General features: G+C 37.0%; 3 protein-coding genes, 2 long non-coding RNA genes and 1 pseudogene across 11 annotated transcripts; 3 read left to right on the top strand and 3 right to left on the bottom strand.

Moving 5' to 3' along the window:
• Positions 1–38,175: 38,175 nt before the first annotated feature.
• Positions 38,176–43,328, bottom strand: LOC122137907 (pentraxin fusion protein-like). 2 transcript variants are annotated; one of them, XM_042726964.1, is made up of 8 exons: positions 43,235–43,324; positions 42,853–42,888; positions 42,403–42,661; positions 40,690–40,829; positions 39,307–39,586; positions 39,075–39,214; positions 38,611–38,687; positions 38,176–38,539 (listed from the first exon to the last, which is right to left on the bottom strand). In XM_042726964.1, the coding sequence occupies exons 1-7, from the start codon at positions 43,275–43,277 to the stop codon at positions 38,641–38,643; spliced, it is 945 nt and encodes a 314-aa protein (XP_042582898.1). In that variant the 5' UTR covers positions 43,278–43,324; the 3' UTR covers positions 38,176–38,539; positions 38,611–38,640. The 2 variants fall into 2 exon arrangements, with proteins under 2 accessions (XP_042582898.1, XP_042582897.1); XM_042726963.1 differs by lacking the exons at positions 38,176–38,539; positions 38,611–38,687 and having other exon boundaries at positions 38,968–39,214; positions 43,235–43,328.
• Positions 43,329–65,172: 21,844 nt separating this feature from the next.
• Positions 65,173–69,878, bottom strand: LOC122137906 (annotated as a pseudogene).
• Positions 69,879–74,397: 4,519 nt separating this feature from the next.
• Positions 74,398–84,350, bottom strand: LOC109056334. Of its 2 annotated transcripts, XM_042726960.1 has the most exons (4): positions 84,286–84,347; positions 84,046–84,105; positions 77,045–78,575; positions 74,398–74,792 (listed from the first exon to the last, which is right to left on the bottom strand). In XM_042726960.1, exons 2-4 carry the CDS (start codon positions 84,054–84,056, stop codon positions 74,595–74,597), a joined length of 1,740 nt encoding a protein of 579 aa, XP_042582894.1. In that variant the 5' UTR covers positions 84,057–84,105; positions 84,286–84,347; the 3' UTR covers positions 74,398–74,594. The 2 variants fall into 2 exon arrangements, with proteins under 2 accessions (XP_042582894.1, XP_042582895.1); XM_042726961.1 differs by lacking the exon at positions 74,398–74,792 and having other exon boundaries at positions 76,978–78,575; positions 84,286–84,350.
• Positions 84,351–94,445: 10,095 nt separating this feature from the next.
• Positions 94,446–102,344, top strand: LOC122137910. The gene is made up of 3 exons (XR_006155125.1): positions 94,446–94,649; positions 102,082–102,123; positions 102,304–102,344. It is a non-coding gene; the product is annotated as an uncharacterized LOC122137910 (long non-coding RNA).
• Positions 102,345–108,561: 6,217 nt separating this feature from the next.
• On the top strand, positions 108,562–109,550 carry LOC122137914. The gene is made up of 3 exons (XR_006155132.1): positions 108,562–108,655; positions 109,339–109,404; positions 109,488–109,550. It is a non-coding gene; the product is annotated as an uncharacterized LOC122137914 (long non-coding RNA).
• A 55-nt stretch (positions 109,551–109,605) lies between these two features.
• On the top strand, positions 109,606–125,910 carry LOC109056328. 5 transcript variants are annotated; one of them, XM_042726956.1, is made up of 25 exons: positions 109,606–109,699; positions 110,422–110,466; positions 110,553–110,634; positions 110,707–110,751; positions 111,336–111,392; positions 111,665–111,733; positions 112,759–112,821; positions 112,904–112,972; positions 113,085–113,132; positions 114,059–114,118; positions 114,195–114,254; positions 114,329–114,385; positions 114,470–114,517; positions 114,615–114,710; positions 114,790–114,840; positions 115,566–115,616; positions 115,853–115,906; positions 115,986–116,084; positions 116,164–116,217; positions 116,295–116,381; positions 116,982–117,068; positions 117,207–117,246; positions 117,332–117,386; positions 118,342–118,675; positions 123,947–125,910. In XM_042726956.1, exons 3-25 carry the CDS (start codon positions 110,554–110,556, stop codon positions 124,358–124,360), a joined length of 2,079 nt encoding a protein of 692 aa, XP_042582890.1. In that variant the 5' UTR covers positions 109,606–109,699; positions 110,422–110,466; position 110,553; the 3' UTR covers positions 124,361–125,910. The 5 variants fall into 5 exon arrangements, with proteins under 5 accessions (XP_042582890.1, XP_042582891.1, XP_042582889.1 ...); XM_042726957.1 differs by having other exon boundaries at positions 110,704–110,751; positions 112,907–112,972; XM_042726955.1 differs by having other exon boundaries at positions 110,704–110,751.
• Positions 125,911–144,179: the final 18,269 nt, after the last annotated feature.

Here is a 144,179-nt window from a genome sequence, read left to right as displayed (position 1 = left end):
GATCTGATAATTTCTAATTAAACCTGCATTATCAATTGTGACTGACCTGCACATCAAATGCAGAATGATTGGAAAATAGCTGAACTACAGATTTTAAATCTCTCTTTCTGTTCATTTATTTCTCTGATTGACCTAACTGAAACCTTAGGTCTGCATTAATGCTTTGCTATTAAAACAATTAATGCAGGCAATTTTATGATGGTAATTATGAAATTGTGTATTTCTGTGTTTAATTATGTGCCATATGTTTAATTATGAATACCACTGGTAAAAATATCGGTTATATTGATTTTGCTACTTCCCTTTTATTCATCCAGGCCAAATACTTAGTGGTAATAAACAATTTGGCTTTCAAATGAGAACTGTTTACTGAATATTTGACTCTTAAAAATGGAGACCTTATTTACCACTCGCACTTTTGACATGATTGTTCTTTTGTGTATTTTTGTTTATTTTAGAACCCCTTTTATCATTCTACAACATCACCAAAGTCATCAGTGTACAGTTATTGCATGTTCATTCAGAAGTTGTTTATATGTCTTGATAGAAGGACACTTTCAACTCATGCTTGATCAACTCAACGGACCTGATACATCAAGTAATCCTACAGACTGAGTATCACCACAGAGAGTACAGGTGGAAACACAACTGACCAAAAAGACTGCAGCGACACAGGACGCCTACGCTCAAGGGACTGGGCATGTCATTGATGTGCTTAATGTTGTTCTTTTTCAGATGACCCCTCTGCTCCTGCATGCATCAACTAGTGATGCCCACTCTGCAAAGACTTTGGCAGAAATGAACATCATAAGGAAATCGTTTAATTATGGCCCTTGTCAAGCGCTCAGAGTCTGCTCCAAGGGACCAGGTAAGGACTAAAAGGAGTGGAATTATTTCCTTATGAAATGATTTCCTTGTGAACCATTAAACTCAGGAAGTCACACAAAACAGATGCCATGCCGCACGCAAAACCATAAAACAATAAAACTGATCTGGAGAAGAAAATCTTCAAAGAGAGCAAACAACACATATCTCCTTGCTCATTTACGACCCCCTTCCTCCCTCTCCTCTCCCCTCACTGCCTCTGACTCTCACTCTTCTCCCCTAAGAGCAAGAATATCCATATGCAGTGTTATATCTTGTGAATATGTTGTTTTTTTCCACTTCATGTTTGGTGTCATTTTAAAGCTCTTTGTGCGATTGGTAAAATGGTCTCAATTCCACAGTAGTCACTTGTATTATGAGAAATATTGAAAACTTTTGTAGAATTGTGTTCTGCTGAGGAAGGGGTGTGTCCCCTTTAGGGGTCTGTGAGAATGTTTTTCTATCTCCAGCCAGGTGCAAACCTAGGGTCATGAGAACCTAACAAACCAAAAGGTATTTTATGTTTTTACAACTGATTTGAAGACTTCTTTGTTTTTCTTATTTTGGGTTTGTAAGGGAAGTGACAAACAATACAGGGCGATTCTGTAGCCAGAAAGCCCATTGTATGGAGTGTCCACACACGCTATACAATGTATTTTCATGAAGCAGGTATGCATTCTTTACTCTTATATTTATCTTTGAGAATTTGATGTCTTGTATTGATTTGATATCTTTGAATTGACTATGTAATTGGCATAATACATATTTACCTGACTGATAATAAATTGTTATATTTGACTCATTTTGATCTCTTTTGAAATCATTTTTCAAGTAGATTAATGTGTAGTGGTATTGCCGCAAATCTGAGTTTAATTAATTAATGGCAAAATGGATGTTTGGAAATGTAAACTGATATTTCCTACTGACACACTACAGCAAAAGATAGAAATAACTGACTTAAAACCATTTTTTTGTAAGCGAATAAAGTCATTATTTGTTTTCTTCGCTTACAAAAAGTGTTCCCGTCACTTTGTATAACCTTGATTGCACGTCTGATGGCAGATGGAGTATACTGACGAAAAATTTCATACCTTTTCTGGACCTTGACACTGTTATTTACTTGGCAGTCTTTGGGACAGTCTCAAGCCTTCAGGTTTTCATCCAAAATATCTTAAATTGTGTTCCGAAGACAAACTGAGGTTTACATTTTGTAATGACACGGGGGTACGTGATTAATGGCATTTTTCATTCTTGGGTGAACTGACCCTTTAATGACAAAATGCACAAATCCAGTATACTGACACGTCACCGGATTTGCAGCTAAATGTTTCTCCTGACTCCAAACAATAGCGACTGTTGAATTTTAAGATGACTGTCTGTATTTGACCATTCAAGTGAGGCGAGGCTTTCTGTGTCTATTGTGCTTCACTCATTTCATCACCATGCGCATCCTTCTATTTATTCCTCATTCATGCCCATTTCTTTATCAACGTGTCAATAATTTTAAGTAGTAATGTGCTATAAGGATATATATTGCACTTCATATCATCACCACGACATGGTCATATATCGCCCAGCCGCAGCTACTGCAGTCACGCCATCTGAAAAATTTGTTGCACGTCTACATGGCGTTGCATGGTAGTGATGGCCATGAAGCTTCAAAACTCAAAGAGTGGGTTGGAGCAAGTATCAAATTGAAACCACATTAAATTAATTGATAATAATAGGCTAATTAAAAACACATTATACAGGTACTTCTTATTTAATGGTATTTTAATTGTTTAATTGTATTAAATGTATTTAACTTTCAACAAAACATTTGCATTGGGTTTGTAAAATGCTTTTGTAAAATGTTTTATGCATGTTTTGGCCTGAGACACTTGGGGCTCTATCATACACCCGGCACAGTGTGGTGCCAGGCGTGACGCAAGTGTTTTTTGCTAGTTTCAGCCCGACGCAGTTATCATTTTCACGTCCTGCACCACGTTGTTTAAATACTGTAGCAAATGCATTTGCGCCCATTTGTGCGCTCATGAGCGTGCTGGTCTGAAAATGAGAAGTTTTCAACATCACCATTTTCACACAACTAAAATAAACCAACCAAAATACAAACTGCAAAAATCCAAATAAAACCTGGTCTAAAGTAAATGACACAGTATTTTTTATTTTATTTTAAATTTTTTGTTATTTTAAGAGTGCGTTAGTATAGGCAGGTCCACGGCACCCGTACACTCTGCTTATTACACACACAGGGATGCACAGCAGCACACAAGCATGCTGAATATTAAAATTAAAGTATTACAGTGTAAAAGATTATTATTGTGTAGGATACATAAATATAAAAATGCCTACATGTCATAATGGATAGTAATTGCATGTATCAGAATTAGGCTACATATTTGCGCGTGCACAAGCAGCTCCATTTCCTCTCTGGAGACTATACTGTTTTTACACTTGCAAATTCCACTGTGTAAATAGCATATCAGCCATGGCACGTGCGCAACTGGCTCTTAAAGGGAATGGGTCATGAGACTCTGATTGGTTTATTGCACTTATGTCCAAAACACGCCCATTACTCATTAAGAAAATAGGGACAACCCTTTTAGACCATGCATTTTTTTAGACCACGCTTAAACCCGTTTTTCCCGATGTCAAACTAGCAAAAGTGGATTTGGACACGCCCTAAGTGCTCCAGCGCCGTGTACTTTAGACCAGTGGTTTTCAAATCGGTCCTGCAAGCACCCGTAGCACCTCACATTTTGTATGTATCCCTATATCTGACACACCAATTTCAGGTCTTGCGGTTTCTACTAATGAGCTGATGAGTTGAATCAGGTGTGAAACTGTGAAAAGCTGGAAGGGTAGAGTCTGGAAAGGGTTTTGCATAAAAAAGTGGGCTTCACTGAGCGCAGATACACACACACACACTGCAAACACACACACACACACACACACACACACACACACACACACACACACACACACACACACACACACAGGTGAAATGGATAGTGAGAGTGCAGCAGTTACAGCGGTTCTGAGTAGGGTCGTCCCGTATTTAAAGGTAAAATGATGCGTCCCGTATCAAATCAATACGGGACGCGATTTGTCCCGTATTTTACAAATGCCAACATATAGTTGAATAAACAAAAAAGTATATTGCACTGTTTATAATACGAATAGCAATTATAATGACATCAATTTCATACGAGGTTCCAGAACGCGTGCCGTTAAAGCCCTTTCATGCGCCAAACCAGCACGGTTTAAAACATCTAGAGCTCACTCACATCCGCTCTTTGAACACAAGACTCTCCAGACGTAGGGATGAATAGGAAAGTTATCAGTGTGTCTATCCTGTAACTAATGATGAACATGCAGTTTGCAGAGAAGCATTTCAGTTGCTCACGTTGGACTGTCTGACTTAAAGGGATAGTTCACCCAAAAATGAAAAAAAAAAAGAAGAAGCTGTTTGGTTACCCACATTCTTCAAAGTATCTTCTTTTGTGTTCAACAGAAGAAAGAACTTTAAGCAGGTTTAGAACAGCCTGGGTAAATTATGATTTATATAATTTTTATTTTTGGGTGAACCATACATTTAAAGTGACATACACAACTGTGCTTTAAGGTATAGGCCTATTGTTTTATTAAAATTGGGATAGTCTGTTAATATAATATTCCATACATTATCAGAGCATGGTAGACATAATTATTATATTTTTAGACATTATTAGACAGATAAATTAATAGATTCTAATTAATGTTAGACCCTATTTATTAATTTAGCATTTATATTAATCATAAATATATACAAAATGTCATATACATTTTTTTACAAATTGCTATTTAGTATTTAGATAAAAATGGGACGAATAAATGTAGCCCTAATTTGAGCAAATGAATAATTAATAAAAAATGTATCCCATGCAGGTAGCAGATCCACAAAACTCAAAAAAAAAAAACAAAAAAAAAAAAAAAAAAATAAAAAATAAAAAAAAAAAAAATAACAATATTAATATGTCCTGTAGGAAATTTGAAGAATAAGAATGCTTGAGCATTATTTTTAATTTTTTTATTTATTTATTTGTTTTAATTTTTTTTTTTTTTTTTTGGCGGGGGGGGGGGGGGGGGTGGGGTCGTGAATGGGTGTCCCTTATTTTGCCTCTCTGAAGGTGGCAACCCTAGTTCTGAGAGCTGTCTGGAAGTGGAGGACGTCTCCCCACCAGAATCCCCTGAATCGCACTGTGATCATACTGACAGTGCAGGTCCAGCACCTTATCAGTTTGAACCTTTAGAGTAGACCGTCTCAGGTTACGAATGTAACCATGGTTCCCTGAGTAGGGAACGAGACACTGCGTCCTCTAGGGGTCGCTATGGGGAACACCTCGTCGTGACCCGTGTCTGAAGCATACAAAATGAAAAAACACCAACGAGTTGGCCGGCGACAGCCTCTGACGTCACTACCGGTGCGACTATAAAAAACAGGCACCGGGAAACACGTCTTTCATCTTCTTCGTCTGAAGCTTGCGTCCGAAGCATGGCAGGGAGCTAGAGGACGCAGTGTCTCGTTCCCTACTCAGGGAACCATGGTTACATTCGTAACCTGAGACGTTCCCTTTCAAGGGAACTTCGAACTGCTACCTCTAGGGGTCGCTATGGGGAACAGTATACCCACGCCGCCATGCTGAAGGGAGTGCAAGCCAGAATCATGGCGAACACTAAGTACCAACTCTACCATTTAAATGGGAGTTGCCCCCGGGACGTTTAGACGGCTGTCTGTGACAATACCCCTTACGGCCAAAGGCCTAAGCTACATACCCAACTTAATTGTTAGGGCCTCGGCCCGGTGGTAGCGATAAAGGCTTGGAATCAGAAAGATTCCTTTAAAGGGATACAGCTAGGAACCTAGCATTTTATACTAAGTCTAGCCTGTCACACAGGGGCTACAGCTTGCTTCCGCAAAAGCTTGCTGAAGGAGCTGTCTCAACAGATCTCCAGTAGCAACACCCTGTTTAGATAGGTATCCGAGGATACATGGGTGGAGTGGCGCCCAAGATGAACGGGGCTTTTACCAGCTCAAGAAAGGGCACGAAGCAACCGCGCGAAGCCCTCACCATATAGGATTTTAGAAAGAACGCAGAGTACTAGCGTGCGAACTGACCACAGTGTGGATTTCAGAAAGTGTGCAAAGACGTCACGTGCACACTTACCATTGCATGGATTTTCAAATACTGTTCTAAGGAAGGGCTCTCGTGGCACTCTGATAGAGCAGCTCATAGATGGAATGGTGCATCTCAAAAAATTATGTTTGAGAGTCATCAACTCGATCTGTGGAAATACTGCTGGAGCGCTCTGGGAAAAACAGTGAACTCAGTCTCATATGAGAGGAGAACTCCTGAATACAGAGAAGCACGCTCATAGGCGACCCTTCTTGGAAAAGGGGAGCGCTGCTAAACTACCACGAGAATCGCCCGAATAGCCCTTCATGTTGAGGGAAGCGATGCTTGAGGTGTATAAACAAATACACACTGGCTGAATGGAGCCCAAGGAACCAAGGTCTAATCATCTCAAGAAAGGGAACGAGGCGGAGCGCGTAACCCTTACCATACAGGATTTCAGAAAGTGCGCAGAGTCTTGCGTGCACACTTACCAATACGTGGATTTTTTAGAAAGTGCGCAAAGTGTTCACGTGCACACTGACCACCATGTGGCTTTCAGAAAGTACACAGAGCTTAGCGTGTGTACCTAAAGGTTCCTAAGCATCGCAGAGGCACTGAACCGCACGGGAGAGCCAAGCTCGAATTTTATAAACCTCTAGCGAGGGGAGCATCACCTGAGGCAGCATATACAAGAAGACTTCTGTAACTGCCACCTTCACTTCCCGCTGGATGCGACAGCACCTAAGCGGCCAGGAGACCCCTCAGGGTGACCTGGCCGGACATCCATGAAATTCCCTGCAGTGCTGTGTCAGGCCTGATGATCAAGGAGGCTCCCGCAGAAACCTGTGATCTCAGCCACCTAATACCAGAACATGAAGCCGGATAGCTGGTGCTGACGAGTGTTTAGTAAACACTGTAACTGAGCACTGCAAAGGAAACTCACAGAGCTTATTAGTAGACACATAACCACCAGCAATTTACACATAAGTATATACAGAAAGGGTTATTTTTATACTCCCACCCTCCTGCGCTGGAAGCCCCGCTCAAGGGGCGCCTCCTTTTAGTCCGGACCATCAGTAAGGTGGTTGCTATGAACATAGAACCAGCCAAAAACATTATAGGTCCAGCATAGGAGACTGTTATGCGTTAGAAGTTTCCACCTAACCTCGATCAGGTGGAGAGCTGGTGGTTACAGGGGAATTAGGAAGGGGAGGATAAAAGCAGAAGTTAAAAAATCCCTAAAGGGAACGAGTAGATACCTCAGTATCACTCTGACTCAGACGAGAACGCTGCCTCGTCTGGATCACATCCCTTAGGTTCTGCTTACCCCCTTGTGACCCACAATTCCTCTTAACCCTGCCCGCAGGTGGGGGAGGAGCGTGAGTCGCGACACTAGCCTTCTGTGCCCGTCTTTGATCCTCAGATCGAGACAGGCCAGGACCCCTATGTTGTTCGGGCTCAGACCTGGACCTTCGTGGAACGAAGGATCTGAAAGCAGCGGAGTGCGCCTTCGTCTCCCCGAAACTTCTCAATCACCGTCTCAACGGAAATACCGAAAAGTTCAGAAGGCGAAACCTGAGCATCGAGAAGAAAGCCTTTTCTTTCTTCCCGATGTCTGACAGGTTCATCCACAGATGTCTCTCCGCCACCACCATGGCTGCCATAGTCCTGCGCTTGGCAGAGGCGGCCTGCTTGGTAGCCCGGAGAGAGGCCTGTGGTGCGGCGCAGCTCGACTACCTGATCAGGAAAAAGGCCTTCGCCTCTATCCAGGTCTTTCAGCAGATCAGTCTGATATGCTTGAAGCATTTATTTTGTAATAAAGCCACAGCCTGACCTGCTGCTGCGTATGCCTTGCCATTTAAGCCAGATGCATTGCTTGAAGGGGCTTAGATAGCAAGGAGGGAGATTAAGAGAGGATGTCTCCCCCGCAGAATGAAAGCTCTTTCTGCAGGGGGCATCCTCTCATAGCCGTTTTCCCGCGCATCGCCTCGATGTCGGCAAAACTCTTATGCTGAAACCGATGGATGCGAGAAGAAAACGGCCTCTTTCATTTCCTTTCGATCTCTGTATGGAGATCAGGCAGAAATGGAAGGCTCACCTGAGCTGGAGGGCTATGGTCGGAAAGATAACGCTCATCGAGGTGCGATCCATAAACTCCAACAGCTCTACATACGCAGGGCAGGAGAACTGAGAAGGCTCAGCCTCAGCTTCTTCACCATCCTCAAATATCCCCTGCTTTTCCTGGGTAAAAACCCAGCAGAGCACTAACCTCAGTATCAGAAAGTGTTAAAGATATAACATCATCCTCCCGAGGCTCTCTCGTCCGCCGCCATTATGAGCGCGAAAGGGAAAGTCCCTCTTTAAACCATTCAGACAGATCTACCTGAAATTCTCACGAGCTCATTCTCCTCCGTGCCTCAGCAACGGCGGGTCCTGAACCGCGGGAAGCAGATGGCTGCCTTTTTTTCGGAAAGAGAGACGAACGAGAGCGAAGCTTTTTTCTTGAAAAAACGCTCGCAATGCACGCAGATTGCCTCCTCAAAGACATCGCGTGCGTGCTCTTTACCCAAACAAATCACGTAAAGATCGTGTGTGTCATCAGGTGTCAAATAACGCCGACACGGATGCATACATTGTCTAAACGCTTGCTAGTAGTCGCCATGATAGACAGAGAAAAGAGCGCTCTTACCGGTTCTTTCAGATGCACGCTTCAAACAAAACAGTCAGTGAAGACGAAGAAGATGAAAGACGTGTTTCCCGGTGCCTGTTTTATAGTCGCACCGGTAGTGACGTCAGAGGCTGTCGCCGGCCAACTCGTTGGTGTTTTTTCATTTGTATGCTTCAGACACGGGTCACGACGAGGTGTTCCCCATAGCGACCCCTAGAGGACGCAGTTCGAAGTTCCCTTGAAAGGGAACCTCACATACTTACAGGAGAAAGTGAAAACTAAACTTTTGAAGTGCATATCGAAGTCGTCTCGCACTGGTAAGTTTTTGTATTTCCAATATTTCTAAAAAGTACAACATGTATTTAACAAATGTATGTACGTTTATCTTGCATGTAAATGCTGGAATAGTACATAAAAACATAATGTAATTTTAGCGGAAACTAAATCTTCCGTTGCAAAGTATTATAAAAATGCTTATCATGTTGTAATTTTATAACAGGTGTTTGTGTGGTAACTGCTCCAGACTCAGTCCCTGGGAGAATGTACAGGTCCTTCTCAAAAAATTAGCATATTGTGATAAAAGTTCATTATTTTCCATAATGTAATGATAAAAATTAAACTTTCATATATTTTAGATTTATTGCACACCAACTGAAATATTTCAGGTCTTTTATTGTTTTAAATACTGATGATTTTGGCATACAGCTCATGAAAACCCAAAATTCCTATCTCAAAAAATTAGCATATCATGAAAAGGTTCTCTAAACGAGCTATTAACCTAATCATCTGAATCAACTAATTAACTCTAAACACCTGCAAAAGATTCCTGAGGCTTTTAAAAACTCCCAGCCTGGTTCATTACTCAAAACCGCAATCACGGGTAAGACTGCTGACCTGACTGCTGTCCAGAAGGCCATCATTGACACCCTCAAGCGAGAGGGTAAGACACAGAAAGAAATTTCTGAACGAATAGGCTGTTCCCAGAGTGCTGTATCAAGGCACCTCAGTGGGAAGTCTGTGGGAAGGAAAAAAGTGTGGCAAAAAACGCTGCACAACGAGAAGAGGTGACCGGACCCTGAGGAAGATTGTGGAGAAGGACCGATTCCAGACCTTGGGGGACCTGCGGAAGCAGTGGACTGAGTCTGGAGTAGAAACATCCAGAGCCACCGTGCACAGGCGTGTGCTTTTGAACCAGAAACAGCGGCAGAAGCGCCTGACCTGGGCTACAGAGAAGCAGCACTGGACTGTTGCTCAGTGGTCCAAAGTCCTTTTTTCGGATGAAAGCAAATTTTGCATGTCATTCGGAAATCAAGGTGCCAGAGTCTGGAGGAAGACTGGGGAGAAGGAAATGCCAAAATGCCTGAAGTCCAGTGTCAAGTACCCACAGTCAGTGATGGTCTGGGGTGCCATGTCAGCTGCTGGTGTTGGTCCACTGTGTTTTATCAAGGGCAGGGTCAATGCAGCTAGCTATCAGGAGATTTTGGAGCACTTCATGCTTCCATCTGCTGAAAAGCTTTATGGAGATGAAGATTTCGTTTTCAGCACGACCTGGCACCTGCTCACAGTGCCAAAACCACTGGTAAATGGTTTACTGACCATGGTATTACTGTGCTCAATTGGCCTGCCAACTCTCCTGACCTGAACCCCATAGAGAATCTGTGGGATATTGTGAAGAGAAAGTTGAGAGACGCAAGACCCAACACTCTGGATGAGCTTAAGGCCGCTATCGAAGCATCCTGGGCCTCCATAACACCTCAGCAGTGCCACAGGCTGATTGCCTCCATGCCACGCCGCATTGAAGCAGTCATTTCTGCAAAAGGATTCCCGACCAAGTATTAAGTGCATAACTGAACATAATTATTTGAAGGTTGACTTTTTTGTATTAAAAACACTTTTCTTTTTTTGGTCGGATGAAATATGCTAATTTTTTGAGATAGGAATTTTGGGTTTTCATGAGCTGTATGCCAAAATCATCAGTATTAAAACAATAAAATACCTGAAATATATTTCAGTTGGTGTGCAATGAATCTAAAATATATGAAAGTTTAATTTTTATCATTACATTATGGAAAATAATGAACTTTTATCACAATATGCTAATTTTTTGAGAAGGACCTGTATGTATGTATATTTTTGGGTGAACTAACCCTTTAAGTCAAGTTGACTCTGCTCTCCGCTGCGGCTGTCTGTCATCCTCCATTCATCACTCAAACTGCGTGTCGCATTCGGTTACTACTGTCAAAACGATGAAACTCTCTTCAAGAGAGCACAATAACTGAGATTTAAATCTGTTAAAAGAAAAAGTTGAATAAACTATCGTAAACTATGCATATCTCTTTCCTTGTGCTTTGTACTTTTCTATGTGGAGCGCTGCACGCTGTGACTCAGTGTTGCTTCAACAGCATTATTCTGCGCACAGGATGCGCATAAGTGCTTTGTGCTGCTATGGAGCTTTTCGCATTATATAACTTTTTCACAATGAAAGATCTTTAATAGCTGATCTATGAAAGATGATCCTATCTATCGTATGTTGCTGCCTTCATTACTGTACATTACTTCATTGCTATACATTTAAAATAAATGTCTTTTAATTTTATAGTAGGCCTATATATTTATATATAAATATATTTACTTGTTTTCATTAGTGTTTTACGACAATACAAAAAGCAATGTAAAACATTTTACCAGATTTAGTCCTACATTTATTTGTTTTTATTAGTTCACCACTAAATAATGTTTTAGTAATGAATAATAAATAATATTTTAGTAATGATCAGACCAAAATGGTATTAAGAAATAAAACATTCATTATTATTGTAATTAAAGTCAGGTGTGTGCAGGAAGGGCAGAACATACGATTTAAAATTGGTTTTGGATGCTGTTAACCTCACATATTAGCTACATGAGTACGTTTCATATCACTATATGTCCTCTTCATTTTTTTTTTGATTCAGAAAACTGCAAAACTACACGTAATGCTGTAGTCATTTATTAATGTAGAAAGCAGAGATAAAGAAAGGTGGGTGTGTGGAGTGTAAATACAAGGTCCACCCAGTTGGAGGAAGGATCAAGGTACATAAGTGAAATGAAAACAATGAAAAATGTGCAATATTAGTATTGCTCAGAAAACAGTAATTTGGGGGATCAGTAACTGTGGTGTAACGTCATTTCACTTCACTTACTCTGGCAAAAAAAAAAAAAAATTAAAAATAATTAAATAAAAAATTAATTAATGCAAAACACAAATGCAAATGATTTTGTATCTCCAACAGGGATGGGCCCAACAATTGCTGCACTGTGAAAATGTGCAGAAAAGGGGGCATATTAAATATATTTCTGTCAAAGGAAAATTTGTATTACAGATTTTTAAAATTAAGACAACAAAATTGGCCCACTTAGTGAAACCATTCACTCATAAACCTAATCTTTAGTTTTGAGAAATGGAGCTCCAATTTCAAAAGCTGTGTTTTATCATATTTACTGATTTTCTAATAATTTATTTAAGTATTAAGAGATAGAGACAACACTTACAGCGGATTATTGTTGCAGTTATTGTCCAGGCTGTTGCCGATACGGATCTGAATACCCTCAATCCTCTTTTCACAACAGTCTCCACGATTAGTGATGCTAACCCCGGTTACTAGGGTTGCCACCTTCAGAGAGGCAAAATAAGGGACACCCATTCACGACCCCCCCCCCCCCCCCAAAAGAAAGAAAAGAAAAATGTAAATAAAAAATAATGCTCAAGCATTCTTATTCTTCAAACTTCCAACAGAACATATTAATATTGTTATTTTAAATTTGATTATTTATAATTATTAATTATTATTAGTCTTTTTTTCTTGACAGTTCTGCAGCTGCTACCTACATGGGATACATTTTTTATTATTATTATTCATTTGCTCAAATTAGGTCTACATTTATTCGTCCCATTTTTATCTAAATACTAAATAGTAATTTGTAAAAAATGTATATGACATTTTGTATATATTTATGATTAATATAAATGCTAAATTAATAAATAGGTTCTAACATTAATTAGAATCTATTAATTTATCTGTGTAATAATGTCTAAAAATATAATAATTATGTCTACCATGCTCTGATAATGTATGGAATATTATATTAACAGACTATCCCGATTTTAATAAAACAATAGGCCTATACCTTGAAGCACAGATGTGTCTGTCACTTTAAATGTATGGTTCACCCAAAAATAAAAATTATATAAATCAGAATTTACCCAGGCTGTTCTAAACCTGCTTAAAGTTCTTTCTTCTGTTGAACACAAAAGAAGATACTTTGAAGAATGTGGGTAACCAAACAGCTTTTTTTTTTTTTCATTTTTCAGTATTATAAACAGTGCAATATACTTTTTTGTTACTTTTTTGACGAGTGGCAACCCTATATACAGACTTAACAGTATTTCATGCAGTACATGTTGATGTCATAATTCCATCTTGATGGAGGCCAATGCAAGCAGGAGCAGAAATTTCAATGAAAGAAACTTTAGCTCGACTGAGTGCAAGGGCTCAAATGGGCCCTGCTGTAGTGTTTTAAAGGGGTCCTATTATTCTCTTTTACAAGGTCTTGATTTTGTTTTGGGGGTGTACTAGAACATGCTCTTATACTAGGTTTTTTGAAAAACACATAATTTTTCACATATTTTACATTATTACAACACCTCTCTCCCCAGTCTGGCATGAACGGCTGGAATAGTTCCTGTATCAAATGAAGGCTGGCCTTCTGTAATACGAAGTGATTGGTTAGCTGGGCCATTCTGTGTTGTGATTGGCAGCACTTAGTGCCTGTTCGGGAAATGTCATTCCAACAAAAGCCTCCTCACAGTTTACTAGCCATAATGATTTCAGAAGAGTTCAGAATAAATCAAATATAACATCTTATTATCAGTCAGGTAAAATTATATCATGCCAATTACATTATGAAACAATTAGAAGCCAATTTAGAAAGGATAGTGCAATTGTGAATCACATGGTAACCGCATGGCAACCCTGCTCCTGCACATAGACACTGCAGCCATATGGGGAATGCCCAAGCGATCCACACAGGAGACAAACAAATGTAATATAGTCACACACACAATATAATCACACATGTAACAGTTATCCTAATTTAAGACACATGGTCTAAAATGCATAGCAAAGCACTCAGGTGTTTTAGAGAATAAACTTAACTAGCCAATGTGCACATGTAGTAGCACAAACAACTATAGAGGGTGCTCTATGGGCACAATGTGTTTAACACAATTAAATTTTTGAATCATACCTGACAGCAGAGAGACACACAGCAGCAAGAGTACTGGTGCAGAGCTCCAGAGACTCTCACCCACTACATGGGGGTTTTTCTGACTACAGATTCCCAAAGTAATATTTTTGTCACTTCTCTTATATACTCAGACCAGAAACAAAGAAATATTCAAATCAGTTTTAAAAACATAAAGACCTCTTGGTTTGTTAGGTTCTCGTGGCCCCAGGGTCACACCTGGCTTGGAGATAGATAGACACACCCCTTCCTCAGCAGAACACAATTCTACAAAATTTTCAATATTTCTTATAATACAAGTGACTACTGTGAAATTGAGACCATTTTACCAATCGCACAAAGACCTTTAAAATGATACCAAACATGAATGGGGAAGAAACAACATATTCACAAGATATAACATGGCATATGGATATTCTTGCTTTTGGGGGAGAACAGTGAGAGTCAGAGGCAGGGAGGGGAGAGGAGAGGGAGGGTCGTAAATGAGCAAGGAGATAGGTGTTGTTTACTCTCCTTAAAGGGTTAGTTCAGCCAAAAATGAAAATTATGTCATTAATGACTCACCCTCATGTCGGTCCAAACCCGTAAGACCTCCGTAGATTTAGTCCGAGAGCTTTCTGTCCCTCCATTGAAAATGTATGTACGGTATACTGTCCACGTCCAGAAAGGTAATAAAAACATCATCAAAGTAGTCCATGTGACATCAGAGGGTCCGTTGGAATTTATAGAAGCATCGAAAATACATTTCGGTCCAAAAATAACAAAAATTACTACTTTATTCTGCTTTTTCTTCTCTTCCGGGTCTGTTGTGAGCGCGTTCACAACACTGTAGTGACGCCGCTGACGTATGACACTGCTGACGTGTTTTCTTTGTTATTGGGCGCGGCAGAGAACATGTCAGCAGCGTCGTACGTCAACAGTCACAACAGTCGCGTTCACAACAGACCCAGAAGAGAAGACAATGATGAATAAAGTCGTATTTTTTGTTATTTTTGGACCAAAATGTATTTTCAATGCTTCAATAAATCCTAACGGACCCTCTGATGTCACATGGACTACTTTGATGATGTTTTTATTACGTTTCTGGACGTGGACAGTATACCGTACATACATTTTCAATGGAGGGACAGAAAGCTCTCGGACTAAATCTAAAATATCTTAAACTGTGTTCCGAAGATGAACGGAGGTCTTACGGGTTTGGAACGACATGAGGGTGAGTCATTAATGACAGAATTTTAATATTTGGGTGAACTAACCCTTTAACCCTCTGGAGTCTAAGGGTATTTTTGGGGCCTGGAGAAGTTTTGTCATGCCCTGACATTTGTGCTTTTTTTCAGTTTCTTTTCATTATCTAAATGGCTAAAGTCTAATCTCACTGTAATCAGCACAAACTGGGCTATAATAATATATGAGCAGCATGTATGTACATGATTGTGTTTTTGAGAAAAAAAAATGTTATGCGTGGTTAGTGAAAAACTAAAAATGTTAAATCACTTGAATAAGGCAATAAAACACATACAGAACATTGGTTCCCGGGACTTTTGAGAAATGGAGCTTGTAGCCTAGATTTTCTCTTTCTAAATGATGTGAAAATGATCTTGTTTACTCACTCACAGAAAACAATATATTGATTTAAATTTTCTAAGACACTTTTTGTTGGTAAAAGTCATATGCGATTAGGCGTCAACTATCATGAATTCACACCTGAGAAGACAAAGGCCTGCATAATGAGCTGCATAATGAGCCATTCAGTCAGCTGTGTCACTGAGAGGGATGAGTTACAAGAAAGAATGTGAGAACAAAATAAATGTATATAATTTTATCTTTGTAGTTTATTTAGAATATATTTAATTATCCCACAAAATAATTTAATATTCACTTGCGAGTGCAGATAAACAGTTTATTAGGAACAATCAAAGCTGACTTTCAAACTGAATTTTTTGCATCATTACTCTAGTCACACAATCCTTCAGAAATCCTTTTAACAATCTTATTTTCTACAAAAAAAATTATTGTTATTATTATCATTATTATTATTGTTATTATTAATAATGTTGAAAAGAGCTAAGAATATTTTTTTCAGTTTTTTTAGGGGGGATAAATTGAAAGAACAGCATTGTTTATTACATTTATTACAGTTACATTTATTGGTACATTTATATTATTTACATCAAGCTTTTGAATGGTATAGTAGTGTATATTGCTATTGAAACTTCATAATATTTCACTTGATTATACATTTAGTCAGGTATTATAGTTTGGAAAAATTCTTTGGAAAAAGTCTAACTAGTAAAATGTTTACACGTTATGTGAAAACTAGTACAAGTATATAAATAAATAAGAGACTTACTCATGTTTATGATCTCTGCTGGATAAAGTGCTCTCATTCTTTTTTTCTGAGGAAATCCAAATCTCAAATCCTCAACCACATCACATCTTTTTGGGGTGAATTATGTCTTATTCCTGTCATCGCGAAGCAAACAGTAAAATAAAAAAAAACTTGAAGAACAATCTTGCTGCGTTGTCTTTTGTTGTGTGGGCGTATTCAAGCTGCGCGCTTCAGTGAAACATTAGAATCTCAAAAGCGTGTTCAGCGCGGGGGCGTGGTCGCATTATAAGATAATGAAGGGAGACGTGAAAAACGGACATCGCGTTGTTTTCATATGGATTACTTTATCACAGAATATTTGTTTTCGGGAGCACTTGTTTAGTTTAAAAGTAGACATGCCAGGCTCTCTATAGATATCTCTCTCATGTCTCTGTGTAGAGTATTCACTGAGTTACAGTTCATTTTAATGACGCATTTGTAAATGAAGATCAGCGCAGACAAAGGTTCAAAAAATCACTCCTTGTGTGTTATCTTTATTTTATAAGTGCACAAAGTTTTGTTGTTATTATGTCTGTATACAAAAAAAAGTAGACCCTTTACAGATTCGATTGATGTATTGCTCTTATCTGTACGATCAAAACTGAAAGTGTAATTTAAGTTATTTTCGGGGTTATCAGTAGAAAATACCCCAAAACGCGTATACGCGTTAATCGACTTCAGAGGGTTAAACGAATCCAACTCCATACCGAGAAAAAGACCCTCTGCATCGGGGAGAGTTTGCTCTTTTCCCAGTTGACCCCGAAGACCCAACAGACTGAGGTGCCGGAGCACCAGGTCCCTGAGCTCGCACAACCCAATCATCAAAATAGTTGAGGATGCGAACACCCTGCTCTGAGGGGAACAAGAACCACCTCCGTGACTTTCATGAAGACACGGGGGGACAGGGACAGCCTGAAGGGGAAAAGCAGCCACTCAACTGAGACCGCCCTGCTCTCGGTTACTGAAGCCCTGGGACTGGCAAGAGCAGCTTCCAAATCCTCAGTACTCATCTTGCTGGATCTGTCTGCTGCCTTTGACACAGTTAATCACCAGATTCTACTGTCCACCCTCAGAAAGATGGGCATCTCTGGAACCGCACTCCTGTGGTTCCAGTCCTACCTCTTAGATATATCCTTTAGGGTGTCTTGGAGGAGTGGAGTTTCTAAGTCACAACTTCTTGCTACTGGGGTTCCTCAAGGCTCAGTACTTGGACCACTTCTCTTCTCCATCTACATGACATCATTAGGATCTGTCATTCAGAAGCATAGCTTTTCCTATCACTGCTATGCTGATGACACTCTACTTCTCATTCCAACCAGATGATCCGACGGTAGCTGCTCACATTGCAACCTGTCTGAGTGACATTTTAAGCTGGATGAATGACCATCACCTTCAGCTCAACCTTACTAAGACAGAACTGCTGATGGTTCCAGCTAACCCATCGTTAAATCAAAACTACTCTATACAGCTGGGTTTGTTAACCATAACTCCTTCCAGGACAGCCAGAAACCTATGAGTTGTGATGGATCATCAGTTACACTTCACAGATCATATTGCTACAACGACCCGGTCCTGCAGATTTGCCTTATACAACATTAGGAAGATTAGACCCTTCCTTTCAGAGTAAGCCACCCAACTTCTTGTCCAAGCTCTTGTTCTCTTCAGACTGGACTATTGTAATGCTCTCCTGGTGGGCCTTCCTGCATGTACTATCAAGCCTCTACAAATAATCCAGAATGCAGCAGCGAGGGTTGTCTTCAATGAGCCAAAAAAAGCTCACGTTCCTCCTCTCCTCATCAGATTACACTGGCTACCAGTAGACGCTCGCATCAAATTCAAGGTACTGATGCTTGCCTACAAGACGACCACTGGTACGGCACCAATATACCTAAACTCACTAGTTCAAACTTATGCGCCCTATAGAAGCTTGCATTCTGCAAGTGAAAGTCGCCTTGTGGTGCCATCCCAATGAGGTTCAAAAATCACTCTCATGGACCTTTTCCTGGACTGTGCCGGGCTGGTGGAATGACCTCCCAATCTCAATTTGAACATCCGAGTCTTTACTCATTTTCAAAAAACATCTAAAGACTCTTTTCTTGTCTATCCTATTCTTGAAAAAAAAAAAAAAAAAAAAAAAAAAACTTGCTACGAGTTCTGTGCTACACTAACTGAGACTTGTCATGGCACTTGTATACTGTTGTTGTTCTCTCATTGGTCTGATTGCTTCTGTTGTTCTCATTTGTAAGTTGCCTTGGATAAAAGTGTCTGCTAAATGATTAAATGTAAATGTAAATGTAAGGGCAGGACGATGTACTGATATGCCTGTCCTTCGAACACAAACCGCAGAAAAGGTCTGTGGTGCGGACCCTCTTGCAGATCATTCAGTGCCTTGGCTTGGTGCACCTGCAGTAACGCCGTAGCATATAAGGCGGAAGCATCTTCTCCACAGGCCATATAAGCATCGCTGGACAGGCCAGACAAGTACCTACAGACCTGGGAGGGGAGGCACGGTTCGCCCTGCTGGGTGGAGGTGGTATTAGGACACAACTGCATTGCAACTGACCGCTTCCCAGGGGGGACCCCCGTATACCCCCTTGTTGCACCACTGTCGAGGATGGTGAGGGAGGGGGAACCATCAGGCTGGTTTCTGGCAGAAAAACGTGCCATCCACAACCTGGTGAGCTCCTCATGCACTTCTGGGAAGAAAGACAACAAGGCATGGTGCTGAGAACCAGTGCGAGCCACCCCGAGAAACCAATCGTCCAACCTTGAAGGCTCGGGTGTGGTGATTTTTTCCACTCGAGCCCTACCTTCTTGGCGGCCCGGGAAAGTATAACTGTCATCTCTGGATCTGATTCAGGCATTGCCACCACCCCGGAAGGCGGCAGCTCATCCGAGTGTTCCTCAGAGAGCTCTCCCTCCAATGTAGCGATTGACATCCGATCGTCGGGAGGAGCACCAAAGGATACCGCTGGTACCTGAGGGTTGGTTCCCTGAGGGGTTTACCACTGCTGTGATCCTCAAAACCACCCATGCCACTGCCGGAAATAGTTCTGGTTATGACTAAAAGTGTTCAAGGTAGTTTTAATAATAAAATGCATAACTTGAACTCACTGTAAGTCACTGGATGAAAGTGTGTGCCAGATGCATTATTGTGTTCATATGTGAATCAGATGACATTTCACCAGAAGAAGAAGTTCTCTCACAGTGAATAAATCAATTTGCACTGGCTGGGACATGTCTCCTTTTGGTATACAATTTCTGCTCTCATTAAAAAAATATTATATAATTGTGTTGGTATATGAATTGCGCTTTAACACCTTCCACAACACTAACGACGTGTAAAATTGATCTTGTGTAATAAGATGTGTCTGCATTCACATTCTTGATCTTTTGACCTTTATGGTACACGTATCATGCAGGTTTAAAATTAAATGAGAGTAAATTAACTCCCATTTGTGGGTGAACTGTCCCTTTAAGATGTCCTAATTTTTCACTTGTAGAAATGTGCACTTACATAGAACATACATGTAGATGATCAGCCATAAAAAGTTATATAAACACAGCAAAATATATTTCTATTTTTATCTCTAATCATAGTACAGTGTGATCTTTATGAAAATGTACTGTGTGTAGGCAACATTTGTAACATCTTTCGTGATTTGCAATTTTATCTATAAATTATAATTTTCAGAATGACATTACAAGTGTTAAATGTGTCCGCATATAAAGTCCTCAGAATAACAATTGAAATATACATAATTATACATAAACATATACACATTAGAGACACAACTGTAATGTAATGTTAACCACTAAGAGCTAACTTGTTTGTTTCAATATCTGAGAGAAGTGTCACATTTCAAACCGTTTTAGGATCTTTGACAAAAACCCACTGAAAGAAAACATGGTGTCCAAAGAGAAAATGGTGTCAAGACCCAATGACTTAATATGCATTAATTCCATTAGAAGCTCTTTCAGAATTCTTGGAGGAATGAAAACAAAGTGTTCTGCAAGAAATAATTTAAGTTTTTCAGACAAACTCACATTTCCTCCTCAGATTTCAGCTCTCTTCAACTTCATTACAGCATCTTGAATATTCATCTGGAGTAGATCTACAACCACACACTTCATTTGGAACTAAGTGGTGAGTAAAGTACTACCTTCTGCTCTTGGTTCTTGACTTGATAATTTAATGTAAGTCAGAATCTGTGTCAGATGTGACTTACAGGAATCTATTGCTTTGTAAGCCTTTTCAAGGTCAGCCAATGCTTAAGCAATATATCCAGTGTCTTTCTTTCTAAAAGTGGCCAGTGCGCTATTGTGGAGAGGAATAATCTCTCCAGATGCACCACCCTCCAAAGCTTTGGTGTACATCTTAATGCTCTCAGTAAGGCGTCCCTTCTAACAGAAGGGCCTGTCAGAGCACTTATCATTTCCTCATGAGTTTCAGAACTGTGATTCCCTTTCAAGGGAAATTCGAACTGCGTCCTCTAGGGGTCGCTATGGGGAACACCTCGTCGTGACCCATGTCTGAAGCATACATTGAAAAAACACCAATGAGTTGGCCGGCGACAGCCTCTGACGTCACTACCGGCGCGACTATAAACAGGCACTGGGAGAACACATCATTCTCTTCTTCGTCTTCAAAACTGACTGTTTTGTTTGAAGCGTGCATCTGAAAGAACCGGTAAGAGCGCTCTTTCTCTGTCTATCATGGCAACTACTAGCAAGCGTTTAGACAATGTGTGCATCCATGTCGGCGTTATTTGACACCCGATGATACACACGATCTTTGCGTCATTTGTTTGGGTAAAGAGCACACATGCGATGTCTTTGAGGAGGCAATCTGTGTGCATTGTGAGTGTTTTTTCAAGGAAAAAGCTCGGCTCTCGTTTGTCTCTCTTTCCGAGAAAAAAAAGGCATCCATCTGCTTCCCACGGTTCAGGACCCAGGAAAAGCAGGAGATATTTGAGGATGGTGAAGAAGCTGAGGCTGAGCCTTCTCAATTCTCCTGCCCTGCGTATGTAGAGCTGTTGGAGGTTATGGATCGCGCCACGGCAAGGTTGGACTTGCCATGAATGTATGCTAACAAGGTGACGCCGTGAGGCCGCCTCGATAAGCGTTATCTTTCCGACCATAGCCCTCCAGCTCAGGAGAGACTTCTATTTCTGCCTGATCTCCATACAGAGATCAAAAGGAAATGAAAGAGGCCGTTTTCTTCTCGCATCCATCGGTTTCGGCATAAGAATTTTGCTGACATTGAGGCGATGCGCGAAAAATGCTATGAGAGGATGCCCCCTGTAGAAAGAGCTTTCTTTCTGCAGGGGGGGGACATCCTCTCTTAATCTCCCTCCTTGCCATCTAAGCCCCTTCAAGAAATACATCTCGATTTAATGGCAAGGCATACGCAGCAGCAGGTCAGGCTGTGGCTTTATTACACACGATGGTGGTGCTTCAAGCATATCAGACTGATCTGCTAAGAGACCTGGATAGAGGCGAAGGCCTTTTTCCTGATCAGGTAGCCGAACTGCGCCGCACCACAGATCTCTCTCCAGGCTACCAAGCAGGCTGCCTCTGCCATGCGCAGGACTATGGCGGCCATGGTGGTAGCGGAGAGACTTCTGTGGATGAACCTGGCAGACATCAGGAAGAAAGAAAAGGCTTTCTTCTCGATGCTCAGGTTTCGCCTTCTGAACTTTTCGGTATTTCCGTTGAGATGGTAATCGAGAAGACAAGGGAGACGAAGGCGCACTCCGCTGCTTTCAGATCCTTCGTTCCAGGAAGGTCCAGGTCTGAGCCCGAACAACATAGGGGTCCTGGCCTGTCTCGATCTGAGGATAACAGATGGGCACAGAAGGCTAGTGTTGCGACTCGCGCTCCTCCCTCACCTGCGTGCAGGGGTAAGAGGAATTGTGGGTCACAAGGAGGTAAGCAGAACCTAAGGGATGTGATCCAGATGAGGCAGCGTTCTCGTCTGAATCAGAGTGATACTGAGGTATCTACTCGTTCCCTTTAGGGATTTTTAACTTCTAGTGTTCTGCGTTCTTTCTAAACAACAAACATATCTTCTGCCTCATTTACTCTTTCACAAACCTTTAGGTCTGTCCCTCGACCTGCTAGATTAGTTGCAATGATGACGTCCCCTGCTTGGACTGTTGAATCTGTTATTTTAGCGTTATCCATGTTGTTATTCGCATAACGTTTTAGTTTGTCTAATGAAATGGTGTTTGCAAGGGCTCTGTAAAATATTTCTGCATGTTTGATTGTTTCACAGATGGCGAGAGCTGCTTGTGGAGCTCGATAGTCTGTGGGGGACACTTGATCCTGAACAACATTACAGATGGTTCTGATCCACTCGTCCTCTTCAGGTCTTACCAAACCCTCCAGCTCATAAAATTTCCTTCATCTAAATAAGGGGATCTTACAGGTCTCAATGCCATTGTAGAGCTTCTTCAGCATGTCAAGCTCTGTTTGGTCATCCAGAGTTCCCGTGATCCCATAGATCTTGTTTGAGTATCTCTTAAATAAACCCACATTAGACATGAAGTTTGTTATTAGACTCATGTTGGATAATTTAGTTTAGTGTTTCATCTCCAGAAACTGTTGAAGTCCTTCCCCCTATTTCATGTCGTTCTGCGCAACACCAGAGCTTTCATAATCAATAGGATAGACTCCATCTCCATGAAGGACATATTCATGGCCCAGAGTCATTTTGGTGGCTAGAAGAGCATTTTTGGTGGTTTGTACTTTTTCATTTATAAGGTCTTGAAAGGCCCGGGATACGAGATTCATTGTGTTCCTTTGATTCAGACTGGCAAACACTTTTTGATAATTTTACCCAGTGACTTAACTAGAGAGCAGAGGTGGGTATAACGAGTTACATTTACTTCGTTACATTTACTTGAGTACATTTTTTGGGTAACTTATACTTTTGGAGTATATTTAAAGATGGGTAATTTTACTCTTAATTAAGTAAATTTTTTGGGGAAAATCTGTACCTTTACTTCGTTACTGTGGGTGACGCTCCTCTCGTTACTTTATCTTAATGCAATAAAAATTATAAATGCTTAAGTGTATTCCAAACGGCAGTGTATTCTACTTTTCTCTGGGCAATGAGAAATGCCCATGTGCGAATGATTCATTCTTTTGAGTCAATTCTGTTCAAAGGCTTAATCAAACCAGTTGGCAATCCAGTGAATTGGTTTGTGAATCAATTTGAATGATTCGTTCAGTTCCCTGCCATGCGTGCTGAGCCGTCTGAAGCTGTTCTCATTTAGAGTTGTAACCGAAAGTTTACGAACATCAAAAGCGTTGAAGACATGCCTTTGGATCTGCACTGAATTGAAAGCAAATCTGCAGAGGCTATTGTTTGCTAGCGATGAAGATCTTTATTAGATGAACACTGCGTGTGCTGTCTATAGGTCGACAGGTATAAATTAGGCTACACTTGATTACAGTACACGATACCACTAAGACATTAGTTTGTTGTACATGTAACTTATAACAGAGGGGAGCCAAGTTGAATGCAGCTTCCAAAAAACAAAAAATAGCCGATTAATATTTTCTATATTTGATACAGTCACACCAGCGTGAGAACGTTCAGCGAGTCATATCATCAGCTGCTAAATTCAGATCTGCGTTCACTGACTAGCGCTGAGCCAGAGAAAGACGCATTTTACAGCACTGCGCATTATAACCAATCACACAAGATTCTGTTGAGCTTGTGAATGCAATGGCCAATCAAAGGCGTCCGATGAGTCATCGCTAAAATGCTGGTGCTTCCTTCACTCGCTCGCTGACTGAATACCTCTTTCTGGCAAATTCTCTCGTCAGAAACAACAAAGTACAGATGTGTGTATGAATCTGTAAATAAGATATTGATTTCACAGTGTTAACAGTTTCAGTGATCTTAAGTAAGTAAACAGACAAGTTTTTATGCATAGTTAATAGATTACTTTATTAGGCTATTTTGACCATCGCATATTGTCTAACATAATCTATGAAGGTGAGAATCAAGATCTTTTATGATATAGTTCATGCATCTGGGAATGTTTCTAATAAAAATGAAAAAATAATGCTTAATAATAATTTGCCAATATGCTGTTGTAGCTGCTGTCTGTCACATGACAACCCCCCCCCCCCCCCCCCCACACACACACACACACACACTCGTGTCCCCTCAAAAATAATGAGTGCATGACTCCCCTGCTTATACATTAAACAAAATATTATTTTTACATTAAATAAGCTGTCACGGAGTATGAAATAAATACCCTCCAAATCCACATTAGTGTAACGCTTGCTTGAGCGTTTGTGGGTGTTTTCGGGGCTTTAACTGAATGTTTAGAGGAATAAAACCCTTGAATACTGACGAGCTCTTTTTCCCAACTTTATTCTCTATTCACCTACTCCTCTCCTTTTTTCCTCTTCCACCTTTTGCCCCCATCAGAATAAAAGTCCTCATCACAACAGGGACTTTAACATGGGGCATTTCTAACACAAAAATAAAACTGTTGAATTTTTAACTCTTACACTACTTCCCCCTTATGAAAAGAAACATCCTCGTTTCCTGAAAAACCACAACAAAATCATATATTTGTAACAACGTAAGCTTTCCAGACCTTTGTAAATCCAACACAAAACACATTCAGGTACAAAAAAAAAGGGTTATGTTTCTAACCTCACTTGACATTCTTCCACTGTGTTTTCTACCATACCCTTCAAAATGCCATGAATGTATTAGCAAATGGGAAGGAGAAAAACACTATAGAGATAAATAAAGACATTATAATTCCCTATAACGTATTGGAGGATGCACAGAACGTCCTGACCTTGTTGTCATGCCCTCTGCTGGTTTTTTACCAGAGATTTCTACTGGCAATTTAGCTCTAGACCCCTCAGACAGTTCATTCTGAACAGAAGGTAATGTACCATCCCTCTCTTGCACATGTTGAATGGGTCTTACAGACTTGGGCAATGATGAATCTTGAAGAACATAAGGTCTGGACCCTGATAGCGCTGTAAGCGGAGTGCGTCCCACTTTGAGGGGATATCAGAACTGGACGTGGTTCAGGGGACCCACACAGAGCGGTAAGGTTTTAGCCGATTATAGTGAATCACTTTAGGCTTTGACCTAGGATCAAGCAGATCTAACACTTTATATGTAACTCCAATGTCACCTGTGGATGAATCCAATCTGCTCAAGACCCTATATGGTCCAGTCCATTTTGGAGAGAGTTTGTGTCTTGACATAGCTGGAAGATCAACCCATACGAGATCATCAGGCTGATAAGCTGTATGGCGGATATGGCGGTCATAGTAATGCTTTTGCTGTGCTCCAGCTGACTGGATTTGTCTGCAACAGTGGTGAAAGCAGAACGTAATCGGCCAAGCATAGAATGCGCATATTCATTTGGGGTTCCTGGGGTAGCTCTAGAAGGTGCTATGGGAACACCCAGAAGAAAATCAGCAGGAAGGCGAGCTTCTCGGCCATGTGCCAAGAAAAAGGGTGTATGTTTGGTCGATGAATGAACACTTGTATTGTAAGCAAATTCAACCTGTTTTAAGTGGTCATCCCCATTCTCCCCCTTTGGTATACAGGTACTTTGTAAGCTGATCTTTTATAGATCTATTGGCACGTTTCCACCATACTGTCCGACATAGCATGATATGGGGATGTCCTTGTTTTATGAATCCCAAGTAGGGAGCACAATTCTTTCACCAAGTCAGAGTCAAACTGCCGCCCTTGGTCAGTATGCAAACTCTGGGGCACGCCATGCTGGCCCACATAATCTTCGAACAAACACTTAGCGATGGTTGTTGCACGTTGATCAGCAACTGCATAGAGATTGAGATATTTTGTAAAGTAGTCCATTACAGCAAGAACATAACGGTTCCCTTTTTGAGTAACAGACAACTCCGTTAGATCAGCAGCAATTTTCTCAAAAGGCATGCTTACAATTATGTTTTGCATTGGTGCCTGCTGATGAGGCGTTGGCGGTCTCCTTGATTCACAGGCTTGACATTGAGCACACCATTGTGTAATGTCCTTAGAACATGTGGGGCCAAAAACATCTCACCAGAGCACGCTGCAATGTCTTCTGTGCGCTGAAAATGTCCAGAAAGTGAGTGACCATGCAAATTCTCAAACACTACTGGCTGCAGCGCAGGGGGAACTACAAACTGCAAGATCTGATCACCTGGTTGGGGTCTAACTTTACGGCAAAGAACAGAATCCACAAAACTAAGCCTTGGGAACTCTTTCCAGAAATACCTCAGCTCGCTAGCAGTTCCTTTCAGAGTTGCATATGTAGGTCTCTTCTTACTTGATACCCATTCAGCGACAGGACAGGATCAGCTGTCTGAGCCTGCTGTATATCTTCACTACCCATACCCAGGCATGCAACGCTGGAACAGGTAGGGAAAGCAGAATTTGAAGGTTCAAACCCAGAACATTTATCAGAAGAAGCAGGCTGCACAGGAGTAGAATATGGTTCGGTGACCTCAGTCTGCATTGAAGTGGTCACTAAATGGACAGACTTGATCTCAGAATTATTAGCAATCTCTCTTTGTCAGGTCTACGAGACATGGCATCTGCGTTGGCATGTTTATGACCATGCCGGTACTCAATAGTCCAGTCATAGAGTTCAATCTCTAGAGCCCACCTTGCTCTGCGACCCGTTGGATCACCATCCAAAACCATTCGCCTAAGACTAAGCAAAGGCTTATGATCTGTGATGATCCGAAAAGAGTGCCCCATGAGGTACTGACAGAAATGGCGAATGGACCAAACGATAGCCCACAACTCCCTGTCATAGGTGGACCATCGTTTCTCTGTAGACGTCAAAACATGACTACCATAAGCAATGACCCTTTCTTTGTTGTCAGCATTCAACTGAGATAGAACACACCCAATGGCTGTGTTAGAAGCATCTGTGAAGAGTAAAAACTCTTTTGAAAAGTCTGGGTAAGAAAGAATTGGAGCGTTGGTCAGTGCATGTCGCAGGGAATTGAAAGCTTTCTGTTCTGTCTCAGTCCAAACAAACAACTTCCCTTTCTGAGTTAGAGCATGCAGTGGCTCTGAAATTTGAGCAAAGGAGTGAATGAAACGCCTGTAATATGAGCACAAACCTAAGAAGGCTCGAACTTTTGTAGGACTTCCTGGAATGGGCCAACCCTTGACCGTCAGAATATTTTTCCCATCTGGCTGAAGACCCGCAGATGATACCACATGGCCCAAAAATGTCACTTGTGGTTGAGCAAAAGAGCATTTAGCAGGTTTTAGCTTCAGGTTTGCTGCCTTTAAACGCTGGAAAACCTCTCTCAAGTGCTGTATATGCTCACTGAAACTCTTGCTATAGACAATAATATCGTCTAAATATACAAGACATGTTTTCCAGGACAGGCCATGCAGCACTAACTGCATCAAGTGTTGAAAAGTGGGTGGAGCATTGACAAAGCCCATCGGCATCACTGTAAACTGATACAAAGAGCGACCCGTGGTGAAAGCTGTTTTTTGGTTTATCTGCCTCATGAAGCTGCACTTGCCAATATCCGGATGAAAGATCCATAGTACTGAATATAGATGAACGTCTTAGTGCATCCAAGGTGTCATCCATTCTAGGCAATGGATGGGCATCCTTAATGGTGACAGAATTAAGGCCCCTATAATCTACGCAAAAGCCAGCCAGGTGCCATCTTTTTTCCGGACCATAATGATAGGCGCAGCCCAAGGGCTATGACTGGCTTCCACAATGCCTTTTGCCACCATGTCATCCACATGTGCCTGAATCACCTCCTGCATCTGAGGTGAAGTGCGATATGCACGTTTCTGTATGGGAATTGCATTGTTAGTATTGATTTTGTGCGTGACTATGTTTGTTCTACCAAAGTCTGTAGGGTTCTTACTGAAGACATCACAAAACTCATATAACAGTGAATGCAGTTCTTTCACCTGAGAATCAGAGAGAGCCCCCCCTTTTGAACTTCATATTGAAGAGGTGATACCTGTGTAGAAGGGGTAGACACATTACATACAACATCAGAGTGCTCAACAACATCATCTGAGCTTATTGGAGTGAACTCCCCCAGTTGCATACCTGGTTGCAGTTCAAAAGGGCTGTTAGTTAGATTTATGAGCCGCACTACAGTTTGACCGTTTTCAGCCCTTGTAAGGCTTCGTGCAACTGCAATACCATCCAACTTAAATAGATATGGCTCAAACAACCCACAGTATCCATTGGCTAAACCTGCATGAACAGCAGAGGGGATAGGTTGTGCTATACAGTGCATCTCACATTGGGCCGGAATGGTAGTTGTCACAGTAATTTGAGCTGTACAATGTACAGGGGTAAGTTGAGATTTGCTTAACAGTGGTAAAGTTTGGTCATATAGGCAACACATACTTTTACCCACATTCAAGACCACTTGGTGCTTCTGGAGAAAATCCCAACCAAGTATGATACCCTGATTCACATTTCTGATGGCGTGCATGTCATGCTGTAATGTCAATGTACCTAATCTGAGGTTAACAGTCACAGTTCCCAGAGTATCTACATTCTGACCAGTTACAGATTTTGACAGAATGAATGTACTCTTTAGTGGTCTTTTACACAAATAAGGGATTGCCATACCGGTAGTTTCATTAATGAATGAAATACTAGACCCAGTGTCTATCATGATGTGCATGTCAGTACCTTCAACAATACCACTGATGTGTGCTGTACTAGTGTCTGTCATGTCCGCAACAGGAAAACATCCATTCTCTGGATGTCTGGTGTCTGTCATCTGCTCGGTGTCACTTGGGGCTGGTGATGAAATAGCTGATGTGTGCCCCGCCGCATCAGCTAACGGAAGTTTCCCTGACGATAGGTGCGACGATCCAGGTAGACATCACATGAACCACTCTGATGATCCAGGCTGTGCTGCTGAGGTCTGTAATGATGGTCCTGGTAGTCGTCAAAGGTGACACGCCTGTGATGAGGGCTTTGACTGCGTCGCTGTAATGACGAGTTGTTGGAAGCCATGGTGTCACAACGTTGTCCCTGTCTGTAATCCACGTAGTGGTCAGTGCTGGCTGCAGTGGAGTATTTTGGAGAATAGTAATCCTCGAACCTCTCCCTGCGATGCGGTGATAAGTCCACTCTGTCATTATGCTGGTATGTGTCGTCCTGTTGTCTGTAAAGGTCTCTGCGACGGCTGGGAGATCTTCTGTAGATGCCAGGTGATGGAGGACGTGTCTCAGGATGTTTGGTTGATAACCGATCATACGATGCACTCCATTCCGTGGCATATCTTGTTGGACTAACATGCCTCGTTGAACTATGACGATGTGGTGATGGGGTTTGATGAGATCGGCTGCGATGATCATGCAGCTGAAGTTTCAATGCTGAGACATCCTTACTTAAATCCTTGACCGTGTTTGTAAGATCAACAACGGCTTGCTTAAAAAAAAGAGTGTCAGAGTCAGAAATAACATTCACTGTCTGTGCTATCGAATTCTCTCTTACTGTAGATGAAACTGGCTGTACTAATTTGACTGCTGTACGTGCCCGTTCAGCTTGAGTAGCGACTTGGAAGGCGTCTTTGAACGTTTTCACTCCCCTCTCATGGCACTTGATCTGGAGTTCTTGATCTAAACCCGCCAGAAATCGTGATAGTTTCGTGTATTCAAATGCATTCTGTTCGAAATCAGGAAAAGCTTCTTTGACCAGTCTACATATGTCTGCTGCATACACTTCCATTGGTTCATTAGGCAATTTATGGCGTGAATTTGGAAATGTTTGAAACGATGCTATGACATCCTTCTGGCCAAACGCCTCTTGTAATTCTTTTTTCGCTGCTTTAAACGAGTGCTGAATTTCAGATGGAAAATTGTCCCAAACAATGAACAGTTCAGGTGGCAGTCTAGTTGGCAACTCTGCTGCTAACACTGCATCCAAATCAACACCGCTATCTTTATAGCGAGCCTCTTGAATCACCTCATAACGACGAGCCCACAGCTGAAAGGACTCAGTGCCGTCGTTGCGAAATGGCGGCGGTAAAGGAATGTCTTTTGGGGAAGTTTGTGCACGGCGCGGCCGCGAGGTATGAGCACTGTTCTCCAGCGGCGCTTGGGCTTCCTCGTTTGACATCTCTTTAGTTTATTAATGGCACACCGAACTTTACGGAGTCCCGCTGGTATCACACAGATGTCCACACCGTGCTCGTGCAAGGCGCCGGCGAAAAACAAAGCATATATAAAAAAAGAAACTCGAATATCCGACGAAACCACCGCTGCCACCAGTGTAACGCTTGCTTGAGCATTTGTGGGTGTTTTCGGGGCTTTAACTGAATGTTTAGAGAAATAAAACCCTTGAATACTGACGAGCTCTTTTTCCCAACTTTATTCTCTATTCACCTACTCCTCTCCTTTTTTCCTCTTCCGCCTTTTGCCCCCATCAGAATAAAAGTCCTCATCACAACAGGAACTTTAACATGGGGCATTTCTAACACAAAAATAAAACTGTTGAATTTTTAACTCTTACATTAGCTCTGTTCCAGGAGGAATGCCTTTGCCTAGACACAATTAATATTGATATTTCCACAATATTTACGCTTGCAGAAATATACATTTTACATTTGCAGAACAGACAGAAGAAGATGTGTCAATGTGCATTTGGCTCATGATGTTCAGATGTTCGGTAACTTAGGCGTCATGTGAGGAGTTTTCACTCTTCTCAGTGTCAAAAGTTTATATCTAAATAAAAATAGACTATAGATATTCAGTATATGATCCAGAGTAACTAGTAACTAACTACCTGAGTAGTTTTTTTATCCGATATTTTTTACTCTTACTGAAGTAACTATTCAGACTAGTACTTTTACTTTTACTTGAGTACCATTTTTGTGTACTCTACCCACCTCTGCTAGAGAGTCCTTCTCATAGTACACTATCTGTACCTGTGGGACTGATCTCATTCAGTTTCTGTAAATTCCCATTAGGCCCTTCCTGGTAAAGTTTAAAGAAATACTCAGGAAATTTTCTCTCAAACATGTTTAGAAATGCCTCTGTTTGGGCAGCACTTGCATTATCTAGTTGTTTTGCTTCATCTACAGCATTCTGCACAAGACTCAGTTGATCAATGTTTTTATTTTCAGTAATGATTTCAGACAGAACCCGAGAGAATAGCTGAATGGGTCCTAAAATCTCTCCAGGCTGGTTTATGACAAACCAGATCTTTGCCAATATTCCATTAAGAGATTCCATCAGCGGAACCTCAGTGCTCAAGTAGACCACTTCAAGACCATTGTCCAACATTAGTGAGTCCACCTCATCCACTATAACACACTGAAACTCTCTCTTAGGTCTCATTTTTCTTCTGTGGAAGCGCGGTGTCAGAAAGTCGTACCATAGACCACCTGACAGTCATAGCACTTCCTCAGCTCATTATCTTTTGATTTATTTCTGTTGACGTCAACAGTGATATTTAACCATGATTTCATTACAGTAAAAGTACAGTAACCATGTTACTGTAATCCACAAGATTGCCATAACTGCTGCTGCCATTCTGCAGAAGTTGGGTCCGAGCTGCGAGGAACGCTGGTGAGGGCTCCCTCATCGAAGAGAGACCTCCGGGAGCGAAGCATCCGCAACGAGAGGTGCTGCACACTCACCATGCTTTGCTCCCAAGCAAACAACGTAAAGATTGTGTGTTCTGAATGACTGAAGCTGCCAACGCACATGCTTTTAAGCTTCCTGGTCACTACTTCACCCCGTCCATGACATCTCGGCCATCCATTGGACTGATTACACATGTGATTCAGAGCGTGGTCACGCTGAATGCGTTCCCAAAGTGTATCGACACAGCTCGAGTTCCTGAAGGGGAACTTTTGGTGTCTGTCGTATTTTGTAAGGTTTTTACTAATATGACACTTTACTTAAACAGAGATTTTAGAGCACTCTTTTTTTAAAAGTCACACAAAAAAAGCAGTGTAGTGTGCCTCGCGTTTTCAGACCTAAGAAACGCATTTGGTCTTATCAGGACCTAACCGATTTATGATTTCTTAGTAGGGATGTAACGATTCACGATTTTGATTTCACTATTCGATTTTCACATGATTTTTTTTTTTTAACAAAATGAGATTGAAGACATTATACAATACATACATTAAACTGATTTGGGGGAAAAAAGTAAAACAAGAATCAAAAAGAAGTTTAACAGTGGCTAGTTTAAGATGAAATAAAAACACTCTCAAACACTCAAAGCCTTTAAAGGTGGAACATTCTCACAAAAAGGATAGCGTTCTTTTAGCACGGGTTCAACAACACAGCTGTGACCCAAAACACATACAAACTCAAGTAAACCAGGAACAAGACATTGGTGATGCCACTGCAAAGATAATATCCACCCTACAATCAATGCAAAAAAACAAACAAACAAAAAAACAATTAACATACAATAATCTTCTAAAAAAATCATGATTGTCACGGTATGCTGGTTAGGACAAAAACTCCAATCAACATGGAAAAAAACACGTTTATTGCATGTTGTCACATCACGTGTAGTTAGGACATGGTGTTAGGCCTGCCTCAGTCATGCAGACTTGAAGGGCCCAATCATATACCCAGTGCAATGCAGCGCCAAGCGCGACGCAAGTGTTTTTGCTAGTTTCAGTTATCATTTTGCACCCCTGCACCATGTTCTTTAAATAGCAAATGCATTTGTGCCTGTATTTGCTGGTCTGAGAGCAGAATCAAAGAACAGCAGACAAATTTACCACCTCACATTTTATTTTTTATTTTTCTTCTGTTCAGAAATATTGTTTTATGTCGTGTTTGTTATCATCATCATTGCACACAGCTCATATCAAAATATATCATCCATCCAAGATCTTGTTAAGATGTATTTGTGATTTAAGCACTTTATTCTTACACTTCTATCATTTCTTACATTCCTACAATTTCACATTTCTACCTCATTTAAGACTTCTGCCTTGTTATATTTATTGTGCTCGTCATGTTTATTGCTCGTTATATTTAATGTGCTCTTTTTTTCTAATTCTTGTTGTCATGAACACGTGTGTATACTTTTTGTATACTTGTTTTGTCAGTGTCTTTGCACCTTGGTCCATCAGAAACAACATTTCATTATTCTGTATACTGTGTATGTGGAAGAATGACAGTTGAACTGAGTTGAGTTGATTTGTCACACAATTGCATTGCATGCACATTTCTCTTCTTAACTCATAAGCCTTACCTGTTTACATGGTTACATTATAAATACTTAGTTTAGTGAAAACATAAAACCGGCATAATTTTCATTATGACTTTCATTGCTTTTAAAAAACATCATTAATTGAACCTGATTCGAATGAAAAAACAGTCAGTGGCAACACTTTTCTTCATCTGCTCTGAAGTCTCAGCTATAGGTGAGTCAAATGACTGTTTATAACAGGTGACTGTGAATCATTCTCATTTTTATTGTGATACAGTGAAGTCTAAATGTGAATTTCCAAAGAACAGAATCTCAAAGATGTACAAAAAAAGGCACTGAATTTATCTTAAAGGCAACAAATGTGTTTGTGATGAATGTTCACACCCACCTTTCTTCAAGCCAATAAAGATCAGTTCAGTGAGCATCTCAGACACTTTCTGATTTTCAGCTCAGACTCACAGAAGCTCAAGAACGGCACAAAGTTAATCTGCATACAGTACAAATGCAGTTTAATATGAAAATCCTTAAGTTCATATACTGAAGGATCTGCTATTTCATTTCATTCTTCATGTCACGCTAAGCTTTCTTTTTAAGTAAAAGCTTTAGTTAGAGTTAGTGATAAAATAGTTGTCTTTCATTTGACCTAAGCAGAAATCATGTTTGAGTCATTATATGCTACATTGCAGCGAATGCTGATTTCAAACAAACTGTTTGCATGAGAAGAAACACTTCATACAGTTTCACACATTTTATGCTTTTAATGCAGCACAAAATATCTGACCAGAGCGAAGTGAGATGTGAAAAATAAAATAAAATAAAATAAAATAAAATAAACTTGGATTGCAATTTATTTTATTTTTTTCATAAACTAAACAGGTAATTGGACACTCTTCAGTGACTTTGTTATAATGAATTTAGAATATAGCTTACTGGATCTGAATAATGACGTGGTAAACGTATGTTTTGTTATTTTGACAATAATGTGCAACTTTTGCTGAACATACTTGTTGTTCAAAAGCTTCAATCTGTTCTTTATCAAATTTGAGTTAGATCATCTTTATGGTTGTGGTGATCAAAACCATTTAAAACATTAATTAAAGTTCAAAAATTAAAAACTTCACAAATTAAGTTAAATAAATGTTAAAATAATTCTAAATATATTTGATGTTTCATCAACATGAAGCCTGTTCAGTCTTTAACAAAACTGGCTCAGAACATAATTAAATCAAGCCTTACAAACATGTCCTTGTAAAATGTCAGTGAATATGGATCATGATCACAGAGTTCAACATTTCAAATATGTTGCATGCTAATAAAAAGTTATAAAGATGATGGTTAATCTCCTCAAAGTCTTTGGGGAAAAATAAAATAATAATAATAAACAGAATGCACTGAGCAAACAAGCTTTGCATGGTGACATTGGTGTGTTTGGCCACAGAACTGTTGCTTAAGTTACAGCTGGTGTCCATAGCTTATTAAATATTTCAGTGATCTGTGCAGCTCTAATCATCTGTCCTTCATATGATTTCAGGAAAACAAAGGAGGTTTTCCTCGTGCTCCTCATGACTCTGGTGTTCACTGATGGATGGGAGGATATCAGGCTCAGCCGTGACCGATGGGTTCATTTTAACTCGGCACCCTGCCGGAGCATATGATATATTTGAGCACAACCACATTCTCCCAATTGTTTTTGACACAAACAATAAACAGGCTTGGACGGATTATCTAAGTGAAACGGGTTTTTATTGTTAAAAAGGATTACGGTAAAAAAAAAACAAATAAATAAATAAATAAAATAAAATAAAAACTCCCCGGAAATAATCCCAGAATCAGAATCAGAATCAGAAAGAGCTTTATTGCCAAGTATGCTTGCACATACAAGGAATTTGTTTTAGTGACATAAGCTTCCAGTACACAAAAGACAACAAAACAAAGCAAAAAAAACAAAAAATAAAAACACTACACACATAAAAAACTTTAAAAAAAATATTTATATAAATAATTGTGAAATTGGATTGAGTAAGATGCAGGGATGTACTAGGATGAAGGGGTAACAAATAAATATAAGGATATTGCACATTTTTATTGTATAAGTGGGGAACATTTAACTGTTTCATGAGGTAGATTGCCTGGGGGAAGAAACTGTTCTTGTGCCTGACTGTCCTGGTATTTGCGGCTCTGAAGCGCCGGCCAGATGGCAAGAGTTCAAAGATGGGGTAACTTGGGTGTGAGGGATCCAGAGTGATTTTCTGAGCCCTTTTCCTCACTCTGGATGTGTACAGTTCTTGAAGGGTGGGCAGGGGAGTACCAATAATCCTTTCGGCAGTCCGAACCGTTCTCTGTAGTCTTCTGATGTCTGATTTTGTAGCTGAACCAAACCAGACAGTTATTGAAGTGCACAGGACAGACTCAATGACGGCTGAGTAGAACTGTTTCAGCAGCTCCTGTTACTCTCAGTAAAAGCTTTCTTTGCAGAGCACAGTTTAGTTTTATAAAATGATCAAATGTATAGCTTGACTTTAATGTAAGTGTTTTTTTTTTTTTTTTTTTTTTTTTTATATAAAAGCATGCGCCAAATTCATGAATGTTTCTGTTCTTTGTGCAAACTCATTTTGATTGTCTTTGATTTGAGACACCCCAGCTGAATAAGGGGGAATGAATGAATTGATAGTATCACAATATTACCCTGTTAAATGATTACAATAAGAATTGCAAACACTATCTCTATTACAATGTTCCCAAAATATACAAATATAAAAATTAGGTATTGTCTGATTATGCACTAATTTCTGTAATTTTCACAAATCTAGACACTGCATAAAATTAGGTTAAAAAAAACTTTTCATTTTTCTGACAGGAGTGAAAGTTTTTACAGAGGGCATTTTAAATATCTATTTGTGTCACTTCATATCAGAAAACACTGATATCAGGAAAGCAAAAAACAAACAAAAAAACAAAAACTTTCACCATGTTTTTAGGAATAAAATCAGTGTAACTGACATATGAACAAACCCCTCTTTACAATTCTTCAGAAAACGGATGAAAATAAAGCTGTAAAGTCTGGTGTATGTAAGTGCTGCCGAAGTAGAGAAACAAACTCAAAGCCTTTAAAGATATTTATTGAAGTAGAAATCTACAGAACAAATAAAGTGCAATAAAATAAACAGTTAAATGCACTGTAAATAATAATAATTAACAATAATAATAATCATCAAAATGTATTGTAAAAAATGGCAACTGTGGTTGCCAGAATATTACCATTAAAAACATGGTAGCAACATTTTAGGTTTTAAAGATTTAACAAATTTTAATAATAATAATAATAATAATAATAATAATAATAAAAATAATGTTAATATACCAACCTAAGCCCATCACAAGCAGATTTCCCATAAACTGAGAAAGGAAATATTAGTATACAAGGTGCACAATGTCATTCACACAAATATTAGACACCATCATGGAAACACATGAAACTAAAACAATGTAATAAACATGTATTTAATCATGCAACATCCAACCCTAACGAACATTACTGATCAGAAAAAAAAAAATAAATAAATAAGCAGAAACAGTTATTTCAATGAAAAACATCAGATGCTAAATATAACAGGGAATTCGGGGAATGTAAATTATATGTTCATTTTCACTTCCAAAAACTTTTATTTAATCATAAAATTTTCATCATATATAGTAAAGGAACTTACCGTAACCAATTAATAGGTTTTTTTACTGCAGCATTTTGACAGTTTTTTTTTTTTAACTGTTAAAATCTTTATTAATTTTTACAGCGTCTGTATTTTAGATGTTTTCTTTCCACTAGTCTGAAACAATGCTTCATGAAAAGCCTGTTTTTGCCTGTAGTGTCTTGCCTTAAGGTATAATATAATTCTGACAAATAGTAACTCTTTCAGACACTTATGTTCTGTTTAATGTGTTTATTTTACTCCTTCTGTGAATGCAAGATCTGAGCTTGTAAGACTGATAATGACATTTTGAGACATCACTGTTCTAACCAAACAAAGCTGCAAACTGTTCAACCACCTGAACCAGAATGTATGCAGATAAATATAATTGTTAAAACACTATATATATACACACACACACACACACACACACACACACACACATATTATTATTATTATTATTATTATTATTATCTTGTCTAGTTGAATATCATATAACTTAAAATGTAATGCAATTGGTAACTTATGAGTTAAAGTAATGGATAAAACATGTTGACTGATCATATATTTTACATTGTACCATGTAATATTTTATCATGATAAAACTTTTCTTAAACTTGCTTGTTTGTCATAACATCAGTAAAGATGCTGCTGCTGACATCTGGTGGTAAGAAACATTAAATTTAATATTATCATTCCATATATTATCATTCCAAACAACATTATATGTGAATTAATAGATAGAAATGTCATAACTTAGCTGTCCTCTGACACTTTATACAGTTACATGAGGCTGCGCCTTTTTATATTGTGATTTGTGTTGTTTTTTTTTTTAATACTAATGACTTTATAATAGTTGAAAAATAAGAAAATTTAATGAAGTAAATTGAAAGAGTAAACTGCAGTAAAAAAAAAAAAAAAAAAAAAAAAAAAAAAAACACTTGAAAAAATATAATGATGTTAACTGAAATAAAACTTAAAAACATTAAAATCTAAAAAAAATTACATTAATATAAGTATTGCATAAAACATTAATAAAAAAATTTAAATAAATAAGTTTCACTTAAATAGCATTGCCCCCACATTGTCAATTACTTGCACTTTATACAATACAAATGGCTTCAAAGCAGCAATCAGGAATCATTGGTTTCAGTTTTCACAGACAACTTTATTGTGATCAACATTGAGGGATGGAGAAAATTCCAGCATTTAAAAGAAGAACATTAAAGCTCTGAAGAGAGTGTAGGTTCCCCCAACATCATCATCATCTCTTTATTCATGTCAGAAATCCCTCGTTCCGCCAGAGCAGACTGAAGCTGAAATGAGTAGATCTTTTAAAACTGCTATCAATGTTCAAATTTCAGATTTCTGTATGTTGCCCTCTCACCTGTCACAGGAGCTGGAGGTTCAGACAGACTCAAACTTCAGTTTCATCTTCACAAGAGTCTTCTTGAGAAAATGGATCTAAAAGTACACACAAGTGTGAACATACATAGAAGGGAAAAGCAAATGCTAAATGCTAATTATAAAAACATAACATGCATCGAGTCTACAATATCTGCACAGTTTGTTGCTTTGAATCCATCTGTCACTTAAGATTAAATAGATGCAGTGAGAGTTTGTGTAGGGATCCTCAAAATCATGAACAAAACTACACAAAGTAAAACAAACAAAGATACCTAGATGACATTAAATACAGGTTTACCCGCAATAGTCAAACACAAATGTGTTTTATGCAGTAAATTATTGAAAGCTGAGACCATGCAACTAAACTTAAACAGACAAATTGTAACTATTGTGAAGCCATTATTAGTTTCCTAAAAAGCACTAAATCTGCTTGTTTGATCACACCTTCTCCATAGACCTTCACCTCACACAGAGTAAGATACTTTGAATCTCCAGGAAGGAACAGATTCACGTATCGACCCTCCATATTGTTACATGTGTAGGTGGAGGAAACACCAGCCGGAATGCTAGAAATCACAGCACATCTAAAGATAGACGGAGAAAACATCATTCAGTCTTCTAGTCTTTCTTCATAGGGATTATTTATGGATATTAAACCACTGAAAGAGAGTCTCACATGGGATTGTTGTTGCCGTTGTTCTCCAAAGAGTTTCCGATGCGAATCTCCGTTCCGTTTATTCGTTCTGGACAGCAGTCTAGTCTGTTTGTGATGACAACACTACTTACTCTGTAAATATAACGCAGATCCACTCTCCACCATGGGTTAGTCTGAATATCGGTTGAGGAACACGATGATGATGGTTGTATGAAACCTGGACTGAAGTCAATGGCCTGTTCAGCAAACCAGAGTTTATAGGTTGACGACTGTGTGGTGAATTTTCCTGTTGCCAAATTACCTGGAAGATGTCATAGTGTCAAGAAATGGTTTTGGTCAGCTTATTTTATTCACTTAGAATGTTTTTGAGGAGGTTTTTTTAGGAATGCATTTCTATCAGATCTGTCTGAGCTCGTCTAGTCTTGACAAAGTCATTTTTAAGGAAAAAGTTTTCACATGGCGGCTATATCTGTAGCGCCTCCAAACAGATATTCCCGACCAGTTGTGTCATGCATTTATTGTTTATGAGGGGGCATTAGTCGGGGGGGTGGGATTTGTCATGTGACACACAACAAGCTTTATGATTGAAACAGCTTCACAAACAGTCTACTTACACAGTAGGCTACACTGTTAAAAAGTCCCGTAAAAAATTAGTAAATGAATGGCAGCTATCGTTGCCAAACAAAAACCTTAAAATTAAAGTAAAATATCATAACTGAAACAAGGAAAAAATTGTAAAATATATATTTTTTTCTGTAAAACCTTTAATGAAAATTTTTGCACTTTATTTCAATTAAGATATTTTATTTTTATTTTACAGTTTTTGTTTGGTTACCATAGCTGCCAGTCATGTACCATTTGTTACCATTTATCTTTTTTTTTTTTTTTTTACAGCATACATTTCTGTGTTGCAAACATTAAATAATAACAAAAGTATTGAGAAATTCCAGTGGGTGACGACCAGTGACTGTTAAATTGTATTTGATGTCTGAATCATTCCTTCAAGAGATTTGTTCAAAAACTCTGGACGAAACAAGACTTCATTCATTTATTTCAAATGTTTTTTTTTTGTTTTTTTTTTCTTCATAGGCCTAATGAACTCATTAAAAGTAATATATATAGATAGATAGATAGATAGATAGATAGATAGATATATGTAGACTCATTTATAACATTTTAGACATATACAACATTAAATAAAACATTTTGTCAGAAACTCAAGTAAATTAGTCTAAATATTTTGTTTGGTTGTCTAATGTTTTAACCGTGACAAAACCGTGATCTATAGTCTAAAAATAAATTATCCAGAATAATAGCTTAAAATATAGGCTAATATAATTATCTGACATCTAACTAATACTGTTTATAATATTAAAATGTAGTTCTGCATTGCACCAACCGCACCAACAACATAGACTCCCACTTCACAGAGAGTAAGAATCTTTGAAGCTCCAGGAATATTCACAGTAACATAACGTCCCTTCATCCCACGACACGAGTAACTGTAGGTAGGTCCTGCTGGAATAGAAGAAACTACAGCACATCTGGAGAAAGACAAAAGAGTGAGTTCCTGTGATTGTTGCTCATTATAAGTATGAATCTTCACTTCACTGAATGTATTTAATATGAATAACTCTTTCTTTTACAACACAGTGTATATTTTATAATATGATACTTCCTCTAACTTATGTAACAAATGTTTTACACTTTTTTTATTATTTATTATTGTTATCATTATTATTAAGCAGCTAAGCAAATGTGCAATTATTTGTCATGACAGTGAAGTGTTTATTTTCAATACAAATATATAAAACACCTTGTTTTGTCTGACATCTGGACATTGTCATATTGTGTTTTATCATAAAATAGCGTAATCTAATCTAATCTAATCTAATCTAATCTAATCTAATCTAATTAATGTAAAATAACTGTTGCAGTGCTGCAAAACTTACATTTTTTGATCAATTTTAAATACATTTCTGATTAACTATTAAAACGTATTTATAGGGTATATGGCTGTTAGCAGCACACAAAAATACAAAACTTCTATTCAAATTCTGAAAGGATTATATTTAGCCTAGAAAGTGAACAAATAGCTCTTGCTTTAAAAATGCCTCACAAACTTCCTTTATAATCAAACCTCTACATCATGTTACAGTTAGAGGATTCACAAGTGTACAGAGAGAAAATAAAAATAAATAAAAATCTGGCGTTTAGAGGCGAGTGAAGGCAATGGCCAATCACAGGTGTTCAGGAAATCAACAGATGTCTGTGATTGGCTACATTGCTCAGCGCTTCCAAAACACATTGTAAATAGAATATTTTGGTGATTTCCAGAGCACAAACACAGATGTGACATATTAGAAAGATATAACATAAAATCATCCACCGATCATTGCCATGCCAAATAAAAAATAAAATAAAATAAAGTAAAGTAAAGTAAAGTAAAGTAAAGTAAAGTAAAGTAAAGTAAAGTAAAGTAAAGTAAAGTAAAGTAAAATAAAATAAAATAAAATAAAATAATAAATAAATAAATAAATAAAGAAAAATAAAGAAATAAAAATAAAAATGTACCTGTTCTTTGAATAGGAGTTCACAGTCTTTATTGAATGTGATAATATATATATATATATATATATATATATATATATATATATATATATATATATATATATATATATATATATATATATATATTATATAATATATATATTATTATTATTATATCACATTCAATATATTTAAATAAAAAAGAAAGCTGTGTACCATGAAACAATAGTGCGAAAGTCTTTGGTATTGCAATAAACATAGTACAACCAACAAACAAATGACTCTTATGATCTGCTTCTTTTTAGTTGAAAACACACAAGCCTAGTCTGATTCAGGAACAAATAAGTTGTATAAGTCATCTTAATGAATTATTTAAAAAGACGAGAGCGACCAGTTAGAATCAGTAAGACAAATCCTTAGCTGAACTGAATCGGCATCTGATTCACTCAATGAACTGCAAATACCACTAGTAAGATAGTCTAAACACCTGTAGCACACACACATATGTATGTATGAAGATACCAACTGCCCAGAATCTGTATATAAGACTATATCAGAAACACTCACACTGGGTTGCTGAAGAGATCTGAAGAATTGTTTCCAATCCGAATCTCTGCCCCGTTAATCCTGTCGCTACAGCAGTCAGGTCTGTTAGTGATGGTCACTCTGTTCACGCTGTACGTCTTCATCAGGTCCAGCTTCCACCACGGGTCACTCTGTTCATCTGTATGAGTGCAGGTGGACCCCAACCCATCCAGAGCATTTTGAGCAAACCAGTGTCTATATGTTGTTGACTGATCAGCTGTTCTCCATGCTGCTACATTCACTGTAATACATTCAAGAGAAAACCTTATTTACAATCACAATTATTACAATCATGTATAACCCTGCTTGGATATTTAAGTTCACAGGTTTCCATCATGTGTCTGAAAATATTTCACAGCAGCACAAGCTCAAAAAAAAAAAAAAAAACTGTCATAAAAAAAAATTTAATTGTGTTTAATTCACAAATCTCACCTTCTCTTACTGTCTTCGTCTGAACTGAGAAAAACCCTTGAAATGAGAAACACAGAATGGTACTCAGTATTTAGCAACTTAAATGGATTGTTCTTATTAGCATAAACCTATACTTTGTTGGATTTATTCTTTAAAAATATTTCTATTTACAGTAGGTAAAAATGAGTATAATCTCTAAAATCATGTATGTGTCTTATATAATTAAGCTTCTCCAGTTAAGTTATTTTGTTTTAGGGTGTTTACATAACGTTAATCAAGAACAACAGATTCTATTATAATTTAGGTTCCTCTGTGTTTCTTAAGTGTTTCTCTGTCTGAAAGATGAAGATGAAAACAGACTGTAGGTAACTAACATATGAGACAGATTGTATGTTTTACTTACCCAGTAAAAACAACAGACTCTTGTAGAAAACTCTCATGTTCATTTCAGGTGGTTCGTGATTCTATCTGCTTTTTTTTTTTGAGGAGGTTTGAATAAATGTTGTTCCTGGGGGAAATATATTAGTTCAAGCAACGTCAGAGTCACATGATTAGTTCTCCTCCCACTTTTCTCTCTGTCTGGAACTGGAAAAATATTTGTTTACACACACACACACACACACACACACACACACACACACACACACACACACACACACACAAATAAATAATTCTAAGTATTTTCTTAAACATTTTTAGCAACAAAACAAGTGATCACATTTTCACTGAAAATAATGATAATTTGTAACTACAGTTTAGAGGTTAACGATATCAAAATGTCAATGCTATTCAGTGAAACACTAATAATCATTTTAAATGAATGGGAACTGAAGCTGTCAAGCTCCAAATGAATAAATGAATAATAAAATAAAAAATTAAAATTAAAAAAAAAAAATACAAAAAAATAAGGGTGCCACAAAAGTGGTTTATATGACAGTTTTCCCAACCTTTATCTGGCATACTGCATGTTGTTTCCATCTTGTGTGTTGCACTTGCCATTTTTAAATTTGTCATTTCTCTCCCATCTTACAGACTTCTCGATTTCAACACACATTTGCATTTTGTTATTTTATGCATGAAGGCTGCATGTCAAAACTCCCTGAAAGCACACAAACACCATCTGGTCCGACATGATGAGAGGATCTGTCTCTAGAAGACACAAAGCTATCTTTAAATTGTGAATATTCGCATTAGGAGTTCATGTAGCAATGTAGTAAAGCTTTGCCACTTCATGCAATTTGCATTTGTACTACTGCTGTTCACTTCTTAGACTGTCATTGTTTTTTTTTTCTTATTCACAGCATGTTTTCTTTAAGTCATTTGCTTAAAACATGTTTCAAAAAACATGAATGGAAATGGAGATGGAAATGTTGCCAAATGGTTTATTTAGAAGAGCACAAACATGTGAGGAAGCACACTATGCATCCGTATGGGCATCTTGGGGTTTTAAAGTAACCAGGCCATCATTATGTCTTTTACATTTTTCATTTTCCAACTTCACCTACATTAATCTGCTATAAATCTTACTTATTTGCTGACAAATGTCTGCTTAGCATTGTTAGATCACGCCTTCATACCAGATAATTAATCCCATCACAAAATATCAGTTTTGTCTGGTAACAACATCAAAGTAGTCTAATACCCAAACCTGTTAACAGTCTAGTACCCAACATACCCCAAACTGTATTAACAGTCTTCTATCAGACAATAAGTTGACAGAGGAAATCTCAGCAAACAGTGTTTCTGTGCCCTAGTATTTACTCAAGTTGTCTGACAGGTTTATCAGTTTGAAAAAAGAATTTTCAATTAGAGTGCACCATTCAAAATCAAATCAGATGTGCATACAAATTCCATTATGAATTGATCTGAAGAAAAAATCCCTTAAAGTTTGACCAAAATTACATCACCGTGTCATTCTAGCCATGGATAAATCATTGAATACACATCACGATTTGACCATACCTTTGAGCATGACAATTATATTTTTTATGACAAATAAATGACTTAAAAAACACCCCTGTATGATAAAAACTAAAGCAAAAAATTCAAAACAGTTAGTGTCTGACTAACTTAGTATATTTCTAGTCATGTATCTCTGCTCTGAAGACATCTAAACTTCAATAATAATAAAATAACTGATAACTCTTTTGTATCTCATGATGCCTCTTTCCACAAAGAGTCTCAGTAGCCAGTTCTCGATGTGCCATCTCGGTAGTCCGCTCTTGAAGTGTCTCAGTAGCCTGTTCTGTTCTTCCAGAAGAACCATCTTAAGTTTGAAGATTGCGAAGTTCTGTCTCTTTAAAGTTCTCTGAAGTTTCATTTGCCCATGCTGTTTACACAAACTGTTCCCTCTATGATAACGCTCAAACCTCTCAATGATAAACTGTTTATTTTAGCACAAATTTACGTCAGTTTCAAATGACGATTGTCATCGTGACGACATACAGCCAAGTATGGTGACCCATACTCAGAATTTGTGCTCTGCAATTAACCCATCCAAAGTGCACACACAGCAGTGAACATATAAACACACACACACACACACACACACACACACACCGTGAACACACACCCGGAGCAGTGGGTATCATTTATGCTGCGGCGCCCAGGGAGCAGTTGGGGGTTCAGTGCCTTGCTCAAGGGCACCTCAGTCGTGGTATTGCCGGCCAGAGACTCAAACCCACAACCTTAGGGTTAGGAGTCAAACTCTCTAACCATTGGTACTATGAAAATTCAATGAAGTCCACAGACTTCCTGACATACATGACCATTTACGTGTATTCCCGCCATCAGAATCAGTAGTGTCAGACATTGCCCATCTGGAAATTATGTCTTAAACCAGTATTTAGCAACTAAGACAGCAGCACCAATAGATTGTGAAATACACCTCTGTGTATCTGTGTGACCAAAAAAGGAGGGAAGGTTCGGAGTCTATAATCCATCTGAAAATTTTGAGTCAGTCAAATCCATAGATTTGCATCTTGGCTTTATCTGTCAGCTTTGAGTGATGTGTTTCAGTGCGCAGATGACATGCTTCAGCTGTGAAGATTTCTGCCATTCAACCACAGATGCCTGGTCAGCAAGGGTTCATCCATCTCACCTTTTAGTGAGGAAACCACTTTTATGCCAACCTGCTCCAAAATCCTGCACAACACCAAAGGCATTTGATGTCAGCTGTTATGCCATTTGCCAACTCACATTTAGAGCAACCAAATTAACTGAGAGCAAGACTTTTAGTCTATAGTTACTGCTTGACCTGCCTTGCATTCCCTATTGTTCACAAATGATGAACAGCACAGGAAAATCTAATTAGAATTCAGAGTTCCAAATTGTCTAAATGTTCTCTACCCTTAAAAAATAAATAAATAATAATAATAATAAATCTTCATTAGCTCTGTACAGTCGTAGTATGGGTTGAGGTAAGTTATTTTGACTTTTCCATTCTTGGGTTGACATTGTTAAATCACACCTTCATACCAGATAATTAATCCCTACAGAAAATATCAGTTTTGTCTGGTAACAACATCAAAGTAGTCTAACTGACGGAGGAAAAATCCAGTGAAGAGTAGAAGCAGCAGACAAAGTGATGATAAAAGAAGCAGAGTTTATTGAATAATCTTAGTTGTGTATGTTTTAATGCTCAGACTTCATCTGACCAGCACAAATTCAACAAGTTCTGTTACACCAAAACTGATCCACAACAATCCCATAGTGTGGGTTGAGGTGAATAATGCCCCATAGTCAAAGTTATTTTGACTTTTCCATTCTTGGGTTGACATAGATGTCATGTAACCAATGCAAAATCTCTACTGCTGTATCTGATATATTTAGTGCAAATGCTACCCGTATCAAATCCTTGAAAACTATTCCAGCCTCAGTAGTTCTGTCACTGAGCCCTGAACCTAATAAATTAAAGAAAAGTCTTCAACACTGCAGCTCATCTGTATAACTTTTAATTCAACTACACCTGTCGTTACATCCTCAAAAAGAATCTCAGCTCTTGAATAGTTCCAGAATTCAGATGTGTCCTGTTATCTCACAGTAGCTAAATGTGGCTAATACACCATTAAGGTGTTGAATCAAAATCTTCCAAAAAAATGTTTGCAAACACTGGTGAAATAGCGGTTACATCGTTAAAATCCCAAAACAGCTAGTAGCATTGATCGAAGGCCATTAGCAATGTCAATTACTAAAAACCATTGATGTCCTAGAAATCTATCAAAAATTACTAGTTTCACATGTCATTGAACATTGTCAAAACAAAACAAAAAAAAAAACACTCTTTCTCAGATTCTGAGAAAAGATGATAATTTTCCACTCAGCTGTTGTTTCTCAAAATAATAAAAGAAAGGGTGCAAGATTTCAACTCCCCTAAATTAATAACAGATATTATTATAAATAAAATATAAATACAGCATAATTACTCCCAGTTTTCTTGGAAGTTTTAGACCGCAATTAAGAGTCGCATTGGCTTTAAGGCTAGCACTCTCTGCTCATGCTACATCTTTAGCAGTTATCATAATAATTTAACAGTGAAATTAGTGCTGATATTGCATCTAAACTTGTAAACAAGATGAGTTTCAGTAAAACATATTCCTTCTGAGTTATTTACCCTAGTGTTAGTGATGATCTTTTCACACAAATACAAACATTATCATGCTTTTTTAAAAACTCATTCCCAAAGTGAAAAACCCTTCCAAAATTCCTAACTATTTCGCTACTTCATCCCCTACTCTGACCACGATAAACCAGACAATTAGAACTCAGAGGTCCTACTTTCAACTGATTAACCAACAACTTTGTCTTTCTTTGCCTACATTCTCTTTACCTTCACAGCACATACTTTAGCCTTCTGTTTCAACTGACAAATATATTTAAAAACTAAAAAAAGTTTAACATTTTTAATCCCTTACAGATTTTCTGTTGTCATTAGATTAAAATGAGAACACTTTCTGCACTGCTTATATTTACCAACTATTAACCAAGTTTTATTAACTGCTTCTGCTTACTGATCTTAAAATGCTCTTCCAGATGTTGTCAGTTAATTATTTCATCTATCTTAACTTCTGACCACTCCATAGCTGTAGAAATGATATCATCTGACCCAGTAGCTTACCCTGCAAACAAGCCCGTGGTGGCCATTTACTGACCTATTTAGGGCTAGCCTAAGGGCCCCCCATGGGCTGCCAGCACAGGGCCTCTGAGACTTTGCTCACTGGCAAAATGTTGGCACTTTAGCACTGGCGCTGCATGGGCAGCCTTCACTTAGCCCCCAGGAAGCCCTAACCATGCCCACACAGGGCCCATACTATTAATATACAACAATAAATCTGTTTCTATAAATACTTTTCAGCTAATATAATATAAGTCTTTGGGAAAAACCGTTATTATAAATCTGAAATGGATGTAGTAACACATAACTAATGTCTGTATTGTCAAAAATGTACAGTATGCAAAGGGACTTTAAATCAATAGATTTATTAAATACACAATAGAAAACATTCAATTGAGGTTAATACAGCTAATTTAACACTCTAAAAGGGACTACATATACATATACAAATATAAAAATAAAAAATACTAAATTATTACTTTGACCTCTGCTGAAAATGTTTTGATGTGCTAAAGTATTCATTGGCGAAGCTCAATTTTCCCCCGAGGTCTCTCAACTAGTCAGCAGACAATGATAGCACTACTTTCGTCCACCCGATCTGTCTCTTGAATTCCAGAAATGCACCTTTATCTCAATCTCAACTTCAGAATCAGGTGGACTTGGCTGAAAGGAGCATTTCAATGAAACTCTGAAAAGCAAATAGGCCTATATCAGGGATCCTCTTTCCTGCAGAGTTTAGCTCCAACTTTGATTGAACTCACCCACCTGTGATTTTCTAATGACCTTGAAGACACTAATTAGCATGCTCAGGTGTGTTTGATTAGGGTTAGAGCTAAACTGCATAGTGTATCTTGCAAGCCAGAATGAATAAATGAAGAATAAATAAATGAATAAACAAATCTAAAAGAAAGAAAGTAAAACAACATAAATGTATTGTTGTTGAAGCAAAACATACACAGGCTACATTTGAAGATCCTTAGATCCCTTTTCTTGTCCCTATGCACTTGGTTGTGCAGTTCATTTGACTAGGCCTTCTTTTGCCTATACAAATAAAGTCGCATCTTTTTTTTTTCTGTTGAAAGAAGCTCAGAAAATGGCAGTTGATGGAGATAAATGAAAATCAGTGTGTTACTTTATAATTAATTATGAAATGTACAACCAATTTCTGAGTGAAAATTACACATTTTTCAGAGAAGGTTGGCAGGAGTTAACATGTTGCTTCTGCATCAAATTTTTTTATGCAAAGAAAAAAAAAAGAAGAAAAAAACTTTTAAAATATTGTTAATCTATTGCAGGGGTGGCGAACTCCTGTCCTGGAGAGCCGCAGCCCTGCAGAGTTCAGCTCCAACCCTAATTAAGGCCATGTCCACACGTGTACAGGTATTTTTTTTTTAAGTTTTTCCTTCTTCCATTTTTTAAAAAATCTCTGTCCACATGAAAACACAAAAGCAGGCCAAGAAGCACTGTCAAGAGCATGCCAAACCAACAGGTGGTGATATAATCTCAACCGTAAAGCAATGTTGGCCAATCAGAAGCCTGAAAAAGTTTCCAGTAGGCGGAGATAACAGTGCTGTCTCCAACGTCCAACGTCCAACGTCTACTCGATAACACTTACCTCACCCTGGCAGGCGTTTTCAAAAATGTTCGGTTTCAGTGACCTGGTGCTTCGTTTGCGTGTGGACGAATAGCCAAACCCGCGTAGAAAAAGCTGTGGTTTTAAAAATAACCGTGTTAATGGTTTGATTTCAAAGTGTGTTTGATTAGGGTTGAAGCAAAACTCTGCAGGGCTGTGACTCTCCAGGACCGATGTTCACCACCCCTGATCTACTGCATCACATTTAAAGTGGTTTGAATATTCACGTAAAGTAATTTATATCAGACAAATTGGTGACCCAACACATTGCTAAACTGATTAATCACTTAAAAATGAACTTTGAACTTTTGTGGTTTTGTTAATGATTTTTGAGCATGAGGAAATGTCAAACAACCTGGTAATGTTGTGTCTATGTAATTTTACTTCTATTGAAGGTCGTGTTTGCTTGTTTATTTCGTTCTTAATGCCAATCCAACATCTATGGCTATATTCATGGCGAGAACAAGTTAATCCATACACAAGTCTTAAGACACACTTCCGGGGACAATTTAGAATGTTCTATTAACCTAACCTGCATGTCTTTGGTTGGAAACTGGAACACCTGGCATAAACCCCTGCTGACACAGGGAGAACATGCAAACTCCACACAGAAAGGCCTCCTGTCCTTGCCGGGCCTTGAACCGGGGACCTTCTTGCTGTGAGACAACAGTGCTAACCACCAAACCACTGTGCTGCCCACAGAGTGTCGTAAATTTACTGAAAAATACCACACATGCATTTCCTGAAAGCACCATAATTAGTATAGTTCCCTATCTGTCGGTCACTATGAGCTATGTCTTGCCAGCATAAGGGTTCTTACTTGGGAGCCCCAGTTACCTCTGAGTTTAAGAGACAAGGGCGATGGAATTGGTGAGTGGAATTTGCATGCTGAGCCATTCCCCTGTACATATCAATCAATCAATCAATCAAACAATCAATCAATCAATCAAACTTTAATTCTATAGCCCTTTACAGCAGCCACAAGGTGTCCAAAGTGCTTCACATCAGATACAAATAACACATCATTCAAAACACAATATTCGAATAAAAGTAAAGGAAAAGAAAACAGAATTATAAAACATAAAACACAGCTATCAAATGCCAATTTAAACAAATAAGTTTTAAGTTTGGCTTTAAAAAGTACAACGTTTGTTTCAGTATGCATGTCAGGGGGGAGCTTGTTCCAAAGCTTAGGGCCAGCAACAGCAAAGGCCCTATCACCCCACTGTTTATGCTTCGACTTTGGGACCTGTAAAGTGCGTTGATCAGAAGACCGCAACCGCCGATTTTGTCCACCCAGAGTTAAAAGCTCAGACAGGTACTCAGGTGCTAGCCCTTTCAGAGCTTTAAAAACAAACAATAAAATCTTAAAATCAATCCTAAAAAGGAAACCAGTGGAGAGTAGCTAGAACCGGAGTAATGTGTGCTCTTCTAGGTGTACTGGTTAAAAAGCGAGCAGCAGCATTTTGTACAAGTTGCAAACGGGAAAGAGATGTTTGACTCAGACCAACATAAAGAGCATTGCAATAATCAAGCCTTGAACTAATAAAGGCATGTAAAGCTTTTTCCAAATCGTACCTTGTAAGAAAAGGCTTAACTTTACTCAACAGACAAAGTTGGAAGAAGCTGCATTTTTACCACATTGCTAATCTGTGTATCAAATTTCATGCCGCAATCGAAAGTCACACCCAAATTCCTGACAGTTTGTTTGGCATACAGAGTCCAAGCTCCCAAACTTAAATTTGAATTTACTGACATGCATCTTGTATTGAAGACAATGCATTCAGTTTTATCTTCGTTTAAAGTAAGGAAATTACGAGAAAGCCACAGCTTAATTTGATTAATGCAATTTTGCAAGCTGTTTAATGCGACACTGTCATTTGATTTTAAAGGCAGGTAAATCTGCAGATCATCTGCATAACAATGAAATGACAGATTATGCTTGTTGATTATAGCCCCTAGTGGCAACATAAATAAAGAAAACAGGGTGGGGCCCAGAATTTAACCTTGGGGCACTCCGCAATAGAGGTGAGCAGACGATGATGAGCAATCTCCCATTGTAACAGCGAAACTCCTATTTGTTAAATATGACCTGAACCATTTAAGTGCAGAGCCTTGAATGCCTACACAGTGCTCAAGACGTGCAAGAAGAATTGAATGGTCCACTGTATCAAATGCTGCCGTTCAATCCAGGAGCACTAATACAGTAGGATCCCCTCTTGTGTTGTCACTTAACCAGGGGTCCAGTTTAGGTTTAATAGACTTAAGCCGGTAAGGGGCAACTGTGTCTAGAATTTCTACAGTTTCTGAATAGAAAGCAGAGAGAATGTTGTCTGAGGACAATGAAAGAACTGATGGTTCATCAGTGCCGTAGATCGAAGAAATATAATCCAATTTGCCTATAGTTAAAAGGGTCAGGCGATCATACACCAGCAGCGGTGACACATTTTGAGAGATTAGTAATAAAAACAAAAAAAATCAGCAAAAATCTCAGCAGAGACAAGCGGTTAGCCACACAGAACTGCGCCATCTTGAAGCCCCCCCCCCCCCCCCCCCCCCAAAAAAAAACAAAAACCCTAAGGTGTACCCTCATGTTCTGTCCTGGTTCCTTTCTTCCTGGAGATGCATAAGGAGGTGACAAAATCATGGAAAGCCCTAATCACTAGTCACTAGTCGTCCCCATCTATCCTCACTACCCTTGATGGCGGGGTGGCTAGAGGGTACGTTGACGTTCACCAGCTGCACTTGCACCCCCAAACGTGGCCATCTGGAGGAATCGTCCGTGCCTTCCATCCAAAGTTTGTAAGCTGATGGCAGCTCTGGCTGCCCTGAATGCCATGGCTATCCTACAAGTCCACCAAGCCAAGGCACTAAAACAAATGCATTAAGGTGTAAGGGAAACAGGTCAATTTAGCTCAAAGGGAATCATTCAAGATTTAAAAGGGAATTTGGACAGAATTACTGTTTTACGGCTGATCACTGAAACGTCCAGCGATTCTTTGAATGAGCTGTATAACATCAACTCGGCAATGGGTACTAATATTCAAAGTATAGTGAAAACACTATTAATTTGCACAGTAACAAGATCAGCAGTTTAAGACATTAACTTGTGAGCACCAAACTTTATTGGATAAATCTTAGACACATAAACTAATCTAACACATGAACATACACATTCACACAAAATGTTGCAGAAAAAGAGAAAGTGAGGAAAGAATGAAACAGAATGAAAATGTGAAATCCCAAGTTTATAGCAATACGTGAAATTACATCGACATGAACAACCATCAATCACCTAATTAACTCTCGCATTGAGTTCCTCCATTGAGCTCAGCTCAGAATCTGGAGGTAAGTTACTTGTGTTGCCTGTGTAAAAGGGGTTCCCTTTGTTGTCTTCAAAAAGGGGGTTTCCCGAGGTTGCTGATTGGCTGGAAGTTCAGTAGTCGTTGAAGTGACGTCTTGGGAAGCCCGTGGTTGGGCGTTGGCTCGGCTGAAGTTGCTGAGTTGTTGGCTGGTTGAAGTTTTAGACGGCACTCAAGGTCAGACTCAGAGACACTGCGTTAAACTGGGTACCCCAAATTGTGCCCTGACCAATTATACCTTGGGGTGTTGCAATGTTTCTCTGCCCAATACATAAATCAAATGTTATCTTATCAGTCACATGCTCCGAATTTTCCTGCTCTTGCAAAGTATAATTTTGGACATAATTTCTATAACAAGAATATGATACATTTGACAAACTATTGATTGATAGAAACGTTTAAAGCATACATTTTCACACTCATACATACCCAACATGATAGTTTATAATCCTATAAACTATTCAATAGTTATTCAAAGTACACACATACATAATACGGAGTTATGCATGGAAATTATTAGTTGCTCATAAGTCCTTTAAGTGTCATTTAGGTGCATACATGGAAAGGCAGTCTCTGTGCCATTCTGAACGTAAGGACATGTTCTGTGAAGACCAGAGAGGTTAAAAAGTCTCCTGAGGAATCTCAGTCTGTTTCTTTTCTTCTAGGTTGGGTGAAACCACCCAACACAGTTTCTACTAATGATTTTCCTCATGTGATGGTCATGATATACTGTGTTTTTGACTATTAATTTTACTTACTTGCCCCAAAAATCTCCTTTCTGCATTGGAATTGTTAATAAGTGTTCTTTTGTTTAATGTTGAAAGCTGTTTTGTGAAAGAATTGCTTGGTTAGGCTTGCTTCAGACTGGCTGGTTGGAGGATTTAATTTATGAAAATCCTGTGTCTTAGGCTTCATCCTTGGAATTCACCTCCTCATGTTTCAACCATGTTCTGATCGAATCTTAAATTGTCTGATTCGGGTCTGATACCCTACAAAGGATAGTACTGACCCAATGTTGATGCAGGAGCTGCACACGGGGACTGACTTCGCTCTCCGGGCAACAAAAGTCACAACATGGTTCCTCAGGCAGGCAATGTAGACCTTGTTGGTCCAAGAGCCCCATCTCTGGCTTAGCCTAGTCGAGATGAGAAACTTTGACAAAGTATGCTTTCTTGACGCTCCCATCTCCCTGGCTAGCCTGTGTGCTGACACTGTTGAGGACTTTGTACAGAAGCAGACTGAGGCCATTCAACAACATCTTGCCCCGATATGATCCTCCATCCGCTGAAGGCTGGTCAACAATCACCTTGGGCATCCTCTTTGTCCCGCTACTGGAACTGGGCATCAGGAACCTCAATAATCTAGCTCATCATGGGTCAATCGCGAGAACAGCTGTTCAATAACAGGGACCTTTTGATTCAGAACCTCAGCCAGTGGAATTTTCGGGTCAACTGGGAAAAGAGCAAGCTCTCCTCCATGCAGATAATCTCTTTTCTCTGAACTGCATGAGTTCCTTTGAAGGCAAGATGGTGGTACCACTGAAATAATTTCAGAGGCTCCTGGGACATATGGAATCCGCAGCCCCTGTCGCACCTCTCGGATTGCTCCATATGGGACAACTTCAGCAATAGTTACACAGCCGAGTCTCGAAATGGGCATTGTGTCACCACACATGCTACATGCAATTGGCAGGCAGCCTCAGAATCCTGGACAGGGGTTCAACTGCTTTGGCACATCCACTACCTGAAGTCACTGGCAGTGCTTTTAGTTCTGTGGCGGTTTCACATGGACAACACTGTGGCTGTTTCTTACATCAACCATCAGGGAGGTCTATAATCACGCACAGTCTATAATCTCAACTCACCCACCATCTCCTCCACTGGAATTAGACACTGCTCAAATCAATGTGCGTTGTGGGCTATAGCCAAGGCTAGGCAAACATGGATATAATCTGAATAGCTATGATAGGCAACACCTGACTTCCGGTAGAACAAACACTGGCTTGTTTGACTGACGCTGTTCTCCAGTATACATTTTTGAGTTCTGGTCTTTGATCTTTTGAGTTTGATTTTCTGAGTTTTATTTTGTCTCATTTGGTTTATTTTGTTCTAACACCACAACTTACAAATGGGGTGTTGCGATATACCGGTATTGACGATAACCATGATATTCAAAACAACAATTATCAATATTGTGTTAATTTAGTGTGTGACGATATATCGCAATATTTAAAATGAACAGTTCTCTTATGATAACACCACATGTAAATACTCCAGCGCCAACTAACTGGTAACTAACTGCGTAACTGGTTGAGCTCCCAGGTGGCAGTATTGTGCCTTAACGTTGACACCTGTCACACAAGAAGAAGATGTAGTGCTACTCTGAAGCCCTGTTCCAAATGGCACACTCCGGACTTGAGGACTTCCTCAGAGTCCACACTTTGGTGACATCATGTAGTGCAGACCTATAGGGCCCTTGGCGCGAGTCCACGAGGGCACATTGAGAGGTATTTTTGGGACAGACTCGAATGTCACGCCGGAAATAACGGTCTGGTTGTTTTTTGACAGGAGCTGCAGGTTCTGGGAATATGCTGCCTACAGTATGTTCCATTTGAACTAAGATTACAATTTTAACACATAATAAACGTGCGTGAGTTTCAAATGAATTTACAGGTTTAAATATAAATACTAGGTTTACATATGACTCAGTAAAGCACTGACATTCGGTTCTATTTATTTAATGAATCATAATGTGCTTGTATTATTCAACTCTCTATTATTATGTTTGAGATATTAACCACTGGTCGATGACCATAATGTTTGTATAAACTGTAGGTAACAACTGCTAAAATGTACACCTAGGCCTAGACCTAGTAATGATACCTGAACTTAAATATTTTCTTCTCAGGCATGTCATCAATTGATCTTGAGCGAAATCTCCTCCCATACGTTGTCTGATTGGCATTTCGCAAGGATTCCTGGGTAGTTAAAGTGTGTGAAGTCTGCATCTATGCAGGGTACAAAGGGGGTGCTGCTGAGCACACTTCAGAGCATTAAAATGCTGAATGGGACGTTCTACAGTCTCGTAGACTCGGCGAGCACGCGCAATTTAAGTCCACGAGACCGAAAGTCCACATGAAGTGTGCCATTTGGGACAGGGCCTGAAGAGAGCCGTGTTTGTCAGAGTAAGTTGACATTATTATACTAGTCATAGTATGGGAAACGTTATATTAACCTGTTAACAGCGGTTTTCTGTGCTCATATATTTAAGTAAAGGGTGATTATTTTAATAAGTACCGCATTTTCTTTACTCGTCTTGTTTTTGTGTTTGCAATCAATACGGCTTGTGAATAGTAACACTTTATTTCTTTGTTCAAATCTATTAACAGTTACACGATTAAAACTGATATTTGCCTTATACAACATTAGGAAGATTAGACCCTTCCTGTCAGAGCAAGCCACCCAACTTCTTGTCCAAGCTTTTGTTCTCTCCAGACTGGACTATTGTAATGCTCTCCTGGCGGGCCTTCCTGCATGTACTATCAAGCCTCTGCAACTGATCCAGAATGCAGCAGCGAGGGTTGTCTTCAATGAGCCAAAAACAGCTCACGTGACTCCTCTCCTCATCAGGTTACACTGGCTACCAGTAGCCGCTCGCATCAAATTCAAGGTACTGATGCTTGCCTACAAGACGACCACTGGCACGGCACCAACATACCTAAGCTCATTAGTTCAATCTTATGCACCCTCCAGAAGTTTGCGCTCTGCAAGTGAACGACACCTTGTGGTGCCATCCCAAAGAGGTTCAAAATCACTCACACAGACCTTTTTCTGGACGGTGCCCAGCTGGTGGAATGACCTCCCGATCTCAATTCGAACAGCTGAGTCTTTACTCATTTTCATAAAACATCTAAAGACTCATCTTTTTCACCTGCACTTAACCAACTAATACTAGTACTTACCTTTTCTTTTCTTGTCTATCATATTCTTAAAAAAAAAAAAAAAAAAAAACCCTGGCTACGTGTTCTATACTAGACTATCTGAGACTTGTCATAGCACTTGTATACCGTTGTTGTTCTCTTGTTGATCTGATTGCTTCTATTGTTCTCATTTGTAAGTCACTTTGGATAAAAGCATCTGCTAAATGATTAAATGTAAATGTGATATTGAAAAACTGTGTGACCACATTGCTACATTAAACTCTGTAAAATGTTTTGCAGTGCCATGCACTTAATGCCTCATCTGCGGTCATTCTTTAATAAGGTTATTTAGTTAACATTAGTTAATAACATTAGTTAACGTCAGGGCCGCTGCTGGCCAAATGGGTTCCCTAAGCAGGATTGTATTGTTGTGCCCCCCTTCCTCAAATATGATGAAAAAACAAACAAACAAAAAAAAACCTCCTATGGGGGGAAAATAGAACTTTAATAAAATAATAAAAAAGTAAATAAATAAATGAATAAATTGTATTATTTACAAATTACAATTGTAGCTCTTGACATTTACCTATGGCTATAACTTTATTATGACTCTAATTGATTTTATGGTCTCATGCATTCAGAAATCATGCAAAAGAAAATTAAGTAGTTTTACTATGATAAAACCATGGTTTATTTTTGTACGGGTTGTGATGTCCACATGTTTTTTGTTGAAGAAATTATAAAGGCTGTGTCATCATAACAAAAAGTTGGCCAAAAATGAAATATTAAGTGAATATTTGAATTAAATGTTTGGTCAATAGCCTAAACAAGGATTTGATTGTCCTGTAAGTGTAACAGCAGCAATGACCCTTTGGCTCCCTTTGCAGGCATTTGTAGCTAATAACATGTTATGCACATAAATTGTTTATTTTGTATTAGCCTACATTATGTATTTTAACAGTGTTATTAACCAATCAATATTGACTCATTGTTTATTATATAATGCATTTTAAGTCATTTTAAAGGCTATTGGTGGCTTAGGTCTGTTTTTATAACAACAACAACAACAACAAAAATATTACAGTATATTAATACTTCTTTGTAAATTATTATTTGAAGTAACAAAACCATGATTAATTTTAACCATGGTTAAATACCATGGGTACAAATACGATGATTTTTGGTGTTATTCTTGTTAAAACCATGGCTAATTTTCTTAAGGGAACCTGGAAAGTCAGAGAGAATATTAGATGCGTTGGTGGTGGTGAAATTATTTCCATCATTAAAACTCGTTTTTAACGTCAACAGGAAAAAAAATTAAAATAAAATAAATAAATAAAACACACACACACACACACACACACACACACACACACACACACACACACATACAGTATATATATATATACTGTTTTCTGCTATGATAATTGAATGTGCCTGAATGTGCATTGTAGCTGACACCTAAATTAAATGATTTACAATTTATTTTAATATATATAAAAATGTATAAGGTGTGCATTGAAGCTGACACCTAAATGAACACATTACAGTTGTTTTTATGACTGTAAATCTTTCTCCTCAAATGCTATTGACGTTAGAAAAGTGTATACCAATATCGCATGTAACTTTAGAGACGGTCAAGCCAAGTTTATGCCGGTAATTTTTGTGTATTTTTTATTTTTTTTTACTTCCATTTTCTTTTCTCTGCGCCAGATTGCTGGTGTCTTTTAACCGGGCATAGATGTCCATCCATCAATTATGAATATTCTGGCGCAAAAATGAGGGGCGAGCGGTCGCGGTCGCGATCGCGGATGGGGGAATGGCGCGTTTTTGTTTTTTTTTTGTTTTTTTTGAGCAACTGGGATGATGCCCCCTAGGAGTTGGTGCCCTACACAGACTGCATACTCTGCGTATAGGGAGCGGCGGTACTGGTTAACGTATATAAATAACATAAATAATAATGAACAATATTTCCACAGCATTTATTAATCTTAGTTCATGTTAATTTCAGCATTTACTTAAGCATTATTAAAATCACAAGTTGTGTTTGTAAACATTAATGCACTCTGAACTAACATATACAATGAACAACTCTTTTTATTAACATTAACAAAGATTAATAAATTGTGTAATAAATGTATTGTTCATTGTTCATTCATGTTAGTTAATACATTAATGTTCACAAATGACATCTTATTGTAAAGTGTTACTATTAGATTCAAGAGATTCAAGATTTAATTTGTCACATACAAGTTATATGGCATACAACAAGCAGTGAAATGTAGGTCTGGCATACTCTTTTTAGACTGTGCAAAAAAAATAAGAGAGAATTAAATACAAATAATGAAATATAAAAAAAATAGTAAGAAGAAAAAAATAAAATATACACAATATATTAGACTACTACATAGATGATCAGAGATGCTACACAGAAACTGCTACTCAAATGGTGTGCAGAGATGTGAAAAATGTACAGTGAGGGTGAGTTGCATAGCTAGGTTATCTCGAAAAAGTGCAGTGTGCAAAGAGTTATTGGGTAACCCTACACTACCAGAGTCTCTAAAGTGCAGTATGTTTAATGTCCATATTTAGTAGTCTGATAGCGTGAGAGAAGAAACTCCTTCTGAGCCTCTCCGTTTTTGCCATCAAACTGTGGAAGCTTCTGCCTGACTGTAGCAGATTAAACAGTGGGTTTCTAGGGTGGGTGGAGTCTTTGAGGATCTTAACAGCCCTAAATTTACATCTCCTGGTGTGGATGTCTTGCAGAGAGGGGAGAGATGTTCTGGAGATGCGCTCAGCTCAGTGCACTACTCTTTCCAGCTGGACCCTGGCACAGTTTATTGAATGTTTTGCAGTTTTGTGGATCTCTCTTTACAGTTGAGGAGGTCACTACTCCAAGGTGTCCAGCTCCTTTCCGTTCTGTGGTCCCTGTACCTGAGCTTCATCACAAGAAGGCCTCCAGCCCAGCGCCACTGCACAAGATGGCTGCAAGCCCAGCGCCACTGCACAAGATGGCCGCCATGTCTGAGTCCCCGGCCAAGATGGCCGCCACACCTGAGTCCTCCACAGATGCGGAGCTTGGGCCAGGACTGGCTGTCACAGAGACTATTCCCCTGACCTCAGTGCTTCTGTTTATGACAGTTGCCATTCTGAGTGTGTGGGCTGCACACTGTGCTCCAGAGACCTTTCCTGTCCACGAGTCTGCTCCTGAGGCCTCTTCTTAGTGAATCCACTCCAGTGCCTCCAGAGGTGGCGGCGTCCACTACAGAACCTCCAGAGGTGGTGGCTTCCACTGCAGAACCTCCTGAGGTGGTGGCACCCACATTTGAACTCTCTGCCTGTCCTGTCACGGCCAAGGAGGCCGTCCATGAACTCTCATTCTGTCCTGTCATGGCTATGGGGGGCATTTGTGAAACTTCATCCTGCCTTGTCACGGCTATGGAGGCCGTCTGTGAACTCTTGTCCTGTCCTGTCATGGCTATGGAAGCCATATATGAACTCTCTGATTTTCCCGTCACGGCCAGGGAGGCTGTTTTCAAACTCTTTGCCTGCTCTGATACACTGAATGAGCATTATGAACTTGTTGTCCCATCCAACCTCCCTCTCCCTCCTCCTCCTCTACCTGTCATGCTGTTTGTTCTGCTTTTGTCTGTCTGTCCCTCAGGTCATCCTTTGAGGGTGGTGAACGGTCAGGATTCGCCTCAGGACAGCCAGCCTCCAGCTGCACCAAGATTGGAGGATCCCAGATCTCCGTCTCCGGCCATCGAGATCTGGGCTCCACTTCGGTCTATCGACCCTTTGGTGTTGCCTTGGCTCAGAGCTCCCTCTTCTCCATTGTGGCCCATCAGTCCACTGGCTCTGCCAGGCTTCCTCGTTCCTCCGGCTCCACCTTGGTCATTCGTCATCCTGCCCTCGCCTCAGGACTACAATCCTCTGGCTTCGCCTCATCTCTCCATCCCTGCGGCTCTGTTGGGCTCCTCTCTCCCTCCAGCTCCACCTTGGTCACTCTGGCTCCACTGCGGCCTTCTGGAACCCCACCTTTGCTTCGGTCACCAGAGTCGTCGGTAATCACTGATTATTTCTTTGCCTGTTAATGTGTTAATCTGTCTAGGGTCTGTCTTGCCTTGCCTACGTATTTTGACTTTGGATTGCTTATTGAATTTCTTTTTTTTTTTTTTTTTTTTTTTTTTTTTTTTGCGTGTTCTTGGATTATACCTGTTTGCCCCTGTTTTGACACATGCCTGTTTATTACCACATTTTTGTCTATTAAAAGCTTGCAGATGGATCCAAATGTTTAACGTCTCAATCAGCACGTTACACATTTGGTCTTCCTTTCACCAGCTGCATACTAAAACACGTAATGACAATGGGAACGTAAACTTTGAAAATCTTAGCCACTGTTTTTAGAAACTCATGCAAATGTAGATTTTTACCTGTTGATGCCTCTTTTAGTTTTGAGGCACAACTACTAAAAATGTATCTAAATGGCCCCCTACTCTGTGTGTTGGTGTATAGACCTCCTAAAGTCAATACGACCTTTTATTCCTTAGCTTTCTGAGTTTCTGTCTAACCAATTGACTCGTTGTGACAGGCTGTTGGTCTTCAGGGATTTCAACATTCATCTCTGCTGTCCATCTAAGCCTATAGTTAAAAACTTTGAGCCTTTTTGACTCACACAGTTTTGTCTCCAGCCCTACACATAACATAGAGCATACATTGGATCTTGTTTTGCATGTGGTTTCTTTGTACATATCTGTGAAATATTTGATGCTGGCATTCCTGATCATTACCCTGCAGTGTTTGAACATGTCATTTCATATGATCAGCCCATCCTTTCTCGGCCTGTACATTACTCTTGTCAAGTCAAGACATTACTCTTGTGCCTTTCAAGCAAATACTGCTCTTGAATTTTGGGAGTCTTATTCAATTATTAATTGAAATTTTCAACTCTGCCTGTTGTACTGCTTTGAATACAGTTTGCACCACTTAAGTGCAAGAAGAGTAAGGTCAGTTTTAGTCCTCAACCTTGGTTAAATGCATCCACTCACACTCTCAGACAAGAGTGCAGGAGGGCTGAGGTGGGAAAATGATGGGCTACAGGTTTCCTACCAAATTTTGAAAAGCTTTACTGCCTATCAAAATTCCATTAGTGAGGCAAAATCCAAATATTTCTGAAACTTGATTGCAAAAAATGCCAATAGATCTAGTGGTACTACCACTTGTACTAACACAATATGGTGTTATCAAGCTCTTTTTTGGCTTAACAATGAGTTTTGAAAAGTCCCAGAAAGAAGTGAGGTGTTTACCACTTCTAATAGATCTGTTTCTAAACAGTGAAACACAGTTTTGTGGGAAGTGTGTCAATGCAGCAGGCTGACAGGTGTACTATTTCTTCAAAAAGTTTGCCATCAAATTCTTCAAAAACTAACATAGTAACTTATTTCTGAAATGGTCTTCAAATCTGTCTGACCTCAGCATAACATGATGATCTCCTTTCTAATATTAATGATCTTCTCAGAAAAGAAGGAAGCAAACTCATTCCATTTGCAGTCAGAGCATTTCACTGGGAATCCGACATGGGTGGTTTGTTAATCTCTCAACATTATCAAAAAGAGTATGAGTGTTGCTTAAGTTACTGTTTGAGAAGCAGCTCTGTCTAGCTGAGCCTAGTTCCACATTGAAAGCATGAAGTCTGTCTTTTTTAGATGCTTTCTCATTGTGAATTTCAAGTTTCGTCTTCCGCCACATCTGCTCATCTAGATAATGTTGTTGCTGTACACATACATGGAGCATGACAGACAAATATTTTTTTTTATTTTTTTTTTTACTTAGATGCAATGTAACTGTTAGTGTTACGACAAACATTACATTGTTTTGTGTGTTCATAAACAATTTAAAAATTAAAAGGTGTAATTTCATGAGACTTTGAAATTGCAGAATAGAAACTAGCTGAAATATATTTCTTGCAATGAAAACCCCTGAGAATATGTCCTCAAGAAACTGGTGTACCGACACAGTAAACCTCAATGATTTTTCAGCAGTCTTTTACATCGTTTCATCTGTACTAAATTCATTCATTGCCCAGTCATGAAAATTTTTGCCAGACCAGCTTTAAGATAATTCAAAGCGTCTTTATTTACTTCTTCAGCTTCAGCATTTCTCCTCATTTCCTCCAGCTCCCTGACCCATTCTTCTTTCCCAGTCTCCCTCACTTTAGGGATGAAGTCCAGATGCTAGGCAGAGTCTGGTTTTAATGCGATCTGGGACAGATTCTTGATGTTTTTGTAAGCATCAGTCGGAAGAATTGACTTCTGTTTCTCAATGTCCTGCAGATCTTTGTCAACATAATCCATTACAACCGAAAACCTTTTGGTTTGTTCTTCGGCTTTTTCATATACCTTTTTTTTTATAGAATCATATTCCATTGTTGTGCTTGAGGTTCTGATGATGTATTTCTTGTTTTCTTTGACGTGTTTGCTGTGGTAACACTTCCCTGTGAGTAGCCATCTTTCATGACTTCACGTTTGCCGGGATTTGAACTCCACCAGCAAACTCATGACAGTTTTCCTCACAGACGGTGCATGACGTCGCCTTCCTGTGCTTCCATGACTTGCTGTCAATGGGCACCTTCTCCTTGACAGTCTTTTTTACCGTAATTCTGAAGTTTGAATGCCTATCAATCTTTTCCCTGTTTTGTCTTATTGCCTCCTGAATCTGAAGTTTTTCAGACTTCTTTGACTCTTTCTCTTGAACTCGCAGCTGTAAGTTGCTGATGGATGCTTCAAAACGAATGTGCTCAATCAGGACATCTGAAGTCAGCTCTAAACTTCTTCTGCTCATTTTATTAAGAGACTGAAGTAATTGTTTCATCTCTTCCATGCTGTCTTCCCAGGCAACTCTTTGAGCACAAATGTGATGTTCTCTAGTGTGACGATCATCAGCCTGATGGTTGTTGAATAAGAAATAATCAGGTTCGCTACCTTTGTCTCGTCTGCAGTGAATTTTAGCATTTTTGATGGCCCCAAGTTCATTTTTGGGTGGATCAAAATTTGTTGAGGGAAGTGCGTGGCCTCAGAATTTAAAGGTGAATGTCACAACATAACAGGGCCAGTCATATTTCATTAAAATTGTTTTGTTGCTGAAATACAAAGTGTCCTGACAGTATAGGGATTGTTTATGTTGTGAAGGGTGTAGTGCTGTGATACAGATGTGATCAGTGAAGCAGTTAGCCAGGTTTTATTGTAATTTTCATGAGCAAAGACCACACCACAACCAAATATGTAAATGAATAGTTTATTGTTCAGAATGTTAAGGATGTTCCTAATAGGTCAGTTTGCTTCTTTAAAGGGTGAAGATGAGAGTATCTGAGGAGTGGATAGTCATCTCCGGAATACAGGAGTGGATAGAAGGATTGAATGTAGAGGAGTCGTAGCGAGTTCTGAGAATAGTAGGATGCCAGAGAATGCTAATGAGGACATGAAGTCTAAAGTTTGATCAGTCTCAGAATTTGAATAGCATGATCATATGAGAGTATGCAGAGGCTTAGTAGGTTAGTGGTTAATGGAAGGTGTTTGGTGGTTTGGCATAGGTTCTTGTTTTGTAAGCCTTTAACAAGCTTGGATGTGGAACTTCATTCCATTGTTGCATGTATTTAGCCTATAGAAACTTCATACAAGAAGTTTATTCCTGATAAGTAGGCTTGGAAAGAGCACGGTCAGATATTTTAAGGAATTAGTGTAAGAAATTAAGGAAAGGAACTGATAGAGGGAATGGTGAGCTTGGAAATTGGTGTTTTTTTTTTTTTTTAATGTGAGCCAAAATCATCACATTTAAAAGAACCAAAGACTTAAACTACTTTAGTCTGTGTGCATTGAATTTATTTAATACACACGTTTCACAATTTGAGTTGAATTACTGAAATAAATTAACTTTTCCACGACATTCTAATTTATTGAGATGCACCTGTAGCTATTGAGAATTATTATGAAACAAGAGAGCCGTATTGCTGTAAAACCGCTGAAGGCAGGGTGGAAGGATGGATGTTAGGATGTTTTTGTGTGGGGGAAGGGGTTATTGAGGATGAGAGGGTATTGGTGGAGGGAGGAGGTAGAGTGAGGGAGGGAAAAAGGGAGGGAGAGAGTGAGATAGGGAGGTATAGAGAGGGGGGAGAATAAGAAGCTATTGAATAGTAGTATATTTTAATTTAATGCCAGGCCAGCATCTTACGATATTTTCATGGCAAACAATTAAAATACGAGTATAACAAATACAAAAAAAAAAGGATGTTTGTGAGTGGGGTGTGTTGCAAGATGACAGGGATGGAGGAAGGGGGAGAATGAATAGACGATTTGGAAATAGAATTGGAGGTTGAAGGAGACCGGCTGGCCTGCGTGAGGTAAGGTCCCAAGGGACACTGAATGGGCATCTGGAATTTAGAAGTAGCTATAGATAATTATTAGAAAACATGGAGCCGTATTGCTGATTGTTTGTTGTTTATTTACTTATTAAGCCATTCCAGCATATGTGGCTATATTTCATGGCGAGAACCAGTTAATACATAAATCAATCCATACACAAGTCTGTTAATCATACGAGTCAAGGGGGAACAATTTATAATGTTCAATTTAACCAGCCTGTGTGTCTTTGGGCTGTGAGCCCTATTGTTGTAATCAGTGGAAGGGAAGGGTATAGGAATGGATGTTGGGATGAAAGGATATTTGTGAGTGGAGATTTATGAGCAAACTGTGAGCATAGAGAAGAGAAGAATTTTGGGAAAGATCAGATTGAGCGAGTGCAGGTGGAATTACGTCTTGCCTGCCGCTAGGGGGAGCTGCTGTCTGATGCTGTGAAGGAGATTTTTTTTTGTGCCGTCACGTATGATGGAGAATGACTCCCTAGGAGTTGCCGGAAGTGCTGAGGGCTCAAAGTCTGTCATGAAAGAAGTTTTATTGATACTGAATATAGTTGGAATAATTGTTTGTTATCTGCATGACTGAATTGGATACCTTGGATTTAAGTGCTTGTTGAAGGCAATCCATGGTTCAGTTGTCCTCAGTTCTGGATTCTGAAAGACATGCAATGGGAGCGCTGAGGAAGCACCGGAGAAGTGGCTCACGAGGAAAGAGAGGATTTAATTTCTGCTTCCACCACGCAAACGATGATGGCGATCCCGGCCCGTGGAGCCCAGGAACAGCTCAGAGTCCTCCCAAGACGAGCCTAGGAGTGGACGCTCATGGCCCAGAATGTGCGCAACCAAAACGCAAATGCTCGGAAAACGACTGCAATTGGGACGATGAGAGGTGATCCTCAAATGATGCCATTGACATTGAATCTAACAGAACGCCGTCCAGGCGAGTCCATCTGTCGTTCGAGAGAAAGAGTGCACAAACAGTGCAGTATGAGGCGGCCCAATATATGAAGGATTCGGGAAGTGAGGTGATTGGTAGAGGCGTGGCCTCGCTCCCGAACCTCAGTTAACTCGTTAACTCCCTTAAAAGCTGTTTTGTGTATTGTGAATAAAACATGGCTATTAACCAATCAGCATCAAGGAACAAAACTTTGCGTTTCATGAATTTAAACAAACCCTCAGTGTTTCGTCTACAGTGGAAATAATTTTCATTTAAATTCTATAATGCATGAAACATTTTCATTTAATACAGTACATTTTATCATTTAAGCAAACTCATTTGAATGATTAATCATTGAAGCATTTGGCATAACTAGAGTCTGTCTGTGTCCTTTAATTAGTTTACAGTAATTTAATTGATAATTATACAGCTTCCACCCGAAAACAGGATCATACATTGGGTTCCTCTGTTACTTCATTAAGCATTCTCACAATCTGTAGTATTTCTGTAATTGTTCATGTCAGTTTGCATTTCGAGAGCGTAAACAGGTAAATCAAGGACTTTTTTATTTTTATTTTATTGCCATAAGCGTGTAACACAGTATCCCACAGCATTAAAAATAATACTCATTTGTGTAATAGTACAAAATATCTGCTTTCAAAATTTGATGGTGCAATTTCGTAGTATACATTTAGAATACAAGTATAATTTTATTTATTTTTTTAACCTTCAAATTACAAAAATGAAAATAGCTGAAATTTGTTTTGTGTAATTTAGGGATTGAAAAGCAACCTCTGGTTTATAGAAGGTCTGGATTCATTCATTTCCCAGTCAGAAAAAGTTTGTCAAACCAGCTTTAAGATAACTCAGAGCATCTTTATTCACTTCTTCAGCTTCAGCGTTTCTCCTCATTCCTCCAGCTCTCGGGCCCACTTTTCTTTCCCAGCCTCCCTCACTCTGGGGATGAAGAAATCGAGATGCTGAAGAGTGAAGGCAGAGTCTGGTTTTAAATGCGATCTGAGACAGATTCTTGATGGTCTGGTAAGCTTCGCACAGAAGAATTGACTTATGGTCCTCAATCACTTTGAGATCTTTCTCATGATGTTGCATTAGAATTAAAAATGTTTTGGTTTGTTCTTGGGATGTTTCATATTCCTTTTTTATGGAATCAAATTCCAACTGCATGCTGGAGTTTCTGATGACGTATTTCTTGTTTTCTTTGACGTGTTTGCTGTGGTGACACTTCCCTGTGCATACGGTGCAGAATCCATTTTTCATGACTTCACATTTGCTGGGATTTGAAGTCCACCAGCAGTCAAACTCATGACAGTTTTCCTCACAGACGGTGCAGGTCGTCGCCTTCCTGTGCTTCCATGACTTGCTCTCTATGGGCACCTTCATTTTGTCTACCTTTTTTAATTTAATAGTAAAGTTTATACTTTGCTCAACATTTTCCTTGTTTTGCATCATTGCCTCCTGAATCTGAAGTTTTTCAGCCTTTTTTAGCTCCTTTTCTTGAACTCGCAGCTGTAAGTTGCTGATGGATGCTTCTAATCGAATGCGCTCAATAAGGACATCTGAAGTCAGCTCTAAACTTCTTCTTTTCATTTCATTCAGAGATTGAAGGAAATACTTCATGGCATCTACACTGTCTTCCCAGGCATCTCTTTGAGCACGAACATGACGTTCCTTAGTGTGACGTTCTTCAGCCTGTCGATTGTTGAATAAGAAATAAACAGGTTCGCCATTTTTGTCTCGTCTGCAGGGGATTTTAGCTTTTTTAATGGCGCTGATGGCATTTTTGGGTGGCAGACCATCAGAGTGTGTGACTAAAAACACAATGTTGTCCACAATGTCTTTTCCGAACAAAGACAGAATTGAACTGATAATATAATGCTGTCTGTCTGAGAGACGATTCTTAGATGCTTGAGTCACAAAGCAGACGGCGTCGACTTCACGAACTCCGTCTTTGCTCTGAAACAGAGTGGCTAAATTCTCAGCGACTTCCAGATCTTTGTCCAGTCCTCTAGTGTCTCCGTAGCCTGGAGTATCAATGATGGTGAGAGACATGGGACTCTTTACAGGAAAGACCTCATACACAGTGATTTCAGAGGTTTGTGATTCTGATTGATCTCCTGCTGCTTCTTCTGTGATTTCATACCATATTTCATCCTCAAACTTCACATTCAGTAAGTAGTTGACCATAGTGTTGATGATGGTGGTCTTACCAACACCGGTCTCTCCCACTAGCAGAATGATTTTGTTTGGTTTGCTGGCATCTATTTTCCTATAAGTCCATTTTCTAACTTTTCCATATTCATCAAGAACTTTTCTCTGTGTGTGTAGACGGAATCGTTTTGGAGATCCTCTTTGAAGCAGAGATAGTCTGCGTGGTGGCAGCTTCGGCTTTCTGTAAGATGAAATTAGAGGCAAATATTTATCAACAGTGTTTGTGAACAAGAAATTAAGTCTAAATACCCAATAACAATTTTGTGATTATTTAAAATGTAAACATTTAATTCATAGTTCTTGAGCGAGAACATAATATTCTAATTACTAGAAGCAATGTTTTAAACCAAGAAGTCCCTCCAAATATACCCTTACCAAAAAGTAGTATACTTCAAGTTTATTTTATTAAGTATACTTAAGTAAAGTTCAAGTATATTTTTGACTTTTTGTAAGTATAAGTCAAGTATACTTAATTGTCATTATAAGTATATATCTTAGAAGTACATAAAGCCCATTTCTGAGAAGTACATAAAAAGTAAACTAAAAGTATACTTTCCTATTTTTTAGTTTAAAACAAGTATACTAATAGCACACTTGAATAAACTTCTTTTTTCGTAAGGGTAGTCAGTATGTAAAAGCTCAACATATACCTCCAGCCAGATCAGCCTTAATACAACAATCTCTTTTTTGCTTAAAAACACAATTACTCAAATAATCCGTAAGAACATTCTCTTACTGTCTATTGGGACCTTCATTCATGCTGCTGCTGCGCTGACAGCGGTTGCTGGGTAAATCCATTGTTGCTGGGGTTAAAATGTTAGTCTATCCTAAAATTAAAAATATGATTAAAATTTACTTTCTCTTTCATTGTTCCAAACCTGTATGACACAAAAGAAGGTATTTTAAAGAACTCTGGAAAATAACCAAATAACACTTTACCTCATTGACAATCATTGTATAGACATTTTTTTCCCCTAATTCTGAGGTTCTTTATCTACTTATAAAACTAGTTTCCCTTCTTAGTCTATGTTGTGTAGTAGTCCACATGTTGCCTAATTCTTTGATTAAAGATTCGGTTAGCAAAATTCAATCTGCGTTACAAGTGAATCCAGGAAGTAAATTAGTCACACGATAGAAACATTTATACTGTTGCTGATTTTGTCTATTGAGTTGAATATGTGTTCCTAAACTATGTTTTCAAACTTTTTTTTTTTTTTTTGTAAGAGAGCATGCATTTATAATAGCATATACTTACACCATCAGAGACCATATTGTTGTGGAGTTCTCACAGCAAAGCTCTTGAGTCATTTGTGAAATATCACGACAATAATAGAAACATCTTTCCTGCTCTGTTTTTCCAGTAATACCAGTTCAGTCTGTCACGTGATTAAAGAGAAAATGCAGGTTGTTTTTATTTATCTAATTCTGAAAAAAAAAAATGAAATAAAATAAAATAAAATCTCTTGAAACCACACAAATTTAGTAGCTGCTAAATTGCCTAATTCAACAATTGGGCTTTTCTTCATTATAACTCAATGAACATGCATGACCATACCTGAAGAGGAAAACTTTTAAATAATATTCCCTCTGCACTTCCCTCTGTGGACTTCCACACGCATGCGCACGCATCAACATGCCCATTTCTCAATTCCAAGAACGCAAAGTTAGGACTTACTATGGTAATTCTGCAAATGCAACAGCATCGTATACTTGATAACGTCAGTCAGCTCGCCTTTCCGGTTATCCTCACTGTATATATGAGACGAAATATAATAGGTTCAAACGCCACTGCCTCTTTTCATTTAATTTAAACATATTATTAGCTGCAATAAATGTAGTTCAGGGAATGGGACAATCCTGTGATCGGTAACATTTCAACTATTTTATTTATTTAATTATTATTATTATTTTTTTTCAACTACATATGATTAATTTTCTAAATAGGCTCAATATGAAGTTACGGTGCCGGTGTAGTGCCGAAATTTGCACCCTGCCAGATTATGCACCCCCTGGTATTGGTAGGTTTAGGAGTAGGTGTGGGGAGGGGTTGGGATTAGGCAATCAGGTAGTGACTTCAACGAGGGGATGCAGAATCTGGCAGGGGTGAAGAATTCGGCACAACACCGGTTTGGAGTTATACGGTGATTGCCTTTGTTTTACTGTCCATTAAGTCTGCCGCATTTTAATTATGGTGTACAAACAAATTAGATAGATCGCGATCTACCAAACAGCTCCATATAACAAAGCACTGTACAGACTAGATACCTTGGCAGCAATACGTAATCGTGAATAACCTTTAAAGAATTTTTTTTTTTTTTTTAATTAATTATTCTTTTTGTAAGGCAGATTATTCACCAGGCTGTCACTTCTAGTTGGATGCGTGTGGACTTGAATGCCATAGCTAGCACAATCAATCATAAAATCAGTAGCCTATTAACAGTTCGCAGTTAAATCCATATCCTTTTCTTGTCACCCGATAAAATCAATCCATAGCGATGAACGTCATCGTAGATGTTTAATCCACAAGCATTCAGAACATTATTCCCACTTGGCATTCACATCAATCCAGTTCTTTAAGGTTAGGCTATTTCATACAAATCAATATAACAGCAATTACTGTATGCTGTCTAGCATTCTTTTACATTATTGAGCATAGCAAATAAATTGGCATCCACTCATGTTTAACTTTTAATCTGCTTGTTACAATATATATATATATATATATATATATATATATATATATATATATATATATATATATATATATATATATATATATATATATATAATTTTCAATACTAAAACATCTAATTGTTAAATTTCCAGTGTCCTACCTATAATTAATTTGTCTGGAAAAGTAAAAAACTTTAAAGTAATTTTTTCTCAGTTTCACACTCTTGCGAGTTAAGGTCTTTTGCCTTCCTAGGGCAGAGTAGTACATGCAGTACACAATGGTAACGACAGAAACGTCAACGCAACAGAAACTCTTTCAAATGTCAAATATAACTGGACATTAATCATTAATAGATGTTTCACTTTACTCAAAAACACAAAGTAGCACTTAATTTCAATATTTACTCTCCATATCCAGCCATATGCAAAGCTTGCTTGGAACTAACAATCACTGCTAAAATAAAACAGCAAAATTGAGCTAATTCTCTTATATAAATAGGAAGCCTTATTTCCTTTTTTTTTTTCTTTTCCTCAGTTTAATCAGTTCCTCAATTAAAGCCTTAAAACTGCTAAGTTTTCCTAAAAAAAAAAAAAAAAATATATATATATACATATATATATATATATATACATATATATATATATATATATATATATATATATATATATATATATATATATATATTAGGAAAACATAATCTCTTTTTTTTTTATTAGTGAAAAGTTCTGAATATTTTCTATACAACACTGAACCACAATTTCTTTGATAAAATATACACTATATTTAATTATCACCTTAATTTTTAAAATGCAAATTACAAGACCCATGGTTCAGCTTACTGAAATGTATCCGCATTCATGGAATCTTTTAATCTGTGTTTTAACCACAAAACGATGTCAGTGAAGCAGCTTGAAAATGTGAAGTAAATGTGTCTCGTAAAAATACTATTGTAATTTATAGTAGATACTGTAGTGTTTTTGAACCATACTATAGTAAAGTACTTGAATTAATTTGTTGTGGTAATTCTATAGTTGCTGTGGTAATATATCAACTATAGTAATATAAACAATTTCCTTTACCCAATACTGTACTACGTTTTCTACAACTATATTATACTATAATATACTACAGTTTATTGTAGTAAAAACTAAATTATACTGCAGTAAAATTGCAGTTTATCAGTTCACTATAATTAATAATACAGTATATTGTAGCATTCATTAACAAAGTGTTGTAAATACTATAATATATACAGTACAATACACTTTACTATAGTATGCTTCAAAAACACTATACTACACTTTTTTCATGTGTGGTTAGATTTACCTCAGGGATATTATGCTCACACTTTGTTTGTTAGAAAAAAAAAAAACTGGAATGGCAGCTGTTAAAACAAGTTCAATTCAACTCAATTCAAGTTTATTTGTATAGCGCTTTTCACAATACAAATAGTTGCAAAGCAGCTTTACAGAAAATTAAGTTTCTACAATATATTTAGTAGTAGCTTATCAGTGGTGATTGTCAAAGTACATATGGCAGAAATGTACAGAAAATCAATTAAAGACATAATCAAACAGACGTATTATTATATATAACAGTAATTATTATATGTTGCAATCAAACTTATAGCAAAATGTGGTAGTTCTGTATGTTGTCTCTGGGTTAGCATCATCTGAGGTCCTCTGAGGGGTTGGCATCATCTCTTCTCAGGTGTTCTGAGAAGACTAGTTAGGTACGCAGGAGCTAAACCATTAAGGGCCTTATAAGTAAGTAATAATATTTTGTAACTGATACGGAACTTAATAGGTAGCCAGTGCAGAGACTGTAGTATTGGGGTAATATGATCATATTTTCTTGACCTGGTAAGGACTCTAGCCGCTGCATTTTGGACTACCTGTAGCTTGTTTATTGAGGATGCAGGACAACCACCAAGCAGTGCATTACAATAGTCCAGTCTAGAGTTCATGAAAGCATGAACTAGCTTTTCTGCATCAGAAACAGTTAACATGTTTCGTAGCTTGGCAATGTTTCTAAGATGGAACAATGCTGTTTTTGTAACATGGGAAATACGATTTTCAGTTGCTGTCTAATATAACACCCAGATTTTTGACAGAAGAGGAAGTAACAGTACATCCGTCTAGTTGCTAATTGTAATCCAGGAGATCCTGTGTACTGTTTTTTGGTCGAATAAGTAATATTTATGTCTTATCTTAAAAATAAACAGAGGACCTAGGACAGATCCTTATGACACTCCATACTTCACTGGAGATAATTGAGATGACTCCCCATTTAAATAAAATTGTAGAGATAGGAAAGGTAGGTATATATATCTAGATCATTAAGATCGATTACATGCGATATATTTAAATCTGGTGTATGATTAAAACGATGAGTGGGCCCGGGGTGACATTTTGCTTGACTCCAAAAGAGTTTATGATGTCAGTAAATGCAAGTCCTAATGCATCATTTGTATTATCAATGTGAATGTGCTTAATCAATGGTAACCAATAGGTCTGAGAGGAAATCTGTAAATTATTTAAAAAAATCTGTATACGGCCCTGGCGGTCTTTACACAGTAGCCAGAGCAAGAGATAAAATAGATTTCTTTTGCATATCTGACAGTGTAACATTATGCAGAAGTATTTCAAATAAGTTAAACCTGTATCCTGTTTTCTGAGTAACATTGAGAATATCACTATATATTGTTGCAACACCTCCCCCACGACCAGTCTGACGGGGCTCATGTTTATAACAGTAGTTTGGTGGAGTAGACTTATTTAGACCAAATATATTCATTTGGTTTTAGCCAGGTTTCAGTCAAGCAGAGTACATCAAAACTATTATCTGTGATCATTTTATTTACAATAACTGCTTTGGGTGTGAGTGATCTAATGTTTAGGAGCCCAAACATTAAAAATTGTTTTAGTTCATTTATTTTTCAATATTTTGGTTTAATCACAATCAGATTTTTTTTTTTTTCTATAAACCCAAAATAAAATTAAAATTTTAACCCAACAATCAAGGAAACAGACACAGTCTTTATAGATCGCACAGTGGAAGTACTTCTATCATTTAAGCGGGTAGAACAAAAGCCATCATAGCAGTTATTTGATAATTGGCTTACTAGTCAAATGGAGCGTAGAGTCCTGGAGATGTTGTCCGAGAGGAGTTCCGCTCCGACTCTGCTGGGGTGCAGGCCATCAGCGCGAAAAAGCCTAGGACGCTCCCAGAAAAGATTCCAATTATTAACAAAGAGCAGTTTCTGTTCTTTACACCATGACAATAACCATTCATTTAAAGCAAAAAGTCTACCGAACCTTTCGTGTCCTCGTCAATATGTGGGAAGCAGTCCTGACACGATGATCGTCGTCGCAGGTGATCTTGATCAGGCTCCTGAAGTCCCTCTTCAGCGTCTCTCCATCTGTTACAGCATGGTGTCGTTAACCCTGGCGTGAAGCACGACCGCTCCGGGGGTCTCGTCGCCCTTCAGGATCGTGGGTATCTGTGCAAAAACCATGGACGTTCCAGATGATGGAGCCACCGACAATCACAGCGTCGCATTCCGTCTCGCGGAGAGGAGCAAAGCAGTTCCGGGTGGAGATCTCGAAGACTGGAGGAGCCGGAGAGGGAGAGGTCATCGCTCGGGGCCCGGCTCGCGTCCTCCACTGCTTGTGCACCCAGGGTCTGTGCAGAGAAACACACGGAGTAATGTAACAATGGTAATGTATGTGAATAGAGTATTACTAATGTAAGCGAGATTAGCAGCAACCACGCTGGTGATGCTAGTGGGCTATAAGCTAACAGAGGACATGGGAAATCAAAATAAAACTAGTGATAACAAGGCCCTCTGATTGCTTGTGTTGTAGAATACAGCGGGATATATTCACATGTTATAGAAACAAAAATTATGGAGTATAAAATTGATTTTAAGAAAAAAATAACTGAACAAACTGAATGCAAGTGACTGCTTGCTAAATCATTACGAGATATTGTTACATTGTTTATATAGCAAAATATTAAATGCCATATTCAGGACCAAACGGCCTTTATTATTCAAAATACCAACATCTCTGCTTTCAAAGTAACCAGAGATCATTACTGAATTTTTTACACTGTTTTAACACTTTCATAACTTTTATAAATTATATAACTTTGGTATGTATTGGCTTGTTTGCTGTTTTTCATATAGTGACATAATTAGCGGTGTGAGACAGCAGCTTTACTCATAACTTTTTTATTTTTTTTGCAAAATCCATCCAGTCCATCAGATGGCATCATACAAACATTACAGCCAATGAAATGATGCTCCTTCAGTTAATATTTTTTTTTTTCTGTCTAGTTTTGTCCCTTTAATTATAGATCTCCTGATCAGGATCATTATGTGAGTGCTGGATTGGTATAAAATCAGTCCATAGTTCAGTATCACTAGAGAAAATATACACTAATTTAGCAATTAATTACATACATGAATAAATAAATGAATAAATAAATGTTCCCTGAATATATATATATATATATATATATATATATATATATATATATATATATATATATATATATATATATATATATATATATATATATATAATATTTAGCTTTGCAGAAAGCACATGAACTCACTGGACACTCATGGTGATCACTGGACTAAATGTACTCCTGACAGAATAACTTTTCCTTCACTCTGCAGTCCGTTTACTGAAAATAAATAAATAAATAAATAAATAAATAATTTTGAGTTATGTTTTGTAAATCTAAAGTTCTGTTGTTTATTTAACATTTAAACTATTATTAAATTTAATCATTACAAAAAGCATATATTTGAGGAATATTATTCCAAATATATGCTACCAGTTGTTACATCTGCTTTTCATGGCCATTTTTTGTGATTGTCTTGTATGTTTTTTGTAATGCATAGCAAATAAAAGATTCATTTTTGCAACATGAGGGTGAATAGTGGTTGTGTCGTCTTCATGCCGGAGGTGCTTAGTTTATTAGGACTTCACTTCTGTGGAAATTATGTGCTGAGTTTAGTTTCTGTCTCACTACAGGAATGTCACCGGATGATTTTCTGGGCTGCTGAAGGTAAAAAAAATTGTGTAACCACAACCACAGTTGTGTGTTTTTTTTTTTTTTTTAGATGGAAGCTGAAAAATGCAACTGGACGAGTGTCTCTGTGAGTTACAATAAACACTCTCTGTGCTTATAAGGAAACAAACTCATCTTTTTATCTTAAAGTTGCACAGTAAAAAAAAAAAACCCTTCACCTTAAGAAATACTGTTTTACAATTATGATTATGATCATATGAGATGAATTCAGTTATGTTTAGAAAGTGGTTTTATTCTTGAATAAAACATTTTACAATGAACTTTTTACAAATAATGTGAAACAAATATTCACAGATAAAAATGATTCTGTGGCAAAATACTGCAGAAAAACAAATGCAATTTTCTAATGAAAATGTTCAGCCAATAATAATTATATATATATATATATATATATATATATATATATATATATATATATATATATATACACACATACTGTTATATATGAAAAAAAAATATATATATATATATTGGTAGATAGACGCTTGTAGAAGTTAAAACGTAAATATAATTCATTGCCAAGTAAGCTTTGGCTAAGTAAAAATTACACAAACTTTTATTGCCCAAGCTAAAGTTATTATTTATTTATTTGTTTAATTGACTTAAGTAAGGTAAGTAGATTTTACTCAATTCTAAATGTGAAATTATATATAATTATGAAATATTTACTTAATTTCTTTATGAATGTTAAGTTCAACAGTAAGTAGATTGTGCAGATTTTTATTTTACTTTTTATAAAACATAACAAGTGTAATCCCATTTGCTCATTTCCTACTAATGAACATTTTTGCCAAACCAGCTTTAAGATAACTCAGAGCATCTTTATTCACTTCTTCAGCTTCAGCGTTTCTCCTCATCTCCTCCAGCTCTCGGGCCCACTTTTCTTTCCCAGCCTCCCTCACTCTGGGGATGAAGAAGTCCAGATGCTGAAGAGTGAAGGCAGAATCTGGTTTTAATGCGATCTGAGACAGATTCTTGATGGTCCTGTAAGCATTGAACAGAAGAATTGACTTATGGGTTTCAATCTCTTGCAGGTCTTTTTCAACATCATACATTACAGCTGAAAACCTGTTGGTTTGTTCTTGGGCTTTTTTATTTTTCTTTCTCATAGAATCATATTCTATCGTTGTGCTTGAGGTTCTGATGACATATTTTTTGTTTTCTTTGACGTGTTTGCTGTGGTGACACTTCCCTGAGCACACGGTACAGCATCCATCTTTCATGACTTCACATTTGCTTGGATCTGAACCCCACCAGCAGTCAAACTCTGACTCATGACTCATTTCCTCACAGATAGTGCAGGTTGTCGCCTTCCTGTGCTTCCATGACTTGATTTCTATGGGCACCCTCTCTTTGGCAGCCTTTTTGATTTTAATGGCAAAGTTTTTACAATCTTCAATCTTTTCCTTGTTTTGCATCATTGCCTCCTGAATCTGAAGTTTTTCAGCCTTTTTTAGCTCCTTTTCTTGAACTCGCAGCTGTAAGTTGCTGATGGATGCTTCTAATCGAATGCGCTCAATAAGGACATCTGAAGTCAGCTCTAAACTTCTTCTTTTCATTTCATTCAGAGATTGAAGGAAATACTTCATGCCATCTACACTGTCTTCCCAGGCATCTCTTTGAGCACGAACATGATGTTCCTTAGTGTGACGTTCTTCAGCCTGTCGATTGTTGAATGAGAAATAAACAGATTGGCCGCTTTTGTCTAGTCTGCAGGGAATTTTAGCTTTTTTAATGGCACCGAGGACATTTTTGGGTGGCAGACCATCAGAGTGTGTGACTAAAAACACAATGTTGTCCACAATGTCTTTCCCAAATAAAGACAGAATTGAACTGATAATGTAATGCTGTCTGTCTGAGAGACGATTCTTAGATGCTTGTGTCACAAAGCAGACTGCGTCGACTTCATGAACTCCATCTTTGCTCTGAAACAGAGTGGCTAAATTCTCAGCGACTTCCAGATCTTTGTCCAGTCCTCTAGTGTCTCCGTAGCCTGGAGTATCAATGATGGTGAGCGATATGGGACTCTCTACAGGAAAGACCTCATACACTGTGATTTCAGAGGTTTGTGATTCTGATTGATCTCCTGCTGCTGCTTCTGTGATTTCATACCACTTTTCTTCCTCAAACTTCACATTCAGTAAGTAGTTGACCATAGTGTTGATGATGGTGGTCTTGCCAACACCGGTCTCTCCCACTAGCAGAATGATTTTGTTTGGTTTACTGTTGTCTTTTATCCCGCAACTCCATTTTCGGACTTTTCCATTTTCATCAAGCACTTTTTTCTCTGTAAGTAGATAATATCGTTTTGGAGGACCTTGATGAATCAGAGTTGATCTGCATGGTGAATGACTTGGCTGTCTATAAAATACAGAGGCAAATGTTTCTCAGAATAATTGTCCAGCATGACTAGAAATGCTCATCAGTAAACAGAAATTTTGTGTGAGATTATCAATTTTAAAGCAGCTTGACAGAGTTTCACTATGCATTAAAGGCACAATATGTAAGATGTTTGTGATAAAATATCCAAAAACTACTTGCACAGTGTGATATATTCCATGCAGTTGTGTAATTACATTATCCCAAAAGTTCCCAAGGATTTGTAAATGCAGAGAAATTACAGTTTTTAAATAATGACTCGTCCCTGGTCATTGTCGCCTATCACCTAAAATATCTGCATATCCTCAGTTTCCTTTCAGTTGGTCACGTTCAACGTTATGTCAGAACTCCGCCCCGCTGTATGTAACAGGGTTGGCAAACTCTGGTCGTGGAGAGCCGCAGCCCTGCAGAGTTCAGTTCCAGCCCTAATTAAAACTCACCTGCCTATAGGTTATGAGTAAAGCTCATAAGGGTTAAAGTAAAACTTTGAAGGGCTGCGGCTCTCCAGGACCTATGTTCGCCACCCCTGGTATATAAGGAGCAGCGCATTCAAGCTTTCGCTTTGGAGCCGAGCACATCTCTCTGCTGGTGTCACCGGAGTGTTTTGCAACGAGTCTTCAGTGGTGTTGGTGTGACAGAGCGATTCAGCGGTTCATTGAAGAGCTTCCTGCTGCTTCTTTCCAGCTCCTGCATTCCCCTGAGTGCTTCAGCACCTCTGAAAGACCTAATTTCCTCTATAAAAAGAGTATACAGGTTGTGTTTGCTTCTTTTTAAAAACGTCATACCGCCCGTGCGTTTATGGGTGTGGTCGATATATGGCTCCTCGTGACGGCCACGATCACTGTGTCACATGTCTGGACTTTCAGCATGCTGAGGCTGTGTTCTCATTGCGGGGACATGACCATCTTGAAGGACGCATACTTTCATGTCTTCATTCTTCCTCGTCCATCTGGGTCTTCAGGTCAACTGGGAAAAGAACAAACTCTCCCCTGTGCAGAGGATCTCTTTTCACTGTATGCAAATAGACTCAGTCATCATGTTTGCACAGCTTAAGAGCAAGCACGTACCGTCACTGCTAAATTGCCTGAGTCAATTCAAGGGCAAGAGAGCAGTTCCACTGAAACTATTTCAGAGGCTCCTGGGGCATATGGCATCTGCAGTGGCTGTCATACAGCTCAGGTTGCTTCATATGAGACCGCTTCAGCACTAGCTTCACAGCTGATTCCGAGTGACCATCACTCCGGCCTGCCCCCGAACCTTCACCCCGTGGTTGGACCTCTCATTTCTATGGGCTGGTGTTCCCCTAGAATTAGTGTCCAGGCATGTTGTTGTGTCAACAGATGCCTCTATCTTGGGCTGTGGTGCCATGTGCAATGGACATGCTGCATCAGGCTCCTGGACGGGACCCCGACTTCAATCACATGTCAATTGCCTCGAGTTGCTAGCAGTATTGCTTGCTCTGCACTGCTTCAAGGCCCTGCTGAAGGTAAAGCACGCTCTGGTCCATATGGACAACACTGCAACCATAGCATTCATCAACCGTCAGGGTGGTCTACGCTCCTGTTGCATGTCGCAACTCACTCATCATATCCTCTTGTGGAGTCAGAAGCATCTGAGATCATTTACTACGGTTCACATCCCGGGCAGGCTCAATTGTGCAGCCAACGAGCTCTCACGACAGCAGTCTCATCCCGGAAAATGGAGACTCCATCCCCAGTCAGTTCAGCTGATTTGGGAATGCTTTGGAGAAGCTCAGGTAGACCTGTTTGCCTCTCCAGACAATTCCCACTGCCAGTTGTTTTACTCCCTGACAGAGGGCACCCTTGGCACATATGCTGTGGCACACAGCTGGACACAGGGCTTGTGCAAGTATGTGTTTCCCCCAGTGAGCCTTCTTGCACAGACGTTGTGCAAAATCAGGGAGGACGAGGAGCATGTCCTCATGGTTGCGACTTATTGGCCCAGACAGACCTGGTTCTCCAAAGCTTGTACTCCACACAACAGCTCCTCCCTGGCCAATCTCTCTGAGGAACCTTCTTTCTCAGAGACAGGGCACCCCCTGGCACCCATGTCCCGATCTTTGGAACCTACATGTGTGGGTTCTGGAAGGGTCACGGAAGGTTTAGGTACCTTGCCACCTAAGGTGGTAGCATCATCACTTCAGCTAGGGCATCGTCTACCAGACGCTCTGAAGTGGAACCTCTTCGTCAGCTGGTGTTATTCATGTCGAGAAGAAATGACCGATCAGGTCAGTGCTTTCCTTTCTTCAGGAAGCGGTGGAATGAAAGTTGTCTCCTTCCACCATGAAGGTCTATGTGGCTGCCATTGTAGCTCACCACGATCCTGTTGACGGTAAGTCCCTTGGGAAACATGACCTGATCATCAAGTTCCTGAGAGGGACCATGAGGCTCAATCCACCTGGCCCTCAACAAGTTCCCTCTTGGGATCTTGCAGTTGTTTTATCAGCACTGCAGAGAGCTCCTTTCAACCCTTGCTTTCAGTGGAGCTAAAATTCTTATCATTGAAAACTGCGCTCATGATGACTTTGTTTTCTGTTAAGAGGGTCGGGGACTTGCAGGCATATTCAGTTGAAGAAGCATGCCTGGAATTTTGGCCGAGCAACCTGGATAATTGCCCAAAGTTCCCACCAGAACATGTAGAGATAAGGTGGTGAACTTGCAAGCACTGCCCCCGGAGGAGGCAGACCCAGCCCTGGCACTGCTCTGTCTACTATGTGCACGCCGCACTTACATAGACAGAACTCAGTGCTTCAGGTCCTCAGACCAGCACTTTGTCTGTTACGGAGACCAGCAAAAGGGAAAGACTGTCTCCAAGCAGAGGCTATTCCACTGAAGAGTGGATGCTATTGGCTTGGCTTATCATGCTCAAGGGGTGATAGCTCACTCAACTAGGAGTGTGGCTTCCTCCTGGGCACTGGCGCATGGTGCCTCTCTAACAGACGTCTGTAGAGCTACGGGCTGGGTGACACCTAACACATTTGCAAGATTCTATAATCCCTGTGTAGAGCCTGTGTCCTCCCGTACACTTGCCCCTTCAGGCCAGTAAAAAGGACCTGCTCGGTGTCAATTCACTTGCTGCACCATTCCACTCCACGGACTGGATGTGTGCACTATTTTCCTCAGGTAAGTTCCACAGTTCAGAATCCTGGGGTCATTCAGCACTGTTGTGTCGAGCACTTGCATGCATGCCCTGTCAGTCAGCCCCTGTGTTAGACTAGGTGTCTAGTTTTTACAGTGTTGCGCATTATAACCAATCAAACACGAGTCTATTGAGTTTATGAATGCAATGACCAATCAGAGGTGTTCAGATGAGGTTTTTTGTTCACTGCACACGCTCACTGACTGAATTCAGCTCTGATGTGAATTCTGTCATCATAAACAACAAAGTACTAATGTACATATGATGTAAGAGATTCATTAATCAAACCGTGTATAGACAGCTTTACCGATTATAAGGGTAGTTTTTGGAGAGTGCTTAAATTCACGCTAGACTGAAGTCTGTCATAATGATATTTCACAATGTACATGTTTTTTTTGTTCGCTTACGCTGTATCATTTATTCGCTGTTTGAATAACTGTGGAAGGTACACACAATCAAAGAATTAAAGCATTACCTCATCCGTGAACATCCTCCTTCATAGCATCATCAAGCTTCGCCTTTGTTATTGTTTGAAAATGCAACCTCTAGTGGCGAAAGCTTACATATTGTGCCTTTAATTGTCCACATTTTAAAATTCAGACCATTGGCAATAGTATAGTTTACATTTGACAACTGTTTAAACAATCATGCAGATTTGCAAATACAGGCAACATAGTTATCAGAATTTTAGAATAAATAATAATTTTTATCTTTCCTGTCAGCTGTGTTTGACAACACAGTCAACATAGTAAAGGGTTAAAAATTGCATGGATGAATTAAAAAAAAAAAATAACTCTTTAAAGTTATAATTTGAAAGAAAATTGTGGAAATGAACAATTCCATATTGGCTCAATAAATGACTTCCAAATAATTATCCCTGTACGTCTTTAGTTAAAAAAAAAAAAAAAAAAAAAAAAAATATATATATATATATATATATATATAATCAACAGACATTTTTAATTCTGCTAGGGTTAGTATCTGTATCTGTATAAAGTAATTTAAAATGCGGATGCACGGTAGAACAAGCAGATCCAAATCAGTGGATGCCAAAGAACAAAAAAAAAAACGTCTTTCCGAAGAGAGTCACTTTAAGCATCTGCTAAATGACTACATGTAAATGTAAATAAGACAGATATTCATCATAAAGTTCCATGAGTTATGGTGAGTACTAAGCACTGAAACATCCTTCTCCAAAGGTTTTGCTTTAGGGCCCGCAATAATTTAAGGCATTTTGCAGTATCGTGTTCGTTGGTTTCATGTTTTCCCTGGTTACCCCATATTTATCTTAGCCTAGTTTTTTCTTTCCCATTTCATATTAAACATTGTCAGTCACCCTATGATATATAATTTGCATGAAATTACCTCTCTTTGGCTCATTGCCTTTTAATAAAATGTGTAATATTGTAAGCAAGTCAAGTTTGTGGGAATGAAAAGCTGCACAGATATGTTTACATCACATAGGCTACTTAAGGGTTAGTTCACCCAAAAATGAAAATTCTGTCTTTAATTATTATTATTAATTCTGTCATTATAATTATATAATGATCCTCCATAGACAGCAATGTGATTAAGTACATGAGTAATTAATGACAGAATTTTCATTTTTGGGTGAACTATCCCTTTAATGAAGTAAAACCACTTTATGCTAGTAAAGCATATACTATTAGTGTACTAAGTTAACTCTATTGAACTTCTGTTCTTTGCTAGATGTGGTGCATGGGTTATTAGGTAAGTTTTCTTAACCACACTAAGACATCCTGTTAGAAGGCGTCTTCCATTGTGTTCATTGTTTGTACTCATGTATAGTTTTTTTTTTGTTTTTTTTTTTTTTTTTTTTTTAATGAGTATATCATGAAATATCCAGTGTTGGAGTTGATTTGTTAATGTTAACTCTGTTGTCTGTATTTCCATTTTTTAATACATGTTTTTGTTTATCTTTAGGACAGATAAATAAACAATTGATAGATCGGTACACTTACACATATATGATTTCTGATTGAGCCCATGTTAACAGACCATGATGCCACAATTGATAAAATTCACTTTACAGGCCAAATAGAAATCAGTCATACAAATAATGTCTATGCACATATATATGTAGGCCTATGTATGTATTTATTTACTTATTTGTTTGTTTGTTTGACTAGTCTGTCCATCAGATGGCACCAAAAACAAGTTACACACCATTTTTGAAACTACATTTTTATTTTATTTTATTTTATTTTATTTTATTTTATTTTATTTTATTTTATTTTTGCCTCGTATAGAAAGCATGTTGATTTCAGCTTACCTGGAATTCATGGTGATCACTGGACTAAATTATTTCACCTCACAGAAGAAATTCACCTGTCTGTTTACAGCAAAACAATTCATTACTTTATTGAGTGATATGATATTTTGTAATTGCAAAATTCTGTATTCTGTATTAATTTATTGAAGTGTTACAGCAGAAGTGTGGAATAGTAATAGCTGTCAAAACATTTTTGAGAGACACAATTTAGCTATTAAACAAATATAAATGTGTTCTTACACAGCAGCCTCTGCATTGAGTGTCTGGATGAAATGTCAGCTTGAAATACTGGTTTATTTAACAAGCCTTACAGTCTGAAGTCCCTCCCAAGCAAATTGGCAAGTTTGCTCTCAATAAAATAAGATCAAGACGTTTTTGTGTGCATGCCTTTTATTTTTATTTAATGTTTTGTAATGCTTGCAACTGACAGATTTTTTTGTTGCATTGACCAAACCTCATATTTTAATTTTTAATATATATATAAATATATATATATTTTTTTGAGTAACGTAAGTGTATATTAGTAGTAATATTCCTGTTATACAGTATTTTAGAGTAAACAATGGGGATGCAACAATACAGTTAGCCCACGATTCAATAAATAACTTTTTTTTTTAAACCACTTTACGGTTTAGTTAAAAAAACTCCAGTACACTTTAATTAAAAATTGTGTACACTTCTGTATACTGTATAAAAACATAGATTGTCATACTTCTACTTCAAATTTATTTTGAGAGAAGTATTATTTTTATAGATTGGCTATTATTTAGTGCTATAAACAAATTTAATGTCTGTTTCATTCATTCTGGACACCTGAGGGCGCCCTTGCGCAGAAAATCCACATATGCATTACAGAAGAAATAGAACTCACTATGCTCCAGGAAATCTCTATTATGGATAAAAGCATCCAGCTATCATGTAACTGAATGAAAAAAGACAGAAACACTTTGAATGATGACATCCAAAGAGAACATTAAATGCACAATATGTAAGATTTAATAAAAAGAAAAAAAAAAAAAAAACCACATACAGATAAATAAATAACTCACTCATTTACTTAATTAATCCAAAAAAAAAAAAGTTCCCAATTATTTGTAAATCCAGAGAAATTCCCATTTTAAATAATGGCTGGTCCTGGTTCATTGTTGCCTATCAATGATATAATATCCAGGCTACCAGTTTCCATTTTTGGAAACTATGGCAACACGCGTGGACAAAAAGGCTGATATACAGTTAAATTAAATCCACAACAATCTTAAGCCCTCAGATACTTCATCGCTGAACCCTGGCGTTTTGATGTACATTGTGCGCTCGCTGACTGAATTTTCTCATCATACACAACAAAGTGCACACAAGCACACAAACAGCCAGAAAGAAATAAAATGCACAGAAATTATTTAAATGCAAAACCGCAAAAAAAAATAAATAAATAAATAAATAAAATAAAAATTGCTCTGATTGGTTGAACTCACCAGGTTTCTTTTCCTAGTTTAGAGTAACAAATCGTACCAGCGTACTTTGAGGTCAAAATGCTTACAGGTTGGCAGGTCTGCTTTAGTGACAAAAACTCAAGTGTGTTTCCCAGAAAATAATAGTATGAAGGTTTGGAGCAGCATGAGAGTGTATAATGACCGTCTTATCTTCACCTCTGATCATCTTTATGATAATCACACATTCATCTGTGATGGTCATGCCGGATATTTTTTAGTTTAGGACTTCTGTGGCCGCTGGCTGAGTAAATTTGCGCTGCAGTCAGTTTCTGTTTCACTACATGAATGATGGTTTTACAAAGCTGTCAAGATGTCTTTCTAACTGGAAGCTGAAAAATGTGACTGGACGAGTGACGTCAAGCTCTCTCGGAGAGTTACAGTAAACACTCTCTGTGCTCACACGGAAACAAACTCATCTTTGATATCTGGTCTTTGTAATAAGTAAAGGTGCACAAGCATGTTTCTCTACATTAAAAAAAGCTAAATGTATGCCTGAAGAAATGTGTATAAGTTAGTATTTACAGTATGATCTAAATTCACATGACAGAAATGCATTGGCTAAAACCGCTTTGCTCAAATGACTTTCAAACCTAAAATAGATTTTAGATATTCTGATTTAAAACATTCTGACTTTATTTTTGTTTGAAATCTGAGCGTGCATGTTTTAAAATATGTTCTAAAATATGCAATCTGTCTGTTTTGAAGAAACATGGTTACTGAGTCCAGGAAGTTAAGTGTATCTAATTCAAGAATATTTTTAGAGAAAACTGGTTACAAAAGATTCTTTCAGAAAAATCCAAATGTGTCATCAGTGAAGATATGACACTGGTTAGAGTAGTTAGACTAGAATATTCAAGAGGAAACAAGTTTGCATGTGTATGACATTTGTGTTTGTTTGCCTGCAGCGAAATACTGAACTGCACCATTGTTTATTTTATATTTTTATAATAATAATAATTGAAGTTATAAAAAAGCAAAGGTTGTTGTAGCACGTTTGAAAATGCTTTTATAGTCTTTTGACTTAAGAACTGAATGTTTAATTCAATGTCTTGCCGTTTCTTTGTAATTATTTGTGAAATTTACTAGCAAAAAAAAAAAAAAAGTTTATACACCATTTTGTCAGTAAAATACCTTTCTTCTATGATTAAAATATCTGTTAATAAATAAATAAATACATAAATAAATAAATCCATAAATAAATAAATCCAGCCGTTCCTTGCTTTGTAGCTCCATCTGCTGAATGTGAGAGTGAAAATGTTTTTCTTTTCTTATCAGACAATTCTTATTCATTGTGGACTTTATATATATATATATATATATATATATATATATATATATATATATATATATATATATATATATATATATATATATATACATATTGAACATAAATATTTTTTAAACATTTGGCAATGACCAAATGTTTGTTATACATTATGATTTCCAATTGCTTAATTTCAAATCAAGATGTTTGGTCGAACGATTTGTAATTTAGAACTGCAATTAAATATCTGTTTGGTTTTATAAATGTCTTCTTACCAATAATGAATAAATAAATATTCCAGATTCTTACAGTGGCCTCAGAGTTCGATAGTTTAAGTTAGGTTGTCAAGGTGAATTGTAAAAGTGTGGACTTGATGGATTTAATATCATTACTATTGCGTTCTAAAGGTCATATGATATGGATTGTTGTGTGCAGATCTTAATAACTCAGTGATGAATCATTTCTGTTGAACAGTTTGTTTAGTGATACAATGCAACATTTACATTTATGTCTATGTAACTTTATATATTTACTGCTGTTTTATTGTTTATATATTTTATTGAACCATATTTGACCTTCCTTTCTCACTGCGGTTCATGCCCTTTCCACAGATGAAGTAACTAGTCACCATTCATGCAAATCTTTGTGTTGTTCTCAAGATGCAAAATGTTTTTGTATGGACACACTGAGACTGATTTCCATTCAGACTTCTGCTCTTTATTCAAATGGCATCGCAGAGCATGAAAATAACCAGTAATGCATACAGATGGTGACATTTACTATGCATATTGCATTTGTCTAATGTCTTTGACTAATTATTATGTTATGGTATCTGTTTGCTGTCCCTGTAGTGACATAATTTAAAAATTAAACAGTAATTGCAAATGTCTAGAATTTCATATGGGGAACCAGACAGCAATTGAAAAATAATAATAATAAAAATAAAGAAAAATGACTTGGGAATATAGTTGGTTCGTGAAAATGTCATGTCAATATTAATAAGGAAAATAAAGATTTTCTTATCAAAGTGATGACATGTTGAATTATTTAGTTGTACAAAATAGGGCAATGGTGGATTTTACTGTACGTTGTAAGCTGTTGAAGTTTAACAGTTGGAGTGTAACACTATTCCATCATTTCTACTCTATTCACTGTCTCTGTCTGCATTGTTGTCTGCTTTAATCTGTACCTCAGCACTTTTGTCCAGTGTAAATCCAAGCATATGTCTATGTTTTATGTACAGTATTTATGTAAAATGTTTAGGTTAGCTATGTGTAGGTTTAAATGGGTTGTACAGTTGTTTTTGTTTATACAGGTTATATGTTCAGATACCTTTTTATGTTTTAAGTGTATATGGCCATGTTTATTCATATGTTTACATGTGCTCTTGACACTTGGCATTTAATTAATTGTGTTACTTGCTGCTACTTTGCAATATTTGTGAAATTACTAGCAGTTATTAAGGGAAAATGGTTCTATTGTAGTGCTGGCAATCAATTTATCACAATTAATCGCATCCAGTATATATATATATATATATATATATATGTGTGTGTGTGTGTGTGTGTGTGTGTGTGTGTGTGTACTGTGTATATATATTATGTATATATAAATACAAACACATGCATGTATATATTTAAGAGAGATATGCTATGTTTATATATTGAATATATTTACATATAAATTACATGAATATAAATATATACATGTAAATATTTTCAAAATATATTCTGTATATGTGTGCATTCATATATACACAATAAATATACACAGTGCACACACATATTTTATATAAAGAAAAACTTTTTTGATGTAATTGTGATTAATCGTTTGACAGCACTATTCTATAGTCAATCCTACAACTTTTTTTTTTTTTTTTTTTTTTTTTTTTTTTTACATTTATTAAATTAACGGACACTTTTATCTAAATTGACTACAGTTGAGGATTATAGCAATTCAGCATAAGGTTTCAGACATTGTTCAGATTAATACAAGCTTTTTCAATGTTTTTCACAGTTTTAATGGTGAACATAGTAGCCAAGATAATAATAAAATAAAATAAAATAAAATAAAATAAAATAAAATAAAATAAAATAAAATAAAAAAAACAATGAATTTGTGAAAAGGTCTCATAATAATCGGGCCTTTACTGTAAGTAAAGTAGTGAGTAATGTTTGCTAAAAAAAAAAAAAAACAGCAGGAAAATGCCTTTTTCACAAGCATGTAAAAATGCTGGATTTTCATATGGATGAGCTCAGTTACCAGTGATTTTCATGCTCTGCCATTTGAATAAAGATCCTCATGTTGCAGCAAATTGAGAATGGAAATCAATCTCGCTGAATCAACACTAAACTTCTGCTCCGGAGGAGATTTTCCATCAAAGGTAACGAATACATAAACATTTATATCAGCGAGTTTGAAGAATGTTAAAAGTAATAACTGTTTTATTGTTTTATCTGCTGTGATGGTGATCGTATCGTATGTGTTTCTCTTTGTTCGTTTTGCATTTACAATTTTTTTTTTTTTTTTTTTTTTTTATTTAACCTGTGATTTAAAATTGATATGATTGCACAATGTGAGGGAAAAGTCATTTTTGTAGAGGTTTTTTTTAAATATATTTTTTCATTAATGATTTTTTTTCTCTCATTCCACTGCATTCAATTTGAGTTTAATTTGAGATTTTTCAGTCTAGTGCGCTGATAAGTTTTTATAATTTTACATTTATGCAATTTTTTTCTTTTTTGTAAAGAATACAGATTAATGTGCCTTTTTTTTTCTATTCCAACCAAAAATGTTCAAACCTGATATTATTCAATGATTATATTTTCATGTGTGTATTTCAGTGAACAAAGCTGTGAGCAACAGAGATGATCCCGAAAACGTTTCATTTATTTCTTTTACTAGGTGAGTTGGTGACAGAATGAAAATCACATTATTATTAGTTGCTTGACATTTATCCATTTAAAACACACATCATAAATGTGCCGGATTGGATAATGTTATTTGGCAATGTTAACTCAACAAAATGTTGCTTTATAAACTTAATTTTGATTTCCCCTGTTGTTTCTTTCTAACCTCTCATGGTATCTGTTCTGATTTAAGATCAGGTTGCTTTCATCCAGAACTGACTGTCAGCAGAATTACAGATTAGAAACTAAATGAAACTAGAGTGATTATTATTATTTTTTTTTCTTGCTGCTGTTTATTTGAACGCTGTGCTGTCGACAGGACTTTTCTTGAAGACCTCATGCTACTTCGTTCTCATCCAAGAACCGAAGACTTGGACCGAAGCCCAATCATACTGCAAGCAGTATCACTGGGACCTGGCCACGATTCAGAGCGATGAGGACAGATATAAGATACAGGAGGTCGCAGCCGCCGCGAAATTTCAAAACAGGGCCTGGATGGGACTGTATGATGGTCTGTTTGTTTGGCGCTGGTCTTACCAAGATCAAAACCTAGACTACAGTAACTGGGCGTCCCTGGAAGAGACGACCTCCAGGACTCAGAGGATGTGTGGACTGATTAGAAACACTGGGAAGTGGCATGTTGCATCTTGTGAGGAACAAAAACCCTTTTTTTGCTACAAAGGTAAGATTTTTATGGGGTTGTGTTGAATCGTGTCATTTGTTTCCCTTGCATTCATGTATTTGGCAGATACTTTTATTTAAAGTGAGTTGCATCACATTAGATGTTAATATTTGATCAGTTTCACGCATGATTCTCTACAGTCTGAATGTGGATGTGGCTGCACAGTTAATGGCTCATGAATAAATATACATTTACGTTTAATCATTTAGCAGACGCTTTTATCCAAAGCGACTTACAAATGAGAACAATAAAAGCAATCAGACCAACGAAAGCACAACAACAGTATACAAGTGCCATGACAAGTCTCAGTTAGTCTAGCACAGAACACGTAGCTATGTCTAAATATGAGGAAAAGTCAGAATTCTAAGATGGGAATGGAAAAAGTCAGAATTTTGAGACACAAACTTAAAATTGCATGAAAAAATAAATAAATAAAAACACCCTCGCTTTTCATTTTTTATCACATGACAGAAATAATCTTGCATAGTTTCAGGCTAAATGAAATGTACTGTAATAATTTTGGTCACTTTGAATTGTTTTTTTTTTTTTTTTTTTTTTTTTTTTCGCACAGGAAATTTCTTTGGAGGCAAATTTATTTTCAATGCTGCCAAACTGTCCTGGCGCGACGCTCAGAGTCAGTGCAGGAGACTGTACGTAGACCTGTCCACCATCAGTGACAGCTTTGAAAACAGCGCTGTGGATATGATACTTTCACTCGCCTCTCAGAATGAGGCCTGGATCGGCTTGTCTAAGAACCTGTGGCTGTGGTCGGACCAGAGCAAAGTGACCTGGCTGTCTGTGAAATGGGCCGACGGACAGCCGGATAATGCCAGTGGCAATGAAATGTGCGGGGTTTGTCAATGAGACTGGATTGATTGGGGACGATGGTTGCTCACATACCTTACCTTTCTTCTGCAGTGAGTTCCATTTCTGCTTCAATCCTTGAAGAGCCCAGACCAGAATAGAAACTAGAGGCAATCTAAATGCATGCATACAAGTCAATTCAACTGTATTCATAATCAATGCAAGATTATTTTCAGGTTATTAAGACAACAAATTACTGTCAAAGAGAATGATAACTAATAGTGACTTTTATTTTGGCTTTAAGGCGAGACACTGCAGGAGAATAGGGTAAAAAAAAAAATGTTTTTGCCGTAGTTACCCATCTGATTGATTACATTGATAATTGCAAACATTTTTTTTGTATTACAAGTTTTCTAAAATGTTAGATTTAAATATGCAAATGAGTGATTTTTATATGTGCTAATTTGCATAATTTCTTTTTCAAAAAAATCTAAACACTGGATGATGTCAGTTTCAAAATTCTTGTTTAATTTTTTTTGACAAATTAGTGTCAAATGTTTTCACAGAGGGGATTTTGGGTATCTCACTTTTGTCACTCCATAATTCAGAAAATGCTTAGAACGGACAGAAAACACTATATTTTCACAATTGGTGGGGTGGGGGTGTATTTAATCAAGCAAATTATATATGAACAAATCCCTCTATAAAAACCTTCAGGATACAGACAGGAATAAAAATGTAACGTGTGGTGTGTGTAAGTGCTACTGAAGTGGAGATTTATGGCTCAGTGTAGGAGAAAAACGTTCATTTTGAGAAAACGGCCTTTAAAAATATGTATCGTAATTGAAATCTGTACACATATCTGTATATACACAAATAGATAAAGTGCTATAAAAGAAACACTTAACAGTGTCTTTTGGATGTTTTCCTTCCACTAGTCTGAAAAAACACTTTATGAAAAACCAAAAAGCCCAAAATCTCAAACTTGACAGGTGCATGAAAAAGCAGTGAGTCTCCCCTTAATCCACAAAGAACCAGATTAGATAACGGGTTTCAGTCGATTACTGCTAAAAATAGTAATAATAATACATTTGGTTTTAAAATATCCATGCAATATTGCCAGGAACACTGAACAGTATTTTCTTTCAGTAAAATACTGTATTTATAATTTTTACACTGCAATCGTAATTTTAAGGTCATTTCCTGTCATAACGCAACTACTGCAAGTATGACAACAAAAATAATTATTTTTATTATGACCTTAATCTTTAAAGAACCAGATAAGATAAACTGGATAATTGCTGTAAAATGAATGAATGTTTATTTTTTAAATATCTGTATTGTCAAGACTGTAAAACGTTCTTTCTTAACTTTCTTACTTTTTTTAAAATATTTTACTACGAATTAGTCATTGTCTATCATTACACAACAGATTATATTACTAAAAACATAGTTGAATGTTTTACTTACAGTTTTTCTTTTAAATATATGCTTGTTTATGTTTCTGTAAGCTAAAAGGGTGAAGATACAGCTTGTGAGATTTGCAGTGACATCCGCTGGATTTCTGAATGAATCTGCAGTGATGGAGGCCATAGAGAAGAAGGTGAGGTGAACCTGTATTGTACTGCATGCATCTGAACATCACTAGCTTGATCTCGTTCACTAATCGCAGCTGAAATCTGCTCTCCAGATGAATCAGATCCTCTCAGATCAGCAGATGGACTCTGGATCCAGAGTGACATGGAGAGTCCAGCCTGATGGGCAGATCTTCAAAAACACACATGAAATATGAAGAGTCATGCACTGCAGTCCTTTTGAACACTGCTATGTTTAGCTTAGAGCCTCTGAACTTATTTTTAGGAATGGAAATTTCAAATAATTTTATGCAGTACTCTAGCATATAAAAATAGATAATAGGTGATTTTGAAACTTTTAAAAAAGGTTTATTTTAAAACATTATGAAACGTAAAAAATCATCATGTGATTATTATTAAAAAAAAAAACTAATGAACTAAAGTTACATTAATTTTATTTTGTTGTTATCATTTCAGTTTGTTAAAATTTCTGTAGTTATATATATTTTTTAATGTGGAATATTTATAATATCTAATAATATTAATATCATAATAAGCCTGTATAATGTAGGTTTGATGTATTTCACTTATATCAAGAATATTTTTTCCCACTTTTGTTCATTTCATTTAGTGTAAAATTGATAAACATACATTTTAAGAAATACTTGATTCACATTAAACTAAAACAAAAAGAAATAAATTGCATGATTTTCTTTATGACTGTGTAAACCAATCTTTTTTTTTTTTTTTTTGTTTTTTTTTTTTTACAAGTTGAAAACTTTTCCAAGGTAGAATGACACAAATAATGCTGTGTTCAATATTAAAATATCTGCAAATCAATTTTTCTTTTGTTTATTAACTTATTATTGTTATTGTTGTTGTTTGGACATTAATTCTGTTTCTGGCTTTGTCTCATACCACATTTGAAGCTTGTCTAATATAGTCTGTACAAAGCAAAAAGGTTTTTTTGTTTTTTGTTTTTTTTTCTAAATCTTTATTATTTATGGCTTTGGGAAAGCATGGCAACATTAACTTATCTACCAGCTAAAACGGCCATGATAACCATCGACATTGATCATACAGTTGATTTTACAGTAGAAAGTGTTTGTTTACTGCCCTCTTATGATTAGACAGAGAACGTGCCTAAATTATGTAGGTTAAAAGATAGAAAGAGGAACAAGTAAATATCAACGCGCACTGGACACCAATTCTTCCCCATAAACAAAGAACTGGATGGCCAAGTGAAATTATTGCTGTGATCATATGGCATTTAATAACTTTGAGATGTGTGGCTCAAGATTTTGAAATGCATTTAGAAATGTCATTGTATTCTTAGAAAATGATCTGGGTTGGTAAACGTGTTTATTCCCAAAGCCGAGATCTCAAATTTCACGGTGATGATTCTGATAATAAAGAAGGAGAAGATTATACTTAATTTGCATGCTGGGTAAACATTATCAGGCAAGGTGCCTTAAATCCACACGCAATCCTAAAGTGTTCTCAATTGTTAGGTTTTGAACAAGCTCGTGAGCGCATTGCACGTTATCATTGCAATAACTGAACTGCTTTATCCGTTCTGATCATGTTTTTCTGTTCTGTCCGGGTTCAGTTGAGTCTCTCGGTTGCCAGAATTATGACATATGACCTACCCTGAGCTCGACAGGACAGGTAGGTCCACATAGTTTCTCTCAGGTGAATGCTGAAGAGGCGCGAGCGAGACTCAAACTCACCTGTTGCGCGACGCAAACGAGGCGCTGCGTTCAATTGTTTGTTTGTTTTTACTTACATATTTTTTTTTACTATATATAACTAGTTTGGTGAGAGGTTTATTTCTTCCACACGTTTCGTGGAAGCCTCTTTGGAAACCTCACAGCACACATGGTAAGTTTGTTTTGTTCTGCTTCAAACAGGCATAATTAATTAAATATCGAGCTGCACAACGTGGTTGTTACAGCTCAACAAAAACACAAACCGCGCGCGTTTCTTTTACAAAATCAATATTTCTAACTAAACACAGCGGATGTTGAGCTTACAAAGATACAGAAAAAACTGTTGCAGATGCTGACGACGTGGAATGCTGTAAACACGGTGTATGAGCGCGGATGCTGTTTCTAACAAATCTGAGTGAAATTCATCTCATTCGTTTCGTTTTGTGCTCGACTGTCATTAAAATAACGTACAGGCTTTTATAGCTTAATTTAGCTCCACATTATATACGGTGACAAGTGCACATAAGTACTGAAGGCTTGTGTATGTCATCACTGACGTCACGTATTTTGCCTTTCTATGCGTCGTCATGCTTACATTGCTGAGATATGACTGATTTTGCAATTTTTCGTGATAAAATAATAATAAGCAGCATTTTAAGGCAAAACACTAACAGGTGAATAGAGTTAAAAAAAAAAAATAAAAATAATAATAGATATTACCATACTTCCCCCCTGATTGATTGATTGCATTAATATTCACAATATTTTTTATTAGACAAACAAAATGAAATAGTACAGGGAGCCCTTGCAAACAAGACTTGGACATAGCAAGGTGACTTATAAAATGTGATTTTAAATTTATTGATATAAATGAATCATTCATGATATACTAAGTAAACCCAGGTTCAAAACTCTCATTTAGTCTTTTTGGCATATTAGAGTTAAAGGTTTTACAGAAGGGATTTTTGATTTTTCCTCCAGAAATCAGAAAATATTGTCAACAGACAGAAAAGTAAATATATTTCCACCATGCTTTCAGAAACATGATGTTTTATATATATATAATCAGGCCGAATGATATGAAGAAAGCCCTCTATAAAACCTTCAGAATATATAATATGGTGTATGCAAGTGCTGCTAAAGTGGAGAAGAAGAAAAGGAAACTAACTTTAGAGAAAAACAGCCTTTAAAGATATGTACTGTAATTAAAATCACATTATGCTAATAGATAAAGTGCAATACAATCTATACCAGTTATTGGTTTGTATGTAAATGTTCTGGATATTATTGAACCCTGTTCCATTTTGTTTTGTTTTTCACAGGATGGTGATTCGCTGTTTGGTGTATCAGGTCTAAATGATTATGGAGGTGAGATTCTGATTAGCTTCATCTGGATTGTGAGATTATATATATATATATATATACACACCACACACACACATACACACACACACACACACACACACACACACACACACACACTAAAATCTTCAAAGTAGATCCTATTTTATATGTTTAAACTCTTCATTCTGATTTTTCTCCCTCTAGAATGGGATCAGCAGCACCTCCAGCAATCCTTTCTATTTCAAGCCCACAGGTACCTGAAACCATTCAAAAAAAACATTACTGTCAGTAAGATTTTTAAAGAAGAAATTAACACTTTTATTCATCAAGGAGACATTCAGTTGATCAAAAGTAACAGTGAAGACATTTGTGATGTTACAGAGAAGATTTATATTTCTAATAAATGCTGCACTTTTGAACTTTCTATTCATCTGTGAATCCTGAAAAAATAAAATGCGTCACGCTTTCCATAAAAATATCGGGCAGCACAAACAGTTTTCAGCACTGATAATAATCAGAAATGTTTCTTGAGCTGCAAATCATCATATTATAGATTGATTTCTGAAGATCATGTGCCATTGAAGACTGGAGTAATGATGCTGAAAATACAGCTGCACAGTCACAGAAATAAATTACACTTTAATATATATTCACACAGAAAAACAGCTGTTTTAAGTTTTACAAATATTTACTGTTTTATATGGATTTTTGATCAAGTAAGTCAATGAGCTTTGATGAGCAGAAGAAAACATCTTACTGACCCCAGACGTTGTAGATGGATTTGTTTCCTTGCATACAATAAAATACTTTTTGATTCTCTGATTCTCAGAGTCCAGTGACTGAAGATCGAGGATGCTAATAACACAATCAGAGAAAAACAATGTGTGTGCCGAACGTAAAGAGTTTAACCAAAAAGCAACGGCATTCATCATAGACGCCTGAGTTTCCAGACGATCCTTTCCCAGCTCCAGACTGGGTTTTTGTTTCCTCTCCAGCTGATTTTTACAGTGACAACACACCAAATGGTTTTCAAACCACATCTACATCAGGCGTTTTGGGGGGGAAGGACACAGACATTTTCCAGCCTTTTAAAGAGAAAGCAGGACCTTGGTGTGGCACACAGCAGCTCAGCCAATCAGAAACACAGAATCCTGCGTCTCGTCCAATCAGAGGGATCCTCTCCTGGAATTCATCCTATCCAGACAGAAGAAAGTCCCAAGGACCCCCGCCCTCCCCAGCTTCACCATCGATCCTGCCAATGTTTTCTTCCAAGAAACGTCCACTAAAACGAACGGTTTCTTTGAGACTCCTTCGCTATTCACATCTCTCCGTTGTGTTCTAGTAGAAGCCCAGCATCTGATGAATTTTTTCAAGACGTCCTCGTCCACCCCGCAGGAAACCAAAGTCTCCGACCTCGAGGCGTTTGATCCTCTGTTTGACCTCAGAATGAAGTACAGTCCAAACTACAAGAGCGATTATGATCTACTGTTCACCAGACAAGATGCAAAAAACCGAGACATTGGCATTTCCCATGATGCTTTGCAAAATGGAATCGTTCAAGAGACAACACCACGTCCACAAACATCTCAAATAGAGGACCTGGTAAGAACGTCTTTAATTAAGACCAAATTATGAACATTTAGAACTTTCTACTATGAGGACCAACCAATATTATTTATTTATCTGTCTGTCTGTCTGTCTGTCTGTCTGTTCATCTATCTATCTATCGATCTATGTATCTATCTATCTATCTATCTATCTATCTATCCAGGGTTTGTATTGTACTTTGGGTTAAAAACAAATGAAATGTTGCCTTAGCTCTTTCCAGTTTTCATACTACAATACACAAAATTATATATTATATCTATATAATATATATATAATTTTATTATTGTAGTAATGGAAACTTTTAAAAAGGGGTTTTAATTTTAATTTTTATTTTTCATTTAATATAATCATTAAATAAATAATTATTTACAATAAATAAAAAGATTATTAAATAATCAAGTGGCTGTTTGTTTGTTTGTTGTTTATTTATTTATTTTTAAATGTACATACTATGTATATAACTCTACATGTAGCTTTTTGTCCAATAAAATGCTTTCTAGAACTGTGTCGCCCACGAGTTCCTGTTTAACAGGAAACTATGTCAACCCACACAGAACAAGGACATTTGTGCTCAATTCCGCTCATTTCTTGGGGTCCTTTGTGAGACCCTTTTATTTCTCCACTTAAACAAACTGTGAAATCTTGTCCTCTTGTAGATGTTCAGGAGGCTCCCCGCCCAAAAGCTTGCCCCTCGCAGTAACAGCCCCCCGAAGAGCATCCACCAGCCTCCGCTCATCTCTCAGGTACTGTAGCTCTCCTTCGTTTCCCTTCATGCCTTTGATTTTCTGAAAGTCATTCAGGAGAGAGATGAACTCTATTCTTGATGTTATTTCGATGCTAATATTCACTTTTGTGCTCCCACTAGTTCTCCTGCTGGAGTTCAGAATCAGAGCCAGACTCATTCATTCTTTCCGGTTTTCTTGCTTCTCTGGCCTTTCGTTGTATTCTTGTTTTTTATTACTACAATGTCATTACTTGTAAACACAAACAAAGCAGGAGAAATGTACATGAGCTGAATTGTACAAATACATGTGGGGACAATACAATATAATGTTATGATTTACACACACAGCACAAACAAAAAAAGTAAAGGAGTTTTTTTGTGTGTGAAATTATCTAGTTGATTTTAGTATTTTGCTTGTTGCTCTAAATTTGTATTATAACCTTAAGAGAGAAATACAGGGGACCTGGAGGGCAAGTAAAACAATTATATTCATAATATCATAATCATGATAATATAAAGAACATGTGTTTAATTATATGTGCATTTATTTTTATACATTATTATTTTAACTTTATTAACAATTTTCTGGTCTTATTGTGCACATCTATCATTGCACATTATTCCAAAGGAGAACGAAAATGCTTGTTTTCATAATGTTTTCAATAATTCAAAACTCATGCTGTGTGTGTTTAGTTAATGGTCAACTTGTAATAACAACAATCAAGGAAAATTGTGGTCAAAAATTCTAACAGGAAATACTCACTTTTTCAACAATCCACGATGAAATCATGCCTGTTATTTACATCTCTGAATACTGGGTTGTTTGAAATCTACAGTAAATGTAATCTGGGACGGCTCATGTGTCATCTGTGTGGTTGATATTGAGTCTTGAGTCCAGATCATCGTGGTGAATGTCTGTAACGTTTGCTCAGCGATGTGTTGTTTTGACAGATGATGCGGCTGAGATAGAGGCGCTCTGCAGGGTGTTTGAGGAGGTCTTCTCATCGAGTCAGGTTGTGTTTCCAAGTCAGTCCCTCGTTTTTCTCTCTGGCTGTTTCTCTTCAGCTAGCGCGGGTTTGCATTTTATGTATTTATTTAAAAATAATTGGTTTAAAATATTTGTGGAATATAATTCCCATATATATTTTATTATACATTTTGCATACTTCTGTAAAGAAGAGACATTTCCTACAAAAAAAAAAAAAGAAAGAAAAGAAAAAACAAATGCTGCAGGCATGTTGACATTCCCGAGGACAGGTTTTAATTTTGACTTTCATAAATACCAGGAAATAAAAAATACAAAAAATAAAATAAAACAACGTTTTCTGTAGTGGCGAGAAACACCCTCATGTGGATTCTCTTTTCTTCAATGGTAACACAAGTTACGCTACCTATTTCAAACATGCTTTAAGGAAAGGTGGTGGAGGACGGGCCCCTGAACACAGTCCGAGCCTCTTCAGAGCCGGAAACCTGTAATTCTCATGACTGAAACATGTCCAGCAGACCGGTTTCAGAAACACACTCCACTTTCTCTTTGGCAGGCGGGGAAGTTCGGCTCCGGAGAACTCTGGGGAGGGTGAGTCACAGCAGGGCAAAGAAAACTCCCTTAAAACATGTTTGTCAACTCAAATAAAGCTGAAGTCTAATTTAATAGGGAAAAGTGATTAACAGTTTATTCAAAGGCAACATGTTGCTTACAAACACAGTGAGGAAGCTTGCTCAAAGTTCAAGCAATTACAGATTGGAATTCAATAAAACTCGTATTTAATGGTTTTTAAATTTTAGGATTAATAATATTTAGATAAAATATACAATATTTTGAAATTATTTTTTTTATTTGTATGTTTTCTGTTTTAATTTTAATTTTAGAGTTTTTTTTTTTTTGCTATTGTATTAGTGTATATAGTTGCAGTTCTATTATTTTTATAGTTTTTATGAAGTTTTCATTTTTGTTTATTTTGTTTATTTAGGTTATGACTGCAATAAAAAAAAATAATGATAAATCACTCATAAATAAATAAAATGCAACTAAGCCTGACAAGCACATCACAAAAAGTAATCAAGTGAATAAATAATAAAAATAAAATAACTAACATAGTAATACTAATAAATAAGTGACTAATTAAATGATGTTCATAGTTTAATAATTGTAAATTTGAAAAACGATGGCAAGATGGCAAATTAAAAATTGAAAATATACAAAATAAAATTGAATACAAAAACTAATAAAAACTATAATTATTAAATAATTTAACCGATTTTTTCAAAACTTCCCATGTTTTGGAGACCCATCGGCAAGGTGCCTTAAATCCACACGCAATCCTAAAGTGTTTCTCAATGGTTAGGTTCTGAACAAGCTCGTGAGCGCATGCATCATTTGCAGAAGTGAAATGCTTATCCGTTATGATCGTGTTTTCTGTTCTGCGGTTCAGTTGAGTCTCTCGGTTGCCCAGAATTATGACGCCGCGACCTACCTGAGCTCGACAGGACAGGTAGGTACACATAGTTTCTCTCAGGTGAATGATGAAGAGGCGCGAGCGAGACTCCAAACTCACCTGTTGCGCGACGCAAAACGGGGCGCTGCGTTCAATTGTTTGTGGTTGTTTTTACTTACATATTTTTTTTTACTATATATAACTAGTTTGGTGAGAGGTTTATTTCTTCCACACGTTTCGTGGAATCAGCCTCTTTGGAAACCAGGAGCCACAGAGCACACATGGTAAGTTTGTTTTGTTCTGCTTCAGCCAGGCATAATGAATTAAATATCGAGCTGCACAACGTGTTTGATAGAGCTCAACAAAAGAAAAGCCTAACCACGTACGCGCGCGTTTCTTTTACAAAATCAATATTTCTACTAAAACACAGCGGATGTTGAGCTTACAAAAGATACAGAAAACTGTTGCAGATGCTGACGACGTGGAATATTGTGCTGTAAACACGGTGTATGAGCGCGGATGTTGTTTTCTAACAAAATCTGACGTGAAAATTCATCTCATTCGTGTTCGTGTGCTCGGCTGTCATTAAAATAACGTACAGGCTTTATATAGCTTAATTTAGCTCCACATTATATACGGTGACAAGTGCACATAAGTACTGAAGGCTTGTGTATGTCATCACTGACGTCACGTATTTTTTGCCTTTCTATTGTCGTCGTCATGCTTACATTGCTGGACTATACTTGCTTTTGCAATTGTTTTCGTGATCCAAATAATAAGCAGCATTTTAAGGGCAAAAACACTAACAAGGTGAATAGAGTTAAAAAAAATAAACATAAAAATAATAGATATTACCATACTTCCACAGTAGATTGATTGATTGCATTAATATTCACAATAATTTTTATGAGCTTATTATGATTATTATTATTATTCACAGTTTTATTTTTATTTATATATATATAGATATATATATATATATAATATATATATATATATATACATATATATTATTATATTACTACACAAAAAAAACTAAGTTAAACGCCAGGTTCAAGAAAACTCTCATTTAGTCTTTTTGGCATATTAGAGTTAAAGGTTTTTTTTACAGAAGGGAATTTTGGATTTTTCCTCCAGAAATCAGAAAATATTGTCAACAGACAGAAAAGTAAATATATTTCCACCGTGCTTTCAGAAACATGATGTTTTTATATATATATCCCTATATAATCAGGCGAGATGATATGAAGAAAGCCCTCTATAAAAACCTTAGGGAAAGAATATAGAATATGGTGTATGCAAGTGCTGCTAAAAGTGGAGAAACAAACTAATTTAGAGAAAAAACAGCCTTTAAAGATATGTACTGTTAATTAAAATCACATATGCTAATAGATAAAGGTGGCAATACAATCTATGATACCAGTTATTGGTTTGTATGTAAATGTTCTGGAATATTATTTGAACCCTGTTCCATTTTGTTGTGTTTTTCACAGGATGGTGATTCGCTGTTTGGTGTATCAGGTCTGATTATGGAGGTGAGATTCTGATTAGCTTCATCTGGATTGTGAGATTATATATATATATATATACAACACACACACACATACACACACCACACACACACACACATCACCACACACACACACTAAAATCTGCAAAGTAGATCCTATTTATATGTTTTTAAACTCTTTCATTCTGATTTTTCTCTCCTCTAGAATGGGATCAGCAGCACCTCCAGCAATCCTTTCTATTCAAGCCCACAGGTACCTGAAACCATTCAAAACATTACTGTCAGTAAGATTTTTAAAGAAATTAACACTTTTATTCATTAAGGAGACATTCAATTGATCAAAAGTAACAGTGAAGACATTTGTGATGTTACAGAATATTTATATTTCTAATAAATGCTGCACTTTTGAACTTTCTATTCATCTGTGAATCCTGAAAAATAAAATGCGTCACGCTTTCCATAAAAATAATCGGGCAGCACAAACAGATTTTCAGCACTGATAATAATCAGAAAATGTTTCTTGAGCTGCAAATCATCATATTAGAATGATTTCTGAAGATCATGTGACACTGAAGACTGGAGTAATGATGCTGAAAATACAGCTGCACATCACAGAAATAAATTACACTTTAATAGATATTCACACAGAAACAGCTGTTTTTGAGTTTACAAACTTTTACTGTTTTTATTGGATTTTTTGATCAAGTAAATGAGCTTTGATGAGCAGAAGAAAAAATCTTTTTATTTAGGCGTTGTAGATGGATTTGTTTCCTTGCATACAATAAAATACTTTGATTCTCCTGATTCTCAGGTCCAGTGACTGGTCGAGATGCTAATAACACAATCAGAGAAAACAATGTGTTGCAGGCGTAAAGAGTTTAACCAAAAGCTTAGCGGCATTCATCAGGCGCCCTGTGAGTTTCCAGACGATCCTTTCCCAGCTCCAGACTGGTTTTTGTTCCCTCCAGCTGATTTTTTACAGTGACAACACGCGAATGGTTTTTCAAACCACATCTACATCAGGCGTTTGGGGGAAGACACAGACATTTTCCAGCCTTTTAAGAAAGCAGACCCTGGTGTGGCACACAGCAGCTCAGCCAATCAGAACACAGAATCCTGCTCTTCGTCCAATCAGGGGGATCCTCTCCTGGAATTCATCCTATCCAGACAGAAGAAGTCCCAAGACCCTCCTCCAGCTTCACCATCCGATCCTGCCAATGTTTTCCAAGAAACGTCCACTAAAACGAACGGTTTCTTTGAGACTCCTTCGCTATTCACCTCTCCGTTCGTTTCTAGTAGAAGCCCAGCATCTGATGATATTTTCAAGACGTCCTCGTCCCCCGCGGAACCAAAAGTCTCCGACATCGAGGCGTTTGATCCGCTGTTTGACCCTCAGAATGAAGTTCAGTCCAAACACAAGGCGTATGATCTACTGTTCACCAGACAAGATGCCAAAACGAGACATTGGCATTTCCCATGATGCTTTGCAAAATGGAATCGTTCAGAGACAACACCGTCCACAAACATCTCAAATGGAGACCTGGTAAGAACGTCTTTAATTAAGACCAAATTAGAACATCTTTCTAATGAGGACCAACCAATATTATTTATTTATCTGTCTGTCTGTCTGTCTGTCTGTCTGTCCTTCTATCTATCTATCTATCTATCTATGTCTATCTATCTATCTATCTATCTATCTATCGATCTATCTATCTATCCATGGTTTATTGTACTTTGGGTTAAACAAATGAAATGTTGCCTTAGCTTCCAGTTTCATTACTACAATACACAAATTCTATATATATATATATATATATATATATAATTTTATTTATTATAATAATGGAGAACCTTACAAAAGGAGTTTTTAATTTTATTATTTTGTTTTTTATTTAATATATAATTAAATAAATAAGTATTTAAATAAATAAATAATTATTTAATAATCAAGTGCCTGTTTGTTTGTTTGTTTGTTTATTTATTTATTTAAATGTACATAATATAGATATTAACTATACATGTAAATTTTTGTCCAATGAAATGCATTTCTAGAAATGTGTGTAGCCCAGACTTCCTGTTTTAACAGGAATAGTCACCACAGAAGGACAATTTGTGCTCAACAGATCTTTCTTGGGGTCTTGTGAGACCCTTTTATTTCTCCACCTAAACAAACTGTGAAATCTTGTCCTCTTGTAGATGTTCAGGAGGCTCCCGCCCAAAGCTGCCCCTCGCAGTAAAGCCCCGAAGAGCCTCCACCAGCCTCCTGCTCTCTCTCAGGTACTGTAGCTCTCCTTCAGTTTCCCTTTCCATCTTTGTTTTCTGACTAGTCATCCGTGAGAGAGATGAACTCTATCGGATGTTATTTGAGGATAATAGTCACTTTGTTGCTGTCCACCCCTGCCACTCGGTTCTCCTGCTGGAGTTTCAGATCAGCTCCAGACTCCATTCATGTCTTTCAGGTTTTTCTTGCTTCTCTGCCTTTGTTCGTGTATTCTTTGTTTTATATTACTACAATGTCCTTACTTTGTAACACACAACAAAGCCAGCAAAAATGTACATTGAGCTGGAATTGTACAACACGTCTGATACAATACAATATAATGTATAGTTTACATCACACACAAACGCACACAAAAAAAATGTAAGAGTTTTATTTTTTACATTAGTCTAGTTTGAATTTTTAGTATGTGATGTTGCTACTCAGCTTTGTAACTAAACGTTAAAGAGAGAGAATAACAGGGGACATGGAGGGCATAGTAAAAATTAGTATTCATAAAATCATACTTTAATATAAATGAACATGGTTGGGTTATATTGGTATGCATGGGCATTTGATTTTGATAATATTATTTGTATATTAACCATTTCTGGTCTTATTGTGCACAATCTATCATTGCACTTATTCCAGACAGGAGAAACAATGCTTGTTTTTCATGAATGTTTTTCACATCATTGTCAAAACTCATATGCTGTGTGTGTTTAGTTAATTTGGTCACAACGTGTAATAACAACAAATGGTCAGAAAATGCTTGCTGTGTCAAAAATTTCTCTTAACATGAACATACTCACTTTTCACAATCCCTTGATACACTCCCGATGCCTGTTATTTTACATCTCTGAAAATACTGGGTTGTCTATGAGATACTACAGTAAATGCTAATTGCGTGGGACGCTTCATGTGGTCCCCATCTTGTGTGTTGATATCTGAGTCCTTTCTCAGTATCCAGATCATCGTGTAGGAAATGTCTGTGAAACGTTTGCGCTCAGCGATGTGTGTTGTTTGTGATTCATGATTATGCCGGCTGAGATAAGAGAGCGATCTGCAGGTGTTTTTGAGGATACTTCCTGGGTCTCATCGATCAAAAAGTGTGTTTTCCAGTCGCTCCTGGTAGTTTCTCTGGCTGGTTCTTCTTCAGCTGCGTGGCTTGGCATTTATCGTTTATTTAAAGCATATGGTTTGAAATATATATGTGGAATATAATTATCCCATATATATTATATTTATACATGGTTGGCATAATATTCTGTAAAGGAAGAGACATTTCTAAAAAAAAAACAAAAAAGAAAGAAAAAAGTAAAAAACAACATGGCTCCAGTGCATGTTGAACAATTTCCTCCAGGAACATTTTTTAATTTGACTTTCATATAACAAGGAAATAAAAATACACAAATAAACTAAAGACGAAGTTTTACCTGTAAGTGGTAAGAAACACCCTCATAAGGTGGATTGCATATTTCGTTCGAAATGGTAAAACAATGTTACGCCCTACATATTTCAAACATGTGCTATTACAGATAAAGCGTGTGTGTGTTGGAGGACCTGGTCCATATACAAACAACAAGTCAGAGAAAATCAAGGACTTCTTCATAGCGGAAACCGTCTGTCACTTCTGGCATGATGACTGAAACATAAGGGAAAAGCCCAGGGCCAGACAAGCGGTAGAAAGGTTGCAGTACAACGACACTCACCACTTAAAATACAACTGACATAGGTATCAGGCGGGGAAGCTTTGCAGGCTCCGACGTGAGAGAACTCCTGATGAGACACTAGAATTAAGTCATCAGACAGGGCAAAGAAAACTCTACTCAAAATCGCACAACATTGTGAGAGTTGTCAACTCAAATAAAGCCTGAAGTCATAATTTAATAGGAATAGTATATTAACAGTTATTCACAGGCAAAAAACCAAAATTGTTTGCTAATACAAACACAGTGAGGTAACGCTTGCTCAAAGTCTCAAGCAATTACAGATTGGAATTCAATTTTTAATAAACCCCTCGTTATTTAAATGGTTTTTATTTTAGGAAATAAATAATATTTTAGAGTAAATATTACAATATTTTTGAATTATTTTGTTCTTATATTGTATGTTTTCTGTTTTAATTTTAATTGTAAGAGTTTTTTTTTTTTTTTGCAATTGTATTAATGTATATAGTTGCAGTTTCTAAATTATTTTTTATAGTTATTTGTATGAGTGTTTTCATTTTTGTTTATTGTTGTTTATTTAGGTTATGAACTGCATACAAATAAAATAATGAATAAATCAATCAATAAATAAATAAAATGGCAAACTAAACCTGACAAATGAAAAACAAGAAAGCACTGCATCACAAAAAAATGCTGAATCAATGAGTAATAATAAAAAATAAATCTAACTAAAACAATAGTGAATACTAATAAATAGTTGACTAATTATAAAATGGATCTTAATAGTTTTAAATAACTTAGAATTTGAATTTTGCCAACTGCTGGCAAAGATGCGCGCAATTAAAATTGAAAATATAAAAATCAAATTGAATGACAAAAATGAGCATAAAAACTATAATAGTATCTCAAATAATTTCTAAACAAAACGATTTAGTTTCACCACAACTTTCCCGCATGTGGAGACCCAATCCTCTAAGGGAGGTACGTGCACCTGCACAAAACACTAAATAAAGTACATAAATAATAAATGTGTGTTATAAATAGCACACTTGAATCTTACGTTAAATACATAATAAATGATTAATACATTATGATGTAAGCAGGCCCCAAATAATTACAATAACATTTGGTGTGTCAAATGTAAAATGTTTAAACGAAAATGCTAAATTTCATCCTAACTTGTTTTCTTTTTATCACTCCCATTTATTGTGCTGAATGTATCGTTTCACATTTAGTTTGTCCTCTGCACAACATCGCTAATGAGAAGGGTGTCAAACCATTTTACATTAAGTCTGTTGTGTCACCTGCTGGGCGCGCGGCTTTTCCCTCTGTATTTGACAGGAAGTGCATGTACAATCTCCAGTATAGAGCCTACAATAAGCGTCAACTGTTGCTGAGAGACAGAGCAGAGCAAGATACATAGAAAAACTGAGCCGTATTTTCCGTACAGTATCTGGTGACTTTACAAACGACCCAACGGAACGGCCAGAGGTGTCGTTTTGCGTGACGATCGACATTCTTCTTCAGTCATACCTTCACTTACTACACAGCTGAGTTTTACTCATTTTCAAAAAACAGCTAAAGACTCATCTTTTTCGCCTGCACTTAACCAACTAAAATACTAGTACTTACCTTTTCTTTTTCTTGTCTATCATATTCAAAAAAAAAAAAAAAAAACCCTGGCTACGTGTTCTGTACTAGACTAACTGAGACTTGTCATAGCACTTGTATACCGTTGTTGTTCTCGTTGATCTGATTTTTCTATTGTTCTCATTTGTAAGTTTGGATAAAAGCTTCTGCAAAAAGACTAAATGTAAATAAAAATATATATTAAATAAAAGAAAATAATCTTTGCAGACAGTAATTAAGTGAAAGTGAAAAGTGACGTGACATTCAGCCAAGTATGGTGACCCATACTCAGAATTCGTGCTCTGCATTTCGAAGTGCACACAACACACGCAGTGAACACACACACACACCGTGAACACACACCCGGAGCAGTGGGCAGCCATTTTATGCTGCCGCACCCGGGGAGCAGTTGGGGGTTCCGATGCCTTGCTCAAGGGCACCTAAGTCATGGTATTGAAGGTGGAGAGAGAACTGTACATGCACTCCCCCCACCCACAAATCCTGCCAGCCCAAGACTCGAACTCACAACCCTTCGATTGGGGAGTCCGACTCTCTAACATTAGGCCACGACTTCCCATTCACCTACTGTCATTAACATTGTGGTCAACATATTTGTATTTAATGTAGTCTAGAATGCATTTGCTTTTACCTTTTTGTAGATGTTTTGATGTATTTCTAAGGGAGCCGTGTTAAAGCACAGAAAACGTTAGCAAACACACTGCAATGTCCTGAACACATGAGCAAGCATCACTCGCGTTATTAAAATCTCTTTCATAATCCTGCTCATTCTGGCAGATTGCAGACGCGCCTGATGGAGGCAGACGCGATGGGACGGGGAAGAAAGAAAACGGGAAGCCAGGTACGGCGTGAATCAGTGAAACTCTCTGCGTGAACTCTGCGGTTTTGTTGCTTCTTCTTCACCTGTGTTTGTGTCTCTGTTGATCTTTCAGACTCTGGGAAGGAAACTGAAACACTCGCTGCTGATCAGGAGGAGCTCAAAGGTAAAAAAGACAGGACAAGTGTGTCATTTATCCCACACATCTGTCTAAAAATTAAACATGGGACTGGGAGTTTTCCATCAGGACATTACCTGTTTAAGAACAATTCCTTTAACACTAAAACACCAGCGCAGGGTACAGAAACATACATATTGCCTCAGAATAAAAAATATTAAAAAAGTATTTGTACCTTTTAAAAGCTCACAGTTTATATCTCACAATTAATAACTCACAATCGTAAGATATAAGCTTATAGAAGCTTGCCTCTGCCCCAAGAAATGCAAAAAAGCAAGAAAGAAAGAAAGAAAAAGAAGGCAAGAAAATGGCAGCATTAAATCTCACAAATGATATATTTTCCTCACATTGCTGATATTTTTTTCTCATAATTGCAAGTGAAAAGTCTGATTTGTGAGAAATAAACTCAGATATGCAATAAAATTAATTCAGAATTGCAAGTTTAAAAAAGTCTGAGTCACGAGAAATGAACTTAGAATTTTTTGAGAAATAAACTGTGAGAGAAAGTTCTGAGACTGTTGAGATATTAACTTCAGACAAAAGTCTGAACTGAACGATACAAAGTTTGCAATTACCTTTTTTTATACTTTATACTGTGTCGGAGACAAGCTTCCATAACAATGTAATGTGTAATGAAATAACACAGAAAAACTCAATATCTGTGATTTCAGGATAAAATTGGAGATGAATTGAAGAGCTCAGAGATGAACGCAAACTCACAGAATCGAGGCTCAAAGGTGAATATCATCCTCAGATAATAAAAGAGGATCAGCGTCAGGTGTTTGTTTCTTTCTCTAATGATTTCTGTATCGTGTTAAAGCTCTTTGATGGCACAGATGAGTTTTTCGCTCCAGAAGAAGAAGAAGAACAGAATGAAGCTGCCCTAGTGTTGTAAACCCCGTATGAAGCTCTTTATATTCCTGAATCCTGATTGTTTCAGTGATTTCAGATTCATGTGTTTCATATTTGTTTTTTCTCTCTCAACAGAAGAAGTCAAAACCCAAGTTTATTACACACCGCAGAGGCTCTAAGGTAAAACGTTACCTTTACAGCCACAAAAAGTTTGTATCTTCATTGTATTTCAAAAAAATAAAAATAATAATAATAATATATTATTAAGAAAAACCTTAAAAACACAATAAAATAATATAGTAGTTTTGTTTTTAGTTAATAGTTATAATATATATTTTTTTTTTTACTTTTCAAATAATAAAATCATTTCAATACTTTTAAAAAATTAATTATGTGCAATAAATGTTTGATTTTTAAATCATTTATAAATGGTTTTAATAAAGAAATAAGTGTATTATATAAAAGTTAAATAATTTATAAATATATATTGTAGAAATTTGTATCGAATAAATATCAATATAATTTAATTTAATTTAATTTTAGATTTGATCCTGTGAAGACCTATCTTATTTTATTATTTAACTTTAGTTTCATATAGTCCAAATTATATTTTGATGTTTCCCAGAACTGTTTGTTTAACCCTAAGACAAAAGGCAGCTCATTTTCCAATTTTGGAGCATAATTTTTAAATCATTATAATAAGAAGCACTTTATATTTTCATTGAACACTTTTAGTGATGCGTCCAGATAAATGATCGTTAATACTACACACAGGAGACTTGTTCTCGTTGAATTGTATTACACTATATGGCTGATGAGATAATGATTTTATAATGTGTGTCACATTATGTTGTTAACGTATTACAGCTTAATTGATGATTGATGTTCATTCACATCTTCAGGTGAAATCTGCTGAAGCTTCAGCTAAAGTCACTCCAGACTATAAGGTTTGTTTAGGGCGACTGTACTTCAGTAATCAGTTTATTGATGTTAGAGATGAGCAACAATTGAACTCGTTTAATTCTCATATTAGGATGATTTACCGTCCTCATCGAAACACGCGGATCTCGTGGCTTTGGGAGAGAAGAAAGCAAGAAGATGTGGACTGCAAACCGGTACAAACACACAATAGTTCTCTTTGTGGTTGACATGGGTTTTGTATTTTGATTGATTTATTTTTACAGAAGCAGCTGCAGAAATTCAAGCCTCCCGTGCCACGGCGACCATCAAAGGTGATTTATTCTGTGTATGCATTTTTATGAGAAATATAATGTGTGCTCTAGACTGAAAGCCTGGACCTATTCTTAAAACATCCAGGAATTAAATTACACAGAATAATTCAATTAAGTTTTAATCTGCATAACTCTTATTTTCATCTTTGCTCTGGCATTATCTATTGTGTTTTTTTATTTATTTATTTAGTTTTTATTTTTTTTACTAAAATTAAAATCAAAAAAAAAAAAAAAAATGTTGTTAATTTAAATCAAATAAATTTTAACTGTTTATAAATGTTCAAAAATAATGAAACTATAAAAGAAAACATATCAAAATGATTTTATTTCAGCCAGTTGCAAAGGCAAAATTTCTTCTTTACTTTCACTGGAAGTACTGAAATAACTAATACTAAAGTAAAAACGAATAACTACATAAATGTGTGTTTTTATTTTTATTTATATTTTTTTTTTTTTTTAATGAATTAAAATGACAAAAACATGCAACAAAATTTCTAATACTTTAAAATTAAAATGAAGACAAGATAAAAAAAAATGAATAAAAACTATAATAGCAGTATGTCATTTTCTGCTGATTTCTTCAGGATATGTCTGCAGTTGCTCTAAAATCGATGAGTGGTCCTCCTCTGATGGCGGCAAAGGTATTTTCACTGGCCTTTTGCAGATATTTTTTGCCACGCATAGTGAAGACAAACCAGAAAAGATAGAAACATGAAGGACAGAAAGAACATAAAATAAAGCGACTAGATTTTTTTCAAGCTTATTTGAATTTGAGTCTTAAAATGTGTCATTATTTGAAACTGTGTGTGTGTGTGTGTGTGTGTGTGTGTGTGTGTGTGTGTGTGTGTGTGTGTGTGTGTGTGTGTGTGTGTGTGTGTGTGGTGTGTGTTGTGTGTGTGTGTGTTATTTGCAGTCCTTCTCCAAAGATCCCTTTTTGGAAGGAGATGTGGATGTTGGCGCTTCAGTCCAAGTCAGTCATCAGGTGAAGCAGTTTTTTGGTTTTGTTTGTTTCTCTGACTGACAGAGATCTCTCTCTCTCACACACACACACACACACACACACACACACACACACACACACACACACACACACACTCACTTCTGCATTCAGAGAGTGTGTCTGATAAGAGTAATCTGCTCATGTGATCTCAGCCTGACAGCCAGGAGTCAAAGCATTCCTTCCAAACCCATCAAAGAAACACGCTGGGAGCTTTCACATTATAGAAAGTCTGTAATTCAGTGCAATTCAATTCAGTTGTGTCTACAGCAGATGAATCTGGAATCAAAATAATATAGAATAAAAAAAATGCAATTAAATTAAATCTACAAGAGATGAATCTGTTGTATAGAAATGAAAACCAATGAAATCATGTAACTCTTTCTTATTGTACATCTTTTCCCAAAGCAGCATAGAGTAGTAAAGTCCATGTTTCTAAAGTTTTATCAAACTCATGAAGTTTAATTTAGTGAACACACTAATTTTAGTGAATAAACAAACACACACACACACACACACACACACACACACACACACACACACACACACACACACACACACACACTTAATCATTTAGCAGACACTTATTTTTTTAAAGAAAACAAGCAGTTAGAAAATGAATAGAGAGTGCTTGACTTAGAGGGTCAAGGCAACAAATAGATAAAATAGAATTAGAATAGAGAGTCAAAAAATAGAGGGTCAAATATATATATATACAAACAAGCAACAAAAAGAATACTTTATAATAACAATTCAGCAGAAATGCATAGAAAGAGATATTGTGGATTGGTATTGTCATTGTCAGTGCAGGTCTGTGTCCAGCAGATGGCCTCAATGTGTGACGATTCAGCAGCTTCAAAACACTGCATCAGTGAATCAAAGTAGTTTCTGAACTGAATTGAATCACTCTCATGATAGATGACTTTACTGTACCTACAGTATGTAGAATAAAAAAGCTTTTTCCACAACGCTGATGTCTTCAAAGTAACACCTATCATCTTCTGCTGTAGATGCCAGACATCGACACACATCTGGATGATGAAGAGAGAAACACAGAGGAGACTGACGGACAGGTAGAGATCTTTCTGTGTTGTTTTCCATTTTTACATTAATGCATTATTTTACTCACTGTTGGTATTATTGTAATATTTTTAGCAGAAACCGAAAAAGAAAGTGCGAGTTAAGTTTGTTCCTCACAGAGGGTTTGTTATCGGTTTATCCAGGGTGAGTCCTGATGCTTTCTTTCTCTCTGTTCAAACACTTTGTGTGTTAGTATTATGAATTGTGCATATGATTGTTTTTTTGTTTTTTCTTGTTGTTGTATATTTGCTAATAGGTTGACAAAGCTAATCATGAAACAAAGGAGGAAACACGACATCTTAAGGTAGAATGATTTTCAAAACATAATATAATTGTTTACTATTTACTGGATACTTTTTTTTTTTTTTAAGTGTAAAATGTGGCACTGTTATTTACGGAAGAGGATTAGGGTCAAGCAATATAATAATAATAATAATAAAAAAAAAAAAAAACATCTTGAGATTAAAGTCGTTAAATTTTGAGAATAAGTTTATTCTCAACATTTTATTTCGACTTTTTTTCCTCAAAATGTTAGATTTTTTTTTTTTTCTCGAAACATAACGACTTTATTCTTGAAATTTTGAAAGTTTTTTCTCGAAATTCAATGACTTTAATTTTGAGAATTATATATATATATATATATATATATATATATATATATATATATATATATATATATATATATATATATTTTTTTTTTATTATTATTGTTTGACCCTAATCCTCTTCATAGTTATTTTGCAATAATTGAAATATTTTTATTTTATTAATAGTTTAAATTAAATTTTATTTATTTTATTTATATTTAGAAAAATATATATATATTTGTTTTATTTATTTGTTTATTTATTTTAATAGTTAAAAATACTGTATATTGTCAAACTATGAATGCAATCTTTAAAAACAAACAAAAATATCATTACATTTCGGCAAAGAAGTGCAAAGATTCTGAACTGTGCATTCAAGGATGTTGTAGATACATGTTTGTTTTTACTATTATTTTTATGTAATTTAAATTTATTTAATTTAATTTTTTTATTTTATTTTTTTATGCATGTTTTAAGTGAAGAAGATGTCCAGCATCATTGACGAACCAGATCTCTTTGAGTTTTTAGGGATTCAGGGATTCTGTTTCGTGTTTATTTAGGCAGACGTTGCTGTTCGTCACATATTAGTATAGTGTGCAGCAGTGTGTATTTACAGTAGATCTGCATCGCGTCTGTGTTTCAGGAGAGTGATGACTCTGAGCTGAAGGGAGCTTGTGGATTCACTCCTCATCCAGATCTGAAGGTTCGTCCGAGTCGTGTGGATATACATCGAATCCTCTGCTTTGTGTCTGTATGTTTAAAATTAACTGTGCTTTTAGGATGAGGACGGGTTTGATGATCTGAAGGGAACGTTTGGTTACAAAGCTCACGAGCTGAAGGTAGAGAAGACATCTACGTGAGAGTTTGATTTCTGTGTCTGTTCACTGAGATCCTCTAATATATCTGTTTTCAGGAAGAAACAACACTGAAAACTGGAGCAGGACGGAGTCATTCACCCAACGACGTTCAGGTTCAGCCTCGTTATTCTCACACAATCTCATATTCTGCACACTTCTGGTGAGATTATTGCTTATATGACTTGTGTCTCTTCTAGAGTTCATATTCGAATGGCTTTATGAGTCCTCCTTCATGGGATTCAAAGGTAAGAAACAGCACTAATCATTAAACATGCCACAAAAACAAGATTCAGAAAGCCATCAATTCTGCTCATTCTAAGGGTGTTTATGTATTTTTTTCAGGCGTCTGATCTGGAGACGGATCTCCATAAAGCCTCGGATCTCTTCACAGCGTCAGACGGCTATGAGAAACATCCGGAGATGCCAGACTGTCGACCGGTGAGCTTTCAGAAAGCTTTTATGATCGCTGTGATGATTTTAATTGCATTTTAATTTTGTTTCTTCACTGTTTGTGCAGAAGAAATCACTGAAGTTTAAAGTCCCTCGCATTCATCGCAGACATTCAAAGGTAAACCGTCAAACTCAGAGCCGGGAGAAAGACATTCTTTTAGTTATTCTTCCATGTCTTTTTTAAATTTTAAAGTTTTTGTATTTTTTTGTCATTTTATTAGTTTTTGTTTTTATTTTATAGTTTATACTAATATTTCGAATTCATTTTTATTTTATATCTTCAATTTTCAGTTTAATTTTAGTTCACGTTTTAGTGATTTTTTTGTGTTTTTGTCATTTTCAGTTTTTTTTTAATAGATAGTTTAATATATTTTGAAATAATTTTTATATCCTCCATTTTCATTTTCATTTCAGTTAATGTTAGTAATGTTGATGTATTTTATTAGTTGTTTTAATATAAAATTAAATATTAATTATATATATTATATATATATATATATATATATATATATATATATATATATATATATATATATATATATATATATATATATATATATATATAATATGATATTATAAATCTATATCTTTTTTTATTCGTTTAAATTTCAGTTTAAATTATTTTAGTTCTTTAAGTTAAATTAAATGAAAATGATACATATTTCCTTGCTGAAATTTTATTTTATTTTATTTTATTTTATTTAACATTTATTTTATTTCAAGTAATTATTATTATTATTATTATTAAGATTTTAGTTGTAGTCCACCATAAACCATTTCTTACATAAAAGGGCAACTGAAGGAAGCACAAAGTTGACAGAAATCACTGTTTGTGTTTTCTAGAGTACTGAAGACCCTGAGATCAAGCAGATCAAAGACCGTGACATCTCAGAGGTGAACAAAGCTGTCATTAACTTCATTTTTCAAATATATCTCATTTTAAAGGAATGTTCTGGGTTTAGTGCAGATTGTATGTACATCTATCTCATGTTTTATTAGTGTGATACTGTATGAGGTTTTTCTTTCTTTCTAAATGAGTGACAAGTCAGAATTATTTTCTGCAGCCGATTTCTTTTGATTGTAGTCCATTTCCGATTATTTTCCCAACTAAATTTCTAAAAATGTTGCAGATGAAGAAGCCTCCTCTTCTTAAAGTGCCACCGCTGTCCCATCGAGACTCAAAGGTGAGCCATCGAGACTCTTTCTTCAGAACTCACCGTTTAAACGTCAGGATTTTGATGATATTGTTACTGATGTCTCCAGAGCTTTGAAGATGACGAGTTCCCTCAGAAGGGAGCAGAACTGTTCAAGGCAGGAGACGTGGAGCTGGCGGAGGACGCAGGCTGGGAGGAATACACACCGGTAACTTTATCATTTCATTTTCATGCTTTTGCTGTTGTTCACACAAACACGAATAACGCTGAAGGTTCCTCTGGTGCAGGATGATAAACCACAGAAACCAAAAGAGACTGACACACATCGCAGAGGGTCAAAGGTAAGTGTGTGTTCATCTTAATCGACAATCAAATCATCCACAATGTCATCATCTCATATAAATATGCCTTTTTTTAGACTAAAGACATGGAGGAGTTTCCTGAAGAGTTTCTGGATCCTCCAGGCGCCACGTCTGGAGACTTTGGCCTGTCTGAAGCTGCTAAGGTACATACAGTACATTACCATTCACATATTTGAAAGAAGTGTCCTCTGTTCACCAAGGCTGCATTTATTTGACCAAAAAAAGAGAGAAAAATAAGAAATAATATTTCAATTTAAAATAACTGTTTTGAATGTGAATATCTGTTAAACTGTAATTTATTTCTGTGATGCGCAGCTGTATTTTCAGCATCATTACTCCAGTCTTCAGTGTCACATGATCTTCAGAAATCATTCTAATATGATGATTTGCTGCTCAAGAAACATTTCTGATTATTATCAATGTTATTATCATGCAGCCCAATATTTTTGTGGAAAGCATGATATATTTTATTTTTCAGGATTCACAGCTGCATAGAAAGTTGGAAAGAACAGCATTTATTTGAAATAGAAATCTTTTGGAACTTTATACATTTATTTACTGTCACTTTTGATCAGTTTAATGCATCATTGCTGAATAAAATTCTATATTTCTAGACATATTTGATTACATGTATGTAACATTTATGAAATTTGATCTAGATATTTGGGCAAGATATTCTGGATATGATTATTGTTAATAAAATGTATTAAATTGCTAGTCTTTTCTCTTCTTTTCTCTCTGTGGCTGAGTGGATGTCGGCTCAGATGGACATGAGACGCCTGAGAGTGCAGGAGGAAGAGCAGCAGCAGGAGGAAGAGGATGATGAAGGGGTCAGTCAGACCAAACATAATCATCCTTTCTCATCATGTTTACTTGATTCTATTCATTATGTCTGTAGATTCTGTTTATGCTGCAGTATGTATTTGTGATGCTGAGTCTGTTGTCATAAATGTGTGTTTTACTGGCAGGACACTGACAGTCTGATGGAGTGGTGGAATACAGTCGTGTGTGAGTTCATTAAATCATCCACTAATTCACCACACACACAAACATCAGATCTGACTCGCTTAACATTCAATCTTTGTGTTTTCAGCTTGGGATGAAATACCTCCTAATGCGACGATAAGCTCTAAAGAAGAAGAGACCATGTAAGACTTCATCAGTGACCATGCAGAAAAAAATATTGTCCTTTCACTGTATTTTTGTCTTGTTTTCCGTTTTATCAATGATTGATGGATTGATTGATTGATTGAATGGTGGAAAGTGTCCCTACACTGTTAAAAACAAACAAGCAGACAAACAAAAAAAAGTATTAGTATTTTGGTGTGTTTTTTTTTTTTTTTAATTTAAATATCTAAACATTTTTGCGTCAAGATACATTTACTGAAGGAAAAAGAAAACACTTCAAATATTAAGTTTTGTTTTCTGGGAAAAAAGAATAATAATAATATATATATATATATATTCATTGAATTTTTACTTTACAAAGAAAAATGTATTTAATTTGAAGGCAAAACAAGGTTTTTTTTATTTTGTTTTAAGTAAAAAGTTTATTTAGAATTATTTTTCCTTTAGAAAACAGTCAGTTTACTTCTCAAGTAAATGTATATTGATTTAAAAATGTAAAATGTACAAAATACATTAAAAGATAAGAAGTATTGTTTTCTGAGAAATTGATTTTATGTTCATAATGAGAACAAATATCTACCAGCTGAGTACAAAAATAAAATAAATCTCTTTTTTTCTGATTTTTTTTATTTTTATTTTTCATGAATAATTCAATTTTTTTTTCTTCTCTTTGTACAAGAGCAGCCAATTTTGCCCACAGGTGTTGACCAGAATAAAGTGAGTTTATGCTTAAAAAAATGCTACAGAATCTTGATTTTGTTTAGATTTGTACTGTAAAAAAAGACAAAAACACAAAGTAAGATAATCAGTTAAGATAATCAGATAATGCAGTGTAGAGACACTTTCCACCATAAAATCAATCCCTCCAGCATTGATAAACCATCTGATGATCTGGTCCTCCAGACTGGTCTTGACTCCATCACACAGAAGCCAAACACTCAGTCTTCATTAAGCCATTCTCTTGTCTCCTGTCAGATCGTTTAAAGCGGAAGCTGATAAGGTCCACCGCGCTCTCCGCGTGTATCTGAAGCTCTTCATGGAGCGCGCCGAGCTGCTCTACCAGCACGTGCTGATCTTATATGGCATCGCCGACGACCTCATCAACTTCCACCACCGCGCTAAAATCGCAAACATCACGGGAGGAACGACCACCGCGGTGGGAGGAGCCGCGGCCATCGCAGGGCTGGCGCTGGTTCCCGTCACGTTCGGAGCGTCCATCATCATCTCGGCCATCGGACTGGGCGTCGCTACAGCGGGCGGCATCACGGCCGCTTCTGCCTCCATCTCAGACACCATCAACAACATGCACGTACGTATATCCAGCGCTGAAGTGCACATGCACCCAACTAATTAGTCAACCTGATGCTATTCTAAAGCCACTTTTATACTTCTTCAATCTTTTAGCAAGTGCTCAAATGTCATAAAATGATCCCATGCAACTTGTTCTGTATTCCAAGTGTTCCTAGGCATATGGTTGGGTTTGTTGAGAAACACATCTAAAATTTAATCTATTTGTAAGTGAAAATCTCCAGTCATTGCACGTGTGTATTTCTACGAGTTCGCGCCGACAAGCCTCCCTTACCAAAAAAACAAGTATACTTCAAGTTTATTTTAAGTAAGTATACTTAAGTTAAGTTCAAGTGTATTTTTAAGTATACTTTATGTAGTAAGTATACAAATATCAGTGTACTGTTAGTATATTTATAAGTGTACTATTTCAATACTCCTTGGGCTAAATTGGCCCACTTTCTAGTATATAAAGGTATACTGTACTGTAAGTATAACAGTAAACTTTGTTTTAGTAAACTTTGAGTACACAACTAGTTTACCTCTATGTTTGTAGTTTGTACTGCAACTATACTAAAAGTGAACTTATATGTATACTAATAGTTTACTAATTAAATAATTGTAGCATTTTTAGTACACTCTAAAGTATAGTCTCAGTAAACTACTAGTTTAGTAGATTTATACTCCAAGTATACTCATAAGTTTTCTTTAAGTGAACTTTACATCATACTTTTAGTATGTCCCTATTTAGGTATTAATTTGTATTTATTTTGTTATGAATATCTGAATATACAAAACATCAAAATAAAGAAAAGGGTATCAGCTTGTAAACAAAGACATTTTATTCTAGCTTTATGCATTCTTTTTTTATAAACACTTGAATGTGGGAAAGTTTCAAGAAAGAAAGAAAGAAAGAAAGACATTAAAAAAGACTATGAATTTGATTTATAATGATAATCAAAACATAGATAGAGTCGCTCAATACCCCAAAGCTTGACAGTCATTATTACCTCTTCATGGGTTGACATTTTATACCATAACGTTACACAGTTTTGATGCTGTTTTATGTCTGATCATGTTAGATTGCATGTGGAAGCATCTGTTGTTTTTTGTTTCTTTGTTTGTGTTTTGGATATTCTGTAAAGATATGTAATAGCGCCCACTACCATATAACAATGAAAACATGGATTCCCCGGGCACAAGTATACCTCAGAAATATTTAGACTTTTTATGAGTATAAGTCAAGTATACTTAAATGTCATTTTTAGTATATTTCTGAGAAGTACACAAAAAGTAGACTGAAAGTACACTTTCCTGTTTTTAGTTTAAAAGAAGTACACTGAATAAACTTCTTTTTCGTAAGGGCTAGGGAAAGCACACAAGAGAGTCATTTTGTAACATCAAGACAAATACAACTATGACTTGAAACACAATACTTTCTTTACTCAGGTGAATACCTCTGTTCTGAGACAGTATTATACAGCCTAGAAAGCCCACAAAGAGCGCTCTGCTTGTAAACAACTAAAAGCTGTCATTCACTTCAGTTCGTCACGATCTCACAACATTCCATTAATTCGTGACGCTGTTTATTAATCTCTAATTTACATTGTATCTACACGTTGTTATAATGAGAGGATTTGCAAGCTTGCAAAATTCAGCACTTGACAAAACTTGGCATTTTGAGTGGTGAGCAAATATTTGACACACTCCAGAACACAAATACACACTGGAGCGTTTGCCAAATATGTTTTGCCAATATCAGATGGGGCCCCCTGATTCTGTGGGGCCCTAAGTGGCCGCTTACCTCGCTTATTGGTTAAGTACGCACAACATTTTAAGGTAAAAAAATATGCCTTATCTGACATCTTACTTATGCTGACTTGGATCAGGGTTTATGTGGGTCTTAAAGGGATAGTTCACCCAAAAATCAAAATTATGTCATTAATGACTCACCCTCATGTCGTTCCAAACCCGTGAGACCTCCGTTCATCTTCGGAACACAGTATAAGATATTTTAGATTTAGTCCGAGAGCTTTCTGTTCCTCCATTGAGAATGTATGTACGGTATACTGTCCACTTCCAGAAAGGTAATAAAAACATCTTCAGAGTAGTCCATGTGACATCAGAGGGTCCGTTAGAATTTTTTGAAGCATCGAAAATACATTTTGGTCCAAAAATATCAAAAACTACGACTTTATTCAGCATTGACTTCTCTCCCGGGTTTGTTATGAGCGCGTTCACAACACTGCAGTTTAGTGATATCCGGTTCGCGAACGAATCACTCGATGTCAAGAACCGGTTGCATCGGTTTTCGGATCACCGGTAGCGATGGGAAGTTCTGTTCTTCTCCGTGAACCGGTTCTTTCGGACAGTTTGATTCAATAAACCGGTTGCCGAAAATGGTTCACCAGTTCTTTTGCGCGCGACGTAATGACTTCATTGGCGATGATTGCCCTTGATTCAAGCCTTCGGTTTACCCGCGCTCATAACATTAGCACAGAATCAGTTCAGAATCAATCACCAAAAAGAACCAGTTCGGTTCAGACGCGCTGTGTGTCAGTCTGCTTCACGCATGCGCAGTATCATCAGCTCCTCGGTTCTCGAACCAGATGCGTCCGACAGAAACGGTTCTTGACTCGAGAACGAGTCAATGTTTCGTTCGTTATCTGGCTCGGTTCAGTCAGTGTACTGTTTGAGTAAATGAATTACTCCGGGATATTGGTTTATTTGAACTCAGAGGGAGTGTCAGCCATGTTAAAAAAGTTAACAGCTTAAGTCATTTGTGGATTAATGCTTATTGTTGACGCGAACCGTTTCAAACGATTCAGTTCGATTTGGTGAACTGGTTCAAGAAGATCCGGTTAAATCGAGTGATTAGTTCGCGAACCGGATATCACTAAACTGCAGTGCTGTGAACGCGCTCGTAACAGACCCGGGAGAGAAGTCAATGCTGAATAAAGTCGTAGTTTTTGATATTTTTGGACCAAAATGTATTTCCGATGCTTCAAAAAATTCTAACGGACCCTCTGATGTCACATGGACTACTTTGAAGATGTTATTATTACCTTTCTGGACATGGACAGTATACCGTACATACATTCTCAATGGAGGGACTGAAAGCTCTCGGACTAAATCTAAAATATCTTATACTGTGTTCCGAAGATGAACGGAGGTCTCACGGGTTTGGAACGACATGAGGGTGAGTCATTAATGACATAATTTTGATTTTTGGGTGAACTATCCCTTTAAAGAGGTCATAGAAAGTCTTAATTTGCTCTTCCACAAATTAAGGCCTTAAAGGGACTTAATATGTGCAGAAAGTTTTGAATTCATAAAGTTATGACATTAAATGATGCACACACTGCACAAAAAATGAATAACTTCCTCAGCAATTTTGACGCTACCCAATAAAAATATCTAAACATCCTAAACATCCTTAAATCAAAATACATTACTTGAGATGAACATATGAAGTCTGTTTTCTGAGAAATGTAAAAATAATAATTAATAAATAAATAAATAAATAAATGAAAATAAGTGAGGTCATGCTGAAACCAAAAATAAATATCTATCAGAGAGGAATGAAAATGTGTTTCCCTTTGAATTAAGAGTGTTTTTATTTATTTTAAATTTGCCTTCAATTCAAACCTGCAGAAACCATGAATACCTGATATATTTATTTGTTTGTTTGTTTATTTATTTATTTAAATATATATTCAAAAACATTGCATTGCAAAACTGCAATAAACCCCATTTGACCCAAACAGTCAATGATTTGCTATATTATTATTATTGTTATTATTATTATTATTATTACTATTGTTTAATTGTACTTAAAATATGCAATATGCATTTTCGTAGTACAGAAATATATTTTACATATATATCCAATAAATACACTTTACTAGTTCATGCATTACCAGGGAATTGAACCCATGACCTTTGTGCCATGCATTACTGCTTGAACTAAATGTTGAGTGAATGTAAACGCTGTAAATATTATGTTATGTAAATTGTAATACTTTACATGGTTTCTATTTGTTAGCATTAGTTAACATAACTTACAATGAAAAATACTACTAGAGAAATTCATTTCTATAAGTTAATAGCTATAAGTTAATTCTAAGCTAATAAATTATTTAAATCAAACATTGTATATTTTTAAAGGGATACTCCATCCCAAAATGAAAATTTTGTCATTATTCACTTACCCCCATGTCGTTCCAAACCCGTAAAAGCTTTGTGCATCTTCACAGCACAGTTTAAGATATTTTGGATGAAAACAGGGAGGCTTGAGACTGTCCCATAGACTGCCAAATAAATAACAGTGTCAAGGTCCAGGAAAGTATGAAAAGCATCGTCAGAATACTCCATCTGTCATCAGTGATTCAACCGTAACATTATGAAGCAACGAGAATACTTTTTGTACACGAAGAAAACAAAAATAATGACTTTATTCAACAATTCCTCTCCTCTGTGTCTCTCCAAATCAGCGTAGCGCCATTTTGGCAAATCTGAGCAGTACGCAGGCGGCGTACGCTCTTCTGTGTCAACTGCGCTGCACTGATGCGCTGTTTTCTTTAAAACCAAAGCGTAAATACACGTAAAAAAAAAAAAACGTATCTTTGTAGTGCAGCTGATAAAGAAGAGTGTACGCCACCTGCGTACTGCTCATAATTGCCAAAATGGTGCTACGCTGATTTGGAGAGACCCAGAGGAGAGGAATTGTTGAATAAAGTCGTTATATTTGTTTTCTTTGCTTACAAAAAGTATTTTCGTCGCTTCATAACGTTACGGTTGAATCACTGATGACAGACGGAGTATTCTAACGATGCTTTTCATACTTCTCTGGACCTTGACACTGTTATTTATTTGGCAGTCTATGAGACAGTCTCAAGCCTCCCTGTTTTCATCCAAAATATCTTAAATTGTCTTCCGAAGACGAACAAAGTTTTTATGGGTTTGGAACAACATGGGGGTAAGTGATTAATGACAACATTTTCATTTTGCTGTGGAGTGACCCTTTAATATTATTTAATGGACCTGAGATAACATGAACATGTTTATATATATATATATATATATATATATATATATTTTTTTTTTTAATATCATTATCAAAGATTAAGCTGCAATGTGTATTGATCATTAACAGTTAATGCATTAAATAATATTAATTAATGGGAACTTACTGTAATGTGTTATAATAAAAATACACATTTTTTTATTTTAAATATACTTTAATTATTTTTCTGTTATTTGAAATGTTGAACTCTCTCTTGTTTGAATGCAGGACCGTAAGAAGATAGAACTCATCATCATGGACTACGAGGCCCAGCTGGTGGAAATGCAGCGCTGTTTGCGATTCATCATTGAAGGTCTTTGTCGATTGCGCTCTCATCCGCTGCTGCGACGGAACAACTACTACACCGGTGACTGGGAGGTACGACGGGCCCTACAGACCATTAGCTTAGTTAATGACCCGGTAGATCAGGCGGAAGAAATCATTAGCCTCACGCTGGCCAAGTTAGCCAGTCTGCAGAAAGGAATAGACAAGTACTTCACCAAAGACTCGAAAGAGGTGAAGAAGGGCTGTAAGAAGGAGGTGACAGCTGAAGTGAGGAGCCTGGCCAAACAGCTTCACGAAGGTTTAGCGGAGCTCAACTCCATCAGAGAACAACTGCTCGACGCAAGTGGAAACATCTAGTAAATGTCAAGATTTTGGTTCCAGCTGTCTGCACTTGCCATTGGCTGTCTCTGCAATGCTTTGCTGCTCATTTGCATAAAACGGAATGGTGATTCTCAGCAAGTTCCAACTCTCAATGAGATTAGATGAAGTCCAGATGCTGTGTTGATGCAAATGGCTGTCAGTGTGAATGCATCTTACAACTGAACCATAACTGGACTCAGCTATTGAATTAAGTTCTCATGTAATGAGATCTCCAATGATCTACATGATTTCTCCACATATGAGACTTGTAAAAATGTAAGCATGACGTTTTTCAATTTGAACCTCAGTTCCCATCGTGTTTTACCGTGTGGTTCCAATCATGATTGCTGTACGACCTGAGAACAGTCTTCTAAATTATCTTCTAAATTATAAATTAATCTGCCTATTTTTTTATGTATCATTGTTCGCAGACATTTGTAACTTGAATGTGTGTGGCTTCATTTTCTTCCAGTTATTTTATCTGTACAAAACAACTTGTGATGTTATTCATATTCATAAACACGCTGGTTTGTATCGCGAATACTTCTAGCCTACCCTACACTTTATTATTCTTGTAGGCAGTTTACCGATAGTGGCTAAAGAATCAGAAGTCTCGCACATTAAGATTCCAAATTCATTCACGTTGCAAAGTAAGGATATGACTCCACATTGTATTGTACAACTGTACCGCTGGGGTCACAGTTTGCGGTTAAACTCCAGTTTTTGTTCACAATCCTGTTCTGCATATGGTGAGAGTGAAGCCACAGACAAAATACTTTTATGTCCTTGGAGATTTTACGTTTTGGAAGAAGTGCTTTTTTTATGTAACACTTGTCATATGCTCTTGTTTTGCACATTTACAACCTTAAAACTGTTACACAAAAAGAAAGTTATTTCATGTTTTGACATGATATTGTGCAATACAGCAACTGATTGATGATTACATTCATGGAGATATTTTAATAAAATTGCTTCCTGGGTAAATAAAGAACATCTCGGATCAAACGCTATACATTTAACCCTATAAACCATGCAAATTTTCTAAGCAGTGAGGGACGAGGTCAAGTTCTCTTTGAAAATCACAATTCTGTTCAACACGCTGAGTGATCATGTGCTTTTTTCAAGCAGAAGAGTCGGTGGACTTGTGAAAGATGGGGCGGTTGGGTTTCTTCTCACCTCAGGCATTGAACGTGCTGTTTGTTTAGTTTCATGTTTTAGTACTTTTCTTACGCAAGAAGACAGCCTTTTTGTAGCGGAACGGCTGCGAATGGAATGGCTGCTTTTAAATGTTTTAGAACATTGAAGACCGCAGCATTCTGTGTTAGTATTTGTTTGTTTGTTTGCTTTTCTTTTGGAAAAGAATTGAAAGAGAAGACAGTCACAATCTGGGGTGTATTCCCGAAAGGAGGTTCAGCAAACTCTGAGTTAAAACTTGAACTCTGAGTTGACTTACCCTGAGATTGGAAACTCTTGAGTTTTCGGTTTTTAGAACAGCTGAACAGAGTTAGTTCAATCCACTCTGAGTAGGTTGACTCTGAGTTTAGCACGTGCACCACGACTATGGAAAGCCATGATTAATGGAGCTCCGAAATTACGATTCACCATGGCAACAGCTCCCGCCAAAACGATTTCCGCATACTTTTCTGTAACTTTAATTCTAAATCAATGTTATCAGAGGTGAAAACTGGCATCAATGTAATTTATTGAACTAATATTCATTTTCATGGGATCCCATGGACAAAAATAAATAAATAAAATAAAAAATTGTGGCAGCAGACAAAAAAACAATTGAAAAAATTCAATCAGGTAAAGCTTCAAGCCTGAAATGGGTGTAGGCTAACGTTACATGACTTTACAAATATTTGACATTCAATAAATATCATTCAGTGTATATATATTTTAATGTGCAGCAGCTTTCCCCACAGTCTAATGCTTTTTCACATAATTAAATGTTCTCTAATCCAACATGCTACATTTCTTAATTAGGCTAAAGAAAAACATTTGACTTCTATTCAGAAGCCAACAGCAAGAAGGCAGAGACTCGTAAAATGAGAGGAGAACTGCACCAGCATCACTTAGAGATGAAGAGGAGATGGCCACAATACCAATATTAAAATCCAACAGGGAAATAATAATAATTTGCTGCTTTTGTTTTTGTAAAACATAAAGATGACCAAATAAACTGTGAATAATTTGTGTTTATTTAACAGCTGTGGTGGTAGTTACAGCATAGATATCTTGCACTACCCTTCCACCTGGCATCCTTCCATTCCATAGCTTCATTTTGGGAAGGTGCGATGGTGTGAATATGTGTGTAATCAATGCATCCAACCACACTGGAAATCCTAAAGGAAATTCGAATTATTAGTTTACTAAGACGTCGCAACAAGATGTTATCAAATGAATAAATATTCATGTGGATATGGCAAAATAAATAAATTAAATCAAATTAAATTAAATCCTCTCCTGATGTAAATGTAAAGGCCGTTTCACATTTAGCGTGATGTGAAAACGCGAGGCGAATCACGGACGAATGTTGCTTTCACACTGAACACAAACAATTGATGGCCTTCTGCTAATTCACACCTGCACACTAGGTGGTGCCGACCAGCAATGCATTCTTACTCAGATGTTTCTCATATATGGATTTAACATTGTCCACTGCTCAATATACAGCATTAAATATTGGTGAATTTAAAGCTATCATAAAGAGATTGGTAATTGAGGCTTGTGATTGTTTTTGTTGAGAGGATATTCTGTTTAAATATTGTTTTAATGTGTATTTGTTGTATTTTAAAATGTGTCTTACTTTATGACTGCTACCTTGGCCTGGTCTCTCTTGTAAAAGAGATTTTAATCTCAATGAGACTTCCTGGTTAAATAAAGGTAAATAATAAATAAAAATAAAAATATAGCTAAATAAAGTTTGGTTCTATGCCAGAAATGCAAACTATCTGTAATGCTTACAAGAAAACATCTTAAAATATAAATATAAGTACAATTAGCAACAAGCTACATTTGAAAATGTGTGACTATTAATGTTTTTGCCTAAACCCCACTATAGACCATCGTCGAGTGCTTGTAATAACTTCCGATTGTGATCTGTAGTTGATTTTGATTCTTTGATAGGCAGACATGCACTTTTTGTAGGCTGTTAAATAATGCCACACTGCTTATTATCATAAACATCCTTTATTGTTATAAAATTACCATGAGCTGCATACAAAACACATACAGAAAATGTAATTTTATTATTTTTTAATTTAATTTATTTAAAAAAATGTGTTATTTTATTATTTAATTTGTGTTATTGAGAAGATTTACAGGATTCTGGCTGTTCAAATTCAGATCTCTGTTTAAAACAAAAAGTCATTTTAGTTTGTTCAATAAATGTAAATCTGTTTGGCCCGTGACTTACGCTATGTTTAAAGTTTTGTCCCCTTCTGTGATTGAGTTTGACACCCTGATCTAGAGAGATAATGCACTCTGACTCTTAACACTCGCGCACATGGAAGAAAACAGACACTCCAGATCACATAATTCAATGGAGAATTTAGAATTTATATTAAGAACATGTGACTGTGAGAATAAATCTGTTCTCAAATACCAAAGATAACAGGAACTCTGCATCCACTCTCTTCTCTCTACCGGATACTCTTCTTATGTGTTTGTTTACACTGGCTTTCAAAACTGAACTCTGCAGAGTACATCAGTGTCAGGCTCTGGTCAGTTTTATGGTTTTAGAACATTTTAAATCCTAATATTTATATTTTCCTGTGTCACAATCATGATATGTCAACCCCATCTTCCAATTTCTGAGGAAATTATTTAAAATATTTAGATGATTTTATTCTCCTGAAGAGGTTCTATTAGCATCTAGCATCAAAAAAATAAAAGGTTACTACATGAACTCTTTTTTTTTTTTTTTTTTTTTTTTGTGAAAGAAGTGCCAGATTTGTCAACACCCTCACTTACTTAAATGTGACTCTTGAATAAACGCTTTATAAACAATAACATTCACTGTTTGTTGCTTTTGTTTTAATACAGTAATCGATTGATTCAATGTATTTGATGTATTTGTCATTTCCGTCAGTTCTGTCACCTCAGTTGAATATTTTGCTTATATTTGATTAGAATATTTTATATCTGTTGAGGAATTGTTGGCCACATGCGAAAGTGTAATCTGTGTGCTAACATGACGATGTGTTTTGAAATGTTAAAAACATCTTGACTGCTGTTAAAGTTGAAATTATATTACACAGTCCAAGGTAAAAAGCACATTTTGATAAAAAAAAGAAAGAAAATACAAAGAAAAGCTTGTATCAAAGCATTGCTCAGTAGCTTAGTACATATAAGATACATAAATGTAGTTTAATTAGTCTAAGAACAAGGTTTTATTTTTTTATTATTTTTTTATTTTTTTATTTTTTTAATTTTGCACTGTTTTGTTCCATTTCTCAAGAATCAGTGAAATATCATGGTATTTTTATTCTTTAGTAGAGTCAAAAACTTACATACAACACCTTCAAAAGAGATTTGCTTTCAACACACTTGTGCATGTGCCAATAAAAGTTTATGTACATTTCAATACCTGAAGCAAAAGTACAAACTCATGGCTCCTGAATATTATTTAGGTCATGGTGACGTACCTGTAGCGGCCAGTCTTATAGCCTAATTAATATTCGTGAACCAAGCCTTCCCCTTAGACCTCATTAATTCGTCAGATGATCACACCCTTGTAGTTTAGCGAATGAAAGGCGTTCAGTCGTGACATGTTTCTCTGTTGCGTTTGTAAGGCGTGTCAACCTAAAAGTAGAATAATACATTCCCAAATCTGGGTTGAACTTTTGTTACGTAGTGCAACTTGTTACTCAGTTTTGTAGCTGTGGGCCGGAGCAGAATGTGTTTTTAACTGTATTTGTTTGCTATCATGTCAAATAATATCTTAAATGGGCGATTTTGGTGCCTGGGACCCCCAAATATGATCCATTTCAAATACACACCATTCCCAAAAGACAGATGATGATGTTGTTTTGTTTTTTTCTCTCTTTTTTTTTTCTTTTTTTTTCACATAAAGGTCAATTATAAGGTAATATTGTAAAGTTTTATGGGTGTTATGGGGAAAAATGAGGAGCAATTCAATATCAAGTTAACTGTGTTGTCACTTTAAATAGTGTTTCAGAACAATGTTACATACGTTTGTGCATTAGTACATGTATAATTGCAGGGAAGGAGATATGAACAATTAAAAACATTTATTGTCCTTGTTTATTTATTTATTCTATAAACCTATAGGGCTGTCAACAGAATAAGATAATTGCAATCTCAAGATTGAATATGAAACCATAACATTATGAAATTTGGCAAATGTTAACTTCTTTAACTTCTTTTTACACCATTCTTTCCCTCTGAATATTGAGGGGTCCCGGTTTGAGTACCCCTGTCCTACATTATAACCTTAAGTTACATAATTAATATACAGGAGTCATTACTTACACATGCGTCAGCTGGGCATCTTGGACAGGCGTGTTGTGTCAAGTTAAAAATAGTTATTATAGTGCAGCAGCGTCAGTGTTGAAACATTAGACCAATGAAAGTGTCTGTCATCACTGGTAAAAAAAAATAAAAATTCTGTGAGTGGAAGTGTGTTTAGGTGTGTCTGAATTTTCTTATTTGAGATTTGAGCTGGTGTTTCCACTTTACCGTTAAGTTACGCATAGTGTTACGTGTTCGTGTCTAAGTATTTTAATAAAGACCTCTGGTTAAATAAATTTAGTAGTGCAAAAAAAAAAAAAAGAAAGAAAAACACCCAAAAAAACGACTCAAAGCACAGGTTCCCCCGAAAACCCTGAGAGCCTCCCGAGCAGATCATCCGATCCAACCAGTTAGTGTTTTAATGATGTTTTCTTTAATTAAAGTGGTTACTGTTGGTGTCACTATTGACCTCTTAAGTGTTATGTTCAGCAGGATGGACTGGCGCAATTGGTGAGATGCAGAAACTCTATCCTCATCTTCACAGGTGATAGTTCATTTGAAAGCGTTCTGACTGAACATTTTGTTTGGTGATCCAAAAGCTCCTGGATTAAAGGGAAACTGACTGCTAAATAACTAATTATCCATCACAGAATACCATAAAGCTGTAATCATCCTTTTATTAAAAGCCACATCAAATGCACATTGAGTTTTCAGCCACTTGACATTAATTAATTACTAACTCCCAGCAGATCATGTTCTTATTTTTGGCTACACGATATTGACATCATACTCTTTTTCTTTTATTCATTCACATTCTGTTTTTTCAATTTACATTCAACCTGCTTAAAATAAAAACTCTGTTCAAACCTTGTTAGTCTAATCTCAAAGTCTTCTCTTCACTAGTGTTTCCTTCTGAAAAAGAAAATCTATTCTCATAAAGTTTTTATTTTGTGAAAGTAAGATGTGCATAAATAAAAATGTTTGAGTATATTTATATGTCTTTGTAAAAACAAAAACAACCTTTGTGTTGCTGCTGTAGGACACACCTGTGTGCAGTTCATCTACCTGGACAGGAGAGGCAGCGGAGAGCAAAGATACTGAGCACAAGCAGGTCTGGATGTTCTTCTGTTTAACTGAAGGAATACATTGGTTCATTGGTTGTGAATGAAACAACGGGCAAAACCATCGTTTTTTTTTTTTTTTTTTTTCATGCACTGGTAAATTTGGGATTCAAAATACACATTTAACTGTGTATTGTACTGCACTTCAACTATATTTGCAACTGTAGATTTCAATTATTAATCATATCTTTAAAGGCTGTTTTCTCCAAATGAGTTTTATTTGTATCTATATTCTGATATATCTGTATCGAATGAGGTCGTACAAATTCATATGGATTAGCCACCTTGTAAAATATGTACCAACTGCCGTGAGATCAGGCAGAAGTGAACACTTTCACAAGAACAGATGTGATTTCCAGATAACGGAAAACCAGTCTGACAAGCTGTGTTTGTGATATTTGATTCTTCTGGCATCAGGCGGTCATATTAATAGCTTAAACTGAATACTGTGGAAGTGGTTTGATTTGATCAGGCATTTATTGTCTGATAATAACAGGGCCATTAGGAATACAAAACAAGCACTCTGTTTGTCTGCATGCTTGTGTTTCATTACATGCAGTTAATTAAAGGTTAAATATACAGTATTTACTGACAGAAAGACGAGATGGCGAGAGACTGGGAGACTTTGTGTGGTAACAGGCGCATGTCATAAGCTGTGAGAATTGTTAGTTCAGACATTTCTTTAGTTTTAAGTGCAAACGTTGACACATTTGGGGTAGACGTTCACTGTCAGCGCATAACTGTCTATGCATTTGTTTTTATTTCATTCCCCTTCAGTCAGTCATGTTCAACATTACGTCAGTGACTGACGAATTGGGATCTCGCTATAGAAATGAATCGCCTTCGAGTGTTAACAAAACAAGAGATTTGCAATGCTCAGCCCGCCCTACAGTGCGGGTATATAAGGAGACCGTGTGCAGTTGCACGTTCAGCTTTTCGCTTCGGAGCCGAGCCTTTCAGCTTCCTGTGCAGAGTGTCGTCAAGACAGCCTTTTTGACGGTAGAGTGTTAGTGTTATGGCACATCAGTGGGGGTTGCCAGTGCTGCTGCTTTCTTCTCGGCGTGCTGCAGCTACCCATTCTGCGGTCACGCTGCTACTCCTCCTGGGCGCTTCAACACTTCTGTGTTTTTACAAAAACTAAAAGAGCAATTACTAAAAGAGCTCCAGGAGTGACGGGGCATCTTTTTAAAGATGTCTTTCCACTCATGCGTTTCTGGATGTGGTCGCTTCCTGGATCCATCTGATGGTCACGATTGCTGCATCTCATGCCTGGGCCTCGAGCACGCTGAGGCAATGTTCATGGATAAGTCATGTTTTCCTTCCCAAAAAAAAAATTAACAAATGCTTTTTGAACTCCAGAAAGTAAATCCTTAGGAGGATCTAATACAGTAAATTTATGCCATAACATTGAAGCTGCTAAATTGTTAATAACCAGGCATCTCCCCCTAAAAGAGAGATGTGGAAGAATCCATCGCCACTTCTGAATTCTAAGAATTACCTTGTCCGCTAACCCTTCCCAGTTCTTTTCTGTATAGCTATTAGTCCCAAAATATAAACCAAGGATTCTAATACCATATCTGGCCCATCTGCATTGCTGCGGCAGCCTAGGGGCCCTGTAGCCTGCCAGTCACCCAATAGCAAAGATGCACATTTCTCCAAATTAATGCGTGCAGATGAAGCTTGCTGATATTTATTTAGGGAAGAAATCAAACTTGTAACATCTTCTGAGCCTTTTATAATTACTGTTATATCATCAGCATATGCTGTAAGTTTAACTGAATCTACACCAGGGTCACTAAGAATATTAAAACCACTAAGCTGCCTCCGAAGTGAGACCAATAAAGGCTCAATAGAAATTGCATACAGAAGACCAGAGAGAGGACACCCTTGCCTTATTCCCCTAGACACAGAGAAAGGGCTGGTTAAGGAACCATTAATCTTCAACGTACTATAAACTTCATTATATAGCATTTTAATAAGAGATACAAAATAAGGACCAAAACCAAAAGCTTCCAGAGTTTTAAATAAATACTGCTGATCAACCCTGTCAAACGCTTTTTCTTGATCCAATGAAAGCAACCCAATGTCCAAATTGTGCATTTTTGCCACTGTAATCATATCCCTCATCAAAAACAGGTTATCAAAAATTGTCCTTTTGGGGACACAAAATATTTGGTCCATATGAATGACTGATGCCATATATTTCTTCAGTCTATTAGTCAAAGATTTGGATAAAATCTTAAAATCAACACATATCAGTGATACCAGCCGCCAATTTTTTAGGCACCCAATATCCCCCTTTTTTGGAATTAATGTTAGAATTGCCCTTCGACAACTCAAAGGAAGGGTCCCTTGATTGATGCATTCAAGAAACACTTCATACATGTCTTGTCCTAGTAGATTCCAGAAGGATTTAAAAAATTCTGCTGAGAGCCCGTCCAATCCAGGTGACTTCCCAGAACATATTTCCTGAACAGCTTGTGAAATCTCTCCAAAAGTCAAAGGCCTGTCCAACTCATTGCGTTCTTCTTCTGTTAATTTGAAAAATTCACATAAAAGTTCATCAGTTACTGCATCGTCACATAATTCCGAATGGTATAAATCCTCATAAAAAGATAGAGCATAAGATTGAATTTCCCATTGATCTGTTATAACACCGCCACCTGGTATTTTTAACTGATGAAAACTCTTCTGTTCCCTTGGCTTTTTTTCAAGACCAAAGAAGAATGATGTAGGAGCATCCATGTCATTCAGCTGTGCAAATCTGGTTCTTAGAAGGGCTGTTCTTCCTCTTTCCTCCAATAAATTCTTCAAAATGTGTTTATCATTAGCAACAGAGTCAATGAGAGTCAAGTTGAATTATTGTGGGTACAGTCACTGCTTTGCCCAAGGATAGCTTGTTCATGGGACTTCATTCTTGCTTTGAGCATTCCAGCACTATGTGCAGTATACTGCTGGCAAAAAGACTTGATTTGTGTCTTACCGACATCCCACCATTGACACAGTGACTGAAAATTACATCTCTCCTCTCTCCAAGCTTTCCAGAAAAGATTAAAAGAGTGAATAAAAGTGCCGTCCTGCAATAATCTATTATTAAAGCGGCAATGCGATTTATAGGATTTAGAAAGAGAAACAGATACTACAATAGATACATAGTGATGATCTGACAGAAAAGATGGTGAAATTGAACTACTAAAAAACCTACCCCTATTGCCCTTTTCGTCATAAAAACGGTCAAGCCTAGCTCCTGACATAATATTAGAATTAGCTTTTAACCATGTGTACTGTCTGACCCCAGGAAAGGCCTCCCTCCAAACATCAACTAAATTATGTTCATTAATTACTTTCTTTAAACTCTCAGCAGAAGAATGATGAAGTTCATCATGATTAAAATCAATTAAAATACAATTAAAATCTCCACCAAGTATAACAATATTTCCCTGAGGACACTTTAATAAAGCATCAGAAAGTGTTTTGAAAAATGAGATGCGTTCTTGCCCAACATTCGGCGCATACACATTAATAAAAGAAAAATGAGTATCACCAAAAACAGTATCAGCTCTCAAAATCAAAATCTCAAAAGGTATTATTTCAACCACATCTGGCTCCATACTAACACATGGAGAAAAAAGGATGGCAATACCTGCACTAAGGTTTGTACCATGACTCAGTACAACACTACCTTTCCAATCACCATACCACTGTGCTTGATTTTGCCGATCTGTATGCGTTTCTTGCAACAAAATAACATCTGCCTGTTTTAGCCGCAGATAATCAAACAAAGCAACTCTCTTCCTTGTACACCGACAACCATTAACATTAAAGGTCCCAGTGTTTAAGGTCGTCATGACGAAAGGTAAAAGAATGCAAAAATAATACATCACCTTACTATACATAACCTTATTAATGTTTTTTTTTTTTTATGACACGTGTTTAGTCGTTTTTTTAATGGCACTGACATGTTTCTTTAATCTATATCTTTTAGGCTGATCAAGCTCCTCCAATGAAGCTTTTCTCATAGCCATAACACATGAATCAACAAACAGCTGTAAATCAGAGAAATACTTCTCTAATTGTGGTCTTCACTGATTAAAAGTATCATTGAGAAAATCATTAATTTGTTGTATTGTGTAATAAGGTGGTTTTATTTACAAACTACAAATAACTGCGTGATATTTGCATTTTTGGTCCCACTTTATATTGTATCCCTAATACCTGTGTACTTACACAGTAACTAGATGTGTATGTGGTATGTAACCACAGTGTAAGTACACATTGGTACATAGTACCTACAGCTCTAATGTTTCTGTAACTACACATATGTAACAACCCACTGAATGGTATGTGGAAGTACAAATGTGTAACAGGACTAACAGCACTTTTGGTAAAGAAAGTGTTACACTTTATATTAGATTTATCATGTAATTACTCTGATGTTACACAGCAGTGTCCAGTAAGTTAGGCTTTACATATAAATTGTGGTTGGTGTCCAGAATGTTACACTTTATATTAAGTGGACAAGTGTACCAATGTACTCTTATACATGTTGTTACAAAATGTAGTTATATAATTCCTGTTACACGGGTACTTAGTGAAGTGAAAAAAAATGTAGTTACCAATGTCCTGTTACACATTTGTACTTACTGTACACAAACTATCCTTAGGGTTGTAATATGTGTGTAGTTACAGAAATATTACAGCTGTAGATACTATGTACCAATGTGTTCTTACACTGTGTACTGTGTAAGTACACAGGTATGAGGGTCACAGTATAAAGTGGGACCGCAGAACAAGATTGTTGAGCTTCACAAATAAAGCATTGAAAATTTCCTTTCCACCATCAGGGCAATAATTAAGAATTTACAATCAACAGAAAATGTTACAAATCTTCCTGGAAGAGGATGTGTATATATATTTTGTTCCAATGCATTGTGAAGAGGAGAGTTTGAGTGGCCAAAGACTCTCCAAGGATCACAGCTGGAGAATTGCAGAAAATATATCTGCAAAAATGTCATCATTTCACCTGATGTGGACATGAATGTAGGGTGTATAAAACTTATGTTCCTTCACACAAACAAAAATATGACACTGTTGAACATTCTAAATTCCATTTTCAGTTATTAATAGACAATAATTATTATAATTATTATTCTTTTTTTGTGATAAATATTTTATTATCTTTTACATATAAAAAATAACATAACATCGATTCGGGATAAAACACAGAAAAAAACAACAACAGACATTTAATCAATTTACATATTCCAATAAGAAAGAGAAGGGAGAAAAAAAAGATTATTCTTTTATATAATCCAGTATTTCAGAGAGAGAGAGAAAAATATCAGTGTCAATATTACTAGGTTTGAACTTAATTCGTGCTGTTGTACATTTTTGATTAGGTGGAGCTGTGGTAGGCTGTTTGCCAGTGAACATTACACATCATAAAAATCTGTGTTCGATTCCCGCTTTAGGTTCAAGTATAATTTATGATGTCATTAGGTCAAATGACCAGGAACTTGAATACAAATTTTCTCTTAAATAAATTCATTAAAATGAACCAGTTGCTACATTCACAATCTGAGTTGTGAGTGAAAGGAAATGTGTGTGAAGACAGCTGAGAAATCATCAGGTCACATGGCCAGAAGCTTTATTAAATTTTTAGCACAAATTAACAGTTTGCGATACAATCACAATTATATTCAGGGCATATGATCAGGAAATCTGAATACATATGAGGCTACACCAGCTAACAAAAATGATTCGGTGGTGTTGTGGTACAGCGTTTGACAGAGAATTGGACACATCAATTCAATTCCTCCTTATGTCAGGTCAGAGTAGATTTCATTTCTTTACTCTCAGTCATTTTCCTGTTTACAATGTTCTATAAAATAAATATTGCAAATAAAAAATGTGTTCATAAACAAACCTATATAAGGTGTGACACATGTGTGTATGTATTTCTGATGGTCTTGTATGTGGTAAAAATGCTGAATAAACACGAATGCATTTTTTTTAAGCTTATGTGGTTTTTGTATCAAAACATTTTTCGTTAATATGTTTAAAACTACATTTACATAACACTATGAATATTTTATAGCCAGAGAGACATGGTGTGTGTTGGTTTTTGTGATTTACGAGGACATTTTATATGAATATATGCAACACTACGAGGACATTTTGTATTATGTGGACAGGGCCAATGTCCTCATAATTCAGACAATGTAGAAGTGCTTCTATAGGTAGAGGGAGCTCTAATTCGAATTTTCTCCAAAAGCCCTTATAGTTCACAATTACCGGACTTTGTGTTAAGCGAGTGTATCGCGACTGAGCCCGTGTAGTCAAGTCAAGTCAAGTCAAGTCACCTTTATTTAAATAGCGCTTTAAACAAAAAAGATTGAGTCAAAGCAACTGAACAACATTAATTAGGAAAACAGTGTGTCAATAATGCAAAATGAAAGTTAAAGGCAGTTGATCATTGAATTCAGTGATGTTATCATGCAGCTCAGTTCAGTTTAAATAGTGTCTGTACAATAATTTGCAATCAAGTCAATGATATCGCTGTAAATGAAGTGTCCCCAACTAAGCAAGCCAGAGGCGACAGTGGCAAGGAACCAAAACTCCATCGGTGACAGAATGGAGAAAAAAAACCTTGGGAGAAACCAGGCTCAGTCGGGGGGCCAGTTCTCCTCTGACCAGACGAAACCAGCAGTTAAATTCCAGGCTGCAGCAAAGTCAGATTGTGCAGAAGAAACAATCTTTTCCAGTGGTCTTGTTCCAGTGGTCGTCTGAGACAAGGTCTTTACAGGGGATCTGTCTCTGGGGCTCTAGTTGTCCTGGTCTCCGCTGTCTTTCAGGGCTGTAGAGGTCCTTTCTAGGTGCTGATCCACCATCTGAGCTGGAGACGTACTGGATCCGGGTGACTGCAGTGACCCTCTGTCTTGGATACAGACTGGATCTGGTGGCTACGGTGACCTCTGAATAAGAGAGAAACAGACTAATATTAGCGTAGATTCCATTCTTCTAACGATGTAGCAAGTACATCGGATGTTATGGGAAGTGTTCCCAGTTCCGCTTTCCCTAATTAATGCAGCCTAAAAATCCTTTAACGGATTTGGATATTAGAAGCGTATTAGTGTGTTATGTGTACACCAGGTTAAAGAGATGGGTCTTTAATCTAGATTTAAACTGCAAGAGTGTGTCTGCCTCCCGAACAATGTTAGGTAGGTTATTCCAGAGTTTGGGCGCTAAATAGGAGAAGGATCTGCCACCCGCAGTTGACTTTAATATTCTAGGTATTATCAAATTGCCAGAGTTTTGAGAACGCAGCGAACGTGGAGGAATATAATGTAACAAGAGCTTGTTCAAATACTGAGGTGCTAAACCATTCAGGGCTTTATAAGTAATAAGCAATGATTTTAAAATCTATACGATGTTTGATAGGGAGCCAGTGCAGTATTGACAGAACCGGGCTAATATGATCATACTCCCTGGTTCTAGTAAGAACTCTAGCTGCTGCATTTTGGACTAACTGGAGTTTGTTTACTAAGCATGCAGAACAGCCACCCAATAAACCATTACAATAATTTAACCTTGAGGTCATAAACGCATGGATTAACATTTCTTCATTTTACATTGAGAGCATAGGCCGTAATTTAGATATATTTTTGAGATGGAAAAATGCAGTTTTACTAATGCTAGAAACGTGTCTTTCTAAGGAAAGGTTGCTATCAAATAGCACACCTAGGTTCCTAATTGAGGACGAAGAATTGACAGAGCAGCCATCAAGTCTTAGGATGCTTTCACACTTGGTTCACTTGCCTGGTCCGAACCAGAGTTCGATTGCTCCACCCTCCCCGCTGGAATGTGTTCATATTATAATATTTGAGTCCGAACCGCGGTTCGCTTGCATCATCAAGCCAGCAGCTGTTTACCCCGTTGCTTAGTAACGACGACGCAGGAGAAGGCGGCAAATGCATAACATTACTCTCTGCACTTTTATGTGTTTACGTTTTTGAACCGTTCATTTTGTTTACAAAGCTTCGGTACATAACAGCACTTGTGTCTGTCTTACGAATGTACTGCAAATGCTCTAAAGAATGCTGAAGGCAAACAGAAATGACATATACAGCTCTTTGCTTGCAGCGCGTCAGTCATGCTCATCAGGAAAGTGAGTGAAACACACACACAAACACACATTTTCATCAAATAATATGTCATTAATAGCGGTTCACTTCTGCGATTTGGTACGATTGCGTTCACATCATCCAAACGAGCCGAACTCTGACGTCAATCGAACCCGGGTGCGCACCAAAAGTGCTAGTGTGAAAGCACCCTTAGACAGCGTTCTAGGTTATTACATGCAGAGCTTTTAGGTCCTATAATTAACACCTCTGTTTTTTCAGAATTTAGCAGTAAGAAATTACTTGTCATCCAGTTTTTTATATCGACTATGCATTCTGTTAGTTTTTCAAATTGTTATGTTTCACCGGGCCACAAAGAAATATAGAGCTGAGTATCATCAGCATAACAGTGAAAGCTAACATTTCCCAAGGGTAACATGTAAAGCGTGAAGAGTAACGGCCCTAATACTGAGCCTTGAGGTACTCCATACTGCACTTGTGAACAATATGATACCTCTTCATTCACAGCTACGAATTGATGGCGGCCATATAAGTACGATTTAAACCATGCTAATGCACTTTCATTAATGCCAACAAAGTGTTTTAGTCTATGCAGAAGAATGGGATGGTCAATAGTGTCAAACGCAGCACTAAGATCCAGTAGCACTAATAGAGAGATACAACCACGATCAGATGATAAGAGCAGGTCATTTGTAACTCTAAGGAGAGCAGTCTCAGTACTATGATACGGTACCTATATAAAAGTATCTTTAGTAACAGTAACAATGTAGTTGAGAAGGAGAAAAGCAGCATGTCTGAGATTGTTAAGAATACTAAAGAAAAATTTATCGTCTAAGATGTTTTTCCTGTTTCACTAGTACTATTTACTGACATGCAAATAGTACAGAATAATCCCTATTGTTAATATTTAAGCCCTCTACAACAAATAAAAATATAAACTCAGTTGATTAGGTCAATGATGTCATATAATATCATCAATATATAATCATATAATAATAACATAATAAAAGGTGAGTAACACATAACAGTGAGTAACAGTGAGTATCTATGTTTAAGTATTGTTTTAACTTTACCCTTTTTCCTGACTGATGTGGTCTTTGTTAGGTTGAGGAGTGTTCAGCTGTTGCCACTTCCAAAAGGGAGATTTTCTTGTTGAATATCGAGGGTAAGTCATTACTAAACAAGAATATGAAACAAGGCACAGAGTATACCACACTGCGATTTAAGTTTTTTTGTTTGAATTTTGTTTTAATGGAAAACAGTTGTGGTATGTATATTGCTGTACTTAATTTACAATCTCTTTCAAATTTACAAAGTTGTAGGTCACCCAGAGATGCAAATTTTTATTTTCCGATGCAGTAGTGGTAAAGTAGGATGAGTCCATCCAGAAACATTTTTTTAATTACTCAGTGAGACTTTCCTAATGTGTGATTTAGTCAATATTACACCTTGGAGTTAGCATTGTGTTCTTGCTCTTTCAGGGTTGATGCTGCCAGAGAAGACGGCTCTTTAGGGAGACTCATCAATGATGATCATGTGAACCCCAACAGCAAAATCAAAACAATCAGAGTGGATGGAAAGCCCCATCTGTGCTTATTTGCAATAAAGGACATAAGTCCTGGGGAAGAGATTACGTATAACTATGGGGATTCTGACTGGCCATGGAGAAGCAAGGTATTTACAGATGGAACTAAATTTTCACATCTGATTATCACATCAGGTAGTTAATTTCCATTCACTTTAAAAAAGATGATGCAGAATATTTATAAACCATATTGGTTCCTTAAACTGTCCACACAAATTTCTTATACATCTATATATATGACCTCTTGCCAACGTATGTTTACAAATATCTTTCATATTTCACAGGTGTGTTCTGAGACAGAACAACAGGGGAATGCTGTGATCAGCTGTGCAGCCGGGGACGGAACAGAGAAGGTAAGAGTCTGTGTTTGTAATGCTCAACAGATAGTTTTCACATGTGATTTGTGTTTTGGCTCTAATCACATTTAACAGTTAGTTAATTTCCATTAACTTTGGTAAGATGATGCAGAATCAGTACCTGAACATTACACAAACTGTGTGTGCTACAATGAATTTACACATGCCCAGAATGTTAATCTATGAATTATCTTAAATTCTCAAAATAACTTCTGTATTCTTTCTGCTATCACCATTATTTGTTAAGTCATTAATAAAATTGATAGAGCCTGTTCCAGAGGCAGCCATGCATGCCCACGCCATGACACCACCTCCTCCAACCTTTACAGATGAGGTTGTGTGTTTAGGATTATTTGCAGCTCCTTTTTTTTCTCCACACTTTTGCTTTCCAATAGCTTAGATACTAGATAATCTTTGTCACATCTGTCCATAAAACTGTTACAAAACTCTACTGACTCACCTTTGTGCTTTTTTGCAAACTCTAATCTTGCCTTTCTATTTTTGGTGCTGGTCAGAGGGTTGCATCTTGCTGTGTAGCCTCTGTAATTCTTTGTCAAAGTCTTCTGCGGACAGTAGATTGTTCATCAACGCAGGTTTCTGGAGGTTGTTTGAGATTTTACAGACACCTATTTTAGGTTTCTTTTTCACAGCTTTTATGATTAGTCTGTCATCAAAGGCTGCTGTTTTTCTCAGCTGATCAGGTCATTGTTGGTTGCTGTAGTCGCCTGTAGTTTCTTTGTTTTTTAGGACAATACAAACTGTTGATTTCTCCATGCCCATTGTTTTTGATATATGCTGATCTTCTTAGTTGGTAAAGCATCTATGTATTGAATAACCCAATAATACAAATATGATATTCTGTAGTTTTGTCTCATATTCATCTTTTAATCATATTTGCAGATGTCTTGACTCCACAGCAGACAAAGGAATTTTGTCATTACTGTTACAATACTTATGGAGGGCACTGTATGATCTGTAATTGGCAGAGCCATATTGATTTTTAATTACAATCAGACTTTTAGAATAGATGGATGGGGATATACATTTGCTTATACAGTGGTACAGATTATGGTTAATTCTGAGCTGCAGTAGCATGTGTGTCGTATGTTCCAATACTTACTGCTGGTGTCATGTTGTGTATTGTTGGGGATGGGCAGAAAAGGCCCAACAAAGGTTGTACTTCTTTCACCAGCTGAGGAAGTTTAACCTGCCACAGGAGCTGCTGAAACAGTTCTACTCAGCCGTCATTGAGTCTGTACTGTGCACTTCAATAACTGGTTTGGTTCAGCTACAAAATCAGACATCAGAAGACTACAGAGAACAGTATAGACTGCCGAAAGGATTATTGGTACTCCCCTGCCCACCCTTCAAGAACTGTATACATCCAGAGTGAGGAAAAGGGCTCAGAAAATCACTCTGGATCCCTAACATCCAAGTTACCCCATCTTTGAACTTTTGCCCTCTGGCCAGTGCTTCAGAGCCGCAAATACCAGGACAGTCAGGCACAAGAACGGTTTATTCCCCCAGGCAATGTGCAATATCCTTATATGTATTTGTTACCTCTCCATCCTAGTACATCCCTGCATCTTACTCAATCCTATTCCATTATCTTCTTTAGTACAACTGCTCATACAAATTATTTATTTGCAAGGTTTTTTTTTTTTTTTTGGACTGTGTGTTGTTGTCTCTGTGTACTGGAAGCTTATGTCACTAAAACAAATTCCTTGTATGCGCAAGCATACTTGGCAATAAAGCTCTTTCTGATTCTGATTCTGAAGTTCAGTGTGTCTCTTGCCAAACTGGAACATGGTTTCTGTGCAGTATGTCCCAATACTTACTGCTGGTGTCATGTTGTGTATTGTGGGGGATAGGCAGAAGTTCAGTGTGTCTCTTGCCAAATTGGCACGTGTTTTCTGTGCAGTATGTCCCAATACTTACTGCTGGTGTCATGTTGTGTATTGTGGGGGATAGGCAGAAGTTCAGTGTGTCTCTTGCCAAATTGGCACGTGGTTTGTGTGTTGTATGTCCCCATACTTAATGCTGGTGCCACGTTGTGAATTATGGGGGGATGCACAGAAGTTCATTTGACCATGGTTTACTTGTTTTATGTCCTCATACTCATACTTGGTGTCATAATATGCATTATAGTGCAATACGTTTGTGATCTATACATTTTGTTATTGTGAAACTATTAAAATAATGTGTTTAAACTGTAAACTATATTTTAATATAATCACTTCTAATAAATTAGATTTTATTATTATTTTTTTTTTCCCCAACAGAATTGTAAAAATGACGTAGTCAAGCTTGAATAAATGTGAATGCTGCAGTGGACCCTTTTCCGCTTTTAAGTGGATTGGTGTGAGATGTAAGGGTAAGTATTTTGCTAAAAGATTTTTATCTAAATGTTGTTGTACCATCAAAACCCCAAGTTACTGTGTAATCTTGATATCATAAATGTGTTATATTTTGGCTTTAAAAAAGCTGTCCTTCTCTCCCCCCGCGTAATTGTATACAGTATGTTCATATTTCTCAATCTCTCCCTGAATTTATCGAATAGTCAGATATGTTTTATTTTTGAGTATTTTTTTTCCTTAGGAGTAAACTTTTTGAATAGGTACAAATAATATTTTTGCTATTTCAGGATTCTGAAGAACAATTTTCCAGTGAGAACTTGTCAGATCAGGACTATGTACCTAATTCTGTTTCAGAAAGTTCAGAAGTGGGCATAGTATCTTCAGAAAATGAAAGTGAAAGTGATGTACAGACAAGTATTTTGACCCATACTCGGAATTCGTGCTCTGCTTTTAACCCATCCAAAGTGCACACACACAGCAGTGAACACACACACACCGTGAACACTCACTGTGCCCGGGGAGCAGTTGGGGGTTCAGTGCCTTGCTCAAGGGCACCTCAGTTGTGGTATTGAAGGTGGAGTGAGCGCTGTACATTCACTCCCCCCACCTACAATTCCTACCGGCCCGAGACTCGAACTTGCAACCCTTGGATTGCAAGTCCAACACTCTAACCATTAGGGCCACGACTTCCCCCATAATGAATGTCCTGAACAACTCTTAAACATGCCCACTACTAAAGTGTCCTGCTTTGAATCTGCTGCAGAAATACAAAATGGCAGGC

Source organism: Cyprinus carpio, chromosome B7, assembly GCF_018340385.1.
Source record: "Cyprinus carpio isolate SPL01 chromosome B7, ASM1834038v1, whole genome shotgun sequence".
Classification (NCBI taxonomy): domain Eukaryota; kingdom Metazoa; phylum Chordata; class Actinopteri; order Cypriniformes; family Cyprinidae; genus Cyprinus; species Cyprinus carpio.
Note: the sequence above shows the minus strand (reverse complement) of the source record. Positions and strands in the feature narration are given on the sequence as shown.

Bases quoted from the DNA above. Each gene is read 5' to 3' on its own strand.
- LOC122137907 (XM_042726963.1), bottom strand. From the start codon at position 43,277: ATGAACATGAGAGTTTTCTACAAGAGTCTGTTGTTTTTACTGG. The intron at 42,662-42,852 runs GTGAGATTTGTG...AATGTATTACAG, and splicing joins GACGAAGACAGTAAGAGAAG to TGAATGTAGCAGCATGGAGA. The intron at 39,215-39,306 runs GTGAGACTCTCT...GTCTATCTTTAG, and splicing joins AACGGCAACAACAATCCCAT to ATGTGCTGTGATTTCTAGCA.
- LOC109056334 (XM_042726960.1), bottom strand. The intron at 74,793-77,044 runs GTGAATAAAGAT...TTCTCTGCACAG, and splicing joins GAAACGCTGAAGCTGAAGAA to ACCCTGGGTGCACAAGCAGT.
- LOC109056328 (XM_042726955.1), top strand. From the start codon at position 110,554: ATGATTTACCGTCCTCATCGAAACACGCGGATCTCGTGGCTTTGGGAG. The intron at 115,617-115,852 runs GTGAACAAAGCT...AAAATGTTGCAG, and splicing joins AAGACCGTGACATCTCAGAG to ATGAAGAAGCCTCCTCTTCT. The intron at 116,218-116,294 runs GTAAGTGTGTGT...GCCTTTTTTTAG, and splicing joins CACATCGCAGAGGGTCAAAG to ACTAAAGACATGGAGGAGTT.